A 119,204-nucleotide genomic window follows, 5' to 3' on the forward strand; every position below is an offset into this window, starting at 1 on the left:
AACGGGTCCGGCACCCCATACCCCCGCAGCACCCCCCACAAAAACCCCCGAGGGACCCGGTCGAAAGCCTTCTCCAGGTCTACAAAGCACATGTAAACTGGTTGGGCAAACTCCCAGGACCCCTCCAGTAATCTTGCGAGGGTAAAGAGCTGGTCCACTGTTCCACGACCGGGACGGAATCCGCACTGTTCGTCCTGAATCTGAGGTTCGACAAGCGGTCGGAGCCTCCTCTCCAGCACCCTGGCATAAGCTTTTCCCGGGAGGCTGAGCAGTGTGATACCACGATAGTTCGAGCACACTCTCCGGTCCCCCTTCTTGAAGATGGGAACCACCACCCCGGTCTGCCAGTCCATGGGCACTGTTCCCGACCCCCATGCGACACTGAAAAGGCATGTCAACCAAGACAGCCCAACAATGTCCAGCGCTTTCAGCATCTCAGGGCGGATCTCATCCACCCCTGGCGCCTTGCCGCCAAGGAGCTTTTTGACTACCTTAGCGACCTCTGCCAGGGATATGGGTGAATCCACCCCAAAGTCTTCCGGCGCTGCCCCCTCTCCGGGGGACATGTTGGCCGGGTTTAGGAGTTCCTCAAAGTGCTCTTTCCACCGCCCGACGATGTCCCCAGTCCGGGTCAGCAGTTCCCCCCCCCTGCTGAGAACAGCCTGGGGTAGACCCTGCTTTCCCTTCCTGAGCCGTCGGATGGTTTGCCAGAACTTCCTTGAGGCCAACCGAAAGTCCTTCTCCATGGCCTCCCCGAACTCCTCCCATGCCCGAGTTTTAGCCTCCGCGACCATCGTCGCTGCAGCCCTTTTGGCCCGCCGGTACCCGTCAGCTGCTTCAGGAGACCCCTGGGCCAGCCAGGCCCGAAAGGCCTCCTTCTTCAGTTTGACGGCTACCCTCACCCCCGGTGTCCACCACCGGGTTCTAGGGTTGCCGCCACGACAGGCACCGATGACCTTCCGGCCACAGCCCCGAGCAGCCGCGTCCACAATAGAGGCTTTGAACAAGGTCCACTCGGATTCCATGTCCCCAGCCTCCCTTGGGATTTGTGAGAAGTTCTTCCGGAGGTGGGAGTTGAAGACCTCCCGGACAGGATCCTCTGCCAGACGTTCCCAGTTCACCCTCACTACACGTTTGGGCTTGCCAGGTCTCTCTAGCCGAGTCCCCCGCCATCTGATCCAACTCACCACCAGGTGGTGATCAGTTGACAGCTCTGCTCCTCTCTTCACCCGAGTGTCCAAGACATACGGCCGCAGATCAGATGATACGATTACAAAGTCGATCATTGATCTCCGGCCTAAGGTGTTCTGGTACCAGGTACACTTATGAGCCACCTTATGTTCGAACATGGTGTTCGTTATGGACAAACTGTGGCTAGCACAGAAGTCCAACAACAAAACACCATTCGGGTTCAGATCGGGCAAGCCGTTCCTCCCAATCACGCCCCGCCAGGTTTCTCTGTCATTGCCCACGTGAGCGTTGAAGTCTCCCAGGAGAACTATGGAGTCGGCAGGCGGCGCCCTTTCCAGGACCCCTCCCACCGACTCCAAGAAGGCCGGATACTCTGAAATGCTGTTCGGTGCATAAGCACAAACAACAGTCAGAGCCTTACTCCCCGCAACCCGTAGGCGCAGGGAGGCGACCCTCTCGTTCCCCGGGGAAAACTCCAACACAGCGGCGCTCAGCCGGGGGCTCGTGAGTATCCCCACTCCCGCCCGGCGCCTCTCACCCTGGGCAACTCCAGAAAAGGACAAAGTCCAACCCTTCTCCAGGAGCTTGGTTCCAGAGCCCATGCTGTGCGTGGAGGTAAGCCCAACTATATCTAGCTGGTACCGCTCCACCTCCTGCACCAGCTCCGGCTCTTTCCCCGCTAGTGAGGTGACGTTCCACGTCCCTAGAGCTAGTCTATGCTGCCGGCGATCGGCCCGCCCAGGTCTCCCGCCTGGCCCGCCGCCCGGTCTACATAGCACCCGACCCCGATAATTCTCCCTGCGGGTGGTGGGTCCACAGGGTGACTGCTGCTCCATGTTGTTCTTTCGGGCTGAGCCCGACCGGGCCCCATGGGCGAAAGCCCGGCCACCAGACGCTCGCCGACGAGCTCCCCTCCTGGGTCTGGCTCCGGGAGGGTGCCCCGGTTTCCCTTGTCCGGGCAAGGTGGCTACAATCCGTGGGCTGCTTATCATCAGGGTTTGTTGAAAGCAAATCATTTTTTTTTAAATGAGCTCTTTTGCTAAACTTACTTAAAGAGCACTTCATCTCACACACATACACACACACACACACACACACCTCTTTGGCGTATGGTGGTATCTACCTTCAGAAGAAGATGGACGTTAAGTGGAAGTGTGATGCTTTTATACGGTGAGGACACAAAATACATTTTGATTAGAACGCCTAGAAAGAAGTGCCTAGTGGTGCACAAAATGTAGAGACTTAATATTGAGTGAATGAAATTAATATGATCTCCTCTGGGATGATGAGCAGAAGAAAGAACCTTTCACAAATTATGAGCAATATAGCCCCGACGGACAAGTCTTCCGTTTAAAGCTATATCTTCTTTCTCATTGCCGCAGTTCAAAGGACAACAGTATTGCATGAAGGATGTACATCTCCTCACACTGCTGTGAAACTGCCTACGTAAATTTCCGGAAAAGTACATGGAAATCGCCGCTCCTCCTATGACTCGCCACCTTAACGTTGTGGAGGAGTTTGAGTTTGAGTTTGAGTGGGCCGCCTGCCGACTCCATAGTTCTCCTGGGAGACTTCAACGCTCACGTGGGCAATGACAGAGAAACCTGGCGGGGCGTGATTGGGAGGAACGGCTTGCCCGATCTGAACCCGAATGGTGTTTTGTTGTTGGACTTCTGTGCTAGCCACAGTTTGTCCATAACGAACACCATGTTCGAACATAAGGTGGCTCATAAGTGTACCTGGTACCAGAACACCTTAGGCCGGACATCAATGATCGACTTTGTAATCGTATCATCTGATCTGCGGCCGTATGTCTTTTTGCCGGAAGGCAAAGCTCTCCATTTACTGGTCGGTCTACGTTCCAACCCTCACCTATGGTCACGAACTCTGGGTCGTGACCGAAAGAACGAGATCTCGTATACAAGCGGCAGAAATGAGCTTCCTCCGTAGGGTGACCGGGCTCAGCCTTAGAGATAGGGTAAGGAGCTCGGACATCAGGGGGGAGCTTGGAGTCGAGTCGCTGCTCCTTCGTGTCGAAAGGAGTCAGCTGAGGTGGTTCGGGCATCTAGTCAGGATGCGGCCTCGGAAGCGAACAGGACGTGATAGGTGTAAAACCCGTTGTTGCCGAACCGCAAGGCTAGGTTGAGAATTAGGGTCAAGTAATTGTCGAGCTTGGGCCTGCGGTCGGGGAGGGCTGAGCAGATGACGTTGCGGTACAGGGAAAAAGTGTAAGCGAACTCCGTTGTGGTGAGTTCCTTGGACCGGGTGGGGAGAGGCTGGCTGAGCTCGACGGGGCCGAGGACGGTAAGCAGTTCTCTAGGGGTGTGGGGATCTGCTCCCTTCTGCCTGCCTCCGGTGTTGTGCCTCGGGACTCACGTCGGTCCATTTAGCTTTTAATAATTTAGACTATTTTAACTTACTTTTCACTCTATTTGTGTTAAAAATAGATTACATTTTGTTTTTGTTATTTGAGTTTCTCTTTAAATGTGTTTTTATAATGCACATATGAATAATATGTACTACTGGCACATTGTTATCATTCATTTATTAGGCTAGCAGTATATGAAGATTTTCCCTCTGAGAGGTTGTTGTGGTTATCAACTTTTATACATCCAAAGCACATTTATTTTTACTCACACACATTGTGTATGACCTATATAATAGTTTTCAACTGAACATTTTCACTTCAATTATCAACAGTGATGGAAGTCCATAAAATAAAACTCAAATAGGCTTCTCTATGTCAACGTCCTGCATTACAATTCTCACAGATGTGAAAGTACAGGCAATTTTATCAGTAGAATAAACTTTGGGTTTCAAACATAAAATTGTTCACGATGCTAAAAAATGTCCCTTTGAATGTTTTCTGTTTATTACTTTCCTATAACTATTAATAAAAGTATTTATTGTATATTAGCCTATAATATTTGGTCCTTTCCGACTCAATCTGAAGACATTCAAGAAGTATCACAAAATACAGTTGGCCTAAAACCGTACGGCAAGTTTAAGTTACAGTCGAAGAACAGAGTGAAAGGAAGTAGTCTATTTATTTATAACTGTACTATGATATAGCCTATACAGGTATTATATATCAGACACTATTATTCACTGAAAAAAATGATACTTTGGACTAACCTAAAAAAAATCATTATTATTGATTCTACTGTTTACAATCCTCCTGATGCAACTTAAAACAATAAAACAATACACTTATTAAATGTATCTACTTGAGAGTTCCACAATATTGACTTTAGATCTCAAATTGAGTTGCAAATTGAATCTTCATCTGAATCATACATTACATTATAAATAGCAGACCAACCAAAGCAATACAATAAGTACACACAAGGTTATGCACTCATCTGAATGATTTACACATGCTGGTGTTGTTAGTAGCCTTGGAGATGAAATAGCAACAGAATCTCATTGTGTTGTGTCATGATGCTTGGGGCTCAAACACAGTTTAAGATGATGGACAATGTTTTCCTCGTGTTGAAGATGTCAGCCATAATATCTGCCCAGAGAAGTATTTTTGTTGCTGCTCTTTAATCTTTATGATGCACATTGAATCCACTACTGTTTTCCTTTTGTTTGTCATGTGTTTATTTTGTTACAAATGGGCTACCACTGCATGTTGTTGTGCATCACAGTGTTGCATAATGACAATAAATGATACTTGAATCCTTGAATCCTTGAATACCTAATGGCTTCTGGCTGACTGGTTTGAAAAGCCTACAGATATTATTACCACAATTACAATATATATATATATATATATATATAAGACTGTCAATGTGCTGACTGTATACTCCATCAATGTGTTTGCTGAGAAGATGTAAACTTTATGTCAATACTTGTTTTTAAAGATGAAACAATTTTTAACTCAGGGACACATGCTTTAACACAATTCATCCAAAAGATGGCAGAGTGGTTGTGCTTCTTTTCTCCCTCAGGTTGCTGATGAAATCTTATAATAACCAGGTCATCCCTCCCACCCACCTCCCTGTCTCGCCGACCTGTGGCAGTGACACTTTCCAGGTGGAACTGATGGCAGGTAATTAGAGAGCAATCAAGTTTGCAGAGTTTGATTGGTTGTTGTAGAGAATATCTCAGAACAAATAGCTGCGGCAAAGCAGAAGCTGTCAGCTCACAGCCTTTCCAGGAGTCATGTGTAACAGAATGACGCGTAAAGGAAAAAGGAAAAGCGCTGCTGTTTCCTTGGCTGTAGTTGTTATTTTGATGTGTTGTTTGGCGCAAACGATAGACTGTTATCGACTGAGGAAAACAGAAAGACGAAAAGGCCGAAAAGAAGCTGAGGCATCCAAAACGATAGGCGTCCATGAGGGGAAAATTGTGTTCGGGAGGGTCTTTAAGAAAGGGTCAGGCCTTGAGTCACAAGCCATTGACGGGACCAAGAAGCTGTCCTCAAACGCTTCTATGGAGGATGAAGCTGCTTATCAAGCGGACTTTGCAGGTAAGCATCTTTTATAAGATCCTTTACTGTAATAAATGAAAGTTTGGTTAAATGTACCTCTTGTTAACTGGCCTTCAACACATTTTAAAGAACACATTTTACAGTTCCTTAAACTTAACTATAATCTCATTCAGGCTGGTCGGAAGGTCAAGTGCAGGATACCAGTTCCATAGAAGAATGGAAGATCATGTCGCCCTCTCTGCATTGTGGTGGTGACCAGTTGAAGTTCAGCGCAGTCGGACCAGGAGCTTCGCAGTTTGCAGTGGAACAAGGTAAAGTGATATGAATAAGCCAGAATATCTGCTTAAACAATTTTTTTTTTTGCTGATTGTAAAGTTACATGGAGACTTTGTTCCCCACAGGAAATGCTTCTCCAATGCCTCTGTCCCAAGTCCCTCGCTCTTGTGGCTATGGCATGCAGAATAACCCCCTTGGGCTTGTCTTGTTGGTTCCCTATGATGGCTGCAATGTGGCTCAAGAGGTAATGCTGTTTGACACTAAATGTTGCTATAATCCAGACATTTTATGAAGAATAGCTATGTCTATATAGCATGTCTTTAAATTGAAACGCAAAGTGTACTAGTTTGCATTTGGAAACTATATATTGACTGCAAATATAGGTCTGTAGACCAGGAGTGTTTGTAGGATTCAAAGAAAGGGGGGCGTCACTTATGTGACTGTGCGCGCGTAGCACATTTTTCTTGGGGCCCCTGATATCCATTGTTTCCAACAGTTCAGAGTGATTTTGCTTGCATTACATTACATGTCATTTAGCTGATGCTTTTATCCAAAGCGACTTACAATAAGTGCATTAAACCATGAGTCCAAACTCGGAACAACAAGAATTGAGAAAGTACAATTTCTTCAAAGGTAAACTACAAAGTGCTATCAGTAAGAGACATTTAAGTGCTACTACGGCGCTACCTTCCCTATTCAAGGTATAGTCGAAAAAGATGTGTTTTTAGTTTGTGATGGAAGGTGTAGAGATTTTCTGCTGTCCTGTATTGCTTTCATAATATGACAAGACAGAATCTCAGGGTCTTTGTGATATTTTATGCTCTTACGTTCAGTGGAAACAATATATAATCTATATTAATGCAAAGAATAGAGAGATGGCATAGTTATTTCGAATTCGCTCAATGGAGACCGTTTCTAACTTCCCTTTCATTTGCCTCAAGTAAAGCTAAATGTAAGCAGGTACCAATCGTTGATAACTACCGACAGCGACATTCTGTAACTACCTGGACTTACAAGTTCACTCCGTGCATCATTTACTTTGAGCTAAACTCCTAGCTGTCATTGAGAGATATTACTTGGCAGAAAGAAATCCCCCCTAAAATAGGCCTAACGACGCCCCTGCTGTAGACCAATCGATAATGTATTTGTTGACTGAACGTGGAACTTTTACTGGTTTGTGTGATACCTTGGTTACTGTTTTTTCTTTTTCTCCAAGGGTGGAAGTTACATTCTCCCAATGCAATGGCAGGGAATTCCATTCGTACTCTGGTGTCGTAAATCTGCTTCACCTTCCCCCACAACTGCTGCCCAACAAAACCAACAACATCAGACACCCTGGTACCCTCCATCATACCCCCATGTGGTGCCGCCGTCCCCCTATGTTCCACTCCCCTATGTGCCGTCGCAGGGTGTGCCTCAGTCGACGCCGCAGCCCAATGTAATGCAAAGGAGGCTTCATTTTACGCTGCCAATGCCCCAGGTGCAGCCCCAAACTTTCCCCCAGGTGCAGCCCCAGACGTTGCCCCAGACCCAGCCCCAGACCCAGCCCCAGACCCAGCCCCAGACCCAGCCCCAGACCCAGCCCCAGACGTTCCCTCAGACGCAGCCCCAGACGTTCCCTCAGACGTTCCCTCAGACGCAGCCCCAGACGTTCCCTCAGACGTTCCCTCAGACGCAGCCCCAGACGTTCCCTCAGACGCAGCCCCAGACGCAGCCCCAGACGTTCCCCCAGACGTTCCCCCAGACGCAGCCCCAGACGCAGCCCCAGACGTTCCCCCAGCCCCAGACGCAGCCCCAGACGTTCCCCCAGCCCCAGACGCAGCCCCAGACATTCCCCCAGAGGTTCCCCCAGCCCCAGACATTCCCCCAGAGGTTCCCCCAGCCCCAGACGCAGCCCCAGACGCAGCCCCAGACGTTCCTCCAGCCCCTGACGCAGCCCCAGACGTTCCCCCAGACGTTCCCCCAGACGCAGCCCCAGCCCCAGACGCAGCCCCAGACGTTCCCCCAGACGTTCCCCCAGACGTTCCCCCAGACGTTCCCCCAGACGTTCCCCCAGACGTTCCCCCAGACGTTCCCCCAGACGTTCCCCCAGACTTTCCCTCGGGTGCGCAACAACCAAGAAAATTCTCTTTCCAGAATTCTTCAATCCTATTACCTTCTACCCTATGCTAACTACCCATCGGTACCAGAACCTACAACTACAAAGAAACCAGAAATGCCTAAATCTCCACGATACCCCTCTTTCTTCCAGCCTTACTTTCCATTCACAACAGCTGCGCCAATCGCCACTGCAGAGCCAGCAGCAACAGCTCCTCCCTCGGTGTTTCCACTTCCTTTCTACCATCACTTTCCTTGGCCCGGCTTGGGGCCTCTGCAAGCGACGGCAAAACCCACTAGAACCGCGACTAAACCTCAGCCACCGCATTTACCGTATATGCCTTTTCCCCCTCAATATCCTTTTCTGCCACCCTATCCCCAACATCCAACCTCCAAGACGGAAACGACTCCACCAAAGATCAAACCTCAGCCACAGCAGTTTACATATTTGCCTTTTCCTCTTCAATATCACCCTTTTCTGCAACCCCTTGCCCCTCCAACAACAAAGAAAACTGATCCGCCACAACATTTTCATCCATATTCCCAAATTCCCTTCATGCCTTATCACACTCTTGGCTAGCATGCTGAAACTGTTCTAATAAATGCTTTAAATAACAAAGTGACCATGTCAAGTTCATTTGTACTGTTGACTATGTTGTATTGTTGTGCTTGCTTTTGAATAGATGGGGAACGTTTTGTTGACTCTCGCCTTCAAATGTATACGTTTTCAAATGTTGTGGCTATGATACTGACCATGTTGGCATCCTGCCAGCCTCTTCAGTCAGTGGGGCTCTAACTGGGCTGTAAGACAGTCCACATGGTCACAACTAGACAACGTATTGAGTCCTAGTAGCTTGCTCATGTAACGTGTGGACAAGCTTTACTGAAAGGACTTTACTTTATGTTCAAAGATAAGAACGGTTTAATTCTGATATAGCTTAGCAGGTGTGAAGGAGGCTGGCTTTAATCAACTTTACGTTTAGCTTGTGAACTGCATAAATTAAGATTGCATTTTGCCCCAATGTGTTCTGCCTCTTTAGTGCTCAAGGTCTGTTGAACCAAAGATGGCTGGACCGTGATTGGTCAATCCTAATTGTACTTATAATGAAAACCAGGACTCTTTCTCTGCCAAAAGCTTCCCTTGTATGTACTGTACCTGTGTATGAAGAGCTCTTTACATTCACCTAGTATTTTCTTCATAGGATCATTCGTTTTATTTTACTGTATGAGAACCAGCCTGGGACTGGACCACATAGTATTAGTGTCACTAATCGGTAACCTAAAGGCATGTTGCTCCCGCTGTGAATTTAAAACTGTCAGTATATTTTATCTTTTATACCACAAGAATGGTGGTTAGTTTTATCTTGTGGTGGTCAGACTCCCGATTGTACCTCAGAACTCCCGCTGCTCTGATACAATAGATGGGAGGGTCACTGACAGACTGTGGACAGCTCTCTGGTGTCCGCTGGAAAAACACAAATCAAATTAATGAATTTAATCATGAGATATGTATTCAAACAAAAAGACCGGAGCCAAAAAGGAACATGGATTTGTGTGGACAATCTTTACTGAAAGGACTTTTATGTCCAAAGATAAGAACGGTTTAATTCTGATATAGCTTAGCAGGTGTGAAGAAGACTGGCTTTAATCAACTTTACGTTTAGCAATGAACTGCATAAATTAAGATTGCATTTTGCCCCAATGTGTTCTGCCTCTTTAGTGCTCAAGGTCTGTTTACCTGTGTTCAACCAAAGACGGCTGGACCGTGATTGGTCAATCCTAATTGTACTGAAAACCAGGACTCTTTCTTTGCCAAAAGCTTCCCTTGTGTATGAAGAGCTCTTTACAATCGGTGTTTTCTTCATAGGATCATTAGTTTTATTATATTGTATGAATAATATAAAGATGTTTATATTAAACCTTGAGTTTTTCCACAAGACTGATTCTATGGATGGACCAATACTGTTGCTTTCTTATGTCTATCATTCTTGTCTTCATATTCACTTTTTGGGATGGCTATAAAACTAAAGGCCAGCAAAGAAAATATTGTATTAATATTGCACACATTCCTGCCTTTAATACTAGACATGAAATAGAATTGAGGAATACAGTGAAGACGTACAAATAATAATAACAATTAACTTAAACATATTGGAGGGTTCAATAAACCCTGATGATAAGCAGCCCACGGACTGAAGCTACCTTGCCCGGACAAGGGAAACCGGGGCACCCTCCCGGAGCCAGACCCAGGAGGGGAGCTTGTCGGCGAGCGTCTGGTGGCCGGGCTTTTGCCCATGGGGCCCGGTCGTGCTCAGCCCGAAAAAACATCATGGAGCAGCAGTCACCCTGTGGACCCACCACCCGCAGGGAGAATTATCGGGGTCGGGTGCTATGTAGACCGGGCGGCGGGCCAGGCGGGAGACCTGGGCAGGCCGATCGCTGGCGGCATAGACTAGCTCTAGGGACGTGGAACGTCACCTCACTAGCGGGGAAAGAGCCGGAGCTGGTGCAGGAGGTGGAGCGGTACCAGCTAGATATAGTTGGGCTCACCTCCACGCACAGCATGGGCTCTGGAACCAAGCTCCTGGAGAAGGGTTGGACTTTGTCCTTTTCTGGAGTTGCCCAGGGTGAGAGGCGCCGGGCGGGAGTGGGGATACTCACGAGCCCCCGGCTGAGCGCCGCTGTGTTGGAGTTTTCACCGGGGAACGAGAGGGTCGCCTCTCTGTGCCTACGGGTTGCGGGGAGTAAGGCTCTGACTGTTGTTTGTGCTTATGCACCGAACAGCATTTCGGAGTATCCGGCCTTCTTGGAGTCGGTGGGAGGGGTCCTGGAAAGGGCACCGCCTGCCGACTCCATAGTTCTCCTGGCAGACTTCAACGCTCACGTGGGCAATGACAGAGAAACCTGGCGGGGCGTGATTGGGAGGAACGGCTTGCCCGATCTGAACCCGAATGGTGTTTTGTTGTTGGACTTCTGTGCTAGCCACAGTTTGTCCATAACGAACACCATGTTCGAACAAAAGGTGGCTCATAAGTGTACCTGGTACCAGAACACCTTAGGCCGGACATCAATGATCGACTTTGTAATCGTATCATCTGATCTGCGGCCGTATGTCTTGGACACTCGGGTGAAGAGAGGAGCAGAGCTGTCAACTGATCACCACCTGGTGGTGAGTTGGATCAGATGGCGTGGAACTCGGCTAGAAAGACCTGGCAATCCCAAACGTGTAGTGAGGGTGAACTGGGAACGTCTGGCAGAGGATCCTGTCCGGGAGGTCTTCAACTCCCACCTCCGGAAGAACTTCTCACAAATCCCGAGGGAGGCTGGGGACATGGAATCCGAGTGGACCTTGTTCAAAGCCTTTATTGTGGACGCGGCTGCTCGGGGCTGTGGCCGGAAGGTCATCGGTGCCTGTCGTGGCGGCAACCCGAGAACCCGGTGGTGGACACCGGGGGTGAGGGAAGCCATCAAACTGAAGAAGGAGGCCTTTCGGGACCAGGGGTCTCCTGAAGCAGCTGACGGGTACCGGCGGGCCAGAAGGGCTGCAGGGGCGATGGTCGCGGAGGCTAAAACTCGGGCATGGGAGGAGTTCGGGAAGCCATGGAGAAGGACTTTCGGTTGGCCTCAAGGAAGCTCTGGCAAACCATCCGACGGCTCAGGAAGGGAAAGCAGGGTCTACCCCAGGCTGTTCTCAGCAGGGGGGGGTGGGGGGGGGACTGCTGACCCAGACTGGGGACATCGTCGGGCGGTGGAAAGAGCACTTTGAGGAACTCCTAAACCCGGCCAACATGTCCCCCAGAGAGGGGGCAGCGCCGGAAGACTTTGGGGTGGTTTCACCCATATCCCTGGCAGAGGTCGCTAAGGTAGTCAAAAAGCTCCTTGGTGGCAAGGCGCCAGGGGTGGATGAGATACGCCCTGAGATGCTGAAAGCGCTGGACATTGTTGGGCTGTCTTGGTTGACACGCCTTTTCAGTGTCGCATGGGGGTCGGGAACAGTGCCCATGGACTGGCAGACCGGGGTGGTGGTTCCCATCTTCAAGAAGGTGGACCGGAGAGTGTGCTCGAACAATCGTGGTATCACACTGCTCAGCCTCCCGGGAAAAGCTTATGCCAGGGTGCTGGAGAGGAGGCTCCGACCGCTTGTCGAACCTCGGATTCAAGACGAACAGTGCGGATTCCGTCCCGGTCGTGGAACAGTGGACCAGCTCTTTACCCTCGCAAGATTACTGGAGGGGTCCTGGGAGTTTGCCCAACCAGTGCTTTGTAGACCTGGAGAAGGCTTTCGACCGGGTCCCTCGGGGGTTTTTGTGGGGGGTGCTGCGGGGGTATGGGGTGCCGGACCCGTTGGCACGGGCCATCCGGTCTCTGTACGCCTGCAGTAGGAGCTGTGTTCGTCTCCTCGGTAGTAAGTCAGACACGTTCCCGGTGGGTGTTGGCCTCTGCCAGGGCTGCCCTTTATCACCGGTCCTGTTCGTGACCTTCATGGACAGGATATCTAGGCGCAGCCAGGGGGCGGAGAGGATCCGGTTCGGGAGTCTCGGGATCGCCTCTCTGCTGTTTGCGGATGATGTGGTCCTGTTTGCCTCCTCGGACCGTGACCTCCAGCATTTACTGGGGCGTTTTTCAGCCGAGTGCGAAGCGGCAGGGATGAGAGTTAGCACCTCCAAATCTGAGGCCATGGTGCTCTGCCGGAAACCGGCGGATTGCTCCCTCCAGGTGGGGGCAAACTGCCTACCTCAAGCGAAGGAGTTCAAGTATCTTGGGGTCTTGTTCACGAGTGAGGGTAAGGTGGAGCGGAAGATCGACAGGCGGATCGGTGCAGCTGCAGCAGTAAAACAGGCGCTGTACCAGTCCGTCTTGGTGAAGAGGGAGCTGAGCCGGAAGGCAAAGCTCTCCATTTACTGGTCGGTCTACGTTCCAACCCTCACCTATGGTCACGAACTCTGGGTCGTGACCGAAAGAACGAGATCTCGGATACAAGCGGCCGAAATGAGCTTCCTCCGTAGGGTGGCTGGGCTCAGCCTTAGAGATAGGGTAAAGAGCTTGGAGTCGAGTCGCTGCTCCTTCGTGTCGAAAGGAGTCAGCTGAGGTGGTTCGGGCATCTAGTCAGGATGCCTCCTGGACTCCTCCCATTAGAGGTTTTCCGGGCACGTCCAACTGGTAGGAGGCCCCGGTGAAGACCGAGGACACGCTGGAGGGATTATATCTCCCGGCTGGCCTTGGAACGCCTCGGGATCCCCCAGAATGAGCTGGAAAGTGTTGCGGGTGAGAGGGAAGCCTGGGTCGGCCTGCTGAACCTGCTGCCACCGCGACCCGACCCCGGATAAGCGGGTGATAATGGATGGATGGATATTGGAGGGGGGATACTCACAAAACCTGACTGTTAACTAACCTGCAAAATAAATTGCAAGTCTCCTATTCTGTGCCATATGATATGCAAATCTGACTTAATCTACCAGAGGTTATTGCTGTCTGTGAGCTAAATGAGCACAAATTCCAGCTGAAGTTGCATTTGAATGGTTGATTACCTAGTGTAAAAATGTACCCAGGATTCAAAGCCTTGACTCGGTTGTTCTGCTTCATAGCATTGTAGTGCTTTCCATAAGCTTGCAACTCCTGTACAGCAGATGATGAAGGAAGGAGACACTATAATAGCAGCAGTGCATTTAGTACGATATTACATTACATTACATGTCATTTAGCTGACGCTTTTATCCAAAGCGACTTACAATAAGTGCATTAAACCATGAGTCCAAACTCAGAACAACAAGAATCAAGCAAGTACAATTTCTTCAATAACGTTAAACTACAGAATACTATCCGTAAGTGCCATTTAAGTGCTACTAAAGTGCTAAACAACAAAGTGCTATCGTTAAGGGACATTAAAGTGCTACTAGAGTGCTACTACGGCTCTACCTTCCCTATTCAAGGTATAGTCGAAAAAGATGTGTTTTTAGTTTGCGACGGAAGATGTAGAGACTTTCTGCTGTCCTGATGTCAATGGGGAGCTCGTTCCACCAATGAGGAGCCAGCACAGCAAACAGTCGTGATTTTGTTGAGTGTTTAGCTTGAAGTGAAGGAGCTACAAGCCGATTGGCAGAAGCCGAGCGAAGTGAACGAGGTGGGGTGTACGGTTTGACCATGTCCTGGATGTAGACCGGACCCGATCTGTTCGCAGCACGGTATGCAAGTACCAATGTTTTGAAGCGGATGCGGGCGGCCACCGGTAACCAGTGAAGGTCACGGAGGAGCGGAGTAGTGTGGGTAAATTTCGGGAGGTTGAAGACCAGTCTAGCAGCTGCATTCTGGATGAGCTGTAGAGGTCGAATGGCATTAGTAGGTAGACCTGCCAGGAGGGAGTTGCAATAGTCTAGCCGTGAGATGACCAGAGCCTGGACCAGAACCTGTGCCGCCTTCTGAGTGAGAAGGGGTCGTATTCTCCTGATGTTGTAGATAATGACGATAAAGCAGTAATGGTATCGACAATGGTAATAGCAATGTGACTAATAATAGTTGAAAGCCATGGAGCCCAGAGCGGCTGACTTGCAGCTGGACATGGGTATTGTATCTTGAATGTCAGTTTATATTAAAGCTGTAAACCCATGGCACAGAATAATGTATTTTCTCCTCAGAATCCAAAAGAACCAATGCAAACTACTCTGCCTCAAACTGTCACAACTGTTAAGCCTGGTGACAAAGTTCCCACTTCAAAACCGCCATGCCAACGCCAAGCCAACAACTACCGTTGCTCCTACTGCTTGAAGAACAAAACCAGCAGCTATCCAGGCCCAATGAGTACACATGTTCCTTACTACCAGCTCCTCTTTTCTCCCTAGCTTTCATACAACAAGGCTGGCAGACTTGTGGATGACCAGAAGTACATCCCTCCAGCTGGCTACCAATCTGGACTTCAGGCTCACGCAAAACCACATCCAGGCTTCCACTACTGGCAACCTGTGCCCTGGTTTGTACTCTCAACAGGCAAAGACAATCCTCTTGGCACCGTGTGGTGACCACACATCTACATGCATCACTGGAATTTAGCCACACGGGTCAACATAACGTTGTGTCATGCTGCACTTTGAGAGCAAAGATGCGTCTCTGTACTTTTACCTTTTTGTTTACTACCGTTATGGGATGTTAGTATGGAACACTGAGCTCAGATATCCTGAAAGGCATCCTTCTGGCTTTGATGGTGACTTCTGCTTTTTCATTTTTATTTCAATATCTTACAAATTGGTTTGCACTCTACAATGCAGGTGAGTCCAATATCCGTCATGTGCGATTATATGATGTGGCTTTTTATTTTACCAGTGATTGGATGTTAGGATGGAAGACCATGTTATGCATTTGTGGATCAACAAGTTCGACAATTACTTTTTTGATTAATGCTCTTCCAGACTAGATGAAAAATAATATGACGAGACAGAGAAATCAGAGTAGAAATAACATATATATGATAAATATTATGAATATTGCTATAATTTCATGTTTTAAGCCTGTGCAGCAATTATATTGGTCTTTTTTCTTTGTTTGATCACAGTAAACATAAAGACACCATAGAGATTAAAGGGATTAACGCAGTCCGAGATCTGTGTTCCGCCATTGAATATCTTCAGTTTCATATTCCCAGGCAGGAAACTTCATACTTCCCCCAACCCTGGCATTTGCTCCACCGTCTTCATACAGTTTGTCTTTATGGAGAATTATGATGTGGAGATGGATGAGGAAGAGGAGGGCGATGTATTCATGAGACCATGAATACAGGCCATTGGTGGGAGGACTGTGGAGATGATGGTAACTGTGACACACAACACCAGAGAGGCAGAAAAGGCAGAAGAGGCTGCATGGTAAACAGCCATAGTTGGACCGAGGGACTCCAGGATATCTTTCCACCACAGGCAGACGATTGTTACAGTGGAGGGCGAACTAGACTGTCCAGCATCTCTGTGAGTGATTGTCATTCTCTCTTTCTATCTGAGACACACAAGCACTGAATTACTCCCTCTGAGTCCATTTGTTATGACATATTCCACTGCATCCCCCAGTGATTCAGCAAAAGTTTTGGTTTAAAAAAAACAAATAAAAAAAAACACACACTTCACAGAATAATAGAAAAAAAACACAAACTATTTTAAGTAAAAGAAAATGTCAATCATTCAACGCTGATAACATAACACCAAAAGTGCATAACAACATTTGTAATCTGATTATATGAATATCTCGTTCCTACAGCATATAATTGTAGTGTGTTAGAGAAAGTTGTGGAATAGGAGGGCCGAGGATATTTGGACTCTGATCCTGATGAAGGATGAAAGATGACTCAAAATGTTACATTGTTTAATCAGCCCGCTGCTGCATTGTGACACAGCACTATGGGGACTAACTGTGTTTGCGTGTGTGTGTATGTGAGTGTGTGTGTGTGTGTGTGTGTGTGTGCGTGCGTGCGTGCGTGCGTGCGTTTTTCTCTTTTCGCACGTGTGGGCACATACTCCCTTGTGATTCCTTGTCTCTTCCGGCTCAGCACGCTTGAATCTGTGATGTGGAATGGGGCTGGAGGAGACTCCTTTAGGAGGCAAAACAAATACGGATAACGTGCAATTAGAAATGTATTGCTCATACTTTGGGTCAACAAGCAGATGCAGACGCCATGTCAGTGCTGCTCAAAAGTGCTGATATTTATTAAAGGAGCTCTTATTGATCTGCCTTTTTAATGGTTTTGTTTCCCAGTGTAGCAGTCTCATTCATCATGCTATGTTTAGCCTGGACTTTCAGCCCACCATCTTGCAACCAACCAATGTGCCCATTTTTCTGTAATCTTTTTTAGGCCTGTCTACTCTTATCAGGACACAGATTTCTTGCAGCTTCGGTTAAAAGAAAGATGAAGAGGAGAAGGAAAGCAAGGGAGGAAGATGGAGGAACAGATAACAGATCAGGAGAGCACGGCAGCATCTTTCTCCTCCTCTGCTTTCGTCTCTTCCTCTTTCCTCTCATGCTCCCCCCACCCCCCTCCCCTCTCTCTCTGCTGCCTCTCCCCTTCCCCTCACTGCTCTCTCAACCCTCCCTCCCTCACTCTCCTGCACGGAGCTGCAGTATATGAGAGGGTCTCCCGGGTGTAGCTTCACTGCAGTGTAGAGAAGGGCAGGGCGGCTGTTTCAGTACGATGCGCTGAAGGATGGTGCACCAGGAGAAACGCGTTTACCAGGTGTGTGGATTTGTGTTTGTATGTGCTCGTGATTCTGAGGGCGTAGCATGACAGGTAAACATGATAGGTATCCATCATGGGCAAGCTGCTGTAGGAGTCAGACATAATGGATGAGTGTGATTGTGAGGTGACGTGGGTGTGTTCATATGCGATCTTCACCTGTGTTTCTCTGTGTTTTTACATGTCCTCAGTCCAATTTGAAATCATTTCATCTCTCATTTGATGGATATGTGTGTGAATCATACGACACGCTTTGTTCCATTCCGTCAATGAAAATCATCCTTCATCATTTACAGTGACAATGAGGTGCTTTTCCTCGACCGCGTTCTCTCTTCTGGGAGGGTAGAATAGGTTGTGTGTGTGTGTATAAAGACAGTCGGCCGTTAAGGAGGACATTCTGAACCGGCTGTCTGAAGTAGACGAGCAAGAGGCAGAGCGTTGGGAGAGTGAGAGTGAAGGCGTTCAATTGTGACGTGTGCTATACATCGGTCTCATCTAATGATGCGTCACAAAAGAAGAGAGAGGGTGATGGGCTGGTTTTTAGGTTGTTGAGAGAGAGAGAGAGAGAGAGAGAGAATGTTGACACATATAGGTGTTATTCAATGGCAGTGTGTAACAGGAACACACACGCACACACTAACACAGTGAAGGTAATTGAGATGCTTCAAGACTTTAGATTGGTGTAACCAACTCACGCAGCTCAAATTACCTACAAATATTCACAGTCGTCAAAAATAAATGAGGGCCAGCTACATAGTAAAGAGAAGAAGTCGAGGGAATGGGGGGAAGGAGGAGAAAGGGGAAAAATGTAAATCAGGACAGGGAAACTTCTAGATGCTGAGAAGAAAAAGAACATTTCTGGTCAAAAAGAGGAGGAGAGGAGAGAAAATGACTGAAGAGAGAGAGAGATTAGCTCCATACAGTACAGGAAGTGATGTCGTGTTTAATCATCAGCCCGAGGTGGATGGCACAACATTTTTAACCATTACAAAAGACATTGAGGTCTTACAACAATTATCGTCCCGTGGTTATAAATATTTACCAAAAACCATCAAGATTTTGATTGTGGTATTTGGTTAGAATGCGTTTTATGGCATGTAACAAACAATATGGGGAAATGCTTACAAACAGTATGGATATCCTTTTCTTGCTCAGGTCTGGTGACCTGGCAATAAAAAGTAGAGAAAAACATACACGCCAGATGTGCCTTTTAAATTGCAAATGCAGTCCAGTATTTATTGTAATACCTGTATAACAGGAGGAACAGGATATTCAGTTTTCCGTGTATGGTGGGATGAAACAGATTTCTATCGATGATTCAGACCTGATATTTTTAGGGTTAGCTGATTATTTAGAGACAGAAGCGAGTGTTATGTAAGGAGGGATGTCCGTACCTGTTATCTAAGCTTATAATAAAGTAGAAGAGAAGGAACTGATTCTAATAAATGTGTTAGCTAAGCCTCGTTAGTAACATATTTATATAATTATAAGATAATGTGAGCCCACAGCTAGGTTATCCTAGGCAGGAAATTGGATTACATGAGTTTGCTACCTTCTTTCCATCTACCTTTCCGTACTTAATCCCCATTTGTCCTCCTCCTCCTCCCCCTCCTCCTCCTCTCAACCAGAAAGTACTTTATCATTTGGTATAATACATATTTATAGTCTTAATTTAAATAGCATACTACACACTCAGCTTGATATCTCTTCCCGCGAGTGTGTCCAACTCTGACGGAACTACAGCATTAGCAGCACTATTATTAATATTCTTTATATTCATGTGTTTTCCTCTTTTCTCTTACAGGCCCAGAGAAATGAGAGAGAGTCCATCAGGCAGAAACTTGCCCTTGGCAGTTTCTATGACGACGAGCCAGTCATCTACACCAGCTGCAGCAAGAACGGCCTGTCCTCCCGGTGGGTTTAGATTGTGTGCGTGTGTGTGTGTCCGTGTGTGTGTGAGTCTGGGTTTGATCAATGATGGCTTTTGAAGGCTCGCACCAATATCTTTGTATCTTAGCTTCTCACAGCTGACACTTCAGATCTTTAGATGTTATTCCAGAATTTATTCTTGGATGGATGGCTGGGAAACAGTGAGATATGCCCTACATTTAATTAATTGTTGATACACAATATTATTAATCTAGTCTGAATATGAAACTTATTATCAGGTTTTGTAGACGTAATGTGTTGCCTATGGAACCTCGTCATATAGACATTATGACAAGGTATGCAATTATATTATATACCTGCCCACTATCTTTTGTGTGTATATTAGTGCATGTGTACACACACACACACACACACACACACACACACACACACACACACACACACACACACACTTTGTCGAAACGTCACTGTACAATGAATATCACTTTTTTCCACATTTGGTGAATTTGATTGTACTCCTTTATGGGTAAATTATCTCACTTCTTTATTAAGAAAAATATTTTTAAACGCTTTTGATTATCAATGAAACAAAAACATAATCGCTGGGCTTTTTTTTCATATCTCTTGGAAAGAAACCTTGAACTCTGTCTATATGGCAGATATGATTGGTTATTTAACAGCCAGGGGAGAAAGCTATGCAGTTATTCAGATATATCTATTCACTAAGAACTATTAGCCCCAAAACAATCAGAAAGATACAACTGATTGAATTGGCTTGTTGGTTCATAGGTGTCAAGTGCTAATGACAGTAAATTATGAGGGGCCATTTAGGCCATAACTATTGAGACACTATCACACGCACTATTGAGACACTTACACACATACATATGAAATGCTTACATGCATACAAGTGAAACATGTATACGTATCTATCTGTTTTCAGTTATATGTATGTATGCTCTTACATGAGGATGTGCAAGCGTCTCACATGTATTTGTACAAGTAATTTCAGTAGTGACCGTGAGAGTGTTTCACTAGTGAATGTACGAGTGTTTCATTAGTATGTGTGTAAGTGTTTCATTAGTATGTGTGTAAGTGTTTCATTAGTATGTGTGTAAGTGTTTCAGTAGTATGCGTGTAAGTGTTTCAGTAGTATGCGTGTAAGTGTTTCAGTAGTATGTGTGTAAGTGTTTCAGTAGTATGTGTGTAAGTGTTTCAGTAGTATGTGTGTAAGTGTTTCAGTAGTATGTGTGTAAGTGTTGTGTGTAAGTGTTTCAATAGTGCATGTGAGAGTGTCTCAATAGTCATGGCCTAAACGGCCCCTCATAGTAAATGACAGCAGGTCTTTTGTTGAGTAATGAAGTAGATAGTGTGCATCTTTGTGCAATAACAGAAGGTTGAGTAAATAAGTTGATTCATCCCGTGTGTCTGTGCTTGTGTTATACTTAGCAACAAACAGAGAAAGTGGACAAGTGGTTATCATCACAAACCGGCAATGCCACAGCAAAACGAGAGGTTTCCTTAGAAGCCAAAGTGCCGTCTACGGTCAATCCCAAGGAACTGACATTGAACTAAACACTTTACAGCAGCAGAACAATGAAACTGAGTATGGAAAGGGTAGGCTCAGCGGAGGTGGCACAGTGGTCAACCTCTGTTGCGTGATAAGTTGCTGAGACGGAAACTTGGTGATGCCCTAGTTTCATAACGCAGACAGATTCTGACCAAATTCTAACGGATAAGTGTTTCATTACAAAATTATTCTGTATATATATATATATATATATATATATATATATATATATATATATATATATATATATAGAGAGAGAGAGAGAGAGAGAGAGATATATCATTACATATATATATATATATATATATATATATATATATATATAGTGCACAATTATTCTGTTGACATTTAATGCTTTTTGTAGTAGATAGTGGGAGATATTATGGATTTATTATTATTAGTAGTAGTAGTAGTAGTAGTAGTAGTAGTGTTTATGATATATGATAATTCTATACATTTCTGGACATTAGTCTTCCATTAATCTACTGTTTATATATTTATTTTAGTTTACTAACCGCCTGTACAGCATTGTGACCATTGTGACCATTAAAACAACAAATAAAACACCCAACATATATTAGATATATTAGAACAGGGAAAAGCTAAATATGAGCTGAACAAAGCGAGGGGTAAAAGTGAGTAGAAGCATTTCAAAATGGATAACATCCGATCATATGATAGAAGACATATGATACAATCAGCACACACAGTTGAAGATTAAAGCACTTTACATTAGAGAAGACAGGTGAAAGCCAAGCAAACAAGAGCACACAGGGCGAGCACGCCGCAGTACGAGGACATATTGGTCAAATTAGGTGCATTAGTTTTATGACAGATGAAACTGAAACAGACGAAATGATCTCTCCACAAAATTGATATTTCACATTTGTAATTGAAGTTTCGGGGACATGCACACACACACACACACACACACACACACACACAGTGGACAGAGTTGCATTACATCAGACCCAAGCCACTAAAGCCACTACACAACACAACCCTGCTTTCTTTTCATGGCAGTATTGACCTCCAGTGACTCGATGTTTTCATTGGCCCCGTTCACATCAAACGATGGGGCCACCCCCCTCTGCTACTGGCTGCTGTTTGAGGAAGTGAAGTCCGGTCTGTGGCCCAAATGCTCCTGAAAGAAGAAGTGATGCGTGATTTAAGTCTGCCGCTGTGATAGGTGGAATTGGAGTCATGTGATCCTCGTTGAGGTGAGGGTGCACCTTTTGGAGTTTAGTTTGGAGTGGAAATTCCGGAAATGTCCGGTGTGTGAAGTTGTATGAGTTATTGTTCTCCTCCCACCGTAAGGGTCGGTTACTTTGGTTAGTTAGGTTCTTTCAGTCAGAGTTTTATAATCTGGAACTTAGTGATCTGGGCTCCTGGGAAGCCTGAGGTTGAGCTGCAACTGCTGCGTAGAGCCTGATGTCATGTTTGTGGCTTCATTCGCATCATGACAGCCTTCAATTGCTTTTGCTCCAACTGGATTAGGTCACCGACTGTCACGTTACTGACGTCACTGCACTTCATGGCCAAAAGTGTGTGGACACCAAAAATACAGGCTGTGTGCACTTGTTTAACATATCATTTCAAAATCATTGGCATTGATATGCTGCTGTAACATCCTCCCGTCTTCTGGGAAGGCTTTCTCCAAGTTTCTGAAACGATTGCCTCAAGAGCGTTGGTGATGTCCGGTCGGGCACTAACATCGGGCGAAAGGGTTCATCCTGAAGCTGTAAATCATTTCTTTATAGACCTCATTTATGTTGAAACAGGACCCTCCCAAAACTGTTGGAACACTAGTGTGTCACAACATTTAATTATACGCTGTGGCATCAATATGCCCCCGAAATTAGAACGAAGGGGCCTCACCCAAACCATGAAAGACATCCTCAGACCAAAGGTACATGGACAGGGATGTCCTTTTTTCAGTGTTTTACTGGCAATAATAATGTTGACATTATTTCACATTCATTTTCTTTTCTTTTTTATGAATGGTAATTGCTATTGATCACTCATCTCTGTCATTATTCCCATGACCACTTGTCGAGCATCTTAAAAAACAATAGCCTTTTCTAAAAATAATATGGATTTAAAAGGGAGTGTTAACAGTCACCATTTGTCTTGCGATTATAAAAAGACACAGCAGTGCTCTTCATTTTGCTTGTACAAAGCAATCCAACTGATTCCCCTTTGAATATGACACACGATGTACAGATGAGTACAGAGAGCTGGCACACATTTTGACGATAGTTTTTCTTTTTTTTACAAATTAAAATGGTTACCAAAATTAAATGTGTTTGTTGTTATTCTTTCTTTTTTATACTGCAAATGCTTGAAACTCGTATCCAAATATCTCCTGGCCGTAACCGTTTTCCCTCTTCCTAATCTCACAAGCACACTTTTGTAAAAATGTCTTTTAGCATCACCTTGTTAAGAAGAAAAATACAGACCTAAATTCCTACCTAAGTCTGTGACATGATGTGATTTCTGTTTGTAGACAAAATCAGAACATCAAATCAGTAATTTCCCTCGCTCTATAAGACATTTCCAGTGCCTCTAGAACTAAAAGTCAACATTTACGTTCGTCAAGCTTTGTGTTTTCTCCTCTCAGGCTGCAGAGTGGGGTGAACCTGCAGGTGTGTTTTGTGAACGACAGCAGCAGCGACAAAGACAGCGATGCTGAGGACAGCAGGACAGAGACCAGTCTGGACACGCCGCTGTCCCCTGTGGTATGCACAGCTCCAATAGCCTCTGTGCTTTTGTGTCACGACGCCCATTATACTCTTTGGAGTAACGAATTATGAGAACATTTGGCTGTTTCCTCATGGTATCACTTACGCTTCTTTGTCGCCAGAGCAAGCAGAGCTCCTCTTTATCAGACCGGGACACGGCGGAAGAGGACTCAGACCCGTTAGATGACTGCGGGGGGTTCTGGCGGGTGCAGCGGAGGCTGCAGGAGGAGGCCCGGGTGGCGTTGGCTCTGGCTCGACCCATGGCCCGTATGCAGGTGGAGGTGGAGAGGCAAATCCAACTGCACAGACGTTCACCTGTGGCTGACTTGGTTAGGACATTGAGAGAAAAAGAAAAAGAAACAGAGACATAAATACAGATCAGGGATGTGTGTTCTTTGTATTCCTGTTCGATGAAAAAGTACTTTTAGGAGATGATCCAGGGCAATAAAACATCATATGTAAAGGGAGAAAAGAAAAGTGAAAACAGAACTATAACTTGCTGTTACAGTAAACACAATTCTAATTGCATAAGGGACTTGAGTCCGTTGAACAGAAGGTCAGTCAGGTGTTATAACTGGATGTGTTGGTGTTTAACAGCATCGGGAGAAAACCCCTGATACTGTTAAACAAAAGAGCTGCGATTCTGACGCTTGCAAACTCAGAGAGATCCAGTTGACTTTGATTCACATCCAATAAAACTGTCTTTATTCAAATTCTGGTCCGTTTTGCACACTTTGCCACGCAGTAATGTCCTGTCTGCGTGTTTTTACATGTACAGCTTCCCCATCTGCCCCACATCAGCGAGGGCTTGATGAAGAGGAATCTGAGGCGAGGGGACATGAGGGACATGAGTCTCGGACAGCTGCAAGTCATCACAAATGACTTACACTCACAGATTCAGAGTGAGTGGATCTTTGACAAATATCCATTAAAAATGTTTCAAATACAAACACACACACACTGTCCTCTCACGGGAAAACATTTTTCTTTACAATATCGGAGTTTAAGAATAAGTTCATCACATCTACCAACTGACACAGGTCTAAATGGGGAGCTGGTGCAGTTGCTGCTGATAAGGGACGAGCTGCACGTGGAGCAGGACGCCATGCTGGTGGACATAGAGGACCTCACCAGGTGAATCACCCTTTTCTCTTACCTGTCTCTGTTCTGTGTCTTTTTATGGGAAACATCTGTCAAATTCTCCACGGCGAACGTTGTTGTCCTGTGCCCGCTCTAATGTACTACCTGTCTCTATTGCGACAGGCACGCTCACAGCCATCAGCGGCACCAAGCAGAGAAAGCCATCTCTAAATAAACAGCCCGTCTACACGTGTGTCCGTCTGCACGCCATCTTACCTCTTGCTCCATGGATTGCCACCAGTGTTACTAATGAAGCTCCATCTGTGCTGAATGTTTCCGGAGAAGTGAATATACCATATACCCAGTGTTATCACACAGACGTACCACAAAAATGTAATGCGCCACAGAATGTTGTCGAAGGTCAGAAGACAATGATACAGGAGCAGAGTGATCGCTGCTTTCAGTATGGACACTGTTGAGTTTTTGCAGGCTTTTTCACTTCCACTCAGCATGATTAATCATGCCATATTTTATAGAAATAGGGGAATCCTCTCAACATTATTGCATCCCCTAACCCCGATTTACCTCTTCATGATTTTGCACGCTATACACTCATGTTCATTCTGGGATAGAGAGAGCGCCTGCTTGCCTTGTTTCTCCATTGTCTGATGACTTCTCGGGGGCCTCGCCTGACTGCACTTTGTCTTTTCTTTGTCACTATATTAGATATCAAGAGATTGATCAGTTCATATCTTCACCTATTTATCGTTACTTTTACTAGGAGCACTGTGTCTGTTTGCTGTGTATCACTGAAATTCACTATTGAACACCTGCTACTCTCTGAGCTGTTGGAAAATGATGAACACTGAGCAAATTTGTGGTGCAGATTTGTATTTGTCAAATGTCTTTATGTACTTGGTAAAATACACAAAATGACATGAAATGGTTTTTAAAAAGTTGTACTGGTTAGGGATAGGAAAAAAAGCAAATGTGGAGGCATGACAGCCCTGAAAAAAATAATATGCAAAGTCAATTGTTATGCCCAATTTGCTAATGCTAAAAAGAGGTAAACCAGAACACATATATATATATGGATAAATCATAGCCTAAATATATACAATCTATCTGTTCAGAAGATTTATAGACATACTGTATGTAAATGTTAAAATATACTTTATTAAAAGGATGAAGAACATGCCTTGTTGTTTAAGTGTTTAAGTGTTTTCACTTTCAGCTTTTTAAGAATGTTATTGAACACAAGTTAAACTTTCTTTTCTAATATGGTTTAGTGATACATGTAATGTATAATGATTGTAAAATCAAAACTCTGGTAATAAATGTTTCAAGTGTGTGAACTTTGTTTATATGTGGCTGGTTTTTCACTATAAAACTAAATCATTACAAAACTAACAGAACTTGTGTCATCAAGTGATGCTTGGGAAAGCATATTGATTCTGCTCTCATTCTCATATTCAACCTCAGCGTTACCAGAGTGCAGCAGAGTTTCTTTACTCATTCACACTTATGTAAATGAGTTATTTTTATGGAGGATTACCACAAGAAAAAGAGGAACTCCTGACTGCAGGGACAAAGACTCAGCTACACTAAGCTGATCCGAATGAATTGGATTATTAATATTATCATTATTAAAAAGTAACTGAAAAGATATTTATTTTGTCAAATTAACATTTTACACTTGAAAAATAAATAAAATAATTTCCACCTCAGATGGCTGCCCATCTTTTTTGTATTGTTTGTAAATTAGATGTTGAACATTAACGACAAATAACAATAAACACATATTTCACCAAGAAAACAACATTGTATACATACATGGAAAACATGACATGACATTCTGGTTGGCTTATTAAATAAACACTGTTTTTAATTATTTTTCTTAATACATTTATGATTTTAAAAAAAATCATCTGATAAAAGGCTTTTTTTCTGTTTGGCACTTGAATAAAATGAAATGTGTTTTGTTTGTGTTTATTGATACACATGACAGATATTGAATAGCATTCACCATATCACTTTCAGTCTTGAAATGTCAACAATGTCTCATCACTGAGTGTTAATTCCAGTTTCACCAAAGCATTTAGTGCTATAGGGGGAACATTACACAACCTTAACTGTACACTTCCAATTTACAGTTAGGTGTGAAGACGCTGCTGTATGTTGGGGAAAGCCCCTTCATCAGCCAGGGTATAAAACACTTAAGGATGTCTGAGTTGAGTCAGTTACACCAAAGAATCTGAAGTCTTATCCAAGATGCCACTCTGTGAGTATGATGTAAACCTGACTGAACAGTATTTTCTTTTTGCAACAATGTAGTTGAAACTGTAGTTTAACTATATTTTAACTGTGTTGTTTTTGTTTTTGTCAGACTTCACTCCTGCACTGCTGCTCCTTGTGCTCACCTGTGCTCAGGTCAGCCAGTCTGTGCCAGTGATGAGTAAAGGACCGCTGACAGAATCCTGTGTTTTACATGCACAGGCGCTTCTACAGAACATCACTGAAACACTCACACAGGTATGCCAAACAAACTAAATGTATTTATACAATTTACTTATAAAATGTATATTTTATTCATAGTTCAAAACATAATCTTCCCATGTGCTAGAATCAACTGTTCACTGGAATCGACTGCACCAAGGAGAGTGTGGAGCTGAACATGGAGACTAAGACGCCATCTGTGTGTGCACCAAAGGTATAGTGAAAATATATTGTTGTATTATTATTTTATTATATGTATGTATTTCAAATTTGGGACATAGCAACATTCTCAAAATTTAAATAATACATTATTGTGACAAGACAAAATAACTATTGTAAAAAAATGTATTCATGGCCACATATTTTATAGCTGAACCTCTGTATTACCTAAAATGTTGCTTTGTTCATCCCACAGGAATCAACATGCGCTGGAGTAGTCAAAGCAACATTTGATCAGGTAGGTTGTGCTCTTACTCTGAAAAAGATTATTAACAACACATATTTTCTTACTGTTTTAGCTTTCTATTTGTATATATATTAAAAAAGCCTATACATTATTTTGTCAGACTTTTACATGTAGACATTAAATTTGGAAGAAACAACCTTTGACAAAACTACAACTGTATTTTGATGAGTTTATACATACACTCATTGTCTACATTATTAGGTACATACTATATAATCTAATGCAATCAGACAAATGTTTTTCCATTTAGTGTACTTTTATAATGCCTATAATGTTACATTTCTAATGGTCATATACGTTTTATTCAGAGGTGTATGTTTTAGTTAGAGATAGTATTATTATTATTATTATTATTATTATTATTATTATTATTATTATTATTATTATTATTATTATTATAGTGTTGTACAAGAGTAAATAAGATTAAGAATAAGAATAAACTGAGGGGTTTCTAATGTTCAGTATGCAAATAGTTGAACCAAAAATAGAAACACCTCTCAATATAATATTTTCCAGTACAACACCACCTTTACCAATGACCTTAATAATAAACATTTAATTGGATTTACACATTTCTGAAAACAAATGGAAGTCCCAAAAGGGCTACATTAGATTGTACATGTGTTCAGTGAGTGTATATACACTATCTATATATGTGTATGTTGTCTTGACAATTGTCTTTGCTGTTTTTCCATCTAGGAGTCATGTCTGACAAACATTGGGGAGGATTTGCATCACTACTATAATTTCCTCGATGCTCAGCCGAACCCAGACAACAGACTGGCTCTAACTGTTCTGTTCAGCCTCAGAGAGATCATGGAGGTACATTTTAACCCAATATTAGGACATAACTGAATGACTGCATTCAACTGCCACAGTTTAGATGTTAAAGCCATATCTTGTGAAATATTGAATTGCTCATGACAGACATTTGCTCTCAACAGAACTGCTTCCCACGGTCTCTGCCAACAGACCTGGTCTCAAAGGAGGTAAGAGATCTCATAATTTACCCCATTACCATCATTTCAGAAAATTCCCCCACAGCACTAAAGAAATGTTGTCCTTTGGCTTGTCATTTTGAAATTTAACTTAATCAAGGAATCAAAGATTGAAAAGATAATTCAAACTCTAAACTTATTATTATTATTTTTCTAGATGTAATGAATGATTTCATAATTCCTCTGTGTTTCTTCTTTAAGGCTGCTACAGTGCGTCCAAGCCCCTACGATGAAAGACTGCACCTCTGTAAAGTGCTGAAGGGCTTCCAGGTCCGCAGCGTCACAATAAACAGAGCCCTTGCATATATGAACTCTGGTGAACACACTAAATGAGACACGGCGCTCTAACAAATAGAGTGGTCTCAGAAAGCGAGACAGAGCCATGCACTTCACACATAGATCACACGGACTACAGTAACGGTTCATGTTACATGGCTACTCTATCACTCTTTAAGAGCACATATTTATTATTTACGCAATCATGTAACTTATATTTGACATCAATATGGTGTGTTAAAGTACGTATTTATAAAGTTTATTTACAAACTATATGTTATTTATTTATCTATGATGATATTATGTTCCACTATTTATTGTTGTGTTTATCAATTGGTTCCAAGAATCACCAAATAAATAAAAATATTGATACTGCATAAATCCTGTTGATTTGTCATTCATTTATTCACTTGTTTTCATTTCATTTTTTGAAAATATATTTCTATGTGATAGTATACTCTTTGATAAAGACATTTCACATTCAAAGCTAATACATATTGATCAAAGTCAGTCATTGGACTTTCTCTCTTTATACAGCGACAGTCGCTTCTTCTACTGCAGCCACAAAACAACAATATGATTGACAGGAATATCTGAATTTGCTCTAATTGAGAAGAGTTCTCATTGATGCAAGTTAAGATCAGCGCAACCTTCAGTTTCTATTGTTGGGCACTTTGTTTTCTGACATGATGTTTTGAAAGGGCAGATATGCCATGTTGGTTATTCATGAAAACCTCACTGAAAGTGAAACATAGCTTTTTGTTTCAACTTGCATCCCTTCATCAGTAGAATTGGCACAAGAGAGATGTGCGGCTGCTGAGGTTGAGAGAGATATGACGTTCAAAACATGTGAGGGAAAAGTGGGTCAGAGTCAGACAGACAGAACATCTGAATACATGTCATGATAATAATAATAATAATAATAATAATAATAATAATAATAATAATAATAATAATAATGACAATAATAATAATGTTTTTTTAGCAACATACAGGGCTCACGGAGCAAAACACTTATCTGCCTACTCCTATTTCACTAAGCCCACCACACACAGAGAAATGTGTTCAAATACTTTGTTAATTCATAAGTATACAAAATATGTATACCTAAAAAGCATGTTGTATTTGCATGTTTTCTATGGAGCTGAATTCAGCATCTTTTTTTAGCAGAATGTTAACATACTTTTTTTTGCTTAACTTCCTCTCAGGCTTCAGCTCCAACAACCTCCGTAGAAAAGTATATTAATATCAATGTCCTATTTGTAGGTTTGTGTTTGATGTAATTAAGACAAACCTCAAAGCAAAACGAAAACCCAAAACTCAACTGAGAACACGTAATTAAAGACACGTCAAATTAAAGAACTGACATGTAGTCACAAATCAGTTGTGTGACTTTCTACATCATAATAGTTTATTTGAGGAGTTTCAGTCAGGATTTAGAAAACACCACAGCACAGAGACAGCACTGGTGGAAGTTACAAATGACCTCCTAATTGCATCAGATAGAGGACTCATCTCTGTACTTGTTTTGTTAGACCTTAGTGCTGATAAAGGACTCATCTCTGTACTTGTTTTGTTAGACCTTAGTGCTGATAGAGGACTCATCTCTGTACTTGTTTTGTTAGACCTTAGTGCTGATAGAGGACTCATCTCTGTACTTGTTTTGTTAGACCTTAGTGCTGATAGATGACTCATCTCTGTACTTGTTTTGTTAGACCTTAGTGCTGCGATCGACACCATTGATCATGACATCCTATTACAGAGACTGGATCAGTCGATTTGCATTTCAGGTACCGCACTAAGTTGGTTTAAATCCTATTTATCAGATCGATCTCAATTTGTATTTGTAAACGATGAATCCTCAATGACCACCAACGTTGATCATGGAGTTCCACAAGGTTCTGTGCTTTTTTTTACCTTATATATGCTTCCTTTGGGCAAAATTATAAGGAAACACTCGATAAACGTTAATTGTTGCAGACAATACTCAATTATATCTATCGATCAAGCCAGAAGAGACCAACCAGCTCGCTAAAATTCAAGCATGTCTTAAAGACATAAAAACATGGATGACCTTCAACTTCCTGATGTTAAACTCAGACAAAACTGAAGTTATTTTTACTGGGCCCTGAACACCTCAGAGATCAATTATCTGGTGATGTGGTTTCTGTAGATGGCATTTCCCGTGAGAAAATCTCAAGGACTGCATTTTTTCATCTATGTAACATTTCAAAAATCAGGCATATCTCGTCTCAAAAAGATGCAGAAAAGCTGGTTCACGCGTTTGTTACTTCCAGACTAGATTACTACAACTCCTTATTATCAGGCTGCTCTAATAAGTCTCTTAATTCCCTCTAGTTGGTTCCTAGAGTCTTCAAAATTAAGATGGGAGCCAGAGCCTTCAGTTATCAAGCTCCTCTTTTATGGAACCAGCTTCCACTTTCAGTCCGGGAGGCAGACACAGTCACCTCATTCAAGAATAGACTTAAGACTTTCCTGTTTGATAGTGCTTATAGTTAGGGCTGAATCAGGTTTGCCCTGGTCCAGCCCCTTGATATGCTGCTATAGGCTTATAGGCTGCTGGGGGATGTTTTAGGATACACTGAGCACCTATCTCCTCTTCTCTCTCTCCTTATGGATGAATTTACATCTCTCCATTGCACCTTATTAACTCTGCTTCCTCCCCGGAGTCTTTGTGACTTCACGTCTCGTAAGGTCCATTGGACCTGGAGGTGTCTGATGCCTCCTCAGTTGAGCCGGCCTCCTGCGTTGGCCCTGCTGATGCCCCGCCCCCTCCTCTCTACCTCCTTCTGTTTCATGGATTGGAGTTCCATTCATACATTGTCATATTCATGTAATGTGTTTATGTAACTCTGTAATGCTGTTCATCTGTACACATGACATCTATTGCTTCTGTCCATCCGGGTAGAGGGATCCTCCTCTGTTGCTCTCCTGAAGGTTTCTTCCCTTTTTTCCCTGTGAAAGTTTATTTTTTGGAAGTTTTTCCTGATCTGATATGAGGTCCTGGGACAGGGATGTCGTATGTATACAGATTGTAAAGCCCTCTGAGGCAAATTTGTAATTTGTGATATTGGGCTATACAAAATAAACTGAATTGAATTGAATTACAGCTGAAAGGGTTTACTCAATTTAAACTCAGTGACATCATTCAAACAGTGTCCACGGAGATACAATTGAAGCAGTTGTGGCGTCATCTAGTGAAACAAATAGCGTACAGCAAGTACGGCTTAGTGAAAGGACCATGCTACGAAAATACAAACAAAAGAAGTTGTCATCTAAGGTTGTTGAACACTGACATGAACTAAAAACGCTTCACACTTCGACGTTGACGCGTTTCAAGTAAGTATCAACAGACATGCGCAGTGAAACCGGCTTGTAATCAGTCACAACCTGCTGCCAGGTGTGTTGAGGGTTCATTAACAGCTTACAGCTGGGGTAGCATCTTCACAGGCCGCCGGACGACTGAAGCCAAACCTGTCCGAGGTCAACAATGGACTGCAACGTCTCCCCTTGGTGGCTTATGGTGCTTCTCTCAGTTTCCACGCTCACAGAAAGCCGGTTAGTGTCCAGCCGAGGCTCCAGCGCCACAGCGAACTCTCTCACCCCGAGCAGGATTCGTTACATCCAGCCTCAGATGACTGCGGTCAAACCGCAGCAAAGCGCGACGCTCATTGCGCTGCCTCGACCGGTCGTGGTCAACTGCCACCCCGACTCGATGCGGGTCGTGGTGCAGGCGGACATGTTTGACACGGGCCTCCAGGTGGACGGCAGCCATCTGCGCCTGGGCTCGGACTCCGTGAGTGAAGGGAGTGAATGCGCAGCAGTCTCATCAGCAGAGGCGGAATTCACCATCCAGGCCTTCCTGCGAGATTGTGGAACTAAACTCTCTGTAAGTGTGTACTTTACCTACTTTTTACCCAATGCAAGCTACAAGTGAATTTGTACAAAGTCTGTGTTCAGTGACTTTACGATTAAAAGCCTGTCTTTGCTGCATATACACTCCTGAAAGACACTCTGTTCCTTTCAGTCGACAAAAGAGAAGATCATCTATTCTAATGTCCTCGTCTACTCGCCTGAACCTTCATCTGATGGTTTGCTTAGACTGAATGAAGCAACAATTCCAGTTCAATGTCATTATGAAAAGTAAGTCCTGTAGGCTATATATTGACAGTATTGGTCGGAACCAGCTGTTTTGATGTGTATGCCTTTTGTTGTTGTTGCATTCAGCCTTTGGCATTTAAACAATGCTAAGAATTGATCTTAAAGTAGCTATAACGGGCTGTCTATTTTCAGGAGGTATGCTGTTGCTGCCATTTCCCTGCAGCCCACTTGGCTTCCCCTTGTCTCCAGGGTCTCGGCAGAGGATCATATCGACTTCAATCTGCTACTCATGACTGGTACTAAAAGGATATCATTGATGGCGCTTTTCTATTTTCAGAATAGTTTTGTGACAGTTTTTATGATTTTTGGTTCTCTTTGACGATGCCTGTTGTGCAACTGAATTTGTTCATTTGTGGATTTCTCATTTTCATCGTCACAGATGATTGGCAGTTTCAGAGGGGATCTGTTTCTTACTTCCTGGGTGACTCCATTCATTTAGAAGTTTCTGCCATCGTTGGTCATCACATGCCCCTGCGAGTCTACGTTGAGCACTGTGTTGCCACAGCAACTCCTGATGCAGAGGCTACATTAAGATATGACTTTATTGAGCATTACGGGTGAGCTCCTCAACCAAATCTTAAACCTCACCTTTGAGTGCAAATGATCCCCGTTCTCATCATTTGCTGCCCCAACAGATGTCTTGCTGATGCTTACCTGACAAACTCCAGCTCCCATTTCCTCCCAAGAGTTGAAGATCACAAGCTGAGGTTTCAACTTGAGGCCTTCAGATTCCACCAGGAGCCCAGCAATCGGGTTGGTTAATGTTCCTTTTATTTGGCATGCACTTTAAACATACCCTTTTTCTTTTTTTTAAATTGAAGAGTGTAAGACAAGCAATAGTTGGATGTTTCGGTTAAATATACATGGGACCTTTTGTTTAAAGAAGCTCTTGATCACCTTTCCCATGAAACTCTCCCACAGGTCTACATAACCTGCTACCTGAAAGCTGTTCCAGTCGGGTTATCTGTCAGCTCTGAAAACAGGGCCTGCTCGCTAATTGAGAACAGGTATTATACTTATAATGTGTGGTCCTTTCTCCCTACGCCCTGTCGCCACTGTATTATCAGAAAATAAGGATTAAATGTATACCTACTTTTTGAATGTCATGGCATCTGAAACAGTTTCCCTGTCCATAAAACATGCCATCAATGACCTCACTATTTTCACAGAAGTGAGTTCTCTAAATTTTAAACATCAATGCCTTATTCAGATGGAGATCAGTAGATGGGAACGACCAGGTATGTAGAAGCTGCGACATCTCCCATCGGGATGAGGAGCCTCTGCCCACAGAAGTCCTCAAAACTACCATCGGCTCCCAAGCATGGCCCTCCAAGACTTCACCGGAGGACAGACCCGACCAACGCCCTGCCAATTATTTCAGTTTTCGTCCAGGAGTTCTCCAGAACCAACAAAAAACTCGGCTAAATGGTGAAATCTAAATTATTGTTTTATAGTACTGTTTATTAAATACAATTATATAGAGTATGTATTCAGGTGATTAGCACAATAGCTTTTTATTTTTTTCACCAGCATTTAAGTTCCTAAGTTTATTTTCATTCAACTTTGAGTGCTGCTGAAATGGCCCCTTTAACATTGTTTTTTTAATTTGTTTTACAGACCGAAGTTTTCAGGTCGGACCCATTACTGTACTGCCATCCGTCAAAACCAACACAAGGCCATCGAACTACAAAATACTTTCACCAAAGAACGGGACCACCTGAGACTCAAGATGGCAGTGTGGAGAATGATGTTATCATCACTGCCTTTATACAAGACAAGAACATTTTGGATGAAACTCCTGTAAAGATTAATCGCATCATTTGAAATGCCACCTTCCCTGTAAAGTCAGATTCTTCCGCAATAAATATTTTACATTAACGTCTATTTTGTTTCTCCTGTTCTACACAACGCATGCTCGTAGTAATTCTCAATTATTTGATATCAGATATTTACAACATCCAGTGTCCTTTAGTTCTTTGCCAAGAACTTGATATGCCTGTAGCAAACAATTTAATTGCCATTGGTTTTTAAGCACTCCAAGTCATTAGGCTCAAGTAGCAAAAGTTGATGTCGAAAGGATGCATTGTGTCTTTATGTAACACAAATGCACACAATGCAACCTTTTGACATGTACTGTAAAGATGTAACATAAGACCAGCTATTTTGATCAGAGGAGAAAAGCAAACATGCTAGAGCACTTTGCCTCCATTACTACCCGCAGCCTACTCATCATGTAGTCACATTATTGATTAATCATTGTGAGGGTATATGCAGCAATATGATAAGCTGTCTGTGCCTACCACAGCCAGGAACAAATGTGTTGGTCACTTAACTCTTGTATGTTTATATTGGATTTATTTTCTCGAAAAAGAAAACGCCTATTTGCTTCTTGCTATTGTGGGTGCCAGCTCTGCTTAGGTGTGTTGTTGCAGTTTGACAGAGGCAGTGCTTTGCACTTAAAGAATCCTATACTAATCAGCTTTAATGGACGGCCACCAAACCACTGCAGCCTTTTGAAAAGACCGGACTTGACCCCTTAATGTACACTAGTATTAATATTTCATGTGGAAACTCTTCGTGCTTTTGCCACCGAGAGCATTTGATTTGGGTCAAGTTGTGTCAGCACCTCGGACAGCGCCCCTCCGTTGTTTACATTAATGTGGGCGTGGTGAGCGCTGTCGGTGGACCTGAAACATCAACCGTGCCTTCTGCAGACCTCTGGTTTCAATGTCCCCTCCCAACTCCACAATTAATCGTCGGGTCATTGTCCCGTGCTCCTGAGCGGACTGGTCGATGTCCTTGGCGCCTGTTTACTTGTATCCAAGGAATAAGCCATTCTATGGAAGACTGTGTTTACGATTGGCTGGACGGCATCCATATAACCGCTAAGTGCATAATAAATAACGGGCACCTTAAAGTACACTTAGGAGTTAATGTCAAACTTATTAGCATATTCATATGAGACATTCAGCTGTGCTTAGTCCACAATATAGTCGTGTGATATAGGAGTGCATATTATTCAATGGGTGAACATTTTTTACATATTGTTTTGTTTTTAGGTTGTTTGTCACACTTCTTTTTTTCTGTGTTTTTCGGACCTCTGGCCATGCGATGCGTCGATGATGGCTCTGCGTCAGCGTTTCAGCCAACGCATCTTTCAGCGTATTAAGTGAATCGTCTCGCCCTGCACTTTTCCCCCAAAGCTTTACCATCGAGGTCCACTTAATAATTTCTCCCCTTTCAACACAACGATGATGCTTTTCTACAAATGCCGAGCACTGTCGGTGTTCACCGTTTGCTTTCTCGTTCGCACGACTGTTTATGCCATCCGAAAATGTGGACTGGATATTTGTCGGGACGACCAGGTCTGCTGCGCGCAGGGAAACGACACCAAGGCCGTCACCTGTTGCAAGCAGTTCATGGACAAAACCTACTACAACATCGCCATGGTCACCCGGAAACTTTCTGGGGTGCTTATTATGCTGCTTCTCTTCGCTGCGGGATACTTTGTCCAGCGAATGTTGTGTTCCAGATCCAGGCAGCTCACCCCGCCTCACAGCGGACACCCAACTGTTACCACATCGCAGGATCCGCTCATGGAGAGCAGTGCACCGAACAGCTCGGTGGATCCGGCTCCTGCTTCTCAGCTGCCCTCATATGAAGAATGCAAACGCCTGCCGACATATGAAGAAACAGTGTGCGATGGGAGCAGAGGACGGCAGGAGTGCAGCATGGGACAAGCTACAGGACGAGGAGGTCAGTCCGATTAGTAACGGTTTCAACATCGACATTTGAGGTTATATTCGTCGTAATGGGCATTTCAGAAACACACACACACAAACCGCCCAGGACGTTGTCTACTATTTTCCCTGCTGCAGCCTCGTGTGGATCGATACGAGAAGCGCCCCATGGCCACAGATTAAGAGAGGCACGCATCAACGAATGTTCAAGTTGTTGGTTAAATGTAAAAAAAAAAGGCACCCTTTATTAATGGATTTGCGAATGTAATAAATCAGACATTGTAATGCTTAATCAGAACTAAAACATCAGTAAGAATAACTTTGGGCTTGCCATGTCGTGAAAAAAAATCCCCTTTCGACTCTTTAATTCATCACGAATGATCTTGGAAAAAATCATTAACAGCTTATAAACATTTCCCACTACATGCTGGAATGGACTATTATAAAAACCCTACTTATTCATCAACATGTATAACTGCTTTATTACCAAATGTGTTGTTTTATGCATGCACGTGTCTTTGTTATTCGCTGATATTGCTGATGTAACAGTGAAGGCTTTATAAACCCAAGAGTGTAATCTAAATGAAGGGCTCGGTGAGATCATCGAATTCTGCTTAATTGAAGATATGCTGCACCCTGGTAAAACAAATCATTTCTGCAGTAGCTTATTGTGTTTGCGTGGGACTGGTTCTAATGCATGGTAATATACTTCACGGAATCTTGTGTTTCATGTGGTATCCATTAGTGTCACAGAAAGTAGCCTAATTGTTTCACTCACTCTTAAGCAGTTTGCAAGATTATGTTGTTCAAACTGGGATGTGCATGCGTACAAAAGAAGTGACTTAACCAAAAGGTCTGATCTCATTAAATATGTTATTTATTGTTGTTAAGAAGGGGGTTGGATTTACAAACTTATTACAAAAAATAATTTGTCGTATCATCGATGTTTTAAAAATATCGCGTACAAAATAAACGTCGACGTCTCATTTGACCATTTGGACCACTCGCCTGAAGGCTTCTTCAACTCCAAATCCCGTCGAGGCGGAACAAGGCTGAACGAACCAATCCCGCCCCGAGCACATCTTCCTCAGGCTAAACGTGTCCTTGATTTCCGTGACAGTCAGAGCGCCGTTCACGTCCTGTTTGTTGGCGAGGAGAACCAGCGGTCGGCCCCGCAGCAGCTCACTCTTCAGTGTGTTCTCCAGCTCCCTGCGCGCCTCCTCCAGACGCTCCCTGCCCGAGCTGTCCACGACGAACACGACAGCCGCCGCGTCCGGGTGGAAACTCGGCCAGTGCTCGCGCATCTTCCCCTGGCCACCGACATCCCACACGGTTAGGGCGATATTCTTCCCGTTCTTCCTCGCCTCGAGCATTTCCACGTTGAAGCCGATCGTGGGAACGGTGGTGACACACGCGTTGAGTTTCAGTTTGTAGAGGAGAGTCGTTTTCCCAGCGTTGTCCAGGCCCAGGAGGAGAACTTGGGCTTCTGGTTTTTTCGACCCTCGCAGTCCCATGGTGACGTGGAGATATCAAGACAGTCAACTGAAGTGGGTCAGGCACATCATCCACGTGAAGTGCTCCATTGGAGCAGTGTTTGCTTTGTGCGTTGCCCGGAGTTTAATAGATCAACCATTAGCTCCACGATGACTAACTCACGCTCACCGATAAGGCGCCACACCAGGGTGTGCGCAACAACCAGAGGCATTGTTTATGCACGCGGTATAAATAGAGTTGTGCAAACATTGCATCTGTTAACACGGTATATTGTTCATCCGCGTTTTATACAATGGCAATGTGCCAATGAATAAAGGTTACAAAAGGTTATCGTAAGTTATTTTACTGAAAGACTACTTAAGTTAAGTTATAAGTAAGTTCACAGAGTGTAAACGCACTGAAAAGACAATCAGACACATTCTTGATCAAAACGTTTTCATTCTAGAAAAGTATACCTTGCTGGAGTTATGATTCATGAAAATAAAATCCGCTTCTGAATTAGAAAGAATATAATGAGTCATTTGTTTGTTTGTGTGTTTGTTTATATAGGACCACGGTGCACAGTGTCATGGATTCATTGTTGCGTAATCATTTGCTTGAAATTACAATTTTACATATTTAGGAATTGTAATCTCATTTAAAACACTATAGTTGCCTCAGTGGTAAACAATCAATGGTAAACAACAACAATATCCAGACTTCACCTGCCAAAGAAATAAATGCAGTTTTTTAAACTGAACCAGTGAGTCTTCTATATATAGAAAATAATCATGTGTTTTTTTCTTTTAAGTAATTAAATCCTTAATTTCAACAGTCCACACAATACAACCCTGACATCCACTTGACGTACATGTACAATGTCAAATGGATGTTCATGTTCCCCAAACAACCTCAACGTTTCAGAGTTTCTCAAAAACAAAAGGAGACATAAACCCAGTTGGCAATTATTATGCTGCTGCGAGAGACTGTTCTGAACAACCAAGTAGTCCTACATTTAAAAGTGGGTCAATGATATACAGTATACATAGTCAGGATAGTCAAATATAAAAGAAAGGAAAAATAAATGAAGTTCGGGTGCGCAGTTGGCCTAAGACACTTACAAACCACGTCACAATCTGAACAGTGGTGGATGTGTTCTCACAATGCGTTCACACCTAAACATTTCCAACTCTTTCCTGACTCAACCCAGACTCCCTACTTTCATTAGATCTGCTCCACATTCTTTTTAAAGATACATGTGTATTTTTACCCTAACTAAAACAGACATCACAGCATAACAATAACACTGTTTCCAAAGAAAACACGTTTCTCTCAGTGCGCATGAGATTACGCCACTCTTCATCCCCACTAGTCTTCCCCTCGTGCAATCTGACCCTGGATACAATGAGTCAAAGGACTCAATCAACACATGGCAGTGATCAGTCCAGCCAACTCCATCCCCTTTGACTCCATGGAGCACGTCAGCGAGGGAGCCCAAATCAGCGGCATCCTGCTGCCCAGAAGACTCCCGAGTTTAAGGACACACTGGGTGCGTCCAAGCACGCAGTGCTTCACTTAATTCCATCCAAGAATGCGTCCGCATTTCACCGGATTGATTGTTGTATCAAGATCTGGTGCATTTCTCTCCCGGCTTCATCCACACGCCACCGGTTGGATTATCCATCACGTACACCAGCCCCCCAGTGTCACCGCGGCTTTGGGTCCAAGAGTGGACGGTTGACTTCTCCAGTGTCCGTGGGGACGAGTGGGGACAAGCCGACTGGCTGGTCACCTTCTTCTGAATGCGGACAACGGAGGCTTGAGAACAGCAGTCCACTCGCTCACACACGTCCACGCGATGAAAAATCACCCGTGCTTCGATGGAGGACTTGGAGCTTTGCTGTCCCATGTTGTGACTTCAATTCAAACACCCACTTTGAATAATCAAAATTGAATTGTGTAATTCGTTCTTATGTCTGAGTTTGTTCAAGTTTCTTTCTCTGGTGCCCGGCACGCGCTTCTGTTTCAGTCCCCAAGTGCCAAATCCTTATAGAATCGGACAACGGGTTCCCGTAAAGTATAGTGTGACGCATTTGACTTTATGTTGATTAGATGCCTGGATGTTCCAACACGGGACTTTGGCATTTGGATCAGTCCACGCCCGAGCTATTCTGAGTGTCTCCAGCTGGTAAAGACCGTCACTCAACTCGGCGTCATCGAGTGCGCTGCCGAGCTGTCCGCGCCCCTCCGAGGGGGCTGCAGCGGGGTTGAGTTGCCCTGCAGACCGCAGCGCACGGTCGCGGTCTGTATGGGAAGCTATTTGTGGTGCGACGAAACGCATCCCGAAAACACGCGGAGACGTCACGTGCCCCCTCCCGAAATCCCCTCCCCTTCCCAAGCTCCCTCTGATCTCACCGCCTCATTCTTTTGCTGACGTTGTTCGCCAAAATGTAGCTCATCGAGACGGGTGGTTGGTGGCAAGAACACAACTCATTCCAAATTCTGGAGAGATGATATAATGCATTATACATCATCTCTGTGCAACCTTATAGCTGCTTGATCATAATTCGTATAACATGAATGAGAAAGTGGTGAAAGATAAATTTAAGAAAAAAAACTGAGAATTTAATTAAAAAAAGACCCTTTAAAAGAAATAGTTTGTGCATTTTGTTGTAATTGAGCTGCACAGTTAATGTAAGTAATGCAATGCCAGAAGGCCTTGAGATAATTAAGACTGAAAATGCATTCAAGATGAAAGAGTTTATTACTGATAGTTTACATACAGATTTATTTTTACACTGCCTTCTCTTTTCACAGCATCGGCTCAACATGTGTCAAGTGATGGTTAATTTACCGAAGCGCAAGAAATATATTATACAGTGTACTGATTTAGTAATTGACAGACACACCCAAACACTCAACAATAAATAAGGCATTCGGTAAACAAAAACAAAAAAAAGGCGTCTCTCAGGTCATTAAACACAGTGGTAAACTGTAGTTGAACTGGAAACAGCAGCACATTACGTTTTACTGTAACCTTGCTTGACAGGTTGGTGCTGTCGTATTGCTGCAGGAGCATATTATATTACTAGCTACTAGCATTCCGGTTGTGAAATTCCCAATGTGTCACCTCTTAGTTCTTTTCTGGAGGAATTTTCCCAGGTCAAAGGGAGGCACCAGTGTCAATGGTAACATTGTATGCACTTTGTTCATGAACATAGATAAGCGGAAGCATGCCCTGATACAGATGGTGTAAAACAACTTTGATGGAACACCTCACTTTAGCTCCATAAAACTGCAGTACCAAGAAGTGGAGGTCAGGAACTAAGTCAGGTTCTACATGTAATAAAACCCTCTTGTATTACTGAGGGTATACAGCGTTTACATTGGCTGATATGTAAGAATTCTCCATTCTAAAAAATAAACATCTAAAAAGTGCTTGTATTTTTTATTTTTAACATAACCGTTTATGTGTCTGTGTGCATGTGTTGTATTTTGAAGTAATACTCCACCCATAATCTCTCTTCTGAGTATCACTATACCATCTGCACAATTTTGCAGTTTCAGCCTTCAATGACAAAAGCGGCAAGACCAACCCTCAGCTCATAAATTGATTGATCAAATCTACATACAAAACTCAAAGTAAAAGTGTGTATTACTAATTCTGTTTACTTTCATCTTTAAATGATGAACTATTATTACTAGTGTTTAAATTTAATGACATTACTTTTTACATTTTTTTATGTGATATTCAAATTGCTCAAGTTTCTTGCTTAAACATTTACAATGTCCAGTTCTTTGTAATTTAAAGATGTGCAAGCACCTAAATCCAACCCACAGAGCAGCAGTGGGAGCTGGGATGGGAGTCCTGCCAAAACAGCAGCTGGCCAATCAGAGCTCTTGCTGTTTGAATTCATATTCGTGCAACTTCTTTTTCCCTGTGACACCGTTTCACGCTGACTGCAGCAGAGGGTGAAACTATGGTTAAGAGCTACCTCTAAGTCTGCAGGCGCTGAGTGTTTGATACTCAAGAGTCAGATTCTAGGTGCAGCATCACTTCAAGTTCAATAAAGGTATGGATCCACTGGAGTCTTTTTGTATTGGAAATGTTCCAGGTCAAAACTGTGACAGACGTTGGCGTAATCGCGAATACATTTTCAGTAGCTTCCTGCGGTTGCACAGTGATTCTTAAGTAGGCACTAGTTGAAGCCTTCTTTGAAGAAGCCTCCAGTGGAGCTGTACCACTTATGTGCATGTACAGCAAACAGTAGCTATTCACTCACAGTCTAATGGGTGCTGGTTAAGAGAAATCCCCTGTCTGGTGTCTGTCTGTCTATGTGTGTTTATGCATCTCCACTGTTTTCAGTATTTTATGTATTTATCATGAATTGAAACACTGGTTTTGAGATAGGTATTGTGTGCCCTTATGTCAATTAAAAACCCACAAACAAAACAAAGCATTGTTTTTTTTAAACACGTTTTTGCATGTGTTTAGTTCTCAGTGTCCACATTTAAACTTCCTCCAGTCCTCCTGTTATATCACTCTCACTGCTCCAACCAGAAGATGTGGAAAACCATTGATCACAATGTGAGCTCTAAACTGGACCCTGACCTACTCCCCCGCCTTGCTGCTCCCCCCAGCTCCACTTTTGAACTTCACCACCATGACGGTGATGTTGTCGGGGCAGCCGCGGTAGAAAGACTGGAGGACGATGCTCTTGGCGCCGTAGTGAGGCTCGTCCAGACGCTCGCGGACGAACCGAACGGCCTCCTCGTTGCTGAAAGCGTCCCACAGGCCATCTGATGCCAGGATCATGAACTCTGGCTGCAGCTTGTCCATGTCAAAGGTCATGATATCGGGGTCGGGGATGACTACGTTGAGGTTTTTAAGCGGGTAGTCCCCTAGAGAGCGAGACATAGCCAGGATCCCCTGGACTCTCCAGGATCCATTAAAACTGATGAAACCTCCTGGAAGTGAAGAAATAAGAAAACTCAAATGAGCTGACATTTTAAATACTGGCTCGATTTGATATAACTTGATAAACAAAGATCACATGTGAAACTCTTTTAATCACAAAGCCTGGGTATCTATTTCATCAAAGTCTGACCTGTGTTTTATACACAGACACACACACACACACACACGACGCTGTTCCTAAATAGACCAACAGATGGCAACAAAGGGCCCTAAATTCCTCCACGTGAGTGCAGTGCAGGTACATTCAGTTATGTGATATATTTTACAGGGTTGTTGTTCCTCTACCTGCCCTCTTGATCCTCTTGCGCTCTTTCAGCTGGTACGGCTTGTGGTCGTGCGACAGTGCAACAGCGTTGCCATCTTTGTCACACAACACGCCGCGAGAGTCTCCAACGTTTGCCACTGTGAGTTCTCTGTCCGATAGCAGGGCCACTAAGCATGTCGTTCCTGCATGGGAGAGTGAGTGAGAATGACAGAAATAGGAGGAAATGATTCAGAAAGTTTTTTAGTGAATGTTCCAACAATTCTGAATTAAATCTGGTTGCAAGTATATTCTCGACACCGGGAGTAACATCTTGGGGTTTATCACATCATTAAAAAATGGCTTAGCCTGTGAAAACATTGCATTAAATGTGTTACAACATCTTTAGCGATCACACTGCACCTCTGTTGCAGGTGAAAATAGAAAAACAAATACTCTTTATGCCAGATTTAATGTATTATTGTAATGTGTTGCTTGTGGTTGCTGTTTAGAGCAAACATAAGAATGACAGGCAATGTTTGGTTTACGTGACATTGAAGATAACATCATTCTTGGACCAAGTCCAAAATGTCAGTAAATATATCTCCAGAATGGAAATGCCAAGAGATCTCTGCTATGATCATATCTGCCACTATTATATTTTCATTGATGTTCTACACTAAAAGAAATATTTTTGAAAGATTAGACCACCTAATTATCCCCATGAGCGTACATGTACAGTAACCTATAATGACATGAGGTTAATGTTTGACATTTAAGGTGTGATCTCCTGAAAAATAGATGTTAAACAAATGCTGCAAACAATAAATTGATATGGTAGGACCACCCGCAGGGGGGCCACCCAGGGAAGATCATATTACTTGATAATAGTGTTGACCTGCTGGTCTCTCTCTCTTACACAGACAGACAGACAGACAGACAGACACTCAGGTGTATCTTTATGACTCTAATATGCCAAGTTGACAAAGTCACCAAACAAATCTACAATGACAAATAATGGGCCAAAAACAACAGTTCCTTGGGGGAGATGTATCAAATGCCACCAACTGATCAATCTGCACTGCAGCTCTGAGTTTAACATCAGAGTAAAGAGTATTAACGACAGCGTAATAGAACATTCAGTCTGCACTACAAGTGGAGCGCGCAGCCAACATATCAGTTTTTGTTTCTGGAACAATTCTTCTTCTTTCAAGACCTCTCTTATGTTTCGTTGACAGCTGTGATTCACTGATTAGCAAATTGAGTAACTGGGAGTGTAACAAAGGGAAGTAGGAAGCGCTCGGGAGAGAGAGGAAGTCCTTGCTTTAGTTGAGACCAAACAAAGTAATTTCACGTCTCCTCTCATCGTTTAAGAATCCAGCAGTATCATCTTCCATACATCTATTATCCTCCGTTTTCCTTCTCTCACACGCACACATTTGAGTCGGACGTTGTTTATTGGCCGACAACGTTTGGTAGGATGGGAGCGCCTGGCTCTTCAACAAAGGTGCGTTAAAACAAGTCTTCTGTTGCAGTGGCTATGACTTTGGACATGGAATAGCCACTATGTTAAGTTTTTAAAAAAAACACACATAAAAACTTTTGAGTTTGATTTCTCACAATACTCTTTGAACACTGGACATTAATTTATTCTAAACAAGCGATCAAGTGGGAAGGAAGAACCGACTTGACTGGACTTTGGGACAAGAGGTATGTATTGTTGCATGCCGCATGCATTCAATTTGAACTACTTCCTCATAACGTGGCACCTTGAGCTTTGACCCTCCTGCTCATGTATCTGCTGTGCAAAGTGGGTGAGAAAAGGCACAAAAGTGTGTCTTATCAGCACTACAGGGTCTATTGTGGGATATTGTGAATGGTGTGTTGTGGCTCAAGTTACGGAGCGTTAAACACTTAAACAGGATGAGATTTGAGAAAATATATATATATATATAACCCTGAAATTTGCTAATTATCTGAGTGGATGTAAATGCATAGCCAAATCAATCTGATATTTATTGTGGGGGCTTGCTGCATTCCGAGAAACAAAAACAGAGATTCAGACTAGTGTCTGGACTTTTAATGTTTCGATATGATGCAGTGAAAGAAATGCACAAATGTGCAAACGTTTAAGTCCATGATGGACATTTCTCATAACTTTAAAAAGGAATGGCACATTTTGTAAAAACAAACGTAGGTCCCAATTCAACTGAGTAATATTGAAATGTATATTGGAGAACATTGTCCACGGTATGAGATTCACAGTCTTCATCGATAAAGCTCCAACTCTTTTATGGCCTTCTTCTGAGAGGATGTTATAATGCAATACAAAATGCTCAGTCAATAGAAGAGATAGGTTAGAAAAGTCTACGTTTTGGGATGTTTAATATGGGACACATGAGCAGAGAATGCAAAAGAAAAGGGCTCACGTGTGCCATCTGTCAAAAGTAAACCCCTCACTCTACTGCACGTCAAGACCGGAGAGCATGACATAACTAGGGTGGACATTTATCACAGGGTTCTGTTTTATGAGTAACGTGTACTGCTGAAGTCTGAATAGACACAGATGCAGCACATCTTGACCTCGCCTCCAAGGCGTCATCGAAGATACGTCAATGATAACGTTTATCTTATTATTGTTTCAAGTTCATTGTGCTATTTTGTCTTTCCATCTAGCCTTGGAAGGCGTTGGTGCGTGAGGGGAGGAAGGAGGACACTGCGAGGAGGAGCAGGGGGGAGGGGGCAAACATAGCAAACATTATTGAATGTGTATAAAACTCTGTTGAACTATTCTTCTGGTTCAGACCTCCTAACCATTTGTGGTGAAAGGGCTCGGTCCATTCAATTGAATTATTCCAAGAATCTGTTTAACAAATGCTTAAAGTGCTACACATTGCATTTGAGATTGAAAAGATTAATTTCCATAACACCAACAAAAGAGTTTAAATGTGGTATTGAAACTCCCAAAGTAAAGAACTAAACTTCAGATTGTGCTGGAAGAATCAGTCTCCAGGACTGACAGCATGTCTGTCCTGCGCTACATTGACAGTAAAACAGAAAGTTTCCACACGTTTGCAGCAAATCAAGTCTGTAATTTGGTTTTCTGGTTAAAAAAGTAAACTACGAATGCATGTTTGGTAGTCTGCAAAAAAGGCCAAAGCAGACGAGCAAAAGACGGCTAGCCCGAGAGTCGAGTTACACCAGACAAACCCCCCTGAAGTTGGTACAGACTGCTTTGGACCAATCAAAGTGAAGATTGGACCATGTTTTGTCCAGCCGTGGCTTCATCTCTGGATACTGACTCCTGCATTTACAACCTTAGCTGATTTATCTTGCGTCTTAAATGTGGTATATTAAAAAGGGATTTTGACCTTTAAAATGTTTTTTCATAATTTTGAGTCCTAGAAAATTGTTACATTTAGCAACACATCTGTGTAACAAATGATTTCAACACAAGACACACTGCAACAACCGAGACATAATAGAGCGTGGGAACTGCCACGATAAACTTCAGTCATAAAGTTCTAAGCTAAAACAACTCTTTATTGATGGAATAGGGGCGACAACTTTGGAAATGGAATAGCCCCAATGATGTGTAAAGTGTGTGCATTGTGCTCAGAGGACATGATACAGGAAATTATGAGATTTGTTTGAGGTGTTGTGTCATGTCCTTTCAGACATCTCTACTTTAAGGCCTGGTGCAAGTGTTTCTAGACACATGCTTGAACATCTTAGCTGGTTTATTTCACAAAACACGCATCCAGCTTTCTTCCCGTCTCGGTTAACCCATAAACTGTCCCCCCACCACACACACACACACACACACTAGTTAACATTCACTTCCACTCTCCTCCGCACCCTGACCTGCTTCATCGTGGTTGGCAGAGAGCTTGTCCAGTATCTCACGATCCACGTTCAGGATGCGCTGCTCGAGGATGCTGCCGTGAGACAGAGCGCCGTCTCTCTTCTCTCTCTCAAAGGCCTGCAGCTGCTGCTTCAGGGAGTCTGGCAGGTGGGCCTTCACATAGTCAGCTGCAGCCTGGGGGGGGGGGGGGGGGGGGGGGGGGGGGAAGCATTTAGAAACTAATAATTATAAGTACTTCCGATATAAATGATAAAGATATGTCATAATAATAAAGTTCTGTTTGGCTTTCATTTTCTACTAAATAAGAACAACTCTGTTCTCTGTAGTCATATAATCGTCTGCAGTCTACAGTTCATCACATTGATTAATTATCCTCAGTTTGACAGGTCAATAGAATAAATAATGGTGTTACTGTTTGGATTTTTACCAGTTTTTCCCAGGAAATATGATCAAATACTATTTACATGAGTACTTTTTTTCGTTTCATACAGCAGGTGCTCTGTGCTGAATTATTGAACAACCTCCTCCTCCTCCTCCTCTTCTTCTTCTTCCTATACTTTCTCTGCCAAGATTTCCATTATGCTAATGCTGTTGAATCAAATCTTTATAAAAGGAAAATGGCATACCGTCTTAATGCTGAGTCAGATACGGAGTACATATTTCATATTCACAGTTCTTATTAGTGCACTTTGGGCCGCTGATGTGTGAAAGCAGTTCTGCAGAACAACGTATAGACCTTCATTCAGCTTGAGTTCTTCACCACCAAAGGGTACGTTTCACAGTCTGAGGATTTAATGAGTGAATGTACATTATTGCACCAACTTTTTCAAAGGCTGATTAATCTGTATGATGGATCTCTTCCCGACATTTATGCTTTTTTTGCCCCCACGAGTCATAAATTCAATTTTATGTAGCAAAGTAGTGCGAAAGCCTTTTAAAAAGTTGTATAAACTAATCAAAGTTCCTGCTTCAGCAGCAGGTCTGAAAAGCAGCAGCTTGTGCTGACTTTTATAATTTTGGGCCATAACTCACTACCTTGATAAAAATACAGGGAGAAAGAAAACAGAGACGTGTTTAAGAAATGCCCTGCATATTTTCAGAGGCGGAACACACTGCACTGCCACAGGCCTGTTCCATCGGCCTGTATTTGGTTTGGCGGCATCACTTCCTTTAATATTTGTGAGGTGTGTGCGAGTGTGTGTGTTTGCAGTTGTGCCAAACTGCATAATAAATGCACTGCAAATAGGATGTCCTATATGCATTGAGAGTCCCGGAAGAAAAACACAGCGTTCCCACATAACCCCTTAACTTTGGACTCAAATATAAATATGTGTTTGTGGGACAGGACGGGAGAGGGATCCAGATGGGTAAACACCTTCGACTCTGTTTGTTGTCTCCCTCTCTGAGATTGAACACAACCAAGTGGCAGCTCTTGCGACTAATCTTGTAAAATGGAGAACGGGGAGTTCCAGGTCCTGGTGTGACCCGACGTTAAACCACCAGGAGAACATTCGTCTTGAGAGACAGAGCTTTCATTTTCATTCACGAATGGTATAGAACTATACGATATAAGAACTATATGCTGAACCATGACATTCACGTTTTTTTTTGCAAATAGCACTTTGTACACAGAGCTTGAAAGATGTTTTCAATGGAAAATGCTTAGATTGATGGGGGGTGGGAGGAGGGGGGTGACAGATGGCATCTGGGCCACGTGGTCTGAAAGGAGCCATGAGAAACCACTGACCCTTGACACAAGGGAGTGGTTGACAGATGGACAAAACCTTCGCACACACTCAAAGGTCTTTGTGATGCATCCAAAGTCAACTCCCTGATTGACAGTGGGACTGAGGAGGTGTTCACAAAGAAGGATACCATGATGGGGAGGGGAGGGGAACTCAAGGCATATAGGCAAATAACCGTGTTCCTATAGAAACCTGGCATGGTGTTGTTTGTTTTCTATCTCTTATAATATAATAATGTCCCTTCCCATTGTGTTATATATCATGTCATAGTGTTGCCGTGATACATCTCATAATGGGATTGCTATAGGTTCCATTGAGTCCAAACTAATGCAGGTAACATCGGCCCGTTTAACCTTCTCCCTCCCAGCCTACCTCTCCACCGTGGCCGTCAAATATCCCGAATATAGACGGGTGGCTCTTGTTGGTGATGTCGGTGAGCACCTCGAAGCGATCCTCCATGTGATCCCGCCTCCCCTGGATGGAGTACACCGCGACGTTGTTGTTCTTGAACTCCCAGGTCTTGGAGAACTCCGCGTCCAGGACGCTGAGGCCTCCCAGCCGGTCGTTCTGCATCATCTCCGCCACTTTCCCCTTCACCATCTTCACGGCGTCCCGGCTGGACTTGACGATGGTTTTCACCTCGTCCGTGTGGAAGAAGTAACTCCACAGCGCCAGGCTGATGCACAGCAGGAACAACGTCTCCGGCCTGAGGAGAAAATAACGCATGATCCGACCCAGAAGAGACAAGAGCGTCATTGTGTCTCCTATCATCACACGCAACCAAACTGCGGTCTGTCTTCTTTCACCCGTTTGCACAATTCACTCCATCCGCTCAGCGGAACTATGAAGAAACCGATTCAGTCCCACGATGTCTGGCTTTCAACATCTGAAGTGTTTCACGGAGGACTTTTTTTTTCTTCTTTCTTTTTTGCCTTTCTTCTCCTTTACTCCGACTGCATACGCGCACTGTGCACGGCAGACTGCGAGACACCGGGCCGGGAAGCGCAGCTCAATAGCGGACAGGCCACCGTCATTGACTCGGTCCGACGTCGCGGTCCTATCTGCGGCTCACTGAACAGCTGCACGGGGATTCTCCGAGTTGAGCTGATCTCCCACAGCCCATTGTAGGGTGACAGATACTGTGGGTTAGTCCTACCCCGACGAAAGACATGTCACCGTGGGCCGAGAGTCGACGAAGTGACGGGAGGAGGAGTCCTCCTTTTCCGCCGCTGACCCCGTTTCGTCTCTCGGATGGCCTGTTCGGTCCACGCGTCAACAACACTTTCTGCACACGCGCGTGTCCTTTCCAATCGAGAATAAGGCCGGTTAGTCAATTGCGGACCTCTTAATAAAGAAAAACACGAGCCGAAGCCAGAGCCAGCTGGTGTGCACAAAGCGTGTTATTTAAATCGGGGCTTTATTTTGAAAGTAGGTAGCGGAAGTAGATCTTTTGACACTACTGACTCATCCTTTATGTCGTCAGCGCTGACGAAAGTGCGCAGCTGCAAACTCATAGGATAAAAAAAAAAAAAATAACATTGCGGAATAAAATTATTATCTACTCATCTAGTGTAAATCAGAGTGATATTAAATCTAAATACATATTCACTCCATATTATCTTCACATTGTATGGCCCTGCTGACATTAATCCATATCCGATTTGTAGACACAAACAAAGTAGCTATAAATGCAGCACAATTGCAATTCAAATAAAAGGTTATGACGCAATAATACATTTTTTGGGATTATAATATGAATTGTAACGAGTGTGAGATGAGGCCTTTGTTCAGGTCAGTTATTTTGCATTGACTCAACACTGCCACCTGGTGGCTTTCTAGATTAATATTTCTCTGACAGTCTTATCAACGTCACAATTCATACTCGCAGACAAACACACAGGAATCTAATTATAACGGTCACAAATATTATTAAACATTTACCTTTTATTTGAAGGTACAGTGTGTAGCATTTAGGGGGGGCTCTATTTGCAGAAAAGTGTCCATTGATTGCAATCTGACACCTCACCGATAGATGATGCAACACACTGGACCTTGAGTGAACAGAATGAGTGAGTTTTTTTTTTGCAATAGTAAAAAAGTACGGTGTGGAAAACCAGACTCTCCCAGTTCAGAGTTGGTGGTGTTATTGGGACTCTTTTACAAACAAGGGTATGCATTAATCTGGGCAATCAATGTTTTATGCACAAAGTACAGGATTCATCAATATTTTTCGTACCTCATCGTTCTTACTCCCCATACAAATTTAGAACTGCCTCAGACCTTTAAGGCCCAGTCGGCTGTTTTAATGGACACACAATATTTTACCTAAATGCATTTCATATTAAAATCACATGCAGTAAAAAGGGTTTTAATAAACAATATTTAAAAGATTTGTCAGGAACTGGGCCACACGGCCATAACAAAACAGGGGAGTAGTTTAACATAAAGGTTTTATTTAACTTATAGTTAAATAAAACCTTTAGTTAAAGCTAATAGTGGCGTGGGGAGTCAGTCATTTCAGTAGTGGAGGTGAGTGCATGAGTATAAAAGTGTGTATGTAATGTTGTATCGTGTAGAGACAAACCATAATCTTGACCACAGAGCCAAACAGGTGTCTCAGGACAGAGATAGAGACCCGCTCAGACCAGAGGACCTTTTAACAGAGTGCACTGGCACACAAGGCTCATGTGCTTCCAGTGCAAAAATTAATTAGTTTGTTTATTATTTTGCCACGTACAGTATCATATGGCTCCACATAAGACTGTGTGTGGAATCTTGGCAACCAATGAGGAATCAGTTCATGTCAGAGGTTTGAAACTACATCCAACACAGATTCTGAGACACGTAAAGCTCCGTCCAGTGGGGCCAGGTTTCCATGAGGTTTACTGGGCTCTTTGGGTTGGTTTGATCAAGGAGGTGAATGGTCGGATCAACGTTGCCACGCCGTCTGTTTTGGGACATTGATCCCTCTCCCACTGGGTGCATGGTGATCCACTTTCTGCTTTGAGGTGCTGCCAATTGGTGTGATTGCGACAAGGTGTTGCACCCAGTAACTCTTACATGATGTGCTATTCATTACCAACAATGTGTGTACATATACTCTATGCTTATGAACACCTGTTCCGCGGATGTGTATCTGTGTGCAACCTTATATTTCCGCTGTTTGTGTACAAAGCATGCATGTGTGTGAACAACATTTCAGCAGTGCGTGCCCTCACGGGCCCTGGAACCATATCCCACATCACAAAGAATAAAGTCTTGCCTTGTATACAACCTGCTTTATTTCATATCCCTCAGGAGTCACGTAATCTCTTCTTGCCAGCCCACCTACCTCCTAATAACCCCGGTGTTCAGTCCCTTGTTCTCTGTCTCGGGGCAATATAAGGAAAGAGGCGGCCTGCATCAATCATTAGATGGAAGGGATGGAGTGAAGAGTCAACACCATTTACATCAACAGGTAAGATGCATTTGTTGCTTTACTATTCATCGTTAACACACTGGGATGCACCTGTTTTATCTACGTTACTCAAACTTCCACTCCGCTCCCTTACAGCTCATTGTGTTAAGCAGTCAGTATGCCTTCCTTTCGCCTCGTCTTCCTGACCACTCTCCTGGTGGTACAGATGGCCACGCTGGCCTCCAGCGCCAGAGCCACACGTTGGCCCAAACCTCAGACCACCAAGAAGCCCCCTCGAGCTGGGAGCAGCGGCGGAGGCGGGGGTGGAGGATCCGCACGCACCACCATCACGACCCCGTCTCCTTCTAGCAGCCTGCAGATGGATGAGACAACAGAGGTGACAATGGACGCTTACTCCATGTCCCCGACGGTCAGCACCACCTACTCCAGCGACAGTTACTCCACTGAGTTCCACACCGATGCCTTAGCGCCCCCCGGGAACACCCTCGGAAACTATACCCTTGACTACAGTGAATGCTTTTTCAACATTTGTGAGTGCTGTCCGCCAGAGAAAGGCCCCGTAGGGCCCATGGGAGAGAGTGGGCCGCCAGGACCGCAAGGAGAGAGGGGCCCTTTAGGTAAAATGGATTATCATTTTCAGAAAAATGACCTTTTGGAGGTCAACATTTGTTCTTCTTCAAACTCTTCTCTGTTTTTGTGCAGGGATACCAGGAGAGGCGGCAGAACCAGGGCTCAGAGGACCCCCAGGACCAGCAGGACTACCCGGAGCCAACGGACTCAATGGCGACATAGGTACTACGGGGCTTAACAGCAGAAGTGTTTTTGTTTGCCTCTCCGTTTCTCTCTCTCTATCCCTCTCTCCTTTCTCACAAAACGCCGCCCTGTATAAGTATTTTGCGGATGCCATTTTCTACGCTTTATTTATCAAATCTACCACAGGTGACAAAGGTGATCAAGGAACGGTGGGTCTTCCAGGTGCCCCTGGCATCCCAGGAAAACCAGGAGATAGAGGTGTGTAGTGTTAGTAAAAAAGGTTTACATATTAGATTGTCTCCTTTAATCATGCTGACTTAGATGAGATTAAAGTATGTATAAAAGGCCCCATATAAACATATACAAGTATTCTAATCAAAACATGTCTTCCTATGTGAATATAAACTTTCTATAGGTGATCTGGGCCCCAGAGGAGAGCAAGGTGAAAGTGGCTTGAGCGGTCTGAAAGGAGACCCGGGAGAAAGAGGAGAGCCAGGCCTGAATGGGACTAAGGGCAACACCGGGCGAGAGGGGCCTATGGGTCCTCCTGGGGTAGCTGGGACAAAGGGTCAGAAAGGTGAACACGGACTTACATGCGAGTGTTTAGGCGAGAAAGGTAATGTGGGTGAGCGTGGGCCCCCTGGTCTGAGAGGTGAGATGGGCCCCCTAGGAGTGAATGGAACTGATGGTGCAAAGGGAGAGAGAGGGGAGCCTGGGCCTCTGGGTGGGAAGGGGGATACTGGTACCAGAGGGCCCCCAGGACCCCCAGGAGGCAGGGGCATGGCAGGGCTGAGGGGGGAGAGGGGAGCTAAAGGAGGGCGTGGGCCTCGGGGTCCTAAGGGCCCACCAGGTGAGAGTGTGAAACAGATTCGCTCTGCCTTCAGTGTGGGCTTGTTTCCCAGCAGGTCCTTCCCTCCGCCCGGCCTCCCTGTGAAGTTTGATAAGGTGTTTTACAACGGGGAGGGGCACTGGGACCCAACGCTCAACAAATTCAATGCCACCTACCCGGGGGTCTACTTATTCAGTTACCACATCACCGTGCGCAACAGGCCCGTACGTGCTGCTCTAGTGATTAATGGGATACGGAAGCTGCGAACCCGGGATTCCCTGTACGGCCAGGACATTGATCAGGCCTCCAACCTCGCACTGATGCAGCTGAATGTAGGAGACCAGGTGTGGCTGGAGACGCTGAGAGACTGGAACGGAGTTTACTCCAGCAATGAGGATGACAGCACTTTCTCTGGCTTCCTACTTTACCCAGACTCAAAGGACAAGCCTATGGATACCCAGTGACTGCACCCTTTGACCTTGATTTAGCCCTGATTGTAACTTCTTGTAGACTCTACAACCTTCAGCCTATTACACTGCTCTGTCAAATTAACGGGATTCAGCTAAATGCCGCTGCTTCGGTTTCTTCATGCTAATATAACCAAATGCTTTGCTTGCCTTGCTGTATTTGGAGATGGATGAGGCTTGATTATAATGCTGTATGCAACACATCAGTTCTTTTTAACAATGCATTAAAAATGACGATGCTTGAAATGGATGACCCTTCGGTTTTATTTATTCAGAACCAGAACTCATAAGCCATTAGTCTCTGCAATTAGAATAGATAAGCTCTGTGTCAATGAGGCCAATACAAATTTGGGAACAATTGAAGTGAATAATCCATGATTGCATTTGGTTCCCACTAGAGGGTGTAAGGTGTCCAAGTTCTGTAAAGAGGTATTGGAGAGGATCCTTAAATGCCAAGAGTACAGAAAGAGTAACACAAATAGGTTGCAGAAATTGAATGAAAATGCAAAACATTCACAAAAAAATCATATTGACTACAAGACTCCACATGTTCTTGTCCACCTGCTGACTGCAAAACAACAGGAGATCAATACTAATGCAGATTACATTCACTCAGAAGGATGGGAAGGATCAGTCTTGCGGACTCTCTCGTCATTCACTGCAGCTCTGTTTCTGTTGATTTCAGTGAATTTGGTCTGTTAAATGGGGATTGACTACAGTACAGAAAGAGTGACGTCCCGGTTTTCTCCTAATTTTCAGTAAAGATTGAAGGCGGTGGTGAAGGTGATTCAGAGCCACAGGATAACACATAGGATAACCCTCTGCACCAGAGAGACAGATGAACACAGTATAAATTATAGTGGACAATGTACCATTAAACAATTATCTCATTAGACTAAACAATCAAAACCTTTCAAAAATGAGAAACTTCTTTTGCTGTACACAACAGCAATCCAGTTGTTAGATGAATATAATTTAGTAGTTTATTTCTCTGAGAGGTTACTGAGACATTTTTATGTTGTGAAGTAGGAAGACAGCAAAGACACTAAAGTTCTAAATTATTTATAATTATTACATTTTCACAGACAAACAAAATTGTTCTACCTTTGCCAGAATTGTAATGAAAGTATTGTATCACTGAAAAAAGTGATTAAACCGTATAAGAGGGATATAGTTCAAATTGAATAATGTTCATATTATCATGGTTTGAGCAAATTGGAGTACCTAATTTAGTCTTAATCGATTTTATTGACATGTTAGGTGTGTATTAGGTTGCTTTTTCAACACAAAGATGCACAAGAAAAGATTTTGATGAATGAATAGGAAAATCTGACCACAATGTTTGTGTGGGTTTCTATTAATAAGTAAGGATTAGGATAATAAATTGCCTTTATTACAATATTATGTTAGGATGTTGTGTATTTAAGTATTTTTTGTCCAAACTATGAATGTGTGACAGTTGCGTCCGAGGGAAGTGCAGTTGTTACACAATGAGAAATCTGTCGCATAATGTCCGCTTACTGCTGAAATATTTATTAACACTATACATTTCAGTCTGTCCGACCTTCATTCTGTATAATTTTCCCTCTGCAATCAATTACTATATCTCTTCTTATTACTAATTCTTTCTCACACATTGATTGTTATTTTTACAATAAAGCCTTAAATTGACCCTCCATCCAGGAATGTCATATTTATTTATCCATACAAAACACTTAAAAGCCGATAGCATTTATAAATGTCTCATTAATTTTTATACAAATCTGACCCGAGAACACTCATTTTTCCTGAGGGAGACACATGCAAGAGTGCGCACTTAACCAAGATTGTAGCTGGTGGCACATAAGAAGATGAATAATTACTATGACGTGAAATATTATGATATAATAAACATCAGCGATTTGTATTTTAAATTCCCTATGTTGTCAAACACAGCCTGTATTTTTGTATTTGTGTCTTTCATGAAGGAATGTTTGAAAGCAGGCGACACTTAGTTTTTTCCAAATTCAACGACCAAGTGTTGGATCTGAGTGTAGGTCAAACGTCAAGAGACGATCAATTAAGCAAGAATCTAAAGGTATTGAAAATATGATATGTGAATTTTGAATAACATTAAAAGTGTCATTTTGGAAAGACAGTGGCTAAAGGTGATCTCACTCATAATAAGACAGGAAGGATTTTATTTTTCAGCTGACTCTGGGTCTTTAAAGCTAAACATTTCTCTCAATTGGTAAAACCTTATTGATTGGGGAAAAAACATTCTGGACAATTGAAGATGTACTTTAATTAAGAACGTAGGTAACATCTTGGAACAGAAACATAACTCTGAAACCAGTTAAAGAGGAAGGCCTACAGAATAGCACCTCCATCTCTCCTGGTCAAGGACATAAATCTACCTTAAATGTCCATCATATTTATGTTGTTGTTGATGATGGTGGTGTGTGTGTGTGTGTTAAAATGTTATTTTGCTTGTTTGTTTATAGGCCTATCTGTGGATGTGTGTGTGTGCATTTATGTATTTTCTACTACTCTGTGTGAAAATATAAATAACTACCTTGGCGGTGTGTGCAGTGTAATCTGCTCCCAGCAGGCTGGATTCCCACTGTGAGAAAGACAGTATATTGTTCCTGCAGCACCACAGATAACAACTCATTAGCATACTGAATCATTTGGCTGCAAGAGCCACTCTGCCACCCATCTGCACTGAGCTGATAAACACACACACACACACACACACACACGCCAGCTCTCTCTCTCACACACACATATACACACAGAACTATGTACAGCAAGCACATACACACTCACACAAGCCTCTCATCCCCTCCCTTTCAATCCCTCACATACACTCGCTGTATCCCTCTCTTTTTTTGTAAGTATGTGTGTTTGTGGAGAGTCAGGAACACTGGAGCAGGTAAATGTTTGGCAGGCATTAACCCTGAGGGCCTCTCAGTGGAGTCCCAGCACAGCCAGAGCAGAGCACAGGAGGGGTCCCCAAACACCTGGATGTCTCTGATGCTCCCTGGAATCAATTCTAGCTTTTAGAACACATCTAAGAGGTGATGCTGTAGTTGTAGTGGTGGCAAAGTCGGCTGTGTGGAGTTGTGGAACATATAGGGACATATAGACGTTTCAGGAAAGTAGCATTTATTCGGCAAAGCAACAACCCCTCTGCTAATTTCTTATTAATGAACATAACTTTTCGATTGCGTAAGTGAATAACTTTTGGGCGGCGGGGGTCTCTACCACTGTGCCTGTTTCCCAATGTGTACAGACACAACAGTGTGCAAACGAGTGCAGCGAAGGCTGTCAAAACCACTTTCACAATGGCAGGATATCCTGCAGGTCACTGAGCCGCGTTAACCTCCACAGGAAGTTGTCACTTGTTGGGTGGAAGTGAGGATTCCAGCGTCCATTGGGGGAGTTCCAAGAGGAGGTTGTGGTTTCAACTACACACTCTGTACAGACAAGGTGGGAAACAGCTGCTAAAGTTATGCCATTGCCTGCCTTAGAATGTTGTCAATTAGGTTATGCAATTATGAGTGAGTATGTAAAGGGTATTAATAGTCATATATGGTGAAATGTGACCCAAAAAAAAGTTTTTTATGTTCAGTTTCTTGTACAAAGAAGTAATTGACTTGAACTGAATTAAATCAAATGATAATGAACTGAACCGAATATAAATAATTGAACTGAATTGAATAGAACTGGATTGAATTGCCTTGAATTACAGTAATAACATCTACAACTTGCTTGAGTGAGTTTGACCACAAGGCTTTTCCTCTGCATGTTTTATTCAGGGGTTTTGTATAAAATTCATCGCTTTAACATTGGATATATTTATAGATACAGCTATCATACAACAAATATGTCATTACCAAACGTACAATGTCCCTTTACTGAAATTCATAAAATACCATAGTTACCAAAGGTACCAATATAGGCTACTAGGTCCTGCTGAAAAAGCAGAATAACCAACAACAGTGACCAAACCTTAACTGTATTAATCAGAAAACTGCTGGTGTTGTTATGATATTAACACTGTATGTGTGCGTGTGTGTGTGTGTGTGTGTGTGTGTGTGCCTCTGTGCGAGTGCGGTGTATATGTATGCGGCAATGAAGGGATTGATTTGTGTACCTTACTAAACTACAACTGCATTACAGTTTTTTTTTAAACACTGAAACATTCATATCAAAATGACTGCATGAGTCATTTCATAATATCGTATGACTCATATTTTGTACACTTTAAAAAAAACACTGCATGTTTGTACCTCCGCAAAATCAAATAGATATATTCTTTCTCGGCAGTGAAAATGTTTAACTGTCTCTCGCCGTATTTGGTGTCATTTTCTCATCACCAAAGTGTAACAGACGTAAATGGTACCACATTTGATGTACTACGTTCAGTTGTTGCTTTACATTTTGAGTTCTTCGCGTTCTGTCTCTCTTCTTTTATGTTTCATGTCTCCCAAAAGACCATTTTGCTAGTAAACCAATTGACAAACACACTATAGTACATATTAAACCACATGACTTGAACTCCAGTCACTGTTGTTACATTGTGCCGTGGAAATATAATGCTATTTACAATACATACGTTACTGCATGGGTACACTAGAGTCCAGTCGGTTCATTTACGGCCTCTAACTGAGGCAAATTTACTCTTGTGTCATTATTCTAACACATTAAATGTGTTGGGCATAAATTTCCAGGGTTCGCCACATTATATTGTCATCAACAGTATCACAATTGAAGCGTCGGTCCAAACTTCAATATTACGCATCGGAAAAAAAATTCTAAGTGTCCCGTGATTTATGTTTTGTTTGAGTTGGTTTTGTTTGCTTATTTTTCCTTTCTTTTCCTGTTTTTTTAAATTTGGAATAACCTGTCTTTGGACTTGTAAAAACAGGCACAGTTATACACTGCAGGTCAAAGACATGAAAATGTACAAGTCTTTTGTTGGATCAAATTCAAACAATCACCAATCAAAGCAAGCTATTTATCAGCACTTCCTCGGGTGTCGTGTGGAGACAGGAACATACACCACTATCTCACTAGGTGGAGCTTGATTCTCTTTCCTACACTGAAAGCTCAAAGCTAACAGGTCCTGAGCATAGACACCTCTTTCTTAGTCCCTCTCATTTCAGTCTCAGGTGTTGTGTCTGTGGTCTGTTGGCATCATCATCGGCGACTGGAGCCATCAATAGGGTGGCCATTGCGCCTCAGATCTCTAGCAGATAGATGCAGCGCGGGCCCACGTGAAGCCGTTAGAGTCCTTGGAGCTGGAGGCGAGTCCTGGTCCTCCATAAAGCTCTCAGGACTGCCCTCGGCATCGCCATCAGGCAGGCTTCCACAACTGGAACCTGGTGACATTGTCTCCAGAAGATCTTCCCTGGTCAAACCAACCACTGTGTCCTGATGTGGACCACCCTGAGGGCCAACCTCGTGGGCCCCAACTCCAACCAGAAGCCCTGTTTCCCCATCAGTTGTGCTGCCAACATTCCTCCCGCCGTCCTGGTCCTCCAGGAGGTTGGAGAGGAAGCTAATGTACTTCATGGCAAGTCGCAGGATCTCATTCTTGCTCAGCTTCTTGTCTGGGGGGTGAGTGGGGATGAGTTTACGAAGCTCTGCGAATGCCCCGTTTACGTTCTGCTGCCGCCAACGTTCCCGACTGTTAGTGAAGATACGACGTACAATCTTTGGCTGGCCAGCTAGCAGGGAAAAGGGGAGGAAAAGAGATGGACACACAGAGTAAGAAGAAGAGGCATTGATAGGATAAGTGCAGAAGCTGAAACTTATAATGCTGTCTGCAAGTGCAATAATAAAAATGGAAGAGATAGCCGCATGAGAAACAATGCAGGATTTGAGGAAAAATGTGTTCATAGCAAAAGTTTAATAATCCTAAAAAAAAATGTTTTTTTGAATGATGGAGAACAAGTTATAGAGGATTGCAAAATATAGTACAATATACTATATGTATAGAGAAATGGTTGGTTTGGCATGCCAACCCCCGGGAAAGGGTGGGGGAGACTGTGTGCTCCCTATTTCATTTGCTATGTACTTTTTATTCATTCAGATATAATAAAATACCCCACTGCAGGTAGTCACATCCTCCCGCCCTCAACAATTGTGTCTTCCAGGCTATTGTCGCCCTTGGAACACACCCAGTCTATCTTAATCCTTCAGCCCACTCTGCAGTAAAACCTTGGCATGGAGGCAGCAGCACCCCCATCCTCCACCCCAGTATATGGCAGTGAGTGGGCAGTGATGGAAAGGAGGTTTCAAAATGAAATAAACCCCACATCTGACTAAGTATAGCTTATTTAATGGCTATGCAGGTACATGTATTTGACATTCAGATAAGCGGCATTCATTTATGCCATGAATTATGATGTATTTATTCCTTCTGGGTTAAACACTTATTTATTTTAAGACATCTTCTGCAACACTCAGATTAGGTATAGATCAATGTCGGTGGGTGAATGACAATGGAGATGAGGAAGGGACGTTTTGGAGACTATATTGGCAGAAGGAGGACATAGCAGAAGTACGTCTTGCCATACTTTAAAAAAATCTAAGATGCACTTACCCTCGTCGAGTTCAACCTCATAAGGCGCCTGGCGGCGCTTTACCCTGTTGCTGGGGTACATGCTGTACTGCTCTGACTCCCCTCCGAGACTATACAGCAACAGAAAGCAGACAAAATATGCACAGGTATATGAGAACACATGAATTTACATAATTTCCTTCATTGCATCTAACCCTCAACAACCCCCACTCCTTGCACCATGGCAGCACACACACACATAGACACACACACACACACACACACACACACAGACACACACGCACACACATTTATAGGATGTTTTCCCGTCATTCCTGCACATACTTGCTAAATGATGTCAACATATTGAATACACAAGCATATCACACTTAAGCCCCGTAATATAGGGCAACATCGCAGCCATCAAACTTATGGTGAATCCTCACAATGATCAACTGAGACGGCATGGTATTTATGTTGTCTTTACCTGTTGATGGCGGCGAGAGGCTGCGCCAGGTTGTAGAGCATGGCCCGGGCCGGGACAGGAAACGCGTTTGGGCTCAGCTGGACCATTCGAGCGTCGTCTCGGAGCGGCGGCGGCAGCGGCAGCGGTGGAGGTCTGCGAAGTTCCGTGATCGGCACCAAATGGCTTTCAGTCCTCTGCTCCAGCGCTTTTATAGCGTCCCTCCTGGAGAGCTCGATCACCGGCACTTCCCTTTTCAGGTCAAGGGCGTTGTGAGAGGCAGTTTCCTTGGCAACGCCGTTGATGATGATGCTGATGCTGGTCCCGTTGCTCGAGTTCTGCAGAGGAACGTCATCCGTCTCCTCAACCCCCTTGAAGCTCCCTCCCCTCCCCTCCGTTCTCATCGGCTCCTCTTCCTCCTTGCATCCGTTCAGTCTGGAGATGATGGAGGAGTCCTCCCTCTTTCCAGGACCGGACTCTTCGTCGGGACTTCCAGGACGAAGCTCCAGCTGCCGTTTTTCCATCATTGTTATACCGTCACCACTCGCTCGAGTCCACTACGTCCTAAATAAGATTTTCCGCCATTAATTTATTGGTCAGAATAATATGTGACAGTCTCAATACAACCACGCGTTTGTTCTATGGAAGCCCGTGGGAATTTAACAATCTATTATCATTGTTATTATTATTATTATTATTATTATAACAATTCATTATGATTATAGTTATGACATTCAAATTACAGTTATTCAATTATGATGATCAATTACAGACTTAACGTTTCAAACAAAACAAGTCAAAGAGCAGTGGATAGTTGCTTTCTAGCGTCATTCTTTTTCTTACTACATTTTGTACAATATTGAAATATGTTTCTATTAAAACTAAAATGCAGACAATTTTGCCACAAGGGACGATAACACTCATTCTTTTCGATAATTCAATTTCAAAACGTCTCATTTTTCGAGGATTTTGTCATATTTGTGAGCTGTTGGAGGAGCTTTTCTTTACGTTAAACCTGCTGGGATGTGATACATTCCTTATAAGCTAATTAGGCAATCATGAATTGGACCCAGTTAAAAACAAAAATCATAAACCTGGAGCCAGGAGCTTTGTCTTGTGGTTTCTGCATTGCATGTGTTTTTCCTCTTCGTATCTTGCTTGGTCATAACGTTCAGCTAATATCTTAATGTATTTAAACCGACGTTAGAGAGCCGCATAAAGTCATATTCGAGTATATTTAAAAAGCGTATGTCGGCTGCTGTTTTAGAGGTGAAATGATCTCGTACAAAAAGATTGACTGCCAGGACCACGAAGACATTCGTTGTCGGAATAAACCTCATTTTTCCCGTCTTCAGTTAATCCCCAAAAAAATAAAATTCCGAAAACACTTTGACCTGATAATTTTCATATAGCCACATATAGTGTGGTTCTGTGTTATCCTCGTGTTATGTGTAGGCCATGGGGCTGTTGTTAAAACCGAACATCAAAGGTTTGTCATATGGAATAAACTACACACCAGCATTAAGAGGTTTTAGTACACTTAACTCGATTAATGTCCTTGGAATATTATTATAAACGAACAAAAGACTGCCAATAAAAAAGCGCACTTTTATTTCTGGGAATTCTCCAATAGGCCTCGCATCCGTTATACATCCCGTACAGTCTGAACCTTCCGATCGGACAATAGCGGAAAATATAGGCTGAAAAAAATGCACATACCACCGATAAAATTCAGACGATAGCAATCCAATTACGACCTCTAGGAACAACGAATACGATGGTTTGAATATAGTGGTGTATTTTTTTTTGTTGCACTTACCGTTCCAGTCGTGTTGTTGATGTTACTGTGTAAGTGGAGCCATTTTGTGAGTGGGTCATCCATGTCTGAGGTTTTTTTCTTTTTTTTTTCTTTCTGCCAGTTGTGGAGCAGTGTGTGTGTGTGTGTGTGTGTGTGTGTGTGTGTGTGTGTGTGTGTGTGTGTGTGTGTGTGTGTGTGCGTAGCTGAGTTATTCCTCGCCGCATCCAGTATGCCTCAGTATGGGGAGCGGAACACAGGCCGCAATGTGGCCGAGTGAGATAAGCGCACGGCAGCGGCCTCTTCATTCCCGATAAGCCCCTAAACCCATTATTTATGAAATGATTCATTATTATTTGGCTGTCGTGGGCTATATAGGCTTGTGGAGGGCAAAGCATTTAAAAAAAAGCAAACAGGCATAGCGCAACGGCCTGTAACAGCGTGAGGTACATGCAGCCTGAGCTATTTGGAGGTGTTTTAATTTCTTTTGATGAAAGAAACAAAAGCTCAGGTTAAGCTGTTGACCTATTTATAATTTTAACAAAGGGGTTTTTGCTAAGCCAATTTATCCTGCAATAAGATAACTGATGATAGCAGAGGGTTGTCTCTCTTTTTTTATTTTCATTTTACCCTAAAAAGAGTATATCCATTAATCCATATCCATGTCTGCGCTTTGAGGCTGGATGTGCTACTGATACAATAGAGGGCTCAAATGAAGAGAGCGTAATTATGATAACGATGCTGTATTCGAACGGGACACAATTCTTTATCAATTAACCAATCAATAAATGTACAAATGAATAGGCCGGAATGTGCTGTTGCACGTCAGTGTTTGGTGTTTCTGTGTGTGTGTGTATGGTGGGGGTGGGCTTGGACGGCGGTTCCTCCGGGCCCGTGGGGACTCATGGCTGGCAGAGATAAAAGCGTATCGGCTCCTGGTCCCATCAGATAAAAGAGCAGCACGATATCAGACCACGTCCAGGACAACTTAAATGGTAGCAGGTACATCCTAATAACGGATTTTCCACACCGTTTTTTCTTTTCTCTTTTAGTCAAATGCGTTTCTGAATTTAAATAATCGCATTGAGTCAGATAAACTCGTATAACATGGCAAACTACAGTGCAAACTGCGCCATTGTCCACATATATTAAAATAAACCCATCGTTTGAAAAAAAATAGCGAGCCTTATAATTAGTCACGACCTGTTGAAGCAGCAGTCACGACCATCATCCTGCATCCTGCTCAGCCTCACATAATCCCTTTTAACTTTTTGTATCAGCATGTATAGGGAAACCGCAATTGTGCCAAGATTTTTGTTGTTGGGGAGCACTGGTCCCTATTAATGTTATGATCTAACATTTGCAAATCAATAGGCCTAATTGATTTAATTAAGACTGATTACGTATTAAGGGTGTTACTGTCAAATTAGGAAGATGTTCCTAATTCATATGTTTGCATTACTCTAAATTGAAATGTTTACAATATGCTTGTGAATCTGCACTGAATAGATATAATGCGTTGTTGTTGTTGTGTGCATAATTCATGAGTTACAAAGGTTAATAAAATATTTTTTATTTAAAAGAAAACAAGTATGAGTTTCCTGAAGCAATGGGTGGCACAGCACACCTAAATGAAGGAAGGGATCATGCAGAGCCCCAGGGAAATACAGTATGATCCATTGAAAAACAATGAGATAATTGTTGTATATGTTTAAACATAATTTGTGATGCTGTTGCAGAGGGCTCTTTTTTTCAATAAATAGCTCTTTAGGGTCTCATGGGCGAAGATTACATTCGTGGCACAACCTTCAACAAGTCAATCATCTGAAATAATCATTAGATTAATGGCAACAATTTAAACATGCAACGAAACATGGTTTCACTCAAGGGTCATTTAGGGTGTCAAAATAAATCACAATTTGAACATGAGAAAAGTGGAGATGATGCAGTTTTTTAATGGTCTCAAATACTTAAATAAAACATTAATGCAGTCTTTTTCTTGTAAATATAGTTTAGAGATTTGGTTAAAATTCAGATATGAAAGGATCCCTATTCAACTAAATCTGACAAAAAAACATATGTGCAGAAACAAGTTGTGCTGGAGTTGATTTAGTATTTAACATTTTATAAGTATCACAATATACACTATAGTTTCTAGCTAATGAGGCCTTTCAATGGGATGTATTTCGTGATGGATTTGACATTTGGTTATTTTATTGATTTGTCCTTGTAATCCAAATCCCTTGCAGTGTCATATTGTTGAACAACAGGAAATTAACGTCTTACCCCGTAATCTCATGTAGCCCTTGTGACGTAAATCTGTGCTGAAATACACGCTGGTTATCTACCATATGCTACAGTACAATCCGTTGTGTTTGCACTGGTGAGTTATAATCCACGGCTGCAGGAGAAATGGCCCTGTGCCAGGCCTATCTTCCCAGTCAGCGCTGGTTGCGTCGGGCTGGAATGATCCGAAGAGAAGCGGTGCTTTCCCGGGTCATGAGCCGCGTCACATGGTCCAGACTGAGTCCAGCCACTGCCTCTCCATTCACCTGCAGAATTTCATCGCCGATGCCGAGCAGACCTATGTAAGGCCCTTCCCCACCACCGTCCCCCACTTTCTCTACATACACACCTGGGAAGGAAACAATGACAGGCAAAGACACATAAAGGTAAAGGAGCGGTTGGATTGTGTGAGAACGGAGGGGAAATATAGAATTTTAATGGAGAAAAAACGTTGGGAGCGGAAAAAGGAGATAGAGAAAGCCTTTGTGTTTACTGAACCATGCAAAACATATAGGCCGACAAACAATATTGTAATAAATAACATATAACAGCTTTACCCTTATTAAAAGCATTGCATCTGATGATGTTTGATGATCAATTTAACAGTAAAGCCAATTTATATCAGAACATCAGACATTTCAATGATGTTCTCTTTCTCTTCTAATGTCCATTCTGTCTGAAGATACACAACAAAGCAGCCTGGCAGTGAGCAAAGGAAAGGAAGTCACCACCAAATTGATTCAAATTGAGCTCCTCCTTTAAGACGGTACAAAGACAATATGGATAAAGAAAAGTTACCTGTGTCTGGTCGACCTTTGCCCCTTGAGATGACGAAACCAAAGGGACCATTTGGGGGTCTGACGAGTTCCAGGAGGAGGGTCCCATCAGGGAAAGCCTGGGTGACCCGGCCCACTGGACGTGCAATCCTTGAGGTAAGTAAATCTTCAACACTCAGGGCCCTGTGAAGCTCGAGCTGAGGGCTATCAGGGCTGTAATGGCAGACATTCAGGTCCAGCCATTAGAAAACGTAAGGATTAAAAGAGTGGAGAATTTGTTGTTTTATTCATCTCCGTCTTTCTTACTACTGCAGTGTTCTGTGCCACTTACCTCGGTGCCAGGCCGTACGGTATCTGCACTTCTCCCAGTATTGTTGAACGTTCTGTTCTTCTCTCTAAACTCTGCACCGAGGAGGCTTTGCGCAGTTGGGCCAGTGGCAGCACCTAGTGGCAAATAAATGGCACTGTCACAAATTGTGTTTTTCATATTGGCAAAAATTCATCAGATTGGCTTTTAGAAGAGTATTTTTTTGGCTCTAACACCCCTCTAAAACTAACACGTGTGTGTTTGGCAACTCACACACATAATGCAAACACAGGCTGTGGTTGGCTGGAACAGAAGGTTGTTTAAATCTGCTTAGTCTACTCTTACAGCTGCCAAAAGGAAAACAAGAAGGGCGACCACAGAAAGTGGAAGGACGCATGGACCACCTGGAATGCATCATCCGTACAGGCAGAACGGTCAGTAATGCTGAAAAGCCTTGGTTAATCCACTGTGGCACATGAGTGGTGAAAGGTACTGGAACTGGACGTTTACAGACATGTAAATAAGATGTTTTCTTCCACATCTATTTGATGTGGTGAAATAAAACAAAAGTTGACGGCAGCACATCAGCCCTGAACAAAACATAATAGCGTGGCATGAGAAATGTCTGCTGCTCTTGCTCACCGTGTGGAGGGTTTGCAGTGAGGGCGTCCTCTGCATGCGGATGGTGGGCTGTGGTCTGCGCGTGGGGCTTGGGGAAGCAGAGCCGACCCGGGGGGCAGTGGGTAAACTGAGCTGCTCCATGCTGCTGGAGCGGCCTCCTTTCACTAGCCTACCAACACTGTTCAGACCAATGGAGGAAAAGAAGCGACGCAGGAAGAGCTTCGGCCGTCCATCCTTTCTGTAAAAGGTAAGTTGTACACCGTTTATTTTTTGTTTTCAGTAATATAGACTGAAAATGTATTATATCATAATTACATTCCAGACTAAACCACCGATGAACAAGCCAGGGAAAAAGCTTTTTGATGACTTTGCTTATCATTCTGCTATAAAAGGCCTTTACAAGTGAGGGTCTTCATTACCAGAAGAGGGCAGGGTTGTCTTGATGTTCACAGAATAGTTTAATAACAACTTCCTGTGGACTGTAGGTCAGGGTTTTAATCTTCTAACTGCTACCAATCTGGCACGCTCAAGCCGTTTTGGGAACAGCATGAAGGGAGGAAAGGATTTAATGTCTAAGCTACGATGAGAGTGGTTATCTTGGCTTACCTGGACCCGTCAGAGTTTTCCTCCCATATGGCCTCAGCTCTCAGATGTTCTGCTCTCAACAGCTCGGCTCTGAGGTCCTCAGCCCGAGACATAACCAGGCCGCGTAGAGCAGGACGGCACTCAGGACCAGAACCAGGTTCACCGAGACCTGGTAGAAAAGGATGTACTGAGTGGATATATCTTTTCCCATTGTATTCTCTTCTGTTCCATTTTTTCTTTTTGTTCAATTCTATTCTATTGTATTATGCAACATTTTAAATTAGATTATGTTAAATCTGGCTTTCGAGTGACTACAATGTAAACCCTGACATTATAAGCTCCGAGAAAATGTTCCGGGAGTGTGATGACGTAGATTAAAGGAACAGTATATGACATTCAAACATCTATTATCTATATAAAGATATAGTGGAGTACCTGAGCGGAGAATGAAGTCACTCTCCCTCTGTGTGTTGTTATCCCAGCCTTTTCTTGCTTTGTTTACATAGCCGGACCGACCGCACATGCTTTTAGTGCATGTTTGTGCATGTGAGCGTGCCTGCACTTCTCTCCTATGGCGTTTGCAGCTGATATGCCATCCTGACCTCCAGCTTCGTTGCCGAAGAGTAGCACCCACCCTCCGGTTCCCCCTCAGGTAAAGCCTGTTAGTTGTCAGCACGAAGCCGTAGTTCCTACAGTTAGCGCTCTTAGCAACGTTTTCTCAGAGTGCATGTTTACGTTTCATTTAGTTTACGTACTTATTTTAAGCCCTGACCTTGGTTTACTGCGCCCATGCATCGTTCCCAGTGCCTTAGAGGGGGCTCTGACAAAGCGTCAGTATGTGACGAGTTTTGGATTATCCAAAGTTCTATCCCCACTTATCCACATATGCCTAACGAGTAATCAAATACTGCAAAGAATAATTTTTAAGGTACTGGTACTTTACCTGATGAGCATTATATATACTGTATATGTATATATATATATATATATATATATATATATATATATATATATATATATATATATATATATATATACATTGGAAATAATGATCCCAAAACATAATATGTATATTAATGTTCAAGAGTCTAATGCTTACTTTATTTTTTACACCGTACATTTTGATGATATGAATTAAATGAATGCAGGACCTTTCACAATATTATTAGTAAACAGTAGGTATTGCTACTGCTTTTCCAGAACAGTAAATTCTCCTATCAGAAAGAACGGTATCATTCTATGCGACATGTAAATGGCAGAGGCACTGAACTCTCTACACGACCCTCCAGAGGAACTGAAATCTATCTATGGCTCTGCTCATCCCCAGTGACCACTCACCTGCTCCATCTGGAGTGGCATCCCAGAGTTCAGCAGCTGGTAGGTCAGTGGTGAGCCGGGCTGGGGAGTACCTCAGGGTGGAGGGCCTGATACAGGGCACTGGGTTGCTTGTTGCAGGGATCCCTTGGGTTAAAGCCACTGCACACTCCCTTCTTCCATCTGAAGAGTCCAGGAGAGCAGAATGCTGGGATCCTCCCTCGCCTCCCTGATTTGAGGTTATCTGGAACTGAACCGTGGACTGACCTGCAGCAGAGCGATTCCTTGAACTTGACTTCAGGGCTGACTTTATAGGCAGCGATGGAGGAGGTGATTCTCTCAGTCCATCAGAGGCCTCCAGCAGATGGGGTTCCAGAACAACGGGGCTATCTGGGGCAAAGGAAACCGCTCTGCTCAAATTGACCCTGTTCCTGGGATTTGAGTTACGCCGTTGAGCCCAAGACGGACCGTAGGGGCCATGGCCAGACTCCAGACGACTTTCTCCTTTCCTGCTCCTTCTCCTAAGTTTCCCAAAGCCTGATGGTTTCCACCCTGTGTTGCTCTCTTTGTTTTCCCCCAGAACATAAGCTCCTGCAAACGTGACAGTCAGAGGAGCTTTAGGACGAGTACTTGCCTCTGGCTTGTTATGAGGCACCCAGCGAGGAGACGCTTTTTCCCGTGGGTCCTCAGGCTGCTGTGGCTCAGGGTTCTTTGGCTCTGATGGTGATGCGACTGGCTGAGGCTCCTTGACCACGGAACCACATGCCTCACATTTCTTCACCAGCACTATTATCTCTTTAATCACTGTTGTGGGTTCACCACTGACACCCACAACTTCTTTCTTCTGTGAAGGAGGCAGAGAGACACTTCGATTGTTTCTGCTCCTTTCTGAACCGCTACTGCTAGAATCCGTATTACTTTCTTTACTCTTGGACTTGGGCATCCCGGTCCTGCTACGCTGTCTCACTCTATCCAAGTATCGAGATTCTGCTTCTTTCTCCGATTCGTCCTCAAAGCGCACCCGTGTGGGGGAACAACCATACCGTCTAGATCGACTACCTTGGTCACCCGAGGAAGTGTCTTGGTTGGGGATAAGAAGGGGGCCAGATACAGTTTGAGCTGCATGGTCTTCTTGGGTTTGAACAGCTTTCTGCACATGCGTTTGGATTGGAGACTCTATTTGCTGCTTCCTTCTGCAAGGACACAGAAGTGCATATTAAAGAAACACATAGTTTGTCTGTAAGAGAGCTACACTTGTGTTTACTCATTTGTAAGTTAATACCTTATGAAAGTGAAGCAAAACTATACATTTAAGTGAAATTGAATGTCAGCCATCTCACAGCAACAGCCCAGGTAGATAAAAGACTTCTTCAAAATAAGAGATTTTTGGTGATTCATTGAACAAATGAATTACAATAAATGGCAATGGTCGATCCAGCGCATGTAGTGGCTACAGGTAGGTTTGCTGTGCAGTCTTGGATGCAGAATCCAATGCAAATGCTCCTAATTGTCCTGCAGATATAAGGCGATTACTGTGTGACACTATTTCATGACCAAACATTTTCTTAACATTGTCCGCTCAGTGTTTGAAATTACAAAGCACAGTGAAGTTCCAAAGCTTCAACTTAATTTCAGTCAGCACACACCAGCGTTGGCCAAATTAAACTCGTTATCACGACACTGATTCATACCCTTGCACATGTACGAAGAACCGCACAAACACAAGTCGGACATTCACAGTCTTGAACGTCCTACTTGTGAAGATGCCAAAGAGGTCGTAGCCCACATGAGTAGATGTAGCCAACTTACACGGTGGATCTCTGATCAGAATGAGAGCGTCTGCAGGGGAGATCGCTTTTAATGTGATTGGAGCGAGCCTTGAGTCGTGCTCGCTCCAGAAGAAGCTTGGCTTGCTCATGTCTCGGGCTCAGAGGAAGCTCATCACTGATTACAAGAAGTGACCTGACGATAAGCAAAAAGATGCAAATGAGAAAATAAATAAATCATTTCGGTGATAAAAAACAACAACAACAGCAAGGGAATGGATAGCGTGAATGTTATCGAACAAGTGTATATTTCCATCTGTTTGAGTGCAATTGAATATTTAATAAAGTCTTTAAATGTGCAAAGCTTATTGTGTGTTGTGACATATACAGCAACATCATATTCCCCGCGGATTGACTTAACATAGAGTGAGTGAATCAAGCTGCATCCTCCTAAGCTGTTTTATGTAATATCAAATAGATAGACTGGGGCGTGGTACCGGCAGTGAGCAGCAGAGAGACACGTCATCTTTCCATCTATCCTTATGCCCAGCAGCTAAGCTGCTCTGCATTGTGCTTCATCTGTACTTGTCTTTATCCCCTGGCCCAGTGATAAAGATAGCATGATACACCAGCCATGTGGATTATCCTTGTAATGGACTGAGTATGATTCATTCTTTCCTGGGTGTCAAGAGAAGAACATATTGTTTTATAATAGATTACAGTCAAACACTGACAAACACAGTATAAATAGCAGTCTGTTTATACCGTTTCAGCTGTTTTATGCAGTTAATGAACAATGACCAGCAGGCCCTCTATAACTAACATGGCCTCTAAAATATAAAAGATCAAATGAAAGACTGAGCAGATGAACAATTCAAGTAACTCAAAGAAATGGTGGTTTTATTGCTTAGTTGCACATATGTGTTCAATGTAAATATCGATTTATTATAGTTTTGTATCTCTTAAAGTACAATTCTGGAAGAAATAGTATAACTTTTCCTCCTGGAAAGAATACGTTGTCGCTATCCAACACACGAACCTATTGTTAACTCAGACTGAATAGCGGTGTACAAAATCGATGACCCCCTTTTGAGTGACATGATGTAACATCCCGTGAATGGGGGGAGGGGTGGAATGTTTGTTTTGACTCTCTTGTAACACAAACAATATTTCTTACAGCTGATTCGTCAATAAAAAATCAAATTAAACACTTAACGTGTGACTTCTTCAAGAATTAAGTGTGTTTTAGTTTTGTGTGATTACAGTGATAGCAAGGTTGTAAGACTTTATCTCTATTGGAAAGTAGCACAGTTTGTAAATCTCTTGCAAAAGGGAGCTTTATTTCATAAACCTATTTTGAAAGAATGTCATCTTCATCTATATACTGTAGTTGATATCCATAGTTATTTATCCGAATATTCAATTTGTACGATTTGTTTGACACCAACAGCTTCAATCCAGGAAAAAGACAGAACCTTAATTCACAAAAGTTGAGCTGTAAGAGTGGAATTCATGAAAGAATGGAATTCATGAGAAGAGGATATAGTAGTGCATAGAAGTTGTATGTCTGCACCCCCGCCAAGCACATAAAGCAGCTTTCCATTGCTCACCTCAAATAGGGTTCAAGTTCCTGAGCAAGAATGTCTGAGTCTGAGCTGTCCAAAACCCCATGGGCACCTGCGACTAGCATACAACAGAGAGGAAAAGTACATATCACAGCAGATCTGACAGAGTGTGGTTGGAAAAGCTTTAGGTTTTACGCCCACAAAACATGGATTTCCTGTCTTTGTTTCCCTCGACATTTTGCGAGCCTAGTCGAGTGTATTATTCAAATTTAGGGTTCAGTTCTTATTTAGTGTACCATGTTGCGCTTGCTTGGGGAAAATACTACTGCCAAAAGAGCCATTAGCCATGATGTGACCTAGAGGGACTTGTGGGTATTAAAATAATTGGGTCTTTGTATTATTGTAAGGATTTTCATAAACCTTCATACCATTAGATTGACAGTCTCATAGGTTATCCCTGACTGATCCTTAATGTCAGTCAAAAAAACACAGGTTATGCAACCACTGAGAGACGGATCGAGGCAGATTCCCCAGAGACAAGAGGGAGAAATCACCTGATCAGAGATTGGCCCGATATGGATTGCACTGACTGTATTGGTATCGACGCACTCGGACGCACACACAGGACAAATACATGATATCACAAATACATGGTATGGTAAAATACATCATTTTCCACCTTACATGACTAGAAAGACATTCATTAGCGCACAGATAGAGATACAAAAACCGGGACACTTCCCCCACCGCTCTGACTGCTAATAATAGCAGCAAACTCATGCACATCTGCACATCTGACATCTGTTCCACTCTGGGAATCAGCCAGGTTACTGTGTTCCTATACACCATCATCAGTAGACACACACAGGCTTGTATAAGGCACTTTAAACAGCTGTGGTAGCCGGATGGTGTTCTCAGCAGATGAAATGTGGACATTATTAATAAAAAGCTTTTGAATGTTTTGGGGGGGGAAATGCTATTTCTGAAGCACTGAGCTGAATTGTTCTGCCTCCACTCAGTAATATATAATAATAATAGCAAGCAACAGACGAAGAAGCAGTGCACGAAGAAGTCAAGAAACTATGACTGAGCCACTTGTTTAATGAAGTTTATGTCAACATACCGATATGCCTGTTTTTTTATTACAGAATGTGATTGTTACGGAGCAGACATTAATGTCTCAGTCAGAGTTTGTTTTACAGCACTTCTATGTAATACAATCCTTTCATCAACAAGCTAAAATTAAAAAACACCTCAGCCATAGGAGGGAGGGATCTTATCTGTGACTCCAAGTTTGTTTCTCTCTCTTGTTATTCATTTTTATTCGTACATTTTTACTTACAAAGTTTTGACATCTGACATGAAATACATGCTCTAGCCCTCAAGAGACCTACCTTTACAATCGCCTCCGCACGCCGTGTCTCCATAGCCGGCACTTTCCCCTCCGCTCTGCTCGCTCTCCTCTATAAAGTTTGGGGTTCTTTCCCGTAACTTTACATACGCTCTCCGCTTCACCTTCGATTTCTCATCAGCAGAGAGTAGCCCACTTTCTGAAGACATGCTTTCCGAGCTGTCTGAACTGCACAGTTCTTTGGCTAGGTCACCAGCGTCTAACTCCTTCTGCTCACATCTGTCCAGGTAGCACTCCACACTGTCCGAGTGTTTGAACTCTGAGGATGGGTCGCTGTCATCCACTACACTTCCGGCATCGCTCCTGGTGCCTGTTTCGGATGGTTTAGAATAGCTTTGAGGCTCTGTTGTTGCTTCTGCCTGAGCATGGTCCTTCAGAGGTAAAGTGGAGGGTGTGTTGTCGAGGCTAACACCATTCAGAAGCAACGTTTCAGGGCGCACTACTCTCCAGAAGCCCTTGGGGGGTGCCCAGTGTCTTGTTGACGTGGAAGACGAAATGGAAGCTTTTGTAGAAGCAGGAAATGAGGAGAGCACAGGTAGAGGAGGAAGAGCAGCAGCAGGAGGAGGGGATGGGTCATCCTTACTGCTGCTTGAGTTATCAGATAGAAGACTCTCTAGACTGGTGCCCTCCCCGAGCCCACAAGGCTGGCATGTCAAAAAACTGACCTGGTCCTCATTTTTCTCTGACCTCTCGTCTTCAGCTTCCTCTCCCTCCTGGAAGACCTGCTCTCCTCGTGCTTCAGCTGGAGGGCTGTGGATCTCGAAACTGACTTGCACCTCCACCTCCTCCTCTTCATCACTACTGCTGAAGTTCTTCGCAGTGCCTGATCGCCACGAGGGGGCAGATAGAGAGAGCTGACCCTTTCCTCTGGGCCTCTGTCTGAGAAGGACTTCGGATGAAATCTGCCCAGCGGGACTGCTCACTAGAACATCTGTGTCCAGTCGTTCCCTTTCTTTCTCTCGATCGCGCCCCCTTGTCCTCCTCTGTGTGAGTGACTTCACCTTGGTTTGTAGTGCGTGAACAGCCGAACTCTGAGGAGGAGGAAGCTGGGTGCTCAAAGAAGATGCTGGGAACACAGGCTCAGGGACAGGGCCAGTGATGAGTCCCCAGTTAATGGGAATCCCAGTAGGTAAAGGGGAACGGAATTTTGGTTGGATATTATCAACCACCTTTTCTTCCTCCATTGGCCGGTCATGCACAGACAAGTCCCGACAGATCCTATTGATAATAAAAGAAGAGACTTTTTTTTATTTAGGCATGTGGACAAAACCATGTCTCCTACATCTGTTCGACATCTCTGTTACCGGCTATACTTTCTATCTGATCTGCCTGGTGAGGAGATATGTAATGTGGATTCAGTCCCATTGACTTATCCACTGATTACTTTGCAGTAATCCTTTAGAATGAGAATAAGCAACTGCTGCCTGCAACTGAGCCCCTATACACATAAACAACATTATGAATGTGTGTTGTCAAGCAAAATAAACAATAAGCATGAAACTTAACGTCCTCTGTAAACCAACAGAGAGAGAGAAACAAGTTTGAAATATGCAGCCGTAAGAAATTGACTTATTTGAAGATTATGTGTCTCACACTGTAGATCATATGAATAACACCTGGCCAATTTCACAAATATGACTTGCATTATGAACAAGTAAGCACCACAACACATTCCCTGAAGCCAGATTTAGTCACAGAAATAGGACTAACGCACAAAGTGCATAGTGTTCGGGAATATTAAGTGAAGATTGTGTCAATTAATACACACTTCCAGCATTGAAAGTTACCATAAATTATGGCGCAACTGCCCAAGTGTAAGTTATACCATCCGTTATAAAAACCTGCATCAACCGTGCAAATATTGCAGCGCGCATCTTCGGGTCGCTAGCCAACATAAGCGAGTAAACAACTTTCATCTCCCTATTTTAAAAAAAAGAAACAAAATACCATCTCCCAATGTTTCTCCAGATCGTGGCGATGCGCTTCCGCTCCCTGTTTACACTGTTCCCGGTCCGGCCAGTGTCCGGCGAGGCAGCAGCCTCTCAGTCATGATTGGTCCTGTAATCCCTCCAGAAATCAGTAGGATTAGACAAAAAAAAAATGGAATACAAAAAAATGCCTGCTTTAATGTGGTCCTTTCCTCACGAACCCGTTGCAGAGTGAAGCTCTCTGTTGCGTAAGTGCAGTGAAGTGACACTGACGCCTGCACAGTAATGAGCCAATGAAAAATAATATAAAAAATACAAATAATGGCTTGAAGGGCTTCAGTCTATATAAGTTCCTTATTTCAAAGAACTGAAGATTGATTTAACAATATAGTGGATCCTTCCCGGTAACGCGGTTTATCCCTCTCTCTCTGTCCGTGCGTATGCACGCACACGTATGCGCTCGTGCGTAATTGGGACAACGTTCTACTTGTAAATTGCCACAATCCCCCAGATGTGATCAGACTCTGGCAAATGCTGCTCAGTTTTGCGTCGTGGGTGTGCGTGCGGCCCAGTGTCAGCAGAGGGCGCCATGAGCACGTACACACAGACACGCGCGAGCAAAACGCACGCCGCACATACACACGTCTTGCCCAGCTAGCTGTAACCGGCTAGCGAGTCTGTTGTCGAGTTGACAACCCTCCCCAAACCTCGGCAGCAGCTAAGCTGCACAGTCGACATGGCAAGAAAATATCGCAACAATTTCCTAAAGAAAGATGAAAATCTTCCAAGTCTTTTGGAATGAGTGAGTAGTATCGACAACAATTGACCATTTTCCTCCTGACGGGATACAATGGTGGAAGCTGCATGTTTGGTTTTAGTCCCATTTATGACGCATAGCTTTGGTTAGCGTTGGTTGTTGCTAACACGACAGGGAGCTAGCTCCCGAGCTAACCGCTAAAGAGGGAGGAGTGTGGTTTGTTCACGGTGCCGAGAGCGAGAGTATTCGTGTCAACGTTAGCCGCTGCTCAAAACGTGATTAAAGCACAATCCCGGCAGGGTTCTGGACATCCCGACCTTCTAGTAAATCAGTGTGTCGGGCGGAATAAATACAAGTCCAAGGCGGTTGTGTTGCTGGGTAGTTCGGATGTTGGCGTTACATAATCTCGCTGTTGCGATTCAAATGGCTCCACTTTCCAGTGTCACTGTGGTTCTTCTCGAGCTGTCGTTTCACTTGACCAAAACGAAAAATGGTAACTAACGTTAATGGATCTAGATGGTGCAACGTGATAGATTCGTAACCAAAGCTACATTCCGGATAATGACTGTATCCCCACCAACCAATTATATGTTTTATTTATATATATTTTTTCTAACAGGACGACGTTTGCCAGCTAGCCAACCTAGCGGACTAGCCACCCATAGCGTAGCCCGCTAACAGTGAGCTAACGCTGACCAACAATTAGCTAGCTCACAACATTGCCTCATTTCAGACAAAACATTCATTCGTGTACAATCAAGCATCAAAACAGTAACTGTCACAAAAGCAAAATCGTTACCAAAAATTTAAAAAACAGTTCGCCGCATAATATTTCCGAACTCTATTAGCAAACATTAGCCTCATAACAAGTTAGATAGCGCAGAAGGACTTGGTTGTTAGCCTCTCCGGGACCCTTTGTCCATAGTCATAGTGGTTACCAGCTCTTCTGAGTAGGCCACACAGCAGTTGTTTTGATCCTTCTGCGTCGCTTGTTTCATCGGTAAACTTACTAATATGTGCTGGTCACTTCTTTATTTTTTTATATATGTTTTGTTTAACACTGAACAACCGCATACCGGTGAGTAATCAAGCAAAACAGTCACTCGGTTATAGTGTTTAGCTTTTTAATGTAATAATGTATCGGTCGTCCACCCGAGAATCCTAATGTTACTTTGTCATCTCACTGCTTTTTTTATATGCATTTCTCAATTACAGATGCACTTATGCACAGAACAGCCATGTTTCGTTAATGCACTTGGATAATATTGGAAAATTAGAAATATATAATAGAAAGCTACATTTTAAAAAACAATATTCCAAGTTGTTTAAATTCTTGAATGTTTTCAGAGTTTTAATTATCTTTGTCTTTCTCTTTTACAGTATTCATCACGAGATGTGATCCAAAATCCACAATGTGTGAGGACATTTAAGAACAATTGAGTTCGGAAGACACATTCTTGATTCCAGTGGAATCTTCCATATATATATTATTATTATTATTAGATTTTTTTCTCCGTGTTAAAGCTTACATACATTTACACACTCTCGTCCGATCCACATATAACCATGCCAGTGCAAGCACCACAATGGACAGAGTTCCTGCTGTGCCCGATCTGCACACAGACATTTGAGGAGACTGTTCGCCGGCCCATCAGCTTGGGCTGTGGACACACTGTCTGCAAGATGTGCCTGAACAAGTTGCACCGTAAGGCCTGTCCCTTTGACCAGACAGCCATCAGCACAGACATTGAGCAGCTACCTGTGAACACTGCCCTGTTGCAGCTGGTGGGGGGCCAGGTAAGAATCATGCGTGTGTTAATGCACTTGTTCATCAATTTATTACGAAGTTCTTGTGTTGACTAGATTTATGCAGAGCCCTCTTTGGTGCTAGCTTGTGATGATATGAGGATATCAGCTCATGGATATTTGAGTAGTGAAACAGTTTAAAATACCATTCCTATCTTGATCGTATGTTGTTTCCTAAATTACCGTTTATGGATTTGATTAGTTTTACTGACATGCTTGGAGATTCCTTTATGAGTAGTCCTTGAGCAATGACTTTAATTATTTTAGTTTTCTGAGCGCCGGCATAATCAGTGAAGCTATATTTCCCTCAAGCCCTGTCCAACAGGGCGAGGCTCAGCTAATAGTGTTTTCTAGGTATACACTGCATGACAATGGATAACGTCAGTGCATCAATTGTGAGAGTTTCTGATATAGGCATGATTGGGATGTCGTGTATCTTAGCTGAGTGCCTTACATATTTCTGTAACTAAAGATTAGCAGGGTACAATGTACCATCAAATAAATGTGCCCTGATTGAAATGGAAGCTATTATAAGGGTTCTGTTCCATTTTTGTTCATAAAAATAATTTACTTTATCATAATGTCCCAGCGCTGATGGTTGTTTTGGTCAGCATCAAAGAAATAGTAAAGATGGTTATTTTTTTACAGTTTAAAAAAAAAAATTGCATTGGATTGCCTTTTCCAAAGTGTGATACAGCCAATGCATTAAAATACAAACATGACAAGAAATGCTTCCCCCAGTTTCTTGGCTCTATTTTAAATGGTGTTTTTTAGCCATTTCATCTGAGATGAGTGCAGTTCAACAAGCCATGACCTACAGAGAATGGAGCATTAGCCATCAGTACAATGCAGCGATTCCTAAAATGTCATATTCTGTTACTTTGACCATACAGTAAGTAATGATTTGGTAAACTGAATAATTAGTGGAGCATACTCTTGTAGTTGCCTCTCACCATGTCTCTTAATAGGATAGAGGGCAGTTTTATTGTACTTGACAGATCTTTATAAATTAAGATTGCCTTTTATTAAACATATTTGGTTTTGTTTCAGTAGGTATGTTATCCTGATTTCTGCTTTAACAACATTCCTGTACATGGTTTTCAATTTGCCATACCATTTCAAGTTGTCACTTTCCATCTTCATTCTATTTGCATGTACATACAAAGAGGTATTTAAATTGTTAATTTGCAAATACATAATAATAATACAAAATTATGACTGTGTTCCACTACACACACATATTCTATATTCACGATATTCTATCAAACATTTCTGCTTAAAACATTCTATTAAAAAGTTTCAGCTATTTCTGAGGGTTCCTCTAATTATTTCCCTCTTGGTGTCCTGCTGAAGGTTCCTAAGGTTCAGCCAGTTGCCTTGATTACCAGTCCAGAGGACTCGCAGCATTATGAGGAGGCCAGGCAGTGTGTGGAGGAGCTGGCCCTCTATCTCAAACCTCTCAGCAACACCAGAGGTACAGAAAAGACACTTGCTTGTTAGTTTCCGTTTGTTTTGTCTTTATTATGATCTGTTGACACTGTTGCTGCCTTTAGATGAAACTCTGTAGGTTGTTGTCAACGTGGGAAGTCCAGTACTCAATATTCTTTGCTTTCAAGTTTTTTTATTTGTGTATCCGTCTCAAACATAATGCATGAGGTTGTTTTTGCATGTCAGTTTCATGAAAGGAACAAGAAGGGGCTAGAAAACCAAAGTTATAAAAAAAACTTTTTTTTAAAGTTGTCCTAAATTTCCATAAAGGGACAAACAATTTTTTAAAACATGGTCGTATGTTACAACTGTTGGAGTTGTTGAAATCGTCCACTTACAAAGCTGTGCGTATAACATCACTGTCGTGAAATAGACTGCTCGTAAACACGACCCCACTTGAAGGCATCATTAACTTCACATCACAGCTATAACATGCAATTCAATTGTTTGACTTTATCAGCCAGTTTTCTGTTATTAATCGAAAGTCATTAAGAATAGAAAAGCAGAACTAGTTTTTTGCATAAATGGTACAGAATGTATCTCATGCAAGCATTGGTTGATGGCTGTAGAATTGATAATAATTACATGGTGGAGCCAGTTTGGACAAACAATCATTGCATGCAAATTTAAGGACATCGTTTCAATGAGTGTGATATTATTATTATTATTATTATTATGATTTTTTTTTTAAACTGGAATATTTTCAAAGAAAAGGGTATTCCATATATGCTGTTGCCAATGCCACCACAACTGTATGTCAAAACCAGAATCTTCAAAAGGGCCTTAGTTATTTATTTTGTATTGATTCATCATTTATGGCTCATCATGAGAAGACTTGTTGAAAAGCTATCATGGCACTTAAAGCTCTTGCACATGAGCTACAGGACATCCAAATCTTTACATCCAGATTTGTTTTAATTGCAGAATCACAAAACTGCAGTAAATGTATTGTTTTCATTAGATGTGCACATTGTAGGCAGTTTCCTCAGTCAATCATTGGCCATGTTAATAATTGAAAATAATACCGGTAGATTTACCTTTTAAAAGCTTGTAACAAAATGTGTATCTCAGTAAAACAATTGAAATAGGCTCTTTTCACAGCTTAAATAGTAACTCGAGTAAATTAGGTATTTAAATCATAGATCCTACGCCACCTGGTGTAATTCAACAACATATAGGAAAGTCATTCTGTTGAAGCTCCCGCCTTTATTGGAGAGAATTGGAGCAACATTGGAGACATTCAGCCGAATTCTTGTATCAGGGGGGTTACAACAAATAACTTGATCTTCTGACCACATGAGTCTTTGTTTTCTCAATGAACACACTCATGTAATCAGGAGTGAGTTATACGCACAGTTCTTTTAATGCAATTCCCTTTTGCTAAAAATGAGCTCATCAGATTTACAAGAGAGGAATTGTAAAAGGGGAAGTAAACAATTTAGATTTAGAGGTACAACTACATTATTCAAAAATTATCACGACGTTGAATCAGCAGCTCTCTTAACACGATTTCTACAAAAACAAAAACATTATAACCTTCATGAAGGAAAGATTTATTGCAGCGCTGTTTTATTAGACTGCATTATTTTAAGATAGCTGTACCTGATAAACTGGCAAATGAGTGTATATTGTATCCACGTTCATATTCCCTTGGTTTACCTGTGTAATCTCTCACCAGGTGTGGGACTGAGCAGCACGGCCCAGAGCATGCTGAGTCGACCCATGCAGAGGAAACTGGTAACTCTGGTCCACTGCCAGCTGGTGGAAGAGGAGGGCCGTGTTAGAGCCATGAGAGCTGCCCGCTCTCTGGGTGAGCGAACTGTCACCGAACTCATCTTGCAGCACCAGAATCCACAGCAGCTCTCCTCCAATCTGTGGGCTGCCGTGCGTGCGCGAGGATGTCAGTTTCTAGGCCCAGGTAGGTAGTTTTACATGACCTGCGGAAATGAAACGAGCACATATCAGTTTTTGAGAAGGAGCACTATGAATATCCTCTGTAAATGTTTGCTTTTTTGCAATCCCATTTTACTCATGAGTTTTGTTTTCCCTGTCCTAGCCATGCAGGAGGAAGCCCTAAAGTTGGTCCTTCTTGCTCTAGAGGACGGCTCTGCACTGTCCAGGAAGGTGTTGGTTCTCTTTGTAGTTCAGAGGCTTGAGCCACGCTTTCCGCAGGCCTCTAAGACGAGCATCGGCCATGTGGTGCAGCTCCTCTACAGGGCCTCCTGCTTCAAGGTACGTCACTGACTGAGAACCGGAAGAACCTTTCACACGTATTTTGAAGTTTTATAGCAAATGGTGTACGACATGTGGTGCTGCTCCACAACAGGACTCATTGACTTAATACTCGAGCGGCCTACCTACTTGTCTTTTTGTTCTTTTTAACCCTCTGACCCCCTACTGCAATATATATATATGTGTGTGTATATGTATATGTGTGTATATGTCCCCTTGACCTCTATGGAAACAGCACAACCATGGCAATAAGAGAAAACTCAAGTGTCTTTTGTGCAGTATAACACGGTTACAATGCCATAAATCATAAAAAAAATTGATAGTTTCTTTTACAAAAATGGGCAAATAATGAAAACTATGTATCCAACATTTTTCCAAGTTGCCACAAGTGTTATCAATGTTAAAGAAACGGTGTAGTTTTATCATTGTTCTTAAAAAAAACATGCTTTTCAATCCTGCTGGCGGGTTTTAGGGTTCAGCAGGTTGAATGTGTTTGGTATATTTCCCCAATGGAGATGTTATATTGCTCACCAGTCATCAACATGTTGTGAATCCCATAAAAAAGCTTTTTGCATTAAAAGCCAAACAGTAATGGTGTAACGGACCATTGTGGATCTGTGATCCTTACGAATCCCTCCTCACAGTTTGGCACTCATGTGATTACACAGTTCAATTTACTTTAATCCTCAGTGTGAAATAAAGTTGTACTGACGATAGTTATGCACCAATATTCAGTAAAATATGCAATTTTATCAATAGAAATACAATCTTTTATTTCCTAATCATTCGAATTGAGTGTTTTTATGAAGAAATACAAAGCACTATAAATGACTAAGTAAAATGCTAATTGTTTTATAGTTTACAGACTTCAGAGCGGATTAAATGATCTTGGTAAAAAAAAAAAGGGATCTGGAGCCTTCTAGACAAGCTGCCATAATCAAACAGCAAAGGGATATGTATATCTCGATATAGATCAAGATTAATGATCTGCAACTAGTAACGATGGCAAAAAACGTGATCAGGGAGCTCTAAAAGTAACATTGGCTCCCTTTTTTCTTTTGTGCTTATTCGATCCATGATAAGATCCAAACCGTGACTTTTATGCTCCGTTGAACCCCAAAAGTCAATTCCCTCTTTTCTTCTTCCTTTGTGGCTACGTAGGTGACCAAGCGTGATGAAGATTCATCCCTGATGCAGCTGAAAGAGGAATTCCGTACTTACGAGGCTTTGCGGCGCGAGCATGACTCTCAGATAGTTCAGATAGCCATGGAGGGTGGGCTGCGCATCGCACCCGACCAGTGGTCTTCTCTGTTATATGGAGATCAATCTCACAAGTCACACATGCAGTCTATCATAGATAAGGTATGTGAGAGAAGTAACTGTCTTTATCTGATTTGTTTGTTTCCATAAAGGCATATTGCATAGGTTATTTATGTGATGATATGCTATAAATTATGCAGTTTCTGCCATAATCCTACCAAAGCATTCACTCCCTGTTTGTTTTCTGATTTCGTCATAGCTGCAGACCCCAGCGTCTTTTGCCCAGAGTGTCCAGGAGCTGACGATTGCATTGCAGAGGACCGGAGACCCAGCCAACCTAAACAGGCTGCGGCCCCACCTGGAACTACTGGCCAACATCGATCCAAGTCCTGGTAAGAAATGAGCACACTTCAAGAACCCTGGTTTTATAGTGACGCAAGGAGTAAGTCCTTTTCACGCGCTGTCACTGGCCGGAACCCAAACAGTGGCCATTGCATCTTCTCAACCCTCTCTTTCACACCTTTTTGTATTATTCCAGTTTATCTTTTCTAATATGTCTAGTATATCGTAATTTGAAGTGTAAGGGACACAAAATTCACAGCTCGGATGAATTTCTTTTTTTGGGTCACGGTTTCAGTCCGTTTTCAGTGGGAAAACAAAGAAAATGCTGAAAATAACTATGATGTAAATGATATAATAAATATATATAATAAATAAGTAATACAAATAAATAACAGAAATGTCTGTAATGTAAAGTATTTCTGATTGTCATTTAGCTGACGCTTTTATCAAAAGCGACTTACAATCATGTTACATTCATACACCGTAGACACAGCTACAGGGAACAATTCAGGGTTAAGTGTCTTGCTCAAGGACACATCGACTAGGGTGGGGATTGAACCGCCAACCACCTGATTGAAAGACGGACCTGCTAACTACTGTCCCACAGTCACGAATTGGTCTGCAAGGTGACACATTCTTGGGATGTTGTTGAAAATGAAATGCTTGAAGTGTATTCACAGATATACCAGACTTCAGTTTATTTGTGGGCATACGGTTTGAGCTTGATTAACCAGGCTGAACCAACTTTCATTAAAAAATGTTTTGTGTAATTTATGTCTTAGGAGTCAAACAATTATCATCAATTAAGTTATTAAGATTAAAGTCTGCGTTTCTCATGTTCTGTTTCCCCAGATGCTCCTCCTCCCACATGGGAGCAGCTTGAGAAAGGGTTGGTAGCAGTGAAAACAGTGGTGCATGGTCTGGTGGACTTCATCCAGAACCACAGCAAGAAAGGAGCTGACCCTCAACAGGTAAGTCTATCCAATGGACCACAAAAAGAGCTGGGCGCCATCCCTAGTGATTAATTAACCCAGGCTATATTCATAGGAGTCCAACCTGAACATGAAATGTGAAAATAGCTTTAGGAAGAGTGTTGTTCATCAAGTGTAGAAATACACATGACAAGTTGCTTTAACACCTTACTGAGACACCTGTTGTCTGTTTTTCCCTTTAATACGTAATGCATCCATATTGAGGCATTAAATAAGGAAATGTTGACATTTGTTTGTCTGTATCACCCGACTGTAATGTTAAATATTACCACTATTGTGTGTTCAGGTCTGTTTGTTGTTGTGCTAGGCAACATCCTTAAATAGGGTTTTACCATAATGACACACAGGTTGCATCTCTTATCTCTATGGTAACATTACTTGACGTCTCTTTTTAGCCTCCTCAGCACAGCAAGTACAAGACATACATGTGTCGCGACATGAAGCAGAAGGGAGGCTGTCCTCGTGGAGCCAGCTGCACCTTTGCTCATTCTCAGGAAGAACTGGAGAAGTGAGTGATTTTAAATATCAACATTTAGCAATTAAAATATTGCAGTCTAAATTAAACTGATCGCACCATCCAGCATTTCTTATACATTTTGTGCTGCGTTTTATGTTCGTCAGGTATCGTAAAATGAATAAGCGTTTGGCAGCACGCCTCCCTGGCTCAGGAGGGCTCATGTCAGATGAGGGTCTTCCTCTTGACGTAGCAGTGACCCGGAAGCCTTCACCTCTCACCAATGGTAGCGGTGGACCTTCCTTGCCCCAGCTAATTGCCCGTGGCACTGACACAGTCCCGTATGAACTGTTGCGTAAACCCATGAAGATGGATGGAGGGAGTCCCAGTGCCCCAGGATCACCACCTGATGGGTGAGTAGATTTATTTTCTTCTTCTGATGAACAGCAGCTGATTGCACTGAGCAGGGTTAGATGCATCCTGAAATTTAGTTTGGACCAATACATATTTTAGATATTAACCACAGCTGCATTCCCATAAATTAAATAAAACAACCTTTTTTGTTAGTGGCTTAATGTATAACTGTGAGTGCTGGTATCTGTACCGTGTACTTTTAGGAAGAAGGGGATATGAATGCAAAATCAATTAACCTTTCTGTCAGTCAAATTCCTCCTGAATAACACATTTTCCATATTTTTGTTGATGGTCACAATTCTACCGATTCACCATTCTAACTAAATCTAACTTTTATTCTTGCAGCATGGACCCTGCGCTGCCCAAACCTGGTATGCCTTTGCCACCTCATGTCATGGCCCACCCAAGGATGCCAGTGGACCACCTCTCTGGGGTGAAGCACATGCCTGTGGTAGCCAGAGGTTCACCAGTCTACCCCCAGGCACCGCTCCCTGAGATGTGCTATGACACTCGCCCACCACCGTCTGCTTCTCAGTACGAGCCCCCTCAATACCCCACAGGTAGGGGTCAAGTAAACTGAATGATGCATAATCAGCTTTCGTATGTGTGACTCAATGTTGCTATCTATTTTAACTTTATATTATGAAATTATTTGGGAACGGTGTGTTAATAATTGTCTTTTTTTATTTCTCAGGGTACCCTTACCAACAGCCACCGCAGTATGTCCCTCGGGATTACATGCGTAACCCTCCTCCCCCCAGTGAGTCAGGACCCCCTTACCAGGACCCCTATTCTGGCTATGGCCCTCCAGAACGCTCCTACCAGGCCCCTCACTCTGGTCCACCTTTCTCTTACCCTCACCCTCCACACCATGACCGAGGTCGCCACGGGAACTACACTGGCCCGCCACCTCCTCCACAGCCTTACCCATCACAGAGGGATGGCCTGGTCAGAATGAGTCCCGCTCCTCTTGATATGCCCCCACCATCAGCAGGACAGGCTAACTCCCTTTACCACCAGGAGCCCAGTTCCCGTGATAGATACCCTCCAGATGGCTACTATACACCGGGTGCCCAGCCTCCACCCATGAGGGCTTATGTCAGGGTGAGTTTGTTTGGATTGTTATTCATTTGTAGCTATTTGCCTTTAACTCTTTGTGGTGCCAGCCTAGTTTCTAAACACAAACATAATTGATAGTAGTTCAGCACTAATATTTCTGTGTGTTTCTTAGGGGCCATCATATAGTAGTTCACAGCCCAGCCTTGACTACCTGCACCGACGCCGGCAGGAGCTGTTATCACAGCTGGAGGAAAGGAAGGTCATATCCCCTCCACCATTCGCTGCCTCCCCCACTCTTCCGCATCCCTTTCCCAGCGACTACCCTCCAGAGGTTAGCACTGTCAATTTCATATGCCTCTGACACTGGTTCAGATCATGCACAAGCATTTTACGATTTGATACATTTAAAGATTCAAGAACTGTAAGTATTCGTGACTCTCTCTCTCTCTGTGTGTTCTGTGTCTGCAGTATGGCGAGGAGAACTCCAAAACCATGGTCAATCGCAGAGAGCCTGACTATGCAGGGCAGTACTCTCCCTGGTCTTGTGAAACGATTGGCTCCTACATTGGTACAAAGGATGCTAAACCCAAAGATGTTATGGTTCCTGGTACCATGGACATGATGGTGAGTTCAGATGGACTCTGTTCGTAGCAACCATATCAGTATTTGGGGTGGGGGAATGATGCATTGTGGTTGGGTCTTGAATGATTCAGTGTTGATACAAAAACCCTTAAAGGCAGTTGAACAATGTAACAAGCTAAATGACCGGGCGATTGAGGTGTTGTCCATTAGTGCAAGCTGTTGAGTTGTTTTTTGTTTGGTTTACCAAGTGTAATTAACCAGCACAAAACAAAAGTAAGCATTTGATAAGTGAAGAAAGGAACTCAGCCTGTTCCTCAGATCTCTCCATATCCTAACCTCTCTAAACCTACCTTATCTTTTGAGTGGTCGGAAGACTAGAAAGGCTCCGTACAAGTACATTTATTATTTACCCTCTCTTTTCCTGTGTCGACCAGAATGCAGAGGCTAAGGGTCTGAGGGAACCATCACTGGAGGCTCCTCGGAGGGGTGCAGAAGTGAAAGATGATGACCCTATCATCCCATTTGGCCCCCAGCCCACTGTATCACGCTTCGGTGCCATCTCCCGCACCTCAAAGACGGGCTACCAGACCACAGGCCCTGTGCAGGCTATGGCCTCCACTCCTCAGAACCCAAGCTCTAAACATATGGCCATGCCAGGTAAGAAAACATGTATAAAGCAACATATTAATGTATAGACCTACTAAAAATGGAGAGATTGATCTCCTGTCTTATCCTATTTAAATGCCACGATAAGTCTGATACTAAATATTAGAAATTATACATCTTGAATTGGATGTACATCCATATGCGTTTGTACCATGTGTTCTATACATAACCTGTTGATAAAATGCTTCACTTTTTTTGTCCACCAATCTTTTGCAACATGATAATTTCACCTAATTGTGGTGTTTTATATATTATAGTTTGGCATGAAAACATTTCTGACAACATATTTTTCCACCCCGCCCACAGCAGAATACACATATGGAAGCCATGGAGGATGGGGTGGAGCTTCATACCCCTCACACCAGACTGCCTCCTCCTCTCAGGGACACTTCAGTGAGCGGTGAGGCCTGCGTTTGATTTCCCGTCACCTTTTGAATATTCATATGATGATACGACAATTCATCAGGCTTTTAAATAAATTATCAGGACTACATGCATGAGTGAATGTTTGTGGCCTATAAAGATGATTGTAAAGCAGTTGTGTAAATTTCTTCCTGTATTTCACTCCCACAGGCTGCCTATGGCAGCTCCAGACAGAGAACAGTTAAAGATTGAGCTGCAGCAGGTCAACCAGCAGATCAACCAACAGACCCAGATGCGAAGCATGGAGGTGTGTATGCGCTCTCACTAAGAGGAAGAACTAGGAAAGTCTGGAAAGGACCAACATGTTTTATAGAAATGCTACACAACTTTTCAAATTTTTAAGTCTTGAAACATTTTGACATGACTTATTTATTTATATCACCGCTATCATTTAATCATGGTGATTTGATGTTGTGAAGAATGGACCTACACCTAGTGGCTAGCACTGTCGCCTCACAGCAAGAGGGCTGCGGGTTCAATTCCCGGTCGGAGCGGTCCTTCTGTGTGGAGTTTGCATGTTCTCCCCGTGGCAGCGTGGGTTCTCTCCGGGCTCTCCGGCTTCCTCCCACAGTCCAAAGACATGCTGCAGGTTAATTGATCTCTAAATTGCCCATAGGTGTGAATGTGAGAGTGAATGGTTGTATGTCCCTACATGTGCCCTCGATGGACTGGCGGCCTGTCCAGGGTGTCCCCTGCCTTCGCCCTATGTCAGCTGGGATAGGCTCCAGCGCCCCCGCGACCCTAATGAGGATAAGCGGTATTGAAAATGGATGGAAGAATAAAAGAAGTTGGCAGTCAAGATGCCAAGTCACTACCAAAATGCAGTCAACGAAATATATCTAGTCTCCAAAAACAGGTTTTCTATTTCACGTAGCGTTTCTCCTGCCAGAAATGTCCAAATTGCGCACTCATCCCCTTCACTTCCTGTCCGGCTATCACAGGCTGCCAATAACTCTTTACTGCTGCAGAGGGAGGCCAATGCATTGGCAGGCCAGCCTGTGCAGCCCGGCCAGGGCCAGGCCACAGCGGCTCAACAGCAGCCCAAGTGGCCAGCAGTGGGAGCCAGTACAACAGCTGTCTCCAGCGAACAGCTAAGCCTGGAGCTCCACCAGGTGGAGAGAGAGATTGGCAAGAGGACCCGTGAGATGGCTTTGGTAAGGGGCTGGGGGTGGGCTGTGAATTAACAACAAGGGATTAGACAGTCTAACTATGTATGCTGAGAGAATTTATTATGGGGAAATCAGTTTACTTTAAGAATCCCTTCAGCTTCTCTTCGTGGAAGTTGTGTTGGCACCATACAGCTTTTTATGGCATTTCTTAACACCAGGATGAGTGCATCCATACAACAAATCATTCATACCACAATAACGGTTGTAATGATCTAGGCCAATGGCTTAGTTTTAAAAGACAATGACACTCGATGTCAAAAGCTGAATATTTAATTAGGTGTCTTTCCAGCAACTAAGCATGTTTTATCCATCTACAAATCAGGAAAACCAAGTAACCCATGATGTTCAGCAGTATAAGATTAAACCTGCAGAGAATGGACAACCAGAGCATAAGACTCAGCTAGAAGAAATCTCCCTGGCTCTTGGGTGGGTAAAGACGTACTTTAATAGAAATATGTGTATATCCCCTGAATATATACGTGCCTTTCTTTATTAGCCTGCCCTCTTCCCAGTATTCCCTGTTCTCACCTGGGTCTCTTTTCTCTGTCCTTAATTCAGCGAGGTGTCAAACGGCTCCAACAGTCTGCAAGACAGTGCAGTGGGCGGGTCCATGCTGTCACTGACCAATAAGACGTCTGCTTTGGGCTTGTGCTCTGATCCAGGTGCCACTGGTTCAGAAATGCAGAAGAATGGCGTTGTCCATTCCTGCTCATAGGCAGTACACACTTATACAGACACACACACACACACACACACATGCACACACTCAAGATGCTCAATTGAAAAGCATGCACAGGCACCCATTCTATTTAGAAGATGAGCAGTATCTGCCGTGATATGAATTTTCTTTCTTTTTGTTCTGTGAATGAGCTTTTTTTAATGACTTTCCTTGCCTGGAAACCAGAGCATATGATAACATTTCTTGTGTATGTTAATTTGTTTTGTTCTTTTTTTTGTACTGGGATTAAAGATAAACAAGGCTCACCATTAGATATATCGGGAAGAGAAAATGGTGGTGATGTTGACAGTGGTATTGTAATTTCATTCAAAAAGGTTAGACCGATTCCATTCTTAATTAACATAAAACAGTCATGTATTTGATTGATCCTCCCCATATAAGATTTTTGGTTCAGCTGTATGAGCAAACAGTTGGATGCAGAGGAGCAGAATAACGAGCCCAATCACACGCACTCGGAGGAACGTCTCTTGCAATCTGACAATCTAGCAGAAGTCTGTCACTTGGTACTCAACCCCAGAATCGTAAAAAAAGGTGTTTGCTCTGATGTAGATGGTCTGAGGAGGGAAAAGCAGTACAATATTTCACCAGTATTCAGCTGAAATGGAGATGCAAGGTGTTTCAGAAATCACCGTTGCAGCACATGCACGTCTTCACCTGCCACAAGAAGTATAATTTTATTAATGCGTTTTACGAACACATCATGTATGTTTCATACTTGAAAGCAGTATATTATATATTTAATTGAAGCATTCTGTTTTAAAGATTGCAACAAGTCTTTTTGATAATGAGCTTTCCACATGTTTTCTATAAGGGAATCTATGATGTGCTTCTCTTGGTTGTGATGTGACCTGATGTGGTTTGGTTGTAATGCCTGCGCCTGTGCTCCGTAGTTTTTTTTGGGGTCGAGGGGAGGGGAGGGGAGGGGGTGAATGCACACGTTTAGGCTGACAGAGTACATCTTTCTGCCTCAGGAGTCAGTTGAATGAATGTCTTTATAAATTAGGGTAATTAAGGAATTCCCTCCTCAGAGCTTCTCGTCTAGCCACACAAAAGGCCTCCCCATTGGGATTATCTTGTCATTTGTTCTCCTAACTTCTATGAAGTTGCCTTCCCTTGTGTTTTTTTTTGTGTTAAATTTTGCTTTATTTTTTCATGCTTTACGTTGTTACGATTCTGGGTGTGTAGCTTACCTAGTGGAGGCTTTTCTAACGGTTAGCTTCATGCGTGTCCTCCTCTCTGTTATGAAATGGTTAAATTCCAAGCAAATCCTAAACTTACCATTTGTATTCCTAGAAAAGTATTTGTTGTAGCGTTTTAAGCTACACAGTGCATTTGAAATCATGTTTACAGTTGAACATATTGGTGTTAAACAAAACCTACTCTCAAAGACGGCTGTCCGCAAAAAGCAGACTCGATAAGTTAATTTATATCACAATGAGTATATTTAAGCATTTTTATTGACATTACAATATCCTACTTTGCTTTTCACACCTTGACGTCATCATCACCACCACGACCACTATGATTGCTCTTCATCCACCATGTAAGTTGTTTACTGCTGATGCTCAACATGGAGCTCTTTGCCTTTTGTAAACGATTAGCATGATTGGCTCCAGATTTTACAGCTCTGCTGAGAGCAAAGTGAGCCCTTGTTTCTGAACGGTTGATGGAGAGGAGACGCTCTGGGTCGAGTTGTTTGAGTTTAAGGTCGACCCTTCGTTTTGGTCAGATGAGGGGTACTGAGAAACTTACAGTTTGACAAAATCCCTGATAACTGATGAGTCCAAAAATAAAGACACAAATGTTTTGTGTCTCTCATCCGGGCTGTTTGATAGGCATCTCTTCCGATATGTCGGCGCCATGATAGATGTTTGGGTTTTTCTTTTTTAAATTTTCCTACCACACTTCAAGCCTCTGGCTGCTCCTTGCTACATTTATTGTTTAGGTACACAGCTCACTTATACATATGAGTATGTATACATACATTAATATACTAAAGCACTATTAATGTGCCACCTCTTATTTTACTCGCTCAGCATTTATATTAAATGATCTCTATTTAGAATCAGCAAAATGTTTTTGTTTCTTTTTGTTGTTTGATTTATTTTCTGTCCACTGGTTGCCAACACAGACTTTATCCTTTCCCAGACGAAGGACTTCTGTGCGCATTGATGCGTGTTCACTTAATCTTTTGTGTTCAAACAAAGATGTTCTTTATAGACTATGCTTCCGAAGAAGACAACATTCTGTAACTTTGGAAAATGTATGGAGAAGTTTTGTGTGTGCTAGATTGTATTGTAGAAAATGTACCCTAAGTTTTTTGTTTTTTTTCTTCCTCAAAGTGTGCTGTACTGGGTGATAGTTTTGAGGTATTAGAAAAGTGTTGGGTTTTTTTCCCACGTCTGTCCCCTAGAGGATATTCAGGAAGTCTCCGATGATAGGTTGGCCTTAAATCCTCTTGCGATGCCCCTTTACCTCGTCTGCTTTAGCAGCGCGAGGTGATTTCAAAAATACTAATTAACACTGAATTTGACCGATTTAGAGTCACACAGATGGACTCTAGTTAGATTCTCCCCCCACCCCTCCCTCACTTTTTGAAAATTTAATGTAGAACAGCAACATGCAGATAATGCAAATCTCAAGATTTGAAGCAATGTTTTTTTTTTTTTTTTTTAAGGAAATGTAGTTGACCTAGCGCGGTTTGTAGTCCCTTTCTTTCTCTTGTTTTGTTTCTGCAACAGTTGAGTGAATTTACTGACCTGCAAGTCTTACAGTCTTTAACGCATCACCTGCCCTGATGTAGAGTCAGCAGCTAAGAGTATCTGAGTGACATTCACACAATAGTTTTGTTCTCCGTAGACTTATATTTACAAGAAATTGGCCCACCAGCTTAATTCTGTTATAATGCCACAAATTGGCAACAGATGGCGTTAATTCAATATGTTTGTCACCCTCTCGAAGTACAAGTCAACCAAAACTAACACAATGCTGACTCTACCTGATACGTCCCTTCAGGTCTGAATCAGCCTAAATCCCCTGTAGCTTAGTAGAACCAACATACAAGGACTACTTGGGGTAGTTTACTATAGTAAATGGCAAAGATGTTCATTTCAATCTCCTTTGTGTTTTTGTATCTGAGTGGAACTGCTGCCTCTGCCCCTCATTTACATAACCAGTTAAGCCCTCCACTCCCACCCTTGACCACTGAACTCTGTTACTGCTGTTTGAGGCCTAACATTTTATTCCCTGACTTTCTGGGGAAAATTCGCAAATGGCTATTTTATATGATTACTCCCTTGTAAAATATCTCTTAAATTAAGGTACAGGTTTGATTTCAGCAAGAAAAAAAGTTTTTATACTGTATATTATACTCCATTAAGGAATGTCTAGCAATATCTTCCTCCAATGTGGATGTAGCCATTATTACGCCATTTATGACTTTGTAAGAGAATTCACTGTGTGAAAATTGGTTTGCATTTTTGTATAATACAATCTGCTTTTTTTTCGTTTGATACGAGAGGGGAGGTCAAACTGGAAGTTTGAAGAGAGAAAAAAATGAACCTGTGAAATTGAGAAACAAAGTGTAAACTTATGTACAACAGTGATTCTAAGCTGAGGGGAAATGATTAAATGATATTGCTAACTCTGAATGTTTGTTTTTAATTCCTTTTTTTACTGAGTTCAACAAAAATAGAAGAGTCGAGTGAGTGAGAGCTACCGTGTTCATTTGGCAAGTGCATCATCATTTTAAGTGTTGATTGTAAAAATAAAGGTTATTTTCTCAGACAAGTGTGAGAGGGGAAGAGAAAACCTTTATTTAACAATGAAAACATATTCAAGCCGAGAACAACAAATCAACAAAGTGACTTCATCATGCACGTCAAAAGAAGCATTAAATATCCTCCATGTTCATGCTTTTGAAATCTGAAGTCAATCCAGACTGGCTTTGACTAAGGACTTGAAGACAGGAAGTGCTTCCTGTCCGGTCCTGCCCTCCACTCTGCTCTCCCTGCTGCTGTGGGTAGCCAGCTTGGCCTCTCCCACCCGCAGGTTGAGGAGCTGCCACTTGGAGGCGTTAACCTTCCTGTAGCAGACTGCTAGGATAAAGGTGGTCCGAGACAAACCTTCTAAAAACAAAATGCAGGGGCATTAAAAAGGTACAGAGTCTTTTAATATAATAATCAACAGTGAAACTCTCCACAGCCTCGCAGAACGGACATAGATTAGACACAGTGGGTTAAGAACAGACATAAGACTTGACGGCAAGCAGCACCGTGTAAAACCCTCCACTGGAGATCTCCAGTCTTCTTAATGGGAGGTTTATATAAAAACTTACCCCAGAGCCCACCCCCGGTTTCTGTCTCCCCGCTGTGTCTGCGCTCCCGCTCAGTTTGGTCTCATTTAAGAGCTTTACACACGGTGTGTACACATCTTTCCCTTTGGCTGTGTAAAGGCCCACAACTTGACCACCCCGCACCCACTTAGTAATGGCTCAGAGACCCCCTGCAGGTCGGGAACGAAGCCCAGTTCCTGAAAAGGGATCTGTCGAGTCCGATAGCTCTTCTCATCTGCAGCATCCCTGCCCTCCTCCTCAGTCAGCCTCTCAGCCCGAGAAGAGGACGCCACCGCAGGCACGTCCGCCAGGCCAGGACGAGCTACGTCCACCACCTTCTTTAGGGTGGCGGTCCCAGAGGAGCACAGCATGCTGCTGACCCCTGGTGTCGCACTGTCCTGGACATCCATCCTGGACCCATTCACCAGAGGTTCCTCTGGTAGCCAGTGCAGTAATGCCGCTGGCTCCAGCCTCCTCTATTTAAAAAGGAGCTCCACATCTTAAAAAGTGACCGGTAAAAAGGAGACAGCCCACAGCGTTTCAAAAGATTAAAATCCATTAAAAAGAGTGCAGTGTCTACAGACCAGCGGGCTTCCCTAAAATGCAGCTGGTCACATCCCTCCACATCTATCAGACCGGTCAGATATTCCTGGACAAACTGAAACCTGAATGTTGCCACTCTGCTGTTAATGTGTGTGTCTCCCCCCCCCCACACACACACACACACCTCTTTTGTTAAAAACAACACACTGAGGGACCCAATGCAGCCGGTCCCAAAAACAATCTACCAAAATGGCCTGCAGCTTGTGCGTGAGGCCTCTAGGTGCAGGATCACCAGCGTCCTGCCTCTGTATGACATCTGGGACTTCAGCCATTTCCAATTGGCCAAGACTCTCCATTTGTTTCCACCACGCCCAATTCTTTGGGCTGTTCGTCCCCAACATACACCAAGATACTTCAACCCATCCTTCTTCCAGGGCAACCCCCCTGGTAGACTGGGCAGACCCCTCCCCCAACTTACCACTGCCAGAGGTTTGCTCTTTGCCCAATTCACTTTCGCAGCTGAAATGGTGCCGAAATCCTTGACAATGGTTGCCAGTTTATTGATGATCTCTTGGTTTTTGATAACATCATCAGCGTATGCTGATAAATTAAAACCAGCCCCTCGATGCACGCTCTGATTTTACATAACTACAGGAATCCCATCGATACCAGGGGCCTCCCCCCCCCCCTCCCCCTCCCTCCATGCTCGGCAGGGCCACATTCAGCTCCTGGATCCCCAGGGGAGCCTCCAACCTGGCGTTCACGTCCTCTGGGACCCTTGGCAACGATCCACAAAAGGACTCAAACATTTCATTGTTCTCAGTGTACTCACTGCAGTAAAGCTGAGTAGAATCTCACAGCTCTCCTCCGGATCTCTGAGTTCCTGCCCTGTAGCAGAGCATGAATCATCCTGCTCTGCCCGTTCTTCTTCTTCTTCAGGCCAAAGAAAAACTTGGACAGTGCGTCCAGCGTTGCACTCATGAAGCGTGACCTCACCAGCGCCCCCTGGGCCTTAGTGCACAGCAGGTCAGTCAGAGCAGACTTTTTAGACTTGAGATCTCTAATGTGATCTCCATCTCCAGTGGATTCTGCTAAGTTCTGCAGCTCCACGATTTCCCTCATAGATCTGGTAATATCCCGTGTGACATTGAGTGTCCTCCTCCATCTTGGCTGCCACCGTCACTGCCTCTGGCCCTATTTCGACTGCCTCCCCCACTGCCCTGGTCAATTACTATAATGATGGACTCATCGTCCCCAAACTCGTCTCCTTCACCCACTCCGCCCTCTGGTACACTGACCAACTTCGCCACCTCAAAGTGCAGGGCCGACAACTGTTCACCTTGATGCCTTCAAACCAACAACTATAAAGATGCCCTCAACATGGCTCGCTCCTCACTACTCCTCCATCATCCAATCTGGCTCCAACAACCCCAAAAAGCTTCTCCACCATCAACAAACTCCTCAAGCCTATGGACACCATCTCCACCACCAACTCATGTCTATCCTTCTATGACAAAATCATGGCAATACACAACCAGCTGGCTGCCATGTTAAAATGGTGACATTACGTTCCCCCTAGAGTGAGCCCAAGTGTACTGTCTTTATCCCCATTCAGACTCCTCCACACATCGGCTAGCTTGTGTTGCTCCACAAGCTGCCTCAGTGCATGCTGGGATGGCCTGTGAGGCTCCAGGTGGTTCCTGTCTAGCAGATCATTTTCAGTGGTTAAAATCTCCTCCTAAAAATATAAAGTCCTCCACATGCACTCTGCATGAAATGCTGCTTAAAAACAAAAAAAATCAGAATACATATTTATTCCTATGACATACATTATCTGGCCATTGATATGTACTCTTGAGCTTTTTATCATATTTCTTTCACAGTTTTTCAGTCATCCATCATGTGCCATCTCTTAGTCATGGCCTTCATAAAAGCTGCAACCACGACTTTCAGCAGATATTGGCCTTCTCTTAACAAGGTAGCTCCTTTATTATATATTACTGAAGTACAGTAAGCCATATGTGGCCTTGGTGTACCATAGCCCAGCATTTTGATAATAATCATATCAGGAAAAAGACAAAATACATGGTAATGATATATTGCCCCATAGCTTCTCCAACATGGTTGTGCAACAGACAAGATTTTGGGCGTTACAAAAAATCGAATACATTCTTCTGACTGTGTTCTCTCCAAGTATGTGAAGATGTTGTCGACGGTTGCGTTCTCCAAATATGCAATCACTCATCTTCTGTAATATTAACACCTAGTTATTTTTCTCATATCAGCTTTACATGTAATACGTTCCCTCTTCTCTCCAGTTGCTGATATCACGTATATAATATTCTGTATTTCTTTGCTTTGTAATCATGGTTCCATGGTGCTATCCACATTTTTTTAAATATAGATTTACAGTTTGCTTTATTTCTCTTTCATAAATGTCCCTTAATTGCAAATATCCAAAATGGTTCTGTTTGTTTAATGAATAATTTTGTTTCAGCTCCTGGAAACTCATAACGTTCCATATTTGTTTGGCTATTCATCAAAGAAGTCTCACCTCTTTCTGTAATATATGTTTGTACTAGATTAAACTACATTCTAGTTTAAATCAAGTGATAGTTTCAAGTAACCACTTTGGTACATCCGTCTCCAATGTTGAATTTCCTCTTTGTACAGATCATCTTTTCAGTGTTACTCATGCTTTTAATGATCATTTCAGTATTAAAAAAACATTTTTACATAAAATGCAACACTTAAAAACAGTTTGCTCCTACTGAGTTATGCACATCTGTTTATCCTTTTCCAGAAGATGTAGCTGAGATGAATTAATCTGACATCATAACACAGTCTACTTCAGGAAACAACAGCACCTATTAAAACATTATTACAATCTCAAAATGTCTTAAGGTCTACGGTCACTGACCTCGTTCCAAGACTAAGACAATCTGAGTTGTTTTACTTCACATTTGTAGGATCCCAAGTCACATGTCTCCCATCATCCAAGCTTCCTAAAGCGACCATGTCAGACTTCTCCAGCTCGAAGCCAAACACCTGTGTTTGAGAGAGCAGAGGAAGAGGAGGAGAAAGGGATGAGGGTTGAGTTGGGAAAAGGAATGGCTGTGACATTAGAGATTATACTAGAGTTGGCTTCTGATTCCCTCACTGCCTGCTTGCATGATAAGCACCAACAATTGTAATCACATGTAATCACATCATAGACGTTTTCACTTGCAAGTCTTTTTATGGGCTTCAGAGTTTCTAGAATAAGGATAGGAGTGCAGGGATCGATCTGTTTGGAGACGCACGTCTCCCACCCAATGCAACAATGCCAGAAATTAAAGTGATCGACCACAGGAAGATAATTGGCAACTGTAAAGAAATGCAGTAGTCGCCACCAGTTTATGAAGTTACATGTCGACCAACGCCGCTGCTTATGTAGACTGGCCAGCAATCACAGAAACTGATGAGGGCTGAGCCACCCCTGTTAATATTCATTAACGTTAATATTGTACGCTACTCTGAAAGTATGGCTGAAGTTTTATTCAAGTTACATGACATTAAATAGTACTCATAGTTACAGTTGTCTGACAGAGACTAAATTCTATGATACCTTATTAAAGGAATACGTCATACCTAGTAGCCATGTGGTCGAACACACTCCTTACTAAGGGAAACCTTTCTGCCTAGTCCTTTACTAGAGTAGCTCTGAGGAGTTTCATCAATCTTGGAATCTTTGCTAGAAATGTTTGCGCTATGTTCGGAGCTCTCCGAGACTCTTCTCAGAATGTTTTTTAATTCGTCCCCAGACCTGTGGAAATCTCCTTCTCCATAGGACTCTAAAGTACCAGGTGTGCAACATAGCTGAGTCCAATGCAGGTGATTTCTGCAGAACTAAACTATGAACCTCAGCTTCAAAAAGAACAGCAGTCGGGTTTAAGAGACATCGATTTGACAAAGCAGCAGCCTCCTTAGTTTTTCATTTTAGGCCGACCTCACATTATCCTGCTTAGTTGCTTATAATGCATTTGTGGCCCAGAGTAGATATTATTTTTGCAATGTTGTATGTTAGCCTTTTGTCGTGTTTCCCATTTTAATAAATGTGTTTGTGTAGACATGCGTGCTTGTGTGGTTCACCAACAACATAATGAATCTTTCTTCGCTATTCTCCATCTAGAACGTTTACAAATCAAGCAAAAGACTGCAATGCCTTTTCAACTCACTTGACAGTTTTCATGAATCCTCTTCTTTTTGATGGATTTTGGTATTGCGACGACTCCGTTCTAAGGGCGAGTAGAGAAGCATAGCATTCTAGGTCAAAATAAGAGAAACAGGTTTAATTAAACTTAAGGCAGGCAATATCTGAACCTGAATACTCCAGCGGATGCAGATCTGAGCTGGCGTGCGTCCGTATTTTTGTGCGATCTGAAGAACAGTTGGGTTGTTGAGGACTTGACCTTTGGCCAGAGGACTGTACCCTTCAAATACAATGCCCTCCTGACGACAGTACTCCATCAGGTGATTGGGCTGCTGGAAAGGATGGTACTCCACCTGGTGGGTCATATCATTATCAGGATATATCAGAGGCAGGTTAGTATGTATAGGTAGCTCCGTTTATCATGGACTTATATACTCCAACATTGATAAACCGCACACCAGTGATTCATGTTTTGAAGCATTTTAGAGAGGAATACATTAACCTCATAACTCTTGCTAATCATGTTGGAGAACACATTTATATGAGCATTTATTTTCCATGTGTAAATCGCACAAAAAAAGAAGCACATTTATTCTAATTGAAGGATTTCTGGGGGGGAAACAACATACCTGGTTAACATGTGGCACGACACTACAGTCTTCCTTTAACTCTTCAAGGTGGTGGACCAAAAAGTTGCTCACTCCAATAGCAGAGCACAGCCCTATAGTGACAAACACGGATGCGTGTGCTCTATGAGAATATACTATATCACAATGATGCCGGCTGTCGTCACTTATTATATACTTTTCAACTGTTTCCCAACATGATCTTCTATGACATGTACCTTCTTTATGCAGTTCCTCCAGAGCTCTCCAGGTGTCAGCTCTCATCTCCCTGTTGGAGCAAAGTTGCGTTGACTCAGGCCAGTGCATCAGGTACAGATCTGAAAAAAGGGGGCAGATGTTGATTTAATGAAAGACTACAAAAGCTAGGAGAACGACAGACTGTGTACAAATAATAAAGAAGCGGCAGTGTTACATGAAGGTTATCCATCTCTCATCAGAAGTTAAAAAAGAAGATGGGTGGTAGTGCAATAACACAGATAACGGTGGTTTCTGTCTTTATCAACTCTTGAACGACTTTATCACAACTCATACCAAAGTATTCAACCCTCATCTGTGAGCAGGAGTCCAGGCAGGCTTTCTTTGCAGCTTCGTATCCATAGTCCCCATTCCACAGTTTATTGGTGATCCACAGATCCCTTCGTGGTATCCCACTTTCTCTGATGGCGTGACCCAGTTGCTCCTCACAGCCGTAGCGCTTTGCTGTGTCAATGTGGCGCACGCCACACTCTGTGAGTGCATACACAATGGCATCGTGGGAGTATCCGCCATCATGTGAGGTGCCTGGTATAGAGAAAAATAAATGACTAAATATCAGCAGTTAAAAGCAATGTCAGTTCAGTTCAATGTGTTTTTATTTTTGCATTTCACAGCATTGCCAGCCTGTATATAACTGTACACTATATTCAGAAAATTGTGAATAAAGTTTTAAATTTTTGATTGTATGAATACATGGGTGTAATATTCATAGAATCTTAAAGAAAAGGAATTAGTTTAAATACCTAACTGACAAAGGTCATTAAACACCAGCAGAATTCATTCTCAAAGAACGAATCACTTGCATCACTTTCCATTTGGGAATTATCAGCAGAAAGGCCAATTTATAGAATAATAATGAGATATAAAATAAATAAAAAAAATACCATGCATACTTATTTCTATTTCTGTGGCATAGGCTATACAAATAACAGTGAAGCATCACATCACACCCCGTTGCCTATATATATTTAAAAAAAAAGGTCACGATATATGCTTGATGACTAGTTTAGATATGTTCTCTGTCAAAACCAAAAAAATAAAAGAAATGAAAACATTCGTTATCATAAATTACCACCTTATCACACATTGTCACAGGGTCACAGCTTCCTGCCAATCGAGCCACACCAGGCCCGAGTGCTCTTCCTGATTATATTGGCCTCTCTGTCCTAATTGACAGCCGCCCTACGCCCCCAAGTGGTGGGAGGTCAAACAAAACAAAACAAACAAAATGGCTCTTAAATACACGGTGAGCATTTATTGTGTTTTTTGTTACATTAGAGTCAGTTCAAGTATTTACTAAGTAAAACGTACCTAATCCGAAAATGGGAATCTGCAGCCCATTGGAAAGTGGGACTGTAGGGCAACTCAGCTTTGGGGCCAAAAGCATGTTCCTCTTTCTGACCAACCGAAGTGTTGTACTTTGCTCTCAGATACTCACACGACGTTCAATAACACACACACCGATACACACAATCCAAACGCTGCGCCACTAACGACACGTCTTTGCTGCACGCAGCGCTATGAAAACTTAAAAGTTGTTGTGACGTTATCATAGGAATGTGTTTTCTCCTGCTTCCTATCCAAATGGGATATCGTTTCTGAAGTGGGCGGAGTTGTGCATGACCATACCCAAGCTGTGGAAAACCCGTTAATTCAGCTCAACAAAGATGGCGGCGGTGTCCGATAGGTACTGAATAGTTAATGGCAAAAACTGATATGCAACACTGTAACACAGACAGCGTAGGACATACACAAACTATTAACGCTACATCTCGTTTCACAAGTAAAGCTACTGGGCAATTTGCAAGGTTTCCAAACCACGTAGCAGACCTCCAATTTAAATTGCGACTAATGTTCGGAGACCTTTTCTGTCCGGCTCTTTGGTTAAAGTCAGCCACGATGACCACCATGTAAAGCGAACGGGCTGCGCGGCGCCTACACGATGAGGTGAGTTTGGAGTTGAGATAAATAAAAACATCACTTCTACTGTGCTTAGTATAGTGAAGGCATGGCGATGCGTGCATGCTTACTGGCGGATATAATACTGTTTGTCCATTATAAAATCATGGTTTTGGGTAAACTCATATTTATTTGTATTCACATTACAAAATAATTCAGTATTTGCAGCGAGGGGGGGGGGGGGGGGGGGGGGGGGGGGGGGGGGGGTGGGGGGGGGGAGGAACTAATCTGGGATTGAGAGAAACTACCATTTAAATGCAGGGTTGTAATCCTGAGAAACTAGCAAGAGTATCCAACCGAAAATCTCAATTTTCCCAACTTTTTTTTCTCCAATGAAAGCAGCAAGAGCTCAAAAAGTTGCAAGTCGGCAACACTGACGGTCCGTCCGGTCAGGCCTCACCCCAAAACCACGATCCCCCCAAACAATCCCACTATGAACGTAAACGTAGCATCATGATTGCGGGTGTATTTTAGTACTCGCAGCTTGTTGAAGACTCGGGAACGCGCAATGAGTGCACGAGCAGGTCGGCAGGGGCAGCCTATATATACACTCATAATGAAATAAACTAATAAACGGGCTTATTATACAGCCCTGTGACCCCCGATACGGCCGCTTCTCCCGCTGTTGTGCATGCGAATGTCGCCCGAGTGGAGTCTCTTCTAACGCCGGTGGGGCTGAAACATTTAAACCGGGTGTCCATTGTGATGGGATGTCCTGTCCTTATCTGTGCGCCTCGCGAGATGCAGGTTCCCCCGATGCCTCGTGGGGCTCCGTCGAGCCTATTTGGTTTGGCCAATCCTGCTGCTGCTCCTGGTCGGCGCAGCCTTGACCGCTCTGCTGCCCCCTGCTGAGGACCACGGGGGCATCGACGTCCTGGGAGTGCTGCGCAGGGCAACGTCCCGAAAGGAGAGTCCTGCACAGGGCCGCCACGGCGACCCCGCAGAGGAGGAGCAGGAGGAGGAGAGGTTCACCATTGTCATTCAAACATACAACCGCACAGACATTTTGCTCAAACTCCTGAACCATTACCAGGCAGTGCCTCATCTTCAACAGATCGTCATAGTCTGGAACAACATTGGGAAGCAGACGCCCCTGAAGTTATGGACCTCTTTACAGCCTCATCCGGTCCCCGTGGTCTTCAAGGAGCAGACGAGCAATCAGATGCGCAACAGACTACAAGCATTCCCTGAGATTGATACTGACGGTCAGTGTGTCTTTCAGCACGCATATTGTGTATGCTTTCAGTTGAGGCGATTCAATGTGGCTAGACTTATGAGTTGTGCCTGTTTCAACTTCTTCTTTTTTTAAAGTGCCGTTTGCTTTTATTTATTTATTTATTTATTTGCTTTAAACCTTAGCTGTGCTGATGCTGGATGACGACACCCTGGTCAGTGTCCCCGACATCAGTTTTGCTTTCTCTGTCTGGAAGGTAAATAAGCTTCAGGGACAATGTAGATGACTGTGATTACAAATTGTGTGTTTAAATTACATTTGGGTTCAACGCGATAATTGATGCAAACAAACAAAAAAAGCATCAGTATCATGTGGTACTGCACCAGACACAATATGATTTGACATGAGCTTTTGCCATTGGTCCCGCAGCAATTTTCCGACCAGATTGTCGGGTTCGTCCCACGGAAACATGTCTCGACACCGGGAGGAGTGTACAGTTACGGCAGCTTTGAACTGCAGGACCCGGAAACAGCTGGAGGTGACAAGTAAGTCATGTTGTCACGCTCCACATACAATTCATCTTATTTGCCTCTTGTTTGGTTTGGTCTTACTTTGATGGGAAAGGCCTTTTAAAAAAAACAAAAAACAGGTGTGCTTCTATCTTGATCCCCTCACTGCAGATACTCCATGGTGTTAATTGGTGCTGCCTTCTTCCACCGTCGCTACCTGCAGGTCTTCCAGGACCAACCTCCATCGGTTCATGCGCTGGTGGATGAAACGCAGAACTGTGACGACATTGCCGTTAACTTTGCTGTTGCGCTGTATTTGAGGGAGCACTCCATAGGCACCATCAACAAACCCTCTGGAGTCTTTGTCAAACCCGTGGACCTCCGCAACCTGGAAAAGGATGCCAGCAGCGGGTACCAGGGTATGTGGCATCGTCCTGAACACCTTCTCCAGAGGTCCTACTGCCTGAACAGGCTGACACAGATCTATGGCATCATGCCACTCTGCTTCTCCAACCTGATGGTCTCCCAGTTCGGCTTCCCCAGTTACGCAAACCACAAGAGTCGAGCTTGAGGCGCCACTGACCGCCTCGGATGGAAAGAAGACACTTGAGTAACAGTCGGTTTGATTAAAAGCACCTGTCTAGGCGCAGGGTTAGGTTACCACGGTGAATCCTAGCGTGTGTAGGAAGCTCAATTTCAATTTTCACCGGCAAATTATTTTCTTATTGCAACCCCCCTCCAAAAAAACCCAGTGATGGTGTTTGAGCCCACGGTGAAATACAGCTCAAACTGGTTTGCTTCAAGTTTACCTGCTCAGTGTTGCTCTGTTTGTATTTCATGACATTGAGCAGACTATTGCTGACAATCAGAATGTTCCACACATGGCCAAGTCTGATGAAACATCCATATTTGAGAAGGTACTCTGTATATTGTTACCAAAGCTGCCTTACCTTCCGATGAACAACTCTCCCAGTGGATTGTAGTTATTTTATAGCCGGCCGGTGTCAGTCTTAGACAATTTGCCTCGTTTGTCACCACGATTTACAGCCTTGATGCTGCGCTTGTTCAAATTCCAGTTGTATTACATTTATAGTCGTTTATGGAAAGTGTAACTTTTCTGATGAGCTTGTGTTCAGTCATTTTTGGGCCAATAAAGAGTCTCCGCCTAAAGTGTGAATACAATAGAATTATTGCAGGTAATGTGCACATTCCAACAATCTTAATGTACTATGCATGCCTAGACAATCGTTTTTTATGTGCGCAGATATCAACCTTCTAAGACTGTCATGTGACGGTTAAATAAAGCACTTCTCTAAACAGAATTTGTGGATGAATTCATAATTATGATACCATTTAATAAGTTAAGTCTAGAAACAGGTGAACAGAGGTCAAGATGTACAAAATGATTTAAGAATCGTGTGATGGTGCCAAATCTGTGAGTGGGTGGTGTCTTTGTTCAACGTTTTCAATCTTAGTTTTTAGGGCTTTGAAACAAAATGACTGACAAATTGATGCATCTAGTTTCTGACAAACACCATCGCCCCTTTTTCTTTTCAACGGTGTGTAGAATTATGAGTTCCCACTTGAAGTACGTTCTTGTTTCAATTGAGCACAAATCCCTCCTTTTGTTTAAATGTTAATATAAATGAGTCATGAACTCAGATTTGAGAAACTCCAGTTTTTAATAGCAACACAAGACCAGCCCACAGGACTGTATATTACATTGAATTCAGCAAATGATCCGCTCACTGAATTCTACCAGCACTCTGTATGCGCCCAGGCTTGTGCAAATGTTTTCAATAACACGAACGGCAGAAATCCAACATAAAGAACATCGTCAGATTATTCAGGAGGTAGGAGAGCGGTGATTTGTTTCACGTTGTAGCTCGAAGGCTATACTTGTCGGGTAGCAGATGTTATCAGTCTCCACGGTAAACATCTGGATTGCAAGGTCTGGCCCGTTTTTCAAATTTCACGTCTCAATCACATTGAATGAAAAACTATATTTATTAATAAGCGATAACACCCGACTAACTCTTGGTGGATAAACGTGTCCCTGCATATTTTGGGGTAACTGTGGACTCCAGTTCTTTTTTAAAAAAAAAGGATCCAAGAGACCTTGCAGTGTCTCATTGTGGTCCAGGTCCACTACCATCAACCTCCTGGCCTGGATCCACCGGCACCTGGAGAACGCATGTCATGCCACAGCTTCACAAGGGGCTCCCTCTTCCTCCAAATCAGCTTGTGACCATATGCCACATACCATCTGTGGGACAAGACACACGGAGACGGATCAAATGACCCGACTGCAGGTCAGGATACGACAAAAGCTCATTTGAGACTATTTATGTAAGTCGCTTAAAGCTGAATTTCCAGTGACGACAGTGTGTAATGTGAATAACTAAGAAACAAAAGTATTATACAGTATATAGTTATCTTTACAGTGACTTAATCGGCTATTATCACATAACAGAAATTCCATACTTGGTTCACATGACGACTACGGTCAGCTGTGTTTATACGATATTCTAGTAAATGGACCTTGAGTTGGGATTATTTAGTCAAACTACAAGAACAGTGGGCCACAAGGTCCATTTAGTAGCAGTCCTGGAGCTTTCGATCAAATCAAATCACATGATGTTCGTCAGCAGATGGTGTTTGTTCAAGTTCTTCTAAATCTTCAAATGAACTTTTCTGAGCAATTAAAATACTTTGAATCTCAGTTGTTAAGGTGATGAAGATCATGCGATAGGATCGAAAGCTCCAGAGCACTTAGGAAATTAACCCTGAACCTCAGAATACTTTTGACTCTTTCACTGCATTTCTTACAATTTAGGCCGAATCCCAAACTTGTATCTCTTAACTGCATCTGATGTACTGAGAAGATACAAGTAAGACATGGGGACATTCCAGTCTCCAATATGGAAACAACCAAACAAAATGTTTGTATTATTGGCGATGGCCCATCATTAAATCTTACAAAAAACATTAATAGACAGAGCATCCTTTTTTCAGTGTTAAAGGATAATTGGCCACTCACATTCCAAAGAGGGCTCCGCCGAGGTGAGCCGCGTGGTCAAATAACCGCCATCCCAGTATGAGCCCTGCTGTATCTATGGCAACAAGCGCTTTCAGAGCCTAAAGGCAGAACAAGGACAGGGACCTGAAGTCACACTCAATGTGCTGACCTCAATGAACAACACCCATCCATCTCTCTGCCATGCATTTAGACGTGCATGCGCACGCACGCACGCACACACACACAGATTGACATCTCTTGCCAGCTGTGAAGACACAACATGGGGATCTTAACAACACTATATTAAATGTATGAATCACCAAACAATTGCATTCATGTGACACTTCAGAGGTGTGCATCTACAGAACAAGACAACTTATTTTTCATAGAACACACCGAAAGGCAGGGAGTGCACGCACGCACGCAAACACACACACACACACACACACACACACACACACACACACACACACACACTGTGAGTCACTTACATTTCCCGCAGTGAAAGTGATCATGGGGAGGAAGATTATGCCCATTTTGGCTTCTGGCATTTTTGTACAAACTGCGGCCAGTACTGCCATGATGGCCCCCGACTATGGATCAAACACAAGACATTAGGACGACTGGACTCTCTCTGGTCTTGAGCTGGAGGGAGATTTTAACGAAAGTCTTACTGCTCCTAAGGATGGATGGAGACGTCCGGTCGCAGTTTTACACATGTAGCTGATCATAGTTGAAATCACACCTGGAAATACACGTTGGGATGTACTGATGAAATTCAGGAAGTCATTTAGCTAAATAGCAAATATATAATCTCTACAGTATGTGATTGTGTCAAAGATGAAGTTACTTATGTGTATTACTTCACTTTAAACATTGAAAGCTGAACCTAAATAGATGGTGTGAGAGATTAAAAGGGCTTTGGGTTTGATAAATTCAATACTGGATTTATAATCAACTCAATGTTATTAGACCTTATTCTTTATTTGACTCACCGGCAGACAGGTAGAATGCAAGGAACTGCTCCTTGCCTAAGAGAGAGACAATTCCTGTAGAGAATGTCCACAGGACGTACATGTTGGCCACCAAGTGGACAACGGAGTAATGGCTGAAGGAGGACAGGACCATGGGAAGGCACTGTGTTTCTGGAGGGGGAGAGAAAAATGAAGCAGAAGCAGAGAAATTGATCACGGTCAGTGGATCCAGCTGCAAATTTCACTCACGCAAGAACACCAGTGCCCTTGCTGTCCTCGTGAAAGCACTTTGATATATACATTTTTAATATCAAGAAAAAAAGATTGGAAGAACATGCACACTCACTGGAGGCTGGGTTGGACATGAAGTACTTAATCATGCTTCTTTGCAGAGAAGGAATCCGCCAGCAACACAGGACGACAACATTTACTGCGATGATTCCTGGGAAACCGCAGCGAGGAAAGCTTGTGACGGTGTTATTATATTTTAACGCATGTAAAGACGCGGATGCTCGCAACGCGATATGAAGGACCAAATTAATCCGCCTCTGCAAAACAAATTACCTGTGACGGTCTTCTGGCCCTCTGTGAGGCTGCTCCAGAATTCATCCGACACAGACATCAGGAGGATGAGCTGTTGCTGGAAGCCCGACAACTGGTTCCACCAGTCGTGCCAGTACGCCATGCCCTGAGACCCCTGGAGCGTACGAACGGTTCATTGCATCACTGTCGGCCGCCTAGTCGTTACATACACACGCGTTGACAGCAGCGGAGGAGGGAGACCCGGCAGGTTGCGTCATTAAAACCTCACCTCTAAGAGTTTTTCGTACTCCTCTTCATCTTTTGCATTCTGAACTTTTGACTTCAGGGTCTCGTATTGCAGAATGGCCGCGGCACCAAAGGAGCAACCTGTAAACTGATATGGAGTCAGACAGCGACCAACAATGTCCACACACTGTGCCGAACCGGAGTGCTGCATGCATCACTCTCACTCTAATAGAAGAACTAGAGGACCTACCCCGACGGTGAACATCAGAGGTTTGAAAAGCGTCGGCCGGGGGACTTTGGGAGGAGGTGGGGGTCCCGGTGTGCCGGCCTCAGAGGGTGGAGGTTTTGTTTCTTGGGTGACATTTCCTTTTTTTGTCTCCGGCCTTTTGGCTTCCCGACGGAAACCACACCTCTGTTGGTTGTTTGGGTTCAGTCTGATTTAAAGAAAACAACAAGTAAACACAGTATTACAACTTAATTTACAGATTTGGTCAATACACTGAATAACAACACCTGTATGATGTAAATAAAAACAATATGCAGTGAAAACGCTTTTAATCTTCATAATACTATTAGTGTTGATTCAACTATTTGCAGGGCTGAAACTAAATTCTTATTTTAATTATTGATGCATTGTTTGGTCTTTAAAAGTCATACATTGTGACAAATAAAGAATTTCCTGCAGCACACAGTGGTGTCTTCAAACTGCCTGTTTTGTCTGACGACAATTTAAAACTCAAACATATTTAGTTTACGACCACATGAGGCAAAAAAATAAATAAAGCATCAACGCTTCATAACTAAGAAACTGGAATCAACGAATAGTTGGCATTTTGTGAAGAAAATACAAAAAAACGACACAAATCGCACGATTAACCAATTGGTAATCAAAACAGTTGCTGTTCGTATTATTTTGACCAACAACACCCTTTTGTTTTTCCAAGATAGTTTCATAAAACATCAGTGTGTAAGTGCTGAAGCTATTCTAGGCTCAAAACTATAACTATTTATTCCCTAGGCTTTAGAATAATCTACACATAAGGCAGTAGCACACACCGGGACTTTATGAATGATGCTCGATCCGTTAAAGACAGATACCGATAACACGTGCACATTTCTACTGTAGCAGTATGCTTCTGTGCCCTGAATCTATTTACAATGACAGTGGGAACACTTAGGTAATCACGCGCACACACACGCGCGCGCACACACACGAGTCCTGCCATTGTTATTCTTGTTAACGACCTGCACAGCTTGGACATCTTCTCACCTGGTGCACCGTGGAGTGGTGTTGCTGGATCTGAGGAACTCTGTTTTAGTCCATTTCAATACACGTCCTCTCCACGCCATGTTTGTGATGACCTCCTGGCCGAAGCCCATCCCACTGCCAGGCTGGGAGCTAATGCTGCGTTCAAGGACTCGTCTAAAAGCTCCGACATCTGCCTTATTTCAACTCAAGGGCTCTTGGTGTAACAAAGAGTGAGCTTGACTACTTTTGGGAAGAGGGGTAACATTGGGTTAAATCAAATGTAATGCCATGTAGGCTACATAGTATACTAGTACAAGTCCAAGCAGGTTGTACACAGTGTACATACATGTAAAGGTAGGTCCGACCGTATGTAGGCTGCTGTACATGTAAACCTCCTCCTATAGCTATTATAAGTTATTAGACAATTTAACCCAATAATGACCTACAGCATGCTTTGCGTGTTCACATTGTTTTACGGTGATTTATTGTATTATTATTGTGTACTTTATTTTTTCGTCCATATTTTCTTATTGAATTCTACGTATTTTTGGTTTAATGTACGTACCTATTGTTGAGTTTGTGTTTGAAGTCTCTCATTGTTGATTTAATGTATTTAAAAAAGGTATGATGGGCAGTGCAAAGTTGAATGCAGCCGAGGGTAACGTGCTGTGCGGCAGTACAACATATTTGTGTGTTTCCATCGGTAACACTTCACTACCCTCTAGTGGCGTATGGAAGTATATATTTGTCAGATGCCTAGTGGGATGGTAGGAAGTACATTTGCTAAAGCAATGAACTGAAAAGTATAGTTTTGAGGTACTTTAAATGTTGTGCTATTTTCAACTTCAACTCGACTACATTTCAGAAGGAAATATATACTTTTTACTCAACTGCATTTGTCCAACAGCCTGTAGCGATGCAGACATAAGGATCAGTTTGTACACAATAGGAAAAGCAGTCCCATGCTGGCTCAATGGGACTGAGCCATCATTAATGTGAGCAGTAACACCTGTGCTTTTCCTGCTGTGTTGTAGTAGATATAACTATACCACATCTAAACATACATAATAATAATGCATCAGTAATACTAATTCAATAATTTAATAAACTAATAATAATAATAGTATTGTTTTCCTTCGTTGTATTGATAATTTTCCTTAAGTTATTTTATTCAACCACTATAGATCGATTAGAAGAGAAGAAAATACATAAATGAATGTAAAAGCTTTGAGCGTAAGACGGAGTGAGAAAACTGTAACAAATAAAAGTGTTAATAAATGACATATTCTTCAAAATGTCCAACTATTAGTAACACATATAATACATTATTATTACTATTATAAATCATTTGGTGACCACATTGGAATTTGTTTTCATGAAAACAAGAGAGAATGCAGTCGAGGCCTCCTTGGACTAATCCGTATCGATTGAGTTACTTTTGGCATCTGGACAAGTTCCACACACTCCTCACAAGCTTGCCAGTGACTCCAGAAATAGGTGAAAAGGGTAGAATACACAGTGAGGAGGCTGCACTGCAGTGTCTGCAGAGTATGGGCTCTCCTCCAAAGCAAGATCTGCACTTAACTTAATTAATCTTAAATGAGGCAGACAATGCATTCAGTGGAGACATTATAATACAATCTCACTTCTGTGAGAAAATGATGTAGCTGTACAGAAAAGAGCGAAGGTTTCATGGTAAAGATAAGAGGGTACAAAGAGCACTACGCCTTTGCCACTGTATGGACCCAAGGACACGCTGCCCAGTTAGATGATATCCTATGGGTGCAGGTCTGGGTCAGGGGAGGACAGGGAGATGTGGGAGGGCAGCAAGAGGAGGAGGAGGAGGAGGAGGAGAAGGGATGAAGAGAGCAGGAGAGCAAAGGGAGGATGACGGTGATGGGAGTCAGCACAGGACCGATTGAAATGGAGAGGCCAAAAAGAGGACTAAAAAGGGAGGAGATTGGATGAAAAAGAGGGTGAGAATAATGTTTGGACTTTTGGTAAAAGAGCCCCCCCCCCACACACACACACACACACACACACACACACCTCTTACTTTAGGTTGTTTTCTGATCATTCCCCCCCACACCCAGAAGAGGTGTCCTCTTTCAGGTCCCCTCATCGATTTGCTGTGAACCGACGCCAGCCAGGATTTGCCTGTGTCGGCAACAGGGCCTCTGCCTTGTGACAGGAAGCATCTGAATTCAGAACAACTTGTCATTCATGTAGGACACTCGTTTATCTTACTGCAATCACAGTATGTCGAGAAAGAGAGAACAAGAGGGAGACTTTGACGTCCGGCTCCCATATTTGTGATTTGGATCCCGAGGCAGACTCATGATGCTGCACGTCATTTGGCCTTGAGGCTTCTCTTTCAGCCCAAAGGATAGAAACATATTATACGAACAGCACAATCTTTTTATACCATGAGAGGAAATTCTAGCTGTTATCATAAAGTCCCATCAGAATGCTGACGGTGAGCTTTCCAAGACACTGATCAATGAGCCAGTTAGATGACACCACACTGTGACTTGTTTTCAGTTTTCTTTCTTCTCCTGCATAAATGTTGACAGTCAGTGGTGTGACTGGTATTCTTTGATAAGCAGCGGATTGACACTATTAAGCTGCGAGAAGTGGACACTGAGTGGACTCCACCACTACAAAGTCATCGTTGTTTTTTGTTTGTTTCAATTTAAGGTTTAAAAAGAATGCATTGCTAAATCAGCGCACTCTCATGCACACACTGTACCTTTGTCAACACATCTGTTCACACCGAGTTGATTCCACAATACGAGCCGCTTCCTCCAGAGTGAGGCACAAGCACCAGCCCATGACAATGGAAGAGTCAGCTCATTGAGAATGCACAGTGCAGTGTTTATATTGTGTACAGTGTATATACTGTACACAATGACTTATACGGCACTATAATCAAATAACAGGCACAATAAAGTGTCAGATCCTCAGGACTGAAATATTGATTTGTGATACATTCATTAAATATTGATGTCTCACAGCAAAATGTCCTCTGCCTTTGCAGAGTAATGAAGCAACATGGTAAGGTGTGTGGGCAGCAGGTGTGTGAGGACACAGCTCACCACTGAGGGTGGAAACTGTATAGTTAATTCAGAAGAAAGAAAGCGTACTCTCTCTGGCCGAACTCTGGCATGTGCTTAAGCATTACAGATATTTCCCATGAAATAGCCCTGACACACCAATGATAAACATGACAATAGCTTTCTCTAGTTTCTCTATTATTATAAAGTGCATGTTTTATGAGTGACTTGTGTGACTTAATGTGTTGTAGACGTGAAGCTCTGCAGATCTGATATGTATCCGGAGCATTCTCGATCTGGATTTGTATGAATGTGCGGTGTCTTGAAAGGCCATGCAGGCTGTGCTCATCATGCACGGCAGTGACGGCACAATAATACATATTATTATTTTAATGGCAAAAAACGGCATCGATCAGGGTTTATGGGACACTTTTATCCGCGTAAATCATCAGTACAAATTATAAGCTGCTTTATATGGTTTGCCAGGAAAATGTAAAAAAAAAAAAAAAAAGTGTGTCAGCCCAACAGTGACAGAAAGAGCTCCTGTCAAAAAAAACAAAAAACATACTGGACTCCTGCATCACGACACAATGTACACCCTTCATCCGCTCTCCCCTGCAAACACACACGCACACACACACACACGCACACACGCACGCACACACACACACACACACACCAACCCTCCCTCGTTCTTTACCTGAGCCCTGAGTCCACCTTACTCAGAAACTCTTGCAAACACGAAGGGGTAAGCACGAGCTCACCGAAGAGCTCCGCATCCGGCGTCGCTTTCGGGGTCCCAGAAGGGCGCTCGTGTTGTGATCTATCACTTGAAACAAGCAACTTGCCTCCCTCCCTGCTCTGCTGTGCCAACCGAAGAAGCGAGCGCGCACCACCTATCCGAGCGCGATCCTCCAAGCCTACGTCGGCAATATAATCCACTTCTGCACCGTAAGGGGACATGGGTGATAAAAAACGCCGGTAAGGAACTTCCACGTGCTTGTATGTGAATAAGTTATGAGCTGCGGGCATCGTTTCTTTATTCGCGTGGCATCTTTTGAGCACGGACTGCGGAACACAAGAACAAGAAAAGCCCTAACTTTGTTGGTGCAGCAGAGCGCCACCTTGTCATAGCGCCGGGTACGCACGTCCATAGCCTGCGTTACAACTTGAACCAGGCGGATGGATGCGCGTGAGACCGTGCGTGCCTCGATGTGCGTTAACCAGCCACATCAGCACAGGCTGTCCAGTGCTGCAGCGCGATGCTGCTGCTGCTGTACCCCGGCTTCACGGCTCAGTCTACCGCAAACCTTATAGTTACCAGCACAATGCAGGCCACCATGTATAGGCCTGTGGAGAACAAAAAAAAAAACATCTTCAAATGTTTATGACATGCAACTTATGCAAATACCAGGCCTGCATTACAGTGTCTGTCCCCCCCCCCCCCCCCTGTCGTCTCCCTGCTGGAGCTTTCCTTTCACTCCGGTGGTGCTGTCAGCTGATTCAGACCCAAACTGCTGGCTCCCCACTTTTTAGTCGTGGAGCTGAATGCTGCTGCTCCCCGTGCAGCGGCAGTGTGGCCCCAACCATCAGCATGCGGCTGGTTGACAACGCTGTTCAACGGGCTACAGAGGCTGCTATTTAGAGGATGTTACAGGGTATGCTGCATGGGAAACTATGCGCCCTTACACATCTTAAATATGGGACTCGCTCTTAAATATTTGTATATGTAATTGTATAGGCAGTGTGTAGTATAATGGTGCACGGGTTTAAACAATTCAGGTGCATTCCCATATATATTTGGACAAAGGGCAGAGTGCCCTTCTTGGAGTAGGGTAACCTTCTCACTTATGGTCACCCTGATCTCTTTTACCCAGTTTAAAAGTAAAAGCTAACATGCTGCGGTAAAGAAGTCAAGATACAGTCATGGTGTTTTCAGTTCATGTGAGGGGTAACTGGGGGCTGCTATATGCCCTCTGGGCTGTAAACCTGCCCCCCCCCCCCCCCCCCCCCCCCACACACACACACACACACACACACATTGTCTGCATATGAGGAGCGACTTGAGATGTATGTTATCTCATTGGACATGGCAACATTAAACATATAAATAACTCCAGCTCACTTATGACAATACAAACCAGGTGAATCAGGGCGGATCTCCACAATAAAGATAGAAGCCAACACTAACTCAATACATCAGTCCGGCCTCGTGTCTTACTTTAGACCAACAGTTTGGCTCTCCGTTTGTGTCTCGGTATCTCTCGTATGATAACAGAAAGGATCATATATTGACTCATTTTCATATTTCTTGTTTTATTCATCAATTAGTGGTGTGGCGGGCTCCTCAGCTCCATAAATCATGGAACATCAGCTTGTTTGTGCGTTCGTGTTCCCGTGGCAGTATGTTTTCATCCATCCGTCGGCCGTGACCTGTTCGACGTGTCTCTTCTGTTTGGGACTAGTGTGGTTGACTGATCTAATGTCAGGACTGCCATCTGGCAAAGCGGGCCACTGTGTAGCAATTTGATGAATTCTAAGTGCGCTTTTTGGAATATGAAAGGATCCACCAAGAGAGCATCAACTAATAACTGACTATACGGGCCTCAATGTGAGTGCTGTTTTATTGCCTGATCTTGGAAGAGTTCCCCTGTGGCAAAAGCTTGTTTTACTGACAGTCCAGCACCTTTCTTAAGGCTTTCTGTTGTATGCAACATCCTTCATGTGCCCAGGTGTCTTATCATGCACACCTCACAAGTACACACAGTGCTGCCGATTCATTTCTACCCCTTCCTCACTCTCCTCATCTTTTTAATCCCCTCTTTCTTCGTCTTGCACACGACAGCAACCTCTTTACCTCTCATTTCTCATTCTCCTCATATTTGCAGTCTTGGCTATCGCATGATTAAAAGATTCTCCTTCCTTCCGAAAGAGACATTTGTTGTCTTTTCCATAATCTCTCCTTTATTAATATGCAGGGCTACAATGCAGGTCCACTGAAAAAACAACAGGACAGAGTGCTTCTGAGACATTATCTGTGACAAGTGTCGCGTTGTTGTACTCAGATTGAGCCACTAAACTCCAAAATGACAAGCGTTTGCACGCTTGTCATTTTTGGCAGCTTTTCCTAATGCAGCCATTGACAGTTTTGACAATTTTAGCAATGCAGGCGTTGCTTTAGCGATGCAGAATATGAGAATGCTTTCTGACATTTCAGCGAACGTTACAAACCATCAGCGGTGACTCAGTGCTGTTGTACAACACAGTGTATGTTTATGTTACCCGCTTCTGCCGAATCAAAGTTATTCTTCTCCTTTTTCTCTGCATAAGCTGTTGTAGCATTAAAATCAACACTTAGAGGATTAAGTGCAACAGATGCCAGTAAGTGTTCATACTTTACAGATGTTTGGATGTTTTTGCTCCAACCAAATGTATATTTATTATAAAACCAGAAAGGTTCCATTGAGATACAATATCTCTTGTAACTTACTTACAAGGTTTTCTTCTCTCGATTTTCTAATCATTTTGTCTAAATCTGAGTCACATCGTCTATTACAACTTTTTTTTTTAAGTTTCAACAATCATGTTATAATCAAATTAATAATTGTTTTGTTAAATACAAATAAGAGCAAGGCAATGCAACTGTACTGTAGGTAGTGCATGATTGCAGTTACACAATAATGTCATTTTGACCAAAACCGACATGTCAATAACACTCACATACTTTAAACAATCATATGGTGAACAGTAAACAATAAAATACTTGTAATATTGTTGACCCAAATACATTTTGCATAACATGACTCTTTATACAATAGGTTTAAATGAGTAAGTGGCTTTGTAATTAATAGTTTTACTGTGGGCAGCGCTGCTGTAAACACTTACAAACAACTGAGTCATCCTCACAGTAATTAAACACTTGCACAGGTAGTTATTAATATGCTGTATTTCAAATGTATTTATTGTAAAAAGAAAAGTGTTCGACAAACTCACTGTTTGTGCTTGTTTTAATACTTCATTGAAGCTATATTAAACTGAGTGAAACATTTAATCTAATTTAAATGCAGTTTTAATGGCGGCACCTTATTAAAAAGTCAATGTGCTGTGCATTGTTTTTTATAGATATTTCTGTCAAAGGATGTTTGATCAATTCTTGTCTGCACAGCATGCATTTTCTATGATAGAGCATTTGTTGGGTTGACTAGATTGCGTTTAAATATTCTTGAAATAGTTTTGCTTCGCACTGCAGAAATAATACTTGAAACTAAAATCACAACTTTTCTCATTCAATTGAAAATATCTGGAAGAATGGGGACATCTAAAATCTCAATTTGGGAATCTTTTTCTAAATTGGACATTCTCCTCATCCTCGTAACGTTTGAACAGCACCATGCAATGCATTTCCACGTGATGCCTTTCGACTGCAGTACCATTCAAAGCTGGTATCTCTTTACAAGGTGAACATTTTAACCTTGCTTCTGTTGACAGACAGTATCCAGGAAGGGGAAATGAGAGCTGGCTTGTCTCGCATCTTTCCACTGTGTCATCACAGACAGATCTGAGTTTGCTCAAATACACACTGGACGCGTCTTTTTTCGGACAAGGTAACTTTAGGAAACATGCTGAGTGAAAGAAGGCGGGTCATCCACGAGGTGTCACATGGGGTCTGAAGCTGAGAGAAATGTGTGATTGGAGGAAGGGAAATTGTTTCTTACGATGGTGTATTTTATTCTGGGGTGGGGGTGGGGGGTGGAAGGCCGACCAGGTGTCTCTCACCAAAACAAACGGGATTGATAAATAGCACGACAAGTATGAGGAAAAATGTGTCAGTTCAATTTTGGGGTGAACCGTCCCTTTAAGCCCTTCTTTACGTGTGTAATTGTGTTTTTATTCGTCTTTTTGCTGGTGTGAAGGCTTTTTACAGAAACTAGGCAACATCAAATGATCCTATACACACAAAAATACACTGTATACAAAGGCTGTGAAGTGAAACTATTCACGTCAGATTTTCTTTTTATTTCTATGGGGTGAGTTCATTGTCCACATAGGTTTTAGTCATGAATTTGAATGTCGTTATATGTTATGCAGTTTAGTTCCTCCCTGTGCCCTCTGTGCCACCTTTTCCTCTTCATGCACTTTCTCTCTCTTTGTGGGGACTCTGCATTGGGACAGTATGGTGGGAGATGAATACACAGCACCAGCACCATATCTGTGACTCTTGGTCTGATGCCAGCTCCCTCTCTCCCTCCCTGCACCCATTCTCTCTTTACACCTCTTTGACCTTTCCTTATTTGCATGGATTCTGTTGTTGAAGCATTTTGCTGACCTAAAATGTCCTTTTATGTACATTGTATATATTACACATTGTGAGGGCATGTTCCCAAGTTAGTCGGTGCCATAAAGGCGATGTGTTGTCCTTGTGGTGCAAGGTTACCTGAGCGCAATTAAAACACAAGATATACTGTAAAAAATCATTTAAATGCAGTCATGTGTTACATGAATGTTGCAGAAGTGGCTGTAGAGCATCTTTGTCTCACACAGCACATCCAATCACTTGTGTTGTGTCTTTAGTGACTCTGAATACTGAAAGACAAGTGATGCTACTTGTTCTCCTTCTCTCTCTTCCTCTCTTTGCTTCATGGTCAAATATCAGTTTATCTGCATGCTATTTTAATCTGAGTGCTTTATGTCATGGCACCCCCTAGAGTACACCGTCGCACATAGTTGTGCTTTCATGAAAACTCATGACAACATCAAATAAGGGGCCGAACGTGAATGATTTTGTCTTTAGGATCTTGATTATTACAGAAAAAAAATATCTTTAGAATACGTTAAAAGGAAATCCGATGGAAGATGGCTCACAGTTTATACATTGTGAATCACATGTTTCACTTACTCCATCTCCATGCATTATACTCAGGGTCTTATTTAAATTAAGCACTAACATGTTGTTTTTCTTTGATGCTCCAACATGTTTTTGTTTTATTGTTGATTCCATTCAGTATTGAGACAAACCTTATAAAACAGTTTAGTAACAGCAGCTGATGCTGTGAGATCAAACTCGCTTGTTTCTTTCACATAATAAGAATGCTCTTTCATTAAAGATCGGTGGTGGAATAAAGCTATTATTATTTTTGGTTTTAATTCTATTTGTTATTGTTTTTTGTACATGTTATCCGTATTGATTTTAATTAGACAGCAATTTGATTTAGAAAGTGCGTTCCTACTATATTTGTCTAGGTGCTTCACAGTTGTATTTCCATAGCCACTTTCTATCCTACATGTTACTCCACTAAATGTATTACAGCTTTAATTACTCAAACAAATAAGATGACCCTTTTTATTATAGTATGCATACCGTGTGTTACAACTTATTTTACTTACGTTA

At 43.0% G+C, this 119,204-nt stretch overlaps 13 protein-coding genes across 18 annotated transcripts; 7 read left to right on the forward strand and 6 right to left on the reverse strand.

Annotated features, from left to right (window-relative positions):
* Window positions 1-5,356: 5,356 nt before the first annotated feature.
* On the forward strand, window positions 5,357-16,532 carry wu:fi34b01 (protein TsetseEP). Its single transcript, XM_034555357.1, has 5 exons — window positions 5,357-5,665; window positions 5,800-5,937; window positions 6,028-6,146; window positions 7,119-8,006; window positions 16,524-16,532. Exons 1-5 carry the CDS (start codon window positions 5,359-5,361, stop codon window positions 16,530-16,532), a joined length of 1,461 nt encoding a protein of 486 aa, XP_034411248.1. The 5' UTR covers window positions 5,357-5,358.
* A 561-nt stretch (window positions 16,533-17,093) lies between these two features.
* On the forward strand, window positions 17,094-25,256 carry LOC117746728 (schwannomin-interacting protein 1-like). Its single transcript, XM_034556029.1, has 7 exons — window positions 17,094-17,204; window positions 19,009-19,118; window positions 23,285-23,402; window positions 23,528-23,734; window positions 24,184-24,307; window positions 24,446-24,539; window positions 24,669-25,256. Exons 1-7 carry the CDS (start codon window positions 17,175-17,177, stop codon window positions 24,718-24,720), a joined length of 735 nt encoding a protein of 244 aa, XP_034411920.1. The 5' UTR covers window positions 17,094-17,174; the 3' UTR covers window positions 24,721-25,256.
* A 1,490-nt stretch (window positions 25,257-26,746) lies between these two features.
* LOC117746853 (interleukin-12 subunit alpha) lies at window positions 26,747-28,778 on the forward strand. The gene is made up of 7 exons (XM_034556178.1): window positions 26,747-26,766; window positions 26,872-27,017; window positions 27,109-27,195; window positions 27,397-27,438; window positions 28,147-28,269; window positions 28,392-28,436; window positions 28,647-28,778. The coding sequence occupies exons 1-7, from the start codon at window positions 26,757-26,759 to the stop codon at window positions 28,776-28,778; spliced, it is 585 nt and encodes a 194-aa protein (XP_034412069.1). The 5' UTR covers window positions 26,747-26,756.
* A 3,142-nt stretch (window positions 28,779-31,920) lies between these two features.
* Window positions 31,921-34,779, forward strand: LOC117746741 (zona pellucida sperm-binding protein 3-like). Its single transcript, XM_034556046.1, has 8 exons — window positions 31,921-32,631; window positions 32,770-32,885; window positions 33,036-33,139; window positions 33,283-33,460; window positions 33,539-33,656; window positions 33,825-33,910; window positions 34,114-34,331; window positions 34,521-34,779. The coding sequence occupies exons 1-8, from the start codon at window positions 32,233-32,235 to the stop codon at window positions 34,622-34,624; spliced, it is 1,323 nt and encodes a 440-aa protein (XP_034411937.1). The 5' UTR covers window positions 31,921-32,232; the 3' UTR covers window positions 34,625-34,779.
* Window positions 34,780-37,626: 2,847 nt separating this feature from the next.
* On the reverse strand, window positions 37,627-38,157 carry arl14 (ADP-ribosylation factor-like 14). Its single transcript, XM_034555921.1, has one exon. It carries the CDS (start codon window positions 38,155-38,157, stop codon window positions 37,627-37,629), a length of 531 nt encoding a protein of 176 aa, XP_034411812.1.
* Window positions 38,158-40,861: 2,704 nt separating this feature from the next.
* On the reverse strand, window positions 40,862-50,364 carry ppm1la (protein phosphatase, Mg2+/Mn2+ dependent, 1La). The gene is made up of 4 exons (XM_034554568.1): window positions 49,318-50,364; window positions 47,200-47,374; window positions 43,380-43,541; window positions 40,862-43,084 (listed from the first exon to the last, which is right to left on the reverse strand). Exons 1-4 carry the CDS (start codon window positions 49,714-49,716, stop codon window positions 42,729-42,731), a joined length of 1,092 nt encoding a protein of 363 aa, XP_034410459.1. The 5' UTR covers window positions 49,717-50,364; the 3' UTR covers window positions 40,862-42,728.
* A 2,156-nt stretch (window positions 50,365-52,520) lies between these two features.
* otol1a (otolin 1a) lies at window positions 52,521-54,583 on the forward strand. The gene is made up of 4 exons (XM_034554564.1): window positions 52,521-52,980; window positions 53,066-53,155; window positions 53,303-53,374; window positions 53,532-54,583. Exons 1-4 carry the CDS (start codon window positions 52,521-52,523, stop codon window positions 54,407-54,409), a joined length of 1,500 nt encoding a protein of 499 aa, XP_034410455.1. The 3' UTR covers window positions 54,410-54,583.
* A 3,587-nt stretch (window positions 54,584-58,170) lies between these two features.
* On the reverse strand, window positions 58,171-63,519 carry tal1 (T-cell acute lymphocytic leukemia 1). Its single transcript, XM_034554567.1, has 4 exons — window positions 63,245-63,519; window positions 61,450-61,989; window positions 61,005-61,093; window positions 58,171-60,126 (listed from the first exon to the last, which is right to left on the reverse strand). The coding sequence occupies exons 2-4, from the start codon at window positions 61,950-61,952 to the stop codon at window positions 59,597-59,599; spliced, it is 1,122 nt and encodes a 373-aa protein (XP_034410458.1). The 5' UTR covers window positions 61,953-61,989; window positions 63,245-63,519; the 3' UTR covers window positions 58,171-59,596.
* A 1,631-nt stretch (window positions 63,520-65,150) lies between these two features.
* On the reverse strand, window positions 65,151-75,901 carry si:ch211-13f8.1. Its single transcript, XM_034555371.1, has 11 exons — window positions 75,852-75,901; window positions 74,853-74,917; window positions 74,517-74,674; window positions 73,835-74,222; window positions 70,919-71,087; window positions 69,113-70,302; window positions 67,817-67,964; window positions 67,232-67,448; window positions 66,614-66,726; window positions 66,305-66,495; window positions 65,151-65,855 (listed from the first exon to the last, which is right to left on the reverse strand). Exons 1-11 carry the CDS (start codon window positions 75,899-75,901, stop codon window positions 65,662-65,664), a joined length of 2,883 nt encoding a protein of 960 aa, XP_034411262.1. The 3' UTR covers window positions 65,151-65,661.
* A 524-nt stretch (window positions 75,902-76,425) lies between these two features.
* Window positions 76,426-93,812, forward strand: rc3h1b (ring finger and CCCH-type domains 1b). 4 transcript variants are annotated; one of them, XM_034554560.1, is made up of 20 exons: window positions 76,426-76,581; window positions 77,917-78,333; window positions 79,696-79,816; window positions 81,509-81,748; window positions 81,887-82,062; window positions 83,224-83,424; window positions 83,582-83,714; window positions 84,517-84,635; window positions 85,052-85,164; window positions 85,278-85,523; window positions 85,870-86,084; window positions 86,219-86,628; window positions 86,756-86,914; window positions 87,052-87,207; window positions 87,600-87,822; window positions 88,138-88,231; window positions 88,405-88,501; window positions 89,196-89,408; window positions 89,746-89,849; window positions 89,982-93,812. In XM_034554560.1, exons 2-20 carry the CDS (start codon window positions 78,103-78,105, stop codon window positions 90,136-90,138), a joined length of 3,408 nt encoding a protein of 1,135 aa, XP_034410451.1. In that variant the 5' UTR covers window positions 76,426-76,581; window positions 77,917-78,102; the 3' UTR covers window positions 90,139-93,812. The 4 variants fall into 4 exon arrangements, with proteins under 4 accessions (XP_034410451.1, XP_034410453.1, XP_034410454.1 ...); XM_034554562.1 differs by having other exon boundaries at window positions 89,223-89,408; XM_034554563.1 differs by having other exon boundaries at window positions 88,141-88,231; window positions 89,223-89,408.
* A 1,960-nt stretch (window positions 93,813-95,772) lies between these two features.
* zgc:110366 (uncharacterized protein LOC550476 homolog) lies at window positions 95,773-101,521 on the reverse strand. Its single transcript, XM_034554572.1, has 7 exons — window positions 101,423-101,521; window positions 100,388-100,636; window positions 100,075-100,173; window positions 99,860-99,951; window positions 99,401-99,583; window positions 99,256-99,315; window positions 95,773-98,086 (listed from the first exon to the last, which is right to left on the reverse strand). The coding sequence occupies exons 1-7, from the start codon at window positions 101,496-101,498 to the stop codon at window positions 97,991-97,993; spliced, it is 855 nt and encodes a 284-aa protein (XP_034410463.1). The 5' UTR covers window positions 101,499-101,521; the 3' UTR covers window positions 95,773-97,990.
* On the forward strand, window positions 101,366-105,075 carry extl2 (exostosin-like glycosyltransferase 2). 3 transcript variants are annotated; one of them, XM_034554571.1, is made up of 5 exons: window positions 101,366-102,058; window positions 102,818-103,275; window positions 103,430-103,500; window positions 103,674-103,789; window positions 103,977-104,191. In XM_034554571.1, exons 1-5 carry the CDS (start codon window positions 102,054-102,056, stop codon window positions 104,071-104,073), a joined length of 747 nt encoding a protein of 248 aa, XP_034410462.1. In that variant the 5' UTR covers window positions 101,366-102,053; the 3' UTR covers window positions 104,074-104,191. The 3 variants fall into 3 exon arrangements, with proteins under 3 accessions (XP_034410462.1, XP_034410461.1, XP_034410460.1); XM_034554570.1 differs by having other exon boundaries at window positions 103,894-104,144; XM_034554569.1 differs by having other exon boundaries at window positions 101,672-102,058; window positions 103,925-105,075.
* Window positions 105,076-105,431: 356 nt separating this feature from the next.
* Window positions 105,432-109,887, reverse strand: parla (presenilin associated, rhomboid-like a). Its single transcript, XM_034554565.1, has 10 exons — window positions 109,785-109,887; window positions 108,765-108,948; window positions 108,558-108,662; window positions 108,311-108,443; window positions 108,093-108,188; window positions 107,768-107,917; window positions 107,447-107,517; window positions 107,264-107,365; window positions 106,794-106,891; window positions 105,432-106,019 (listed from the first exon to the last, which is right to left on the reverse strand). Exons 1-10 carry the CDS (start codon window positions 109,862-109,864, stop codon window positions 105,908-105,910), a joined length of 1,131 nt encoding a protein of 376 aa, XP_034410456.1. The 5' UTR covers window positions 109,865-109,887; the 3' UTR covers window positions 105,432-105,907.
* Between the last annotated feature and the right edge of the window lie 9,317 nt (window positions 109,888-119,204).

The sequence above is a fragment of the Cyclopterus lumpus genome, chromosome 17 (assembly GCF_009769545.1).
Source record: "Cyclopterus lumpus isolate fCycLum1 chromosome 17, fCycLum1.pri, whole genome shotgun sequence".
Lineage (NCBI taxonomy): Eukaryota > Metazoa > Chordata > Actinopteri > Perciformes > Cyclopteridae > Cyclopterus > Cyclopterus lumpus.

Bases quoted from the DNA above. Each gene is read 5' to 3' on its own strand.
- wu:fi34b01 (XM_034555357.1), top strand. From the start codon at position 5,359: ATGTGTAACAGAATGACGCGTAAAGGAAAAAGGAAAAGCGCTGCTGTT. The intron at 5,666-5,799 runs GTAAGCATCTTT...AATCTCATTCAG, and splicing joins TTATCAAGCGGACTTTGCAG to GCTGGTCGGAAGGTCAAGTG. The intron at 5,938-6,027 runs GTAAAGTGATAT...TGTTCCCCACAG, and splicing joins GCAGTTTGCAGTGGAACAAG to GAAATGCTTCTCCAATGCCT.
- LOC117746728 (XM_034556029.1), top strand. From the start codon at position 17,175: ATGGTGCACCAGGAGAAACGCGTTTACCAG. The intron at 17,205-19,008 runs GTGTGTGGATTT...TTTCTCTTACAG, and splicing joins AGGAGAAACGCGTTTACCAG to GCCCAGAGAAATGAGAGAGA. The intron at 19,119-23,284 runs GTGGGTTTAGAT...TTCTCCTCTCAG, and splicing joins AAGAACGGCCTGTCCTCCCG to GCTGCAGAGTGGGGTGAACC.
- LOC117746853 (XM_034556178.1), top strand. The intron at 27,018-27,108 runs GTATGCCAAACA...CCCATGTGCTAG, and splicing joins TCACTGAAACACTCACACAG to AATCAACTGTTCACTGGAAT. The intron at 27,439-28,146 runs GTAGGTTGTGCT...TTTTCCATCTAG, and splicing joins TCAAAGCAACATTTGATCAG to GAGTCATGTCTGACAAACAT.
- LOC117746741 (XM_034556046.1), top strand. From the start codon at position 32,233: ATGGACTGCAACGTCTCCCCTTGGTGGCTTATGGTGCTTCTCTCAGTT. The intron at 32,632-32,769 runs GTAAGTGTGTAC...TGTTCCTTTCAG, and splicing joins ATTGTGGAACTAAACTCTCT to TCGACAAAAGAGAAGATCAT. The intron at 33,140-33,282 runs GTACTAAAAGGA...TCATCGTCACAG, and splicing joins CAATCTGCTACTCATGACTG to ATGATTGGCAGTTTCAGAGG.
- arl14 (XM_034555921.1), bottom strand. From the start codon at position 38,157: ATGGGACTGCGAGGGTCGAAAAAACCAGAAGCCCAAGTTCTCCTCCTG.
- ppm1la (XM_034554568.1), bottom strand. From the start codon at position 49,716: ATGATAGGAGACACAATGACGCTCTTGTCTCTTCTGGGTCGGATCATG. The intron at 43,542-47,199 runs GTCAGGGTGCGG...TCTCCCATGCAG, and splicing joins TGCCAACCACGATGAAGCAG to GAACGACATGCTTAGTGGCC. The intron at 43,085-43,379 runs GTAGAGGAACAA...CTTCACTTCCAG, and splicing joins CAAGAGGATCAAGAGGGCAG to GAGGTTTCATCAGTTTTAAT.
- otol1a (XM_034554564.1), top strand. From the start codon at position 52,521: ATGCCTTCCTTTCGCCTCGTCTTCCTGACCACTCTCCTGGTGGTACAG. The intron at 52,981-53,065 runs GTAAAATGGATT...GTTTTTGTGCAG, and splicing joins AGGAGAGAGGGGCCCTTTAG to GGATACCAGGAGAGGCGGCA. The intron at 53,156-53,302 runs GTACTACGGGGC...AATCTACCACAG, and splicing joins CGGACTCAATGGCGACATAG to GTGACAAAGGTGATCAAGGA.
- tal1 (XM_034554567.1), bottom strand. From the start codon at position 61,952: ATGATGGAAAAACGGCAGCTGGAGCTTCGTCCTGGAAGTCCCGACGAA. The intron at 61,094-61,449 runs GTAAAGACAACA...GTTGCTGTATAG, and splicing joins CCTCTCGCCGCCATCAACAG to TCTCGGAGGGGAGTCAGAGC. The intron at 60,127-61,004 runs GTAAGTGCATCT...TTTCCCTGCTAG, and splicing joins TGAGGTTGAACTCGACGAGG to CTGGCCAGCCAAAGATTGTA.
- si:ch211-13f8.1 (XM_034555371.1), bottom strand. From the start codon at position 75,901: ATGACTGAGAGGCTGCTGCCTCGCCGGACACTGGCCGGACCGGGAACA. The intron at 71,088-73,834 runs GTAGGTCTCTTG...TCATTTGCATCT, and splicing joins GTGCGGAGGCGATTGTAAAG to TTTTGCTTATCGTCAGGTCA. The intron at 67,965-69,112 runs GCAGAGCCATAG...CTTTTCTACCAG, and splicing joins TGAGTGGTCACTGGGGATGA to GTCTCGGTGAACCTGGTTCT.
- rc3h1b (XM_034554560.1), top strand. From the start codon at position 78,103: ATGCCAGTGCAAGCACCACAATGGACAGAGTTCCTGCTGTGCCCGATC. The intron at 88,232-88,404 runs GTGAGGCCTGCG...TCACTCCCACAG, and splicing joins CAGGGACACTTCAGTGAGCG to GCTGCCTATGGCAGCTCCAG. The intron at 89,850-89,981 runs GTGGGTAAAGAC...TCCTTAATTCAG, and splicing joins GAAATCTCCCTGGCTCTTGG to CGAGGTGTCAAACGGCTCCA.
- zgc:110366 (XM_034554572.1), bottom strand. From the start codon at position 101,498: ATGCTTTTGGCCCCAAAGCTGAGTTGCCCTACAGTCCCACTTTCCAAT. The intron at 100,637-101,422 runs GTACGTTTTACT...TCTCTATACCAG, and splicing joins GATTCCCATTTTCGGATTAG to GCACCTCACATGATGGCGGA. The intron at 99,316-99,400 runs GTTCAGATATTG...ACTCGCCCTTAG, and splicing joins GCATCCGCTGGAGTATTCAG to AACGGAGTCGTCGCAATACC.
- extl2 (XM_034554569.1), top strand. The intron at 103,276-103,429 runs GTCAGTGTGTCT...TTTAAACCTTAG, and splicing joins CCCTGAGATTGATACTGACG to CTGTGCTGATGCTGGATGAC. The intron at 103,790-103,924 runs GTAAGTCATGTT...CCCTCACTGCAG, and splicing joins GAAACAGCTGGAGGTGACAA to ATACTCCATGGTGTTAATTG.
- parla (XM_034554565.1), bottom strand. From the start codon at position 109,864: ATGGCGTGGAGAGGACGTGTATTGAAATGGACTAAAACAGAGTTCCTC. The intron at 108,949-109,784 runs GTGAGAAGATGT...TCTTTAAATCAG, and splicing joins ACCACTCCACGGTGCACCAG to ACTGAACCCAAACAACCAAC. The intron at 108,189-108,310 runs GTAATTTGTTTT...GCGGTTTCCCAG, and splicing joins GGGCCAGAAGACCGTCACAG to GAATCATCGCAGTAAATGTT.